This window comes from Lepisma saccharinum, chromosome 2 (genome assembly GCF_977018435.1).
Source record: "Lepisma saccharinum chromosome 2, izLepSacc3.1, whole genome shotgun sequence".
Taxonomy (NCBI): Eukaryota; Metazoa; Arthropoda; class Insecta; order Zygentoma; family Lepismatidae; genus Lepisma; species Lepisma saccharinum.
Window position 1 is genome coordinate 24109749 of NC_139230.1, and position 108142 is coordinate 24217890.

At 36.2% G+C, this 108142-nt stretch overlaps 1 protein-coding gene across 1 annotated transcript; it reads left to right on the plus strand.

Annotated features, from left to right (window-relative positions):
• The first annotated feature begins 36549 nt into the window (after positions 1–36549).
• LOC145983955 (mucolipin-3-like) lies at positions 36550–104457 on the plus strand. Its single transcript, XM_083117161.1, has 13 exons — positions 36550–36907; positions 45382–45608; positions 49195–49386; positions 50599–50749; positions 72781–72971; positions 79756–79852; positions 84510–84628; positions 85684–85833; positions 87563–87670; positions 92465–92587; positions 97440–97646; positions 102581–102726; positions 103352–104457. The coding sequence occupies exons 1-13, from the start codon at positions 36757–36759 to the stop codon at positions 103383–103385; spliced, it is 1896 nt and encodes a 631-aa protein (XP_082973287.1). The 5' UTR covers positions 36550–36756; the 3' UTR covers positions 103386–104457.
• Positions 104458–108142: the final 3685 nt, after the last annotated feature.

The window sequence follows — 108142 nt, forward strand, 5'->3', positions numbered from 1 at the left end:
TAGCTGGACCGAGTAGGGTACTCTCCTCGTGTAAACAACTTGGGATAGTACTCGCTCCAGTAGTCAGGACAGTCGAGTGGCTGTCCAGGGAGGACAGCGACTCGACCGAGTTGCTTCCTCTCCCATCGATTTTTTCACTCGCGCGTAAACTCGACAGACACTCGATCAATGTAAACGCTTTTCGGGGAGAGTATAGAGTCTGTGCTGTCGTAGAGTGTTGCGAGTTTTCTTATTATTAAAAAGTCAACCATGAATAGGAGGTGTTCCAAAAATGTTCAAACAAAAGAAACTACGGGCGTATGAGGCCATAAGTGCAGTAGATTAGACTTGGTGTATTTGGCGTAGGATAAGTAAAATTGAAAATAATAATAAAAAATTACGTTCTACGTACAACCCACCAGAACAAATGAAAATAGAAAAATCAAGGAAATTAATTTTCTTTCTAGACACGTTGTCGTGCATTGTATTCATTTCACGTAAAGAAAAGCGTGTAAACTGTTTCAGAGCTTTTTTTAATCACCAACGACGTCCATGGGTTCATTCTGTCAAAATAACACCGAACAACTGCAGCCACTACCCCCACTTTGCTAGAGTCCAGTAGAAAGTGTGTAAACAGCTATTCGCCTCAGAAGGGTTGAGTCGAGCAGATAGGCCAGTAACTCTCCCGTTTACTCGACCAATGTTAACCAGCCATAAGTAAGATAATTCTACATATGTCAAGTTGCCTGGGCTATTCTGGCTGAGACAATATGCTATTGCTTATTATAGCAGACGTTGTCACGTATGTTACTGGGAACCAGATTTCTGTCTCGTAAATCCAATGGGGCTGTTCACTGCCAAACTTTTCCGCTAGAGGCGCCACCCCTGTTGTGTCCTTAAAGCCTAAAGAATTTCGTTCGTCATCTGGTTGCCCTAAGCTTTACATTGGAGCGCGATAGGATGGCTATTCAAACGTTATTTTAAACGAAGGTGAGAATTTCTCGTGTAAATCGATAACAAAAATGTGTTTAGCAAACATTTAAGATTATGTAGCAAGTCATAAGTTTCTGAAAATTACATTCTCCTGTTCATAAGAATTAATATATTAAAGCGCAACGGCAGGTTAGCTCAGACGGGCTAAATATGGTATGTTTATGCACAAAGAGCACTAAACTTGAAGTAATTTTGGTCGTCCCTAGCTGCCATGGGTCTATAATACAATAATTTAGTTTTTTAAACTAAGCTTTAATGTTTCCTCTTGTTGCGACTTCGAAGTATGTGTAATTCAACGGCGAAAGTAGGAGTCGGAGAAACTCGACAAATTACAAAGAAAAAATGTATTCATTGGGTAAGCGCATAAAATTTATTATTATACACTATGCCCTATCCGATAACTTAATATTAACATATGTTTTTTTTGTATTAAGCAGATATTTCACCCCCCACCCCCAGTATTTCGTCCTTTTTGTTTTGGGTTACAACAATTTTAAAATTATAGTGCCTGTATGGGCGCTATTCACCGGATCTTTACATTTCTGTGCATCCTTGGCGCTGGCGGGGACTGCACTTCCGGTTTTGAAAATAATAACATTGAATTCAAAGAGGGTAAAGGCAGTGTCCTCGGAAAAGGCGACAATATTTGTTTGGTTCTTGGTTTCAACATGAGATAGGGAACAAACGATTGTTCTCAGGTATCTATGCATTTTTTTCAGACAGACCCGATACGAAAAAATCTGGATTTAGCCGGTAAAGCGAAAAGATTGGACACAAACACGAGGGAGTAGGCTCTGTAGTCGGCACTTCATCAAATCAAATGAAAATATTTTACGTGTTTCGAAAATTGTAATCTTCTAACGCACATGTGTTGACTAAATTTAGAAGTTGGAATTATTTATAATCATATTATAACGCATTTGCCCTTTGGTTGTTGATAAGCACGCTCTCCATGGGTGTTGGTAGGTCAGTCACCCCCTCCTCCCCACTCCGCCCTGGAAATTTGCATCCTTCATTTCAATTTGCAAAGAAGGAGGAAGTTTGTTATTCTCAGTGTTAATAACAGAAATAAAGTTCACTTGGTTAGTATTCGAACAGAGTAATCAATGTAAAATATGCATTAGATCGAAAATATGAGTGAAAAATACAGTAACTAGGTTATATTTTCATATTTTACAATTTCATCCAAAGAATAAATATGCTTCCACAGTTTTCAGAATTTGAAAAATTATAATTTTAAATGACCTCAAACAATATACAGTATATACTTTGTGAGTATTTTTTCTAACTTCTAAAGTCCTTTCTTGAACGACACTTGCAAAAGTTAATAACAACATACAATAACTGTGCATTTCAGTATAGTAACTATGAAATTTAAAAGTATAAATGGAAAATAGTTGTGCTGGATATTCACTCGGCTTGTGGATCGAATAACGTGATAATAATAAACAACAACAATAATAATAAAATTCAAATAAAAATTATTTAATTAGGTATATTTTTTTAGTGTACAACAATAATTTTAACCCCAGTAATTATTATTATTTATTTTACTGTTGTAATCAAAGTATTCCAATGTTTATAATTAATGTAAGCTTCATTTCAACCTGGAGAAGTCTTTTCAAAAACGAAACAGATGGTAGAAGATCAACATTGGCTTGGAAAATATTAGTATTGTCCCTTATATTTGTATCCGAAAGATCCGGAAAATTGCCAGTCTTTTCTAGGTACCTTTGTTTCTCTATATCACTCAAAAATTTCAAGTGATCCGTTTTGTTTCTGGTCTTTTATAAGAAAATAACCTCGGTGACGAGTAGTAAAAGAATTAGATAAGGCCGGTTGCTATTTAATATTCGCAATTAATTTGTATGTACTTAGAACTAATTTGCACGGGTTTTAATTAATTCGCATGTACTTAGAACTAATTTGCACGTAGTTAGAATACTTTACATTTATGTATTTGCATGTTTATAACTTTTATGAATATATAATTATTTATTTTATGAAAAATATGTATATAGAAGGTAATTAGAGGTACTAAACGCTATGCATATGGTTTTATATACATTACTGCAAAGTATGTAATGTATAAATCGATAATATTAATGTTTATAATATTGTAAATAAGTTTTCTATGGTTTATGAACCGCTATGAAAGGTGGTAATGGTACGAAAGAAGACGGTCCTGGTACTCGAACCCGCGATATGTAACGTTATTAATTAGTACTATGTAATTTTCATTATGTTATGAAAGACGGTGGTACGACACGCCAGACAGAATACTGTCTCCGAATCTCAACTCCGCTCTGATGCCAGACAGAGAGAATGAATTAATATTCCGCGCAGGTAGAGGAGAAAGGAATTTGGGGAGTGTGCGTTCAAGGTCAAATGACGTCACAACGTCAGAACAAAGAAAGATCCTGATTAACCAATCAGAGAACGCGTCGGTAGATTTTCAGAACCGTTTTTTTCCCCAAGGTTAACCAGTACGCAAGAACAGAGGAAAGGTACTGTAGGACAGGGGAGGGATTCAACCAGACAACAAAGGATGTCTGGAATGCGCAGCAAGGGTCAAATCTCTGAAGCTATGCGTCGCTTGTAGAACTGGTTTCCGCTGCCAATTAATATTCAGCTCAGGGTTGCCCCAAGGCACAGGACGCTTTAGCGCAGGTTTTTTTTTATCTGTACTATGAAGAAGGGAGAGCTATCAGGGACGGGGCCTACAGTTTTCACCATTTGCTTTTATCACGGGGTAACGAACCTAGGACCCTTTGATTATTGATTTAGGTAGTAAATGTATGTTACTGTGTGCTATTTAACTTAATTTTGAGTTTATTTTTTACCAAACTTTGACTTTATGTCAAACATTTTCACAGCTTATCCTTATTTTTACAAAAATAACACTATTTGTACTATTCAGGCAACATTTTTTATTAAATTTTGGACTCGCAAAGACATTTTTTCAACTTTTAATTTATTATTTTACAATTTTATGTTAATTTTTTACCAAAATAACACTATTTATACAACATTTTTTATTAAATTTTGGACTCACAAAGATATTTTTACAACTTCTATCTGTTTATTTCACAAGTTTAGGCTTATTATTACTCAAATAACACAATTTAATCTGTTCAGGAAAGATTTTTAGTTACATTTTCGACACACAAAGCGTGTGTTCTCAACTTCTATCTGTTTATTTCACAAGTTTAGGCTTATTATTACTCAAGTAACACAATTTAATCTGTTCAGGAAAGATTTTTAGTTACATTTTCGATACACAAAGTGTGTGTTCTCAACTTTTATTTGTTTATTTCACAAATTTATACCTATTTTTACCAAAATAACACTATTTATACTATTCAGGAAAGACTTTTAGTTATATTTTCGACACACAAAGTGTGTGTTCTCAACTTTTATTTGTTTATTTACACAAGTTTAGCCTAATATTTACTCATATAACACGATTTGAACGTGTTTTTTTATTACATTTTAGATTCTCAAAGATATTTTTACAACTTTTTAACTTATTATTTTACAACTTTATGTTAATTTTTTACCAAAATAACACTATTTATACTATTCAGGAAAGACTTTTAGTTATATTTTCGACACACAAAGTGTGTTTTTTTAACTTTTAACTGATTATTTTACAACTTTATGTTAATTTTTACCAAAATAACACTATTTATACTATTCAGGCAACATTTTTTATTAAATTTTCGACACACAAAGTGTGTGTTCTCAACTTCTATCTGTTTATTTCACAAGTTTAGGCTTATTATTACAAAAATAACACAATTCAATCTGTTCAGGAAAGATTTTTAGTTATATTTTCGACACACAAAGTGTGTGTTCTCAACTTTTATTTGTTTATTTCACAAGTTTAGCCTAATATTTACTCAAATAACACGATTTGAACGTGTGTTTTTATTACATTTTGGACACACACGCACTCACACACACACACATCCACACACATACAGATATATTTTCCAAGTTTACAGGATTATTCTCTAGTTTACTCAAATAACACAATTTAGATGTGTTTTGAATTAAATTTTGTACACATGAAATGTGTTTCGTCAAGTCTTACCCTTTTATTTTACAAGTTTAGGCTTAATATTACTCAAATAACACAATTTAATCCAGTCAGGAAGGATTTGTTATTATATTTTGGATGCACAAAGAGATGTTTTCACCTTTTTTACTGATTTTTTGCAGGGTATGTATTAATTTGTATTTATTTTGTTTTGTATCATATATACATTTACAAATTTTTAACTTAGAGTTTAGTATTTATTTAAATCTTTTCAAAAACACTAAAGAAAAAGTACTTTTAGCTAAAATGTAAGCCACAGAATATATTATTATTATTATTATTATTATTAAGGTTTACTGATTTCCACTATGCTATTTTTGGTTCTGTATTTCTATATGTATTTATTTAGGTCAGGTTACGCCTGCTACGTAGGAAAGTTTGTTTATTTTAGAGTTTGCTGAGTATTTTGTTACTCTTATACTAGGTAAAGTTTTCTAAATATATCAGGTAGGGCTCCATCCATATACTTTTGTTTTTGCTGTTTGGAGATGATGCGATCAGCATCACTCTCCATCTGCTTTTTATTTTATGTACCCAATATTGTTTTGAGGCTTAGTGAATTCTAGAGCCTATTTATGCAGGAGAGAGGGCTTGAAAATTTTGATCTCAGATAACCCACAACTATTTGTCAGAGTATTTTAACGGATATTTTATATTTATTATGTGCCACTAGAATGTCAAAGCTTGCTTAATTTTTATGTCTGTAACGCTGTTATTGTATTTCTAGCTAAGGCTTACTGGATAAAGTACACGAAATATTTATCATTTCGACTATTTACCTTTATACGAGGCCAAATTTTTAGTGTAACGAAAATTATTGTGTGTCTATAAAGACTGAAATTCCTTTACCGATGGGTCCATAACTGGACGTTTATTTTCCCCCTTAAATATAACAATATATTGACAATTCACAGGACAAGACGAAGTTCAAAGACAACTAACTATATGGACCATAGGTCCACTTGCTAAATTTTATTTCTATGCTAGAAGAATAATTTAGCCTTATAGCCTTTTTCAAGGTATTTTTGAAGTATTACTGTTTTTTTGGGTGCATCAACATTTGGGTTATTTCTATTTGGTTTATTATACGAGGCTACAATCACTATCTGAACACTGAAATTCTCTGATTGAAACTAAAAGCTTAGGCTGTAACTAGGGACTTAGTATGTATATCGACAATTTATAGGACAACACGAACCTTACAAAGGATTATAGGTGACGTAGGACCACACGACAGAGCTTTGTTAATCTGCAAGAAACATTTACAGCTAATATTACGAGGAAATGAGGTTGATTTTTTACTGTTTCACAAGAATGCTACCTTTTATACACCCAATATTTGCTTTTTCAAGTAACTACATGTACCAGAAGTACTTACAGACCAACTCTAACTAGACTTCGACTTATTCTATATCAGGTGCTAAATTTATAAAGAACTATGATTGTGTATATTTCTGAGGAAGTACGCAAAAGCAGATTACCCGATTAAAGTATCTGAAAAACAGATTTTTGTATGCAAGTATATTTTTATTGACTGGATTATTTAACAGATCAAACAGGAAGACTGCAAAATTCATTAAATGTAGTTCTATAGTATAGGTGGTTTCAGAGATATAAAAAGAACAAATATAAGATTTCGCTTTTTTTTTTGCTTCTGAGGCTAATCGCGACGCTAAGGGTAAATGGCCAGGAAATGTAACGGAGGAGAAACAATCCCAAAAGTTATGGGCTGCATGTAAGTTAATACCACAGAGATATTACAGTAGGTGTAGGTTCTACCACCAGAACATTTCTATCATAATAATACTGGTTATGCTGTACTGTTAGCTAAAGATGCTGATATTTGAGAAACTTAAAAGCTTATTTGCAAAATTTTAGATAAATAATAATCTGTTAGACTGTAAACATATTTTATATCCATTCTGCAAAAGATCCGATGACAAAATTTAAAAATTGTTATCGCCCAGACAGGGACTCGAACCCTGGACAGATAGGTTAAAAGCCTAACGCTATACCAACTAAGCTATCTGGGCACAAGGTATTCTTTTTTGAAAAGTTAGTTATGTTAAGAAATATATTGAAACACTTGAGAACACTTTTGGTCTGGTTCGACAGAGAAGGAGACAACATTTCCAAATTTTTACAGACTGGGTGTATTTTTCCACTATAGAGGCCTTCACTATATGTAATTCGAAACGCTAAAGTTCAGCTAGCTTCCAAAATTGAGGTAAAGATTGTGTTTGGCGAGATTAACAAGTTACAATTATATCCAGTTACGGACAAATAAAGCTAAAACTCTTAGATTTACTGTACTAGCCAAGTTTTAGTAACATTTTTTTCACTTTAGTACAAATACCAAAGAAATAGGTATATTTTATTTATAATTTGACAAAATGTACTAGTATTTAATTCAAAAAGTTAGGTAAAAAACAGTATTTTAAAAAATATTGTTACTGCCTTCAAATTTTATGTTATTTAGCCACTAACAACTGGTTTACACTGTTTGGCATCCTTTAAATAGGAAAAGAAGGAATTATTTGTTTAGTATTTTTACTATTTTATATTTATTTAAGAAAACAATTCTACAGTTTAACTTAATTTTTAACAAATTGTTACTAATTTATATATCAAAGTTATGTTATTTAGAGTGTATGAAGCTGTATAAAGTTAATATTTGTACTTATCAGTGCAACTATCAATTATATTTTACAAACAAAAGATAATGTTTACAGTTAAATTACTTGAATCAGATAATAATATTTTACAGTAATTAATTCATTCAGCACTAGTCAGTACTTTTAAGCATCAGAAAGTTTTCTTAATTTTCTATTACGCATGCTATTTTGGGCTATTTTTAAAATATATTTCGAAGGCAAACTGGTTTAATTTTCTGCTTATAATGCAAAGTTGACATAGTTTTCGCACAATGCATTGTACATTTGCTATATTCACTACTTACAATCCAAATATTATGCTTATTTAATGTATAACTAACTAACTCTCTAGCCTTATTAAACCCGAAGGTTTGTGGCTGCAGCAACACATGCCTTTCATCTGTCCCTGCCCTGAGCAAGATCTATATACCCCTTTCCATCCCTACCAATTTCCTTTAGGTCCATCTCTACATTATTCCTCCATCTTTGTTCTGGTCTTTCTATTGGTCTTTTACCATCAGGTTTCCCAACAAGAATCCTGTATACTCTTCTTTCCTTTCCCATTTGTACCACATGATCTACACACCTAAGTCTTTTTGATTTAATCATTCTAATAATATCTGGACATGAATACAAATTATGTACTTCTAAATGATGTAACCTTCTCCACTCATCTGTCTCCTCATCTGTTTTAGGCCCAAATATTTTCTTAAGGATTTTATTTTCAAATACTCTCAATTTATGTTCCTTTTTCAATGTAAGGGACCAAGTTTATTTACTGTATTTAACTTTTATTTTTTGTAATTAACAAAAATTAAAAGCTTATACTGTAGTTATTATATCTTTTTCTATCAGCTTATTTTGAAATTAATATTATTAGGTATAGTTTTTGATTTATAACTATATTGCTTTTTTTATCAATTTATCTAAGAGTACACACAGACAAACACATGTGTACAACCTTTTATGTACATAGATATGCCTTTTTTCAATATTTTAGTATGAAGATTGCACTTTAACTATTCAAGCAAGGGTAGGAAAGGTAGGATTTCTGAGAATTTGTTGCAGGATTTTTGTTGTCCAAGTATAGATGAGAACTGAGCTGGGAGACTGTTTTGAACCTTTTCATGAGAGTTTGCATGGGAACTGTATGCAAATTGAGCACTATTGACTGTGCATGCTTCTAAGTTTTGCTGTTATTTTACATCAACTCTGTGAGACTGTAGACAGATTTCCCTTTTCAAGTAGTTTTTATTGATTGTATTGTATATGTTTTGGGGACTTAGCAGTTTTATGTTATGAGGCAGTTTGTTGTAGAATATTTTTACCTGATTGTTTTGAAATATTGAGTGTCTGCTGTTTTACTTTAATTATTTTCCTTCTTGTGTTGTGTATTTGACTATATTTTGTCCAAGTTCGTAGTATTTAGAATAATTGTTATTGACTTGTAGATGTAGGGAGTAATAATCCTTTGCAAGATGCTCTATACTTTAGTCTGAACATTATTCTTAGTGTTCACTTTTGAAGCCTTAGTATTCTGGTATTAATGTAGAGGTAAATTAGGCTGAAATGTAGGCATTTTTCTGATACATTATACTCACTTAGTTGTTTCAGCAGGTAGAAGTTGCATGATGGTTTACTGCTGATGATGTTAATTTGCTCTTCTTATGTACTACGTATGATGTAGCTTACTTGAGTAATTGGAATTTTCTACTGAAAAAAGGATTTATTGTCTATTATATTCCTATGTTGTTGAGTTTGTCCATAAGCAAGCCATGTATTTACTCTATCCAATGCCTTGGAAGAATCTAGATATATTGTGTTTGCAGTTTTATGTTTCTCTAAGGTTTCAGCTATGTAGTTTTTTAAACTGTGCTGTGGTTGTGACTATTGATTTCTTGTGCCCAGATAGCTTAGTTGGTATAGCGTTAGGCTTTTAACCTATCTGTCCAGGGTTCGAGTCCCTGTCTGGGCGATAACAATTTTTAAATTTTGTCATCGGATCTTTTGCAGAATGGATATAAAATATGTTTACAGTCTAACAGATTATTATTTATCTAAAATTTTGCAAATAAGCTTTTAAGTTTCTCAAATATCAGCATCTTTAGCTAACAGTACAGCATAACCAGTATTATTATGATAGAAATGTTCTGGTGGTAGAACCTACACCTACTGTAATATCTCTGTGGTATTAACTTACATGCAGCCCATAACTTTTGGGATTGTTTCTCCTCCGTTACATTTCCTGGCCATTTACCCTTAGCGTCGCGATTAGCCTCAGAAGCAAAAAAAAAAGCGAAATCTTATATTTGTTCTTTTTATATCTCTGAAACCACCTATACTATAGAACTACATTTAATGAATTTTGCAGTCTTCCTGTTTGATCTGTTAAATAATCCAGTCAATAAAAATATACTTGCATAGAAAAATCTGTTTTTCAGATACTTTAATCGGGTAATCTGCTTTTGCGTACTTCCTCAGAAATATACACAATCATAGTTCTTTATAAATTTAGCACCTGATATAGAATAAGTCGAAGTCTAGTTAGAGTTGGTCTGTAAGTACTTCTGGTACATGTAGTTACTTGAAAAAGCAAATATTGGGTGTATAAAAGGTAGCATTCTTGTGAAACAGTAAAAAATCAACCTCATTTCCTCGTAATATTAGCTGTAAATGCTTCTTGCAGATTAACAAAGCTCTGTCGTGTGGTCCTACGTCACCTATAATCCTTTGTAAGGTTCGTGTTGTCCTATAAATTGTCGATATACATACTAAGTCCCTAGTTACAGCCTAAGCTTTTAGTTTCAATCAGAGAATTTCAGTGTTCAGATAGTGATTGTAGCCTCGTATAATAAACCAAATAGAAATAACCCAAATGTTGATGCACCCAAAAAAAACAGTAATACTTCAAAAATACCTTGAAAAAGGCTATAAGGCTAAATTATTCTTCTAGCATAGAAATAAAATTTAGCAAGTGGACCTATGGTCCATATAGTTAGTTGTCTTTGAACTTCGTCTTGTCCTGTGAATTGTCAATATATTGTTATATTTAAGGGGGAAAATAAACGTCCAGTTATGGACCCATCGGTAAAGGAATTTCAGTCTTTATAGACACACAATAATTTTCGTTACACTAAAAATTTGGCCTCGTATAAAGGTAAATAGTCGAAATGATAAATATTTCGTGTACTTTATCCAGTAAGCCTTAGCTAGAAATACAATAACAGCGTTACAGACATAAAAATTAAGCAAGCTTTGACATTCTAGTGGCACATAATAAATAAAAAATATCCGTTAAAATACTCTGACAAATAGTTGTGGGTTATCTGAGATCAAAATTTTCAAGCCCTCTCTCCTGCATAAATAGGCTCTAGAATTCACTAAGCCTCAAAACAATATTGGGTACATAAAATAAAAAGCAGATGGAGAGTGATGCTGATCGCATCATCTCCAAACAGCAAGAACAAAAGTATATGGATGGAGCCCTACCTGATATATTTAGAAAACTTTACCTAGTATAAGAGTAACAAAATACTCAGCAAACTCTAAAATAAACAAACTTTCCTACGTAGCAGGCGTAACCTGACCTAAATAAATACATATAGAAATACAGAACCAAAAATAGCATAGTGGAAATCAGTAAACCTTAATAATAATAATAATAATAATAATATATTCTGTGGCTTACATTTTAGCTAAAAGTACTTTTTCTTTAGTGTTTTTGAAAAGATTTAAATAAATACTAAACTCTAAGTTAAAAATTTGTAAATGTATATATGATACAAAACAAAATAAATACAAATTAATACATACCCTGCAAAAAATCAGTAAAAAAGGTGAAAACATCTCTTTGTGCATCCAAAATATAATAACAAATCCTTCCTGACTGGATTAAATTGTGTTATTTGTGTAATATTAAGCCTAAACTTGTAAAATAAAAGGGTAAAACTTGACGAAACACATTCCATTTGTACAAAATTTAATTCAAAACACATCTAAATTGTGTTATTTGAGTAAACTAGAGAATAATCCTGTAAACTTGGAAAATATATCTGTATGTGTGTGGATGTGTGTGTGTGTGAGTGCATGTGTGTCCAAAATGTAATTAAAAAACACGTTCAAATCGTGTTATTTGAGTAAATATTAGGCTAAACTTGTGAAATAAACAAATAAAAGTTGAGAACACACACTTTGTGTGTCGAAAATATAACTAAAAATCTTTCCTGAACAGATTGAATTGTGTTATTTTTGTAATAATAAGCCTAAACTTGTGAAATAAACAGATAGAAGTTGAGAACACACACTTTGTGTGCCGAAAATTTAATAAAAAATGTTGCCTGAATAGTATAAATAGTGTTATTTTGGTAAAAATTAACATAAAGTTGTAAAATAATTAGTTAAAAGTTTAAAAAACACACTTTGTGTGTCGAAAATATAACTAAAAGTCTTTCCTGAATAGTATAAATAGTGTTATTTTGGTAAAAATTAACATAAAGTTGTAAAATAATAAGTTAAAAAGTTGTAAAACTATGTTTGAGAATCTAAAATGTAATAGAAAAACACGTTCAAATCGTGTTATTTGAGTAAATATTAGGCTAAACTTGTGTAAATAAACAAATAAAAGTTGAGAACACACACTTTGTGTGTCGAAAATATAACTAAAAGTCTTTCCTGAATAGTATAAATAGTGTTATTTTGGTAAAAATAGGTATAAATTTGTGAAATAAACAAATAAAAGTTGAGAACACACACTTTGTGTATCGAAAATGTAACTAAAAATCTTTCCTGAACAGATTAAATTGTGTTACTTGAGTAATAATAAGCCTAAACTTGTGAAATAAACAGATAGAAGTTGAGAACACACGCTTTGTGTGTCGAAAATGTAACTAAAAATCTTTCCTGAACAGATTAAATTGTGTTATTTGAGTAATAATAAGCCTAAACTTGTGAAATAAACAGATAGAAGTTGTAAAAATATCTTTGTGAGTCCAAAATTTAATAAAAAATGTTGTATAAATAGTGTTATTTTGGTAAAAAATTAACATAAAATTGTAAAATAATAAATTAAAAGTTGAAAAAATGTCTTTGCGAGTCCAAAATTTAATAAAAAATGTTGCCTGAATAGTACAAATAGTGTTATTTTTGTAAAAATAAGGATAAGCTGTGAAAATGTTTGACATAAAGTCAAAGTTTGGTAAAAAATAAACTCAAAATTAAGTTAAATAGCACACAGTAACATACATTTACTACCTAAATCAATAATCAAAGGGTCCTAGGTTCGTTACCCCGTGATAAAAGCAAATGGTGAAAACTGTAGGCCCCGTCCCTGATAGCTCTCCCTTCTTCATAGTACAGATAAAAAAAAACCTGCGCTAAAGCGTCCTGTGCCTTGGGGCAACCCTGAGCTGAATATTAATTGGCGGCGGAAACCAGTTCTACAAGCGACGCATAGCTTCAGAGATTTGACCCTTGCTGCGCATTCCAGACATCCTTTGTTGTCTGGTTGAATCCCTCCCCTGTCCTACAGTACCTTTCCTCTGTTCTTGCGTACTGGTTAACCTTGGGGAAAAAAACGGTTCTGAAAATCTACCGACGCGTTCTCTGATTGGTTAATCAGGATCTTTCTTTGTTCTGACGTTGTGACGTCATTTGACCTTGAACGCACACTCCCCAAATTCCTTTCTCCTCTACCTGCGCGGAATATTAATTCATTCTCTCTGTCTGGCATCAGAGCGGAGTTGAGATTCGGAGACAGTATTCTGTCTGGCGTGTCGTACCACCGTCTTTCATAACATAATGAAAATTACATAGTACTAATTAATAACGTTACATATCGCGGGTTCGAGTACCAGGACCGTCTTCTTTCGTACCATTACCACCTTTCATAGCGGTTCATAAACCATAGAAAACTTATTTACAATATTATAAACATTAATATTATCGATTTATACATTACATACTTTGCAGTAATGTATATAAAACCATATGCATAGCGTTTAGTACCTCTAATTACCTTCTATATACATATTTTTCATAAAATAAATAATTATATATTCATAAAAGTTATAAACATGCAAATACATAAATGTAAAGTATTCTAACTACGTGCAAATTAGTTCTAAGTACATGCGAATTAATTAAAACCCGTGCAAATTAGTTCTAAGTACATACAAATTAATTGCGAATATTAAATAGCAACCGGCCTTATCTAATTCTTTTACTACTGTGACGATCTGTATTCCACTTGTATACATTGGAAAATTCGCCAAACCGGAAGTTCTTTCCCCGCCATCAATAATCGATTTGTCTGATGGATCTTTTTTGTTTTCTCAGCAATAACCCCCATAAGAAAGCCCTAGAGGTTGCGAAACATGAAACAGAATATAAAATATTTTTTGTAACAACTATTTCTCTCGATAAATGTGTATGAGTAAAATAGCTAACCATATTTACTATCCACGAGGAAAAGTATATCACGTAAATAAAGGAGTCAGTTATTAATAACAACTATAAAAATAAATGTACAGTCGCGTAGAATTATGTATTATTCTTTACCAGATTCACAAGAATAAAGCACTTAAATTGTGAAAATTGCAAGTGACGTAAACAGATGCTGTGAAAATTTTAAGGCGTTTTTAGTTCCGATATCTTTTCTGTTGTTGACGATCGTCTTAATAAAATTCTTAGTTTCACAGGAATGACTATTTATTTATGATGTTCCGACATAATTTCTGAGGTTAAGATGAAACTTAACTTGCAATTTAATGTAATAGCAGCACGTTCAGTGTCAAATTCCCCATGTATTTAAATGGGAGAACAATGGACATTTCCACTCAATTTTTTTAAAGCAATTTTAAAAACTACACCCTGAGAAAATGATCACTGCAATTTTTCGCTTTTCTCTGCGTTCAGTTTAAGGGGAAAATCAGACTTCCAAAGTTGCGAGGTTAGGATTGCGCTGAAAAACAAGCCCCGCCATGTTAATACGTCACTACTCATAGAGAGCTGGTTTGTCGTCTGCTTCGATCGTCCAGTTTACTGGCGGTAGCCCACGGAGAGCCAACGTGTACAGCAGTTTTGCAAATCTGTGTAGAGTTAAATAATGGAAGAAGGAACGATAATGGAAGAGAAAGCTATGCTTTATATTGGTCATTCTTCTATTAAATATCCCTGCTGCTCACGTGAAAGATAAACGAAAGAGTTCTGCTGCGTGCGTGTTTTCATCAAGTTACGAGAAAACTATTGCTTGTAACATTGGTTACTGACGAAGTTTCCAAACATATATTTTAAACTTATATTTATCGAAATTTACCATAAACCATGTAGTGCAAAATAAGAATTTTTCACATTCTTCACTTTACTTATAACGCCTATTTTTACTTTATTTTTCATAATGCAATTTCAGTCTGTATTTCATTTCTGTTACGCAAATTATGATAAAATATTTTTGTGCAGATAAGAGAAAATACACTGAGAAGATTACATCAGTTGCACAGTAAATTTCAAAGCTAAGTTTATGTGTAATTATTACAAGGAAATAACGTATATAACATTATATCACATACTGAAATATATTTTTGGTTTGGTTTGTGTAGAAAATGAATTAATTTGTACTGCGAAAAAAACTGCCTCATTTCTTTCCCCGAACGCATTAATTAATTGGTTCACAACCTCATCACTAGGGATCATATCGAGACGAGACATGGCAGTCTTGGTTTCGTTCTCATTGAGAGTTGAAAATGTCTGTCTCGTGTTTATTTGTAAATGCCTCCTTGACAGTCTCGTCTCGGTTTTGGAGGGCAATTCTCGTTCTTGTCTCAAGTCTCGAAAAAGATAGAATTGACAACTTATGCAAAGGCTTATCGTACAAACTTTCACAGTGCATAGAGATCATAAAGACAAAACAACTCTTCTTATTTTTTTTTTGTTTGTTTGTTTGATTCCTCGTTTCAACGCTACGAGCCTTCTAAAACTGGACATTATCCTGCTTATACGTGTATATGCAAACCAAACTGCCGATTCAGAATTACCACGAATGAACTGGCGTTGTAATTATTATACACAAAATTCATAATTTAACTGAGGAACTCACATGTTCCAGGTTTGACTCTCGAGCTGGGTATGACTGTTCCTTTGTGAATGTCCTTTCATTGAAGTGGAAGTTGTTTGGTGAAGGAGGGGGGTTGCTCGAGCCTTTGGGGACAGTAGGCCTAAGGGGATACTTCTATTGTTAACGTTAGTGTTGCTCACGAGACGAGACATTTCCCGTCTCATCTCATAAAACGAGACGGGAAGAGAGAATGTTTCGAAATGAGACGGGACAGACCAAAGTTTTGTCTCGTCTTGTCGGCAGGTTGGGTGATACTTAGATTGTGCTGGTTGGTGTTGCTGGCAGTGGGGGTGGGAGAGTTTCTCCTGCACCCCGACTTCGAATACTGCTCGTAGTCATTGTCGCGATTACCCAAAAGTGGGAACAAATGTGACATTAGAGAAGATACATACTAACCATTAAACAATATGACGGAAAAGCGATGTAAAAGTAGGATAAATACATAAATTTGCCATATATATATTAACTGAAGAAAACTGTCGTTTACTGCAGGAAATTTAAAAACTCTGCGTACTTTTTTTTTTTACCATATCACCTCTTATATTGATGAAATTGGCGTGTAAACCCGAGTGTTCTAAACGCAGGGTGCGAAATCCAGGGGGGAATTTCCCCCCACCAATGATCTTGTCCTGAAATTTCCCCCCACCAATCTCTTCCGTGGAGGAGAGTTTTTGTTTTAACAAGAAACATAAATAATTAATTTGGAATTCTAATATATTTGACTGGAATAATATCGAAAACGTACAAAAGGAAAGGACATCAAAGAGCCTCATCTCTAAGGACACTGAACACAGCTATCCCCAGAACACAGAAATAAGACCGACTTGTTATTTCTTCTCCATTTCTCATCGGATTTCGTTAGCAACCGCGAAGTATATAAATATATTAATAAAACACGTGTTAGCATTTATATGTGGATTTTATACAGGAAACTATTATCTTCTCTTAATGTCTCTTAATTTTTGTCCCTCCCTTCTTAGGCAAATCATTGTTCATAGCATCAGTAGTAGCTACATTAAAATCTTCAATTTGCAATTACATTTTGAATGAAGGACTGTCGATATAATATATTGTATAATTTTATTCCATTATTTAATAATTAACACTTATTTAATGACATTATATATACATGTGTGTGTGTGTGTGTGTATATATATATATACCTAGATATATAGTGTGTGTCTGTGTGTGTATATATACCTAAGTATATATAGTGTGTGTGTGTGTGACTGTCTGCTGCTTCCCCCCACCAATCTGCCGTGATTTCGCACCCTGTCTAAACGTATTGTTATTTTAAAAATTGCGAAGAAAATATGACGAAAATAATTGTAATTTCAGAACAGATATTGTAACAATAATTTCTTGCCAGTCAGAACCTATGTATTGGTAATGAACAAGGCTGTTCACGTGTTCAGCCATTGACGGTTACCTTAACAGTATTGCTTTGTCAACCTAATGAAAACCCTCTACCGAGTGGCTGAATTATAGTAAATACTGTTAGGGTATAATTCATATCCAACAAATGGAGCACACAATATTTTTGCACTGGAAGTTACAACAAGATACTTGTTTTACGCAGTAAGAAATGACTGTCACTTGCACGGCCCATGCCAGTTTACGGGACGAGCAGAAGCCCTGCCTGCACGCATTTCTAAAGGATGACGTCAGGCCTGTCTAGTCTGTGCAGAGGACGTTTTCAAATCTGTGACGTAGGAGGTGAATTTCAGCAGTGTTTGAAGGCGTGTATCTCGAGAACCAAAACAAATATCGCCGAGATATTTTGCACATTTCAGTTTGGTGTCATTATCAGTAAAATGAATATATTTAAAACGTTTTTCATGTCATAGTGGAAATGTCCATTGCCCATCAAAAGCGTGGGGACACAACAGGGGTGCTGCCACCTTCAATAGTTTGCTTTGGCCAGGTCCATTTTTAAATAAGCAACACTATCTGTTGAATCTTCTATGTAAAATTTCAGGAACACAGAGAGAACATTGCGGGCCCCCTAGAACTCGCACCATTAGAAGAGCACATTTTGGCTAAGGTAGGGGCAACCCTATTCATGGAGCTGCTAGACACATAAAGGAAGATGCGAAAGCTGTAGAAAAACAGCATCATCATCTGACGAGCTTTACATGAATTACGTAGTCATACTTCTTAGCAAGATTGCCTGGAACCTAAGCTAGAAATGTAACTACACTAAAATTTCAGAAATCGTTGTGTATGGAACAATTGCCAACAATAATTTCAAAGTATGTAATCTTGCATACACGAAACTGATATTGCAATACTTTCTTGCTTTCTCCGGATAACTGTAGTACTAGACCTTTGTGGCAAGTAGACGACATTTTTTTTTTTTGACACCATAAGAAGTGTTTCCTCTGTATGGTATAGCCTACATTGTCAGAGACGTGAATGCTGCTTGTTTGTCACACGAAACACAATTCTTGATGTATGTCTATACGATGTGTCCATCTGTGAGTGCCCGTTTCAAGGGTTTTCCCTCATGCTTTGAAGAGCAAGGACTTTCAGAAAGCAAATGAGAGGATGAAGCATGTGCTTCGTCTTCTTAAGGACTTGATATTAGTCAAATTGGCTCGACACATGCGATGAAATTTTTCAGCCGATAAATCATTATTCTCAATCAAAATTTCTGCTCACGGCAGCACTGTACAAAACTGTCTATGTCTTTTGATGAATGCATTTCCCCCGCATATAATATAACTTCTCTGGTCCGTCTTCTGTTTTTACAGATTTTTACTTTCTTGAAAGCAGACATTTCGGCTGTAATAACCAATATCGAGTATACACGTATGTTATGATGTTCTTCTGAACACTCCCAGATGTTAACCTCATTTCCACGTGCTTCACCTCAGCAACTGCAGTCTTGGGGACCAAGGAGGTTCTGGCGTCTGAACCTACGGCCAGCACAATCCTTTGTAGTATTGTTTGATTTGAGATTTTCTTATTAAGTACACTTTATGCACAGATAGGAAAATCCGGAGTGGACCTACAGTTTAAAGTGTGATCCGAACCACTTTGTGCCTCCACAGGGTATCGAACCCGGGTCCCCTTTATCACAAGGCGACGATGTTACACTAAGCCATCGGGGAGGCTACCTTCGTTTGGTTTTATGTATGGTCTCCTATGTATTGCTTATAGGAATATATGTGCTGAGTGCTCCAGTACCGCCTCGGTTACCCTGGGTAAGGAGATTTTAGAGACACGCATGGTGATTTTTTTATACAATGTAAGGGGCTTGGCCTCATATAATATGATAGGTGAAAATAGCCTAAGTGCTGACGCATACAAAATTTTAATTTAAATCAATCAATAACATTATTCCATGAACGTCGTTAACAATTAAACAAAATTAATGGCTAGTTAATACTACAACAACAAAACAACAACTACTACTATTATTATTATTAATAATAATAACAAAACTAATATCAATTATTATGATAATTATTAAATGTGATTGTATGTAGTAATACGTGTAATTAAATAGGATTAAGGACACATGCTGCTAGAAGAATTCGATGCACACTCGTGGTTAACTACTTAACGGTTGCTCCTATTCAAAAACTTAAAATAACATTAAATAGAACATATATTAATCTTATATAAGAAAACGTTCGTTGAGATCGGGCCGTTTGTTTCAGAGATATAGTCATTTTTTCAAATGTTATATGTTAATGCTGGTAATGTTTACAAATTATATCCATACACACATGCACACGAATTTTTCATCGATGGCAATCTTCGATTTCTGAAGTTTAGATTTGTAAAAAATGGAAAACATGTTGGAGTTCCTGAATTTATTATAGTGAGAAAAGATGGTATACATAAGGCAGTTCAAATACCTATAGCATAATGGGATGAGTCTACCAACAAATATAAAATACATGAGGATGAACAATTATCTGTTTTTGATATTGAAATTGGTGATAAACTATTTTTTGATATAAAACAATTATACCCTGAAAATAATCCATTTTATATAATATTCTCTCTTCGTACTAAATGTCTAGACAAGATATAGTTAATGAATTACACAGACCAGCTCGTCGTAACTACAACGATTATCTGTAGTAACAAAAGGGGGATTTGATTTAAATAAACACAGGAATTTTAAAAAAATTACATAAGATAAATCATGGTTACAAATATTTACTCACTGTAATAGATACATTTAGCAAATATGCATGGGCTCGTCCTCTAAAATCCAAAACTGGTACTTGTGTTACCGAGGCTTTTAAATTAATATTTACTGAGGGAAGGATACCGAATTATTTGCAAACAGATAGAGGAAAAGAATTTTATAATTCTACATTTACCAAATTAATGAATCAACAGAATATTAGACATTATTCTACATACAGTGTTCTTAAAGCAAGCATAGTAGAACGATTCAACAGAATATTAAAAAATCACATGTGGAAACAATTTACTCTACAGGGTAACTATAAATGGGTACAAATCTTGCCTAACCTAGTCCATTCATAACTCGATACATAGAACTATTCATATGAAACCTGCTGAGGTGACCAAATCTGACGAGAAAAGATTGATTTCTACTATTTATTGTCAAAAATATAAATACACAACAAAAAAATCCAAGTTTAAAATAGGAGATCAGGTGGGAGTTAGTAAATACAAACATTTATTTGAGAAGAGTTTCACCAAAAATTGAAGGACAGAGTTGTTTACTATGGTTCGAGTTTTACCAGGGAACAGGTATACATATATAATAAAAGATAATTATAATAAAATACTGAAAGGAAGATTTTATGAAGAGGAACTTAGTAAAACAAAATATCCAGATACATATCTTATATTTTTTGTTTAATATTCTTTTCAATAACAAATTGTATGTTAAATGGCTGGGATTGCCATAAAAAAGTTGGATAGATGCAAACCAGGTGATTCTATGATACCAACTTGGAATGTTGTACAACGTTTACCAGCTTTAGTGGAAACTAGTAAAAAAAATGGTGAGTTGTTACCCGATAATATAAGATGTCTCATAGTAGGTCCCTCTGGTTGTGGAAAAACTACACTGCTGGTAGATAATTTTTTGCTTGCCCCCAATTGGTTAGATTGGAAAAATAGATACTTGTATGTATTCTCAAAGAGTTGGAACAACCAAAGTACCAGCAACTCATGAAACTGTATGAGGGACTGGTTATAGCCACATTTGGATCAAAAATAACACCTCTTGACCACTGTTTAAAAAATTCTGTTGTGGTGTTTGATGATGTGATTCTGGAAAATCAAAATCAAATTCGAAATTTCTTCACTAAAGGTCGACACAGGGGAATAGATTGTTTTTATTTGGCTCAAACTTATTCCAAGATTCCCAAACAGTTACTGAGGGATAATACAAACCTAATTTGTTTGTTTGGTCAAGATCACACTAATCTTAAACATGTTTATGATGATTATGTGGGGGGAGATTTAAATTACAACTAGTTTTCCAAATTCTGTTCATCCTGTTGGAACAATAATGATTTTGGATTTGTTACAATTGATATGACTCGAAAACCCAACAATGAAAAATTCAGAAACAAAATCAACAATTTTATTAACGTAGAATCGATATAAAAAAACGTTATAACATTATAAAATAACCTCTAATCAAAAATATGACGAAATATAAAATCGAAGACAATTTGAAATTACGTGATTACCTGACCAAACGATTTAAAGGCTGGAAATCAGAGAATCGAGGATTCTATGAACAACACAAACGTCAAGAACAACCAATTATCGATGCAATTGGTGGTCTCGGTAAAGAGATTAAGGGTGTCACAGAACAAAATAAAAATCTCATAAATGAATTGGTACCTCTTACTGCTAAAAATTATGCAGATTTTCCTCCTACACCATTATCTAGTATTCACACACCTCTGAGCCTCCAACAACCACCTACTAAAACTATAAGTGAACCTGAAAAAAATGAGTTGGGTCCCTTGGCAAGGGATTACCTAAGTACTGGAAAATTTGAAAAAGATGAAGTGTTTGGATTGTATCCGACCATGGAGACAAATGAGGGTGTGGTATGGAAAATTGGGAAATCTAGAGTAACATTACAAGGCGATGATGTGAAAATTAATTTGGGTGAAAAAAACAGCTGGTCCAAAATTCCTGGAACTGTGGGGCTGTGGGAACTGATCACCAAAAAACACCGCAGAGATCATACATATGAAGATTACCAGAGTTACTCAGAAATTTTGATATTGTCTGATGCTCTATGCCAAAACAAGGATGCTAGTCAAAATAGAGTTAAATCGAGCAGTGGGGATAAATACAAAAATCTGATTAAACCCATCTGGAACCAACTTGAAACCGATAGTGGTATCAAACAATACACTACTCTACCTAAAGAGTTTTTGTGGGTGGATGATGTAAGAAAACTCATAGATAGATTGCTGGTTATAGCCGGAGAAGAAAATGCTGGGAACAATAATTTCTATAATGAAAAAATGGGTATTGTAAACATGATTAGTGACAAACTAGCCAATTTTATTGTAAATGGTCCCAAAGGTATAGGATACTTAATTAAAATTATCAATACTCTACCTCCTAAATTCTGGAATATTTCAGAGGGTCGAGGTTTGGTTAATGATATTATTAATAAACTCCCATTCGAATTACATGTACCTGGTTCATATTCAGTATTCCTGCCATCCTAGCAGCTTTGGGTGCCGTGGGAAGATTAGCTAGTGGTAGTGCAGCTATTGCAAAAACTGTACTCGATTCAAAAAAGAATAAAGCTTAATTAGAGGAACAGAGACGTCATAAATTGGGCATGGAGAAAAAATTAAACAGTGGTGTGAAATCCAGAGTACTCAGAAAATTAAAAAAAGAAAAACCACTTACGAACGAAGATATTGAATCTTTAGTTAAAATATTTAAAATTCGATATAACAGGAGAGTTTTCATGTCCGATTCTCTCCCTCAAGATAGTCCCCATTCTCGAGAATGTGGTGTGGTTAATTTGGATAAGTCCGAAAATATTGGTACCCACTGGATATTTTTATTTTTGATTCTTTTGGAGGGAAACCACCTATAGAATTATTTAATTATTTAAACCATCTTAATATTGATTACAACGACAATCGTATACAAGATTTCAATCAAATTATATGTGGTCATATTTGTATTATGATGCTCAGAATATTAAATAAAATACCACATATTAAATTACAAGATTTTAAAAAAGCAATATTATATATAAAATATGAGAATTTTTCATCTTTCTAGTGAAACTTCAATCTTGGAAGTACATCTCCATGATGATATTATCTATCCAAAATCCATAGCTCTGAGAGCATTCTACAGCATGTATTTGATTCCAAATATAACTTCATACAACAATACTATATTTGTAGGCAATGAAAAAATTATTATTCCTCCTGGACAATATAACTTATCCACTCTACAATCTGAATTTCCTAACACTGTATTACTCTCTCAAAATTCTGTAACACATAGAGTAGAGATCGTATCCACCAAAGAAATAGTAGATCTATCTAACATGGGTCAACTTCTAGGATTTCCGAACAATTCAAAATTAGAACCTGGTATTAGACACGTAGGTAAATTTATACCGAAATTCCTAGCTATCGAGACATTGAATATTCAATGCAATATTGCCAAAGGAATGATTATCAAAACTGAAGAAAATTCAATTGGTACTCACAAGGAGACAGGTTTCATTGCCACATTTAAACCGAATTCGGAATTTATGGAACCAATTACCTATTCCCCAATCTCGCCAATCCATTTTCCTGTTTTTTATGATAAAGTTAATTACGTAGAGATAAGAATTACAAATGAGAAAAATGAGATAATCGATTTTGCCGGTGCTAATACTACTGCAATAATAGAAATTAATATATAAATAAATACCAATGGAAAATATCGAAAGTTATGAATTACAATCATTCCCTGCAAACAGAAGGACATTTGCTAATCTTAATGAACCGAATAACGAAATTCAATTTGATATTACAGTAGGCGATGGTTTTATTCATCCACATAGATCGGATCTGTATATAAAATTTGATTTTGTAAAAAAAATAATAGTGAAGAATATCCAGCTACTGCTAATGTAAAACTTATAGATAATTTTGTTCCATTTTTATTATCACAAATTGAAATCAGAAAGCATGGTACAGTCATTGACAGAATTGATTATCCTGGAATTACATCCACTACAGTGGGGCCATTAAAATTATCCAAATCAGAGAGTGTATATTATAAAATTGGTGGATTCGAGGCTGGAACAAAAATCATAACAAAAAGTCACACAGTATTGTTCCCCATGAGATTGTTATTTTTTTTTATTATTATAAAGAAATTATGTGGAAAGGTGGTTTAAATATCATATTTCGCAGATCACCCAATGATCATAATTCAATAATGAGATACAAAACTTTGAATCCAGATGGAACAGCCAATGATGCTAGTTTACCCGAAGCTGCAAAATGTGTGATTCAGTCTATGGAGTTACGTATGCCTATAGTTGAATATGAATCGAATTTTGCTCTCAAATACAAAGCCAACATTTTGAAAAATCCTCAAATTCCAATACAATTTTATACATATCAATGCATACAGAGGCCAGTGGAGGGTAAATTCTTTGAATTTGATATTACTAATCAGTTTCAATCTTTACAATAGATATGCCAGAGTTTGTAGCTGTATTGTTTCAGACAGGGAGAGATGACAATCAGGAAAAAGATTACAGCCAGTTTGATAATTGTAAAATTAAAAATGTATATCTGAAGAATGGTCGAAATGAGGCATTCCCACGTGAAAATTACAATTTAAACATTGCAGATCAAGATTATTTGAAATTATATGAAGCATTTACTGCATTTGAAAGAGTAACTGAAGGAAATAGCAATATGTATTATAATCCAGACGAGTTTATAATTCACAGACCAATGTTTTTAATAAACGCATCAAAAAGAAAATTGGTAGTTATTAATGATTGAACAAATATTAAGTTAATATGTGAGTTTCATGAAACTTTACTTGAAAATACCATATGCAATGCAATTTTAATTGTAGAGAAATCATATATATATATATATATATATGAGATGTAAAAAATGAGAGTGTGATAGAACAATTTTAATAGAATAGAATAAATATATTTTTATTTATTTACTTCAGAGCAAAATTTAGCCTTAGGCTACTCTACACCACCTAACCTTGCAAATAGATATTACAATAAAATAATTAATTATATAACAAATAAATTAAACATAAATAAGAAATAGGTTAAGAAAATATAATATTAATATCTATATCAATTTAAAGAAAACTTGGATTAACATTTATCACATTGTTTCCTTGAATTATAGTGTCCATATTCTCTAGTATGGATATTGCAATCTAATATTTGCAATTTATTATCATTGCCATCAAGAGCTATTTTATTTTTTATTGTAGTATAGACACCATCCAATTTGCTAGTGAGATGATAAGCAGACGTTATTTTTTTTTTTAAACAGTGTATGAAATCTTCTATTGTAAGTCTTGCTGTACATGCTCGATTCACACCCTTAGCTTTTTTAATTTCTTCTTCCCCATCTTTTTTCAGGCAATACATTTTTGGGTCTGGTACCGGCAAATTCTGATATTTTAGATCCTGCCGCCTCATCTTTAATTTTCCCAGGGGTCATCTGGTTTTTAACACTGTATAATAGATCATTTTCTGTATAGTTGCTGAAATCAAAATATTCTTTCATAGCAAACAAGTCGCTGTATAAATCTTGTGTTTCTATCACATATACAAAACTGTCAGTATCTATATAAGCTACTTCAATATTATTTTTGTATCTGGGTTTCATAACATCATGATGAAATTTATACACCTCCAATTTAGATAATTCTAGGAAGGTAACACCCACAGCTATTGGTGCATCACACATTACATTGGTATTGCATTTTTCAATGAGAGTCAGATCATCAGTAATTCTTGTAAAACTGTTGTATGTGGGATCGGCAATAAATTTCTGGAGTTTTTTTTCGATCGGACACCAAATTACACCTTACTCGATTTCTTTTGTTCTCTAGACATTTTCCATATATGGAGTTACTCATTAATTTATAAAGATTTTTTTCAACTTTAGAATTTGTTTGTATTCGATTGTCTGTATTTTTCTCAATATATTGAGCTAACCATTTTTCTTGGTCAAATTTTAACCCCTTATGGATTTTTATTAATTTCATACCATGTTTCAAATAATATTGTAACAGTCAATAATGAAGCACATAATTATTTTTGTTTTCAAATGATAATATCAATTTTGTTTCCTCTGTTCCCGAAACTTTTTGAGAAACTGGTGCCATAGCTAATCCATGATGTTCGTCATGGAGATCTGATGGATATTCCAAATCAACTTCCAGTAGACAACCTTTTGGATGACCTTCAGACCAATTTATGAAATCCCTGTTTTTAAGTTCTGTATCGGTCATCCATTCGTAATTACCAATTGGGAGTGATTGAGTCATGACATACCCATATAAATTATTCATATCAATATATAGAAAATATTTATTTTTTCATCAGCATTATAATTAGATAAATATTTATTGTTTGCTTTTGCATATCTTAAAGGACACTGGACTATACCACCACGTTTACCAGATTCAACAAACATGAACTGCTCGATATCGTTGATGAGACCTATTTCAAGTTTTGTATTTAAAAGCATAGCCTGCCAGGATAAACCAGGTGTTGTATACATAAAAACAGGATCCAAATTATATTTCTCGAAACAACGATCTCGAAAAATCTCGAACACATCAGCCAACAAGAGAACATCTAGAATCAAGTATTTGTCACGATAATCTCCTATTGATTTACAACCTAGTGTATTCCAAATTGTCTGTGCATATCGATAATCTAACTCGCTACATTCTTCATCCTGAAGCTGGTTATAAAATGTATCTCTCAATGGTAACTGTGTCTCATCAAATTTATTAAAACTATCCATGTATTGATAGGGGTAGACTCCTTTTCTCTATAGCAATTTCATGTTATCACTACCAAAATATTGTGTTGTATGAACAAATTCATCATCGGTTAATTGACTCACTGCTGGAAAGAAACTGATATGAATCCAGGAATCTAAGAAGGATTTTTTTCATTTTCTAATTTGATAGTTTTCTCTATAGCAATATATTTATCTTTACTGCGTGGTATAATATTAATATTCTCTGCATCATATCCCAATTCTTTGATAAATAAATGTGTATCAAAATTTTGCAAATTGTGAATAAATACTGGAATATAATTTGATTTCTGTATTTTCAAGTTACACGAATTACAAATTGTATGAATATATTCTCCATTAAAATGGCTGTGATGTCCAACTTTTGGATAATCTGAATTAAAATTATTTTTACAGTATTTACATCGTATGGCATTATCATGTTCCTGTTGTTGTTCTAGTGTAAGATCCTTCATCGGTTCTATATTATGTAAGATTGGAGCAAGAGTTTTCACCCACTCTCGAAGTGTTTTGATAAATATTTGATATGCATCTTTGCCTCGAAAAATATATAGAGGTGGATTATTTTTTCCATAAGTGTTTGCTAATATTAGTGCAAAGCTACAGGCTTCATGCTTAGCTATATTTGTTGTGTATGATGCATCTGAATCTGGAAAACATATTGCCATTTGTTTCTGTATTGTTTCAAAATCAGCATAGATTACAAATGGATGTTGTACCAATGAATTATAATTAGAAAATTTTATATTTTTGTATGAGGGAAATTTGTAAGTTACAGGAGGATAAAAATAACAATTTTTAATATGTTCTTCTAATTGCTGTTCGCATGATTTGTTACCTCTTCCATAAAATATTGACAGGCATCTATCACATGTAGTAATTTTATGATGATGTGGTGTTATTTGTTTATGTACCAATTTTGGGAGATTCTGTATGAGACAATAGTTTTTCTTGTTTCTCTCTGTAACATATAATAATCTTATAATATGTGCACCATCTGCTGGTGGATGGTGTCTGAGTACATAAATATTATGATTTTCATTATAACCATTAAACATGCACAGCTATCAATTTATTATTATACTGTTTATGTTGTTTTTCAAATTGCTCAATAGCTGAGATGTCTACTGGATATTTTATTCCTGACATGGATTTTTAAAATTTTGTTCCAAAATCTTTGTATTGGGAGACACGGTATTTATGATTTTTAACTGGATGAAAATATGCTACGATGCACCAGAGAAAACATTTATTGTCATTATTTTGAATATTCAATAGAGCCAACTTGCTTCTGATCTGTTCAGGCAATTTAATATAACTTGTAGATCCACCAAATGGGGTATATTTTGCTATTTTTAATTCAAGTTTATGGTTTGTATCACAAAGTGACGAACCCGAACCTCTCCCTTCGAACTGTTGTTGTTTTAACTTAAGTTCTTCACAAATTCTATCATAAATATCATCTAATCGAAGAATGTCATTATAGTGTAAAATTAACACACGGGTAGGATGAAAATATTCTTCTTCTTCATTACGAGGATTTTTATACATTGATGATAAAATAAAATATATTTTGAGGGAACATTCTGTAAGTATTTTACAGATTTCATTTTTAATTTTGGATTTAAAATTAGCTAGAAAATTTGGAATATCTAATGCTTTATTATTTATATTTGTTGTATCATATACAACATGATATAAAATTTCTTTCTGTTTTTGGTTTGGTTTAATTTGTTTGTTATTCATTTTTTTATATAATTAGGTTTTATATCTATATTTTTTTAGGATAACATATACTTAATTAAAATAATTATAAATTTATATTATTAAAAATCTGTATAAAACAGAAAAATTTATAAAAAATATACTATACACTGCAATAGATATTTACGTTTTATATATTTCTTCTCAAAACTATATAACTTTAGGTAATTAATTATTAACGAACCTCTTCTTACAACCTCTAATTCACAAATAATAATTTACGATAGCAAACCTTTATATTTATAACCTCAATTTACTAATCGGGAAATTCCCCTTAGCCAACCAATCAGCACAAGTCACATGACCTTGTGGGCATGACATTCCCGAGCCAGTATTATTGATGTGACATCCTTAACAGACCAATGCCTCAATGCTCACACGCAACCCGTAAGTGCATCGATCTCCACACACACACTCGGTAATGTTGGAATGCAAGAATTCTCGTGACAACATTATTGATTTGTCTGACTAAAACTAGGTTAGATGAATTATTCATGTAACATTTCTGTTAGTATTCAATTTGTTTGAAGTTACTGCTTAAGAAAAAGTTTTATAAATTAGAAAAATCTGCAATAGAGGGGGATTTAGAAATTCAACTTTATTCAAAACAAATAAATAACATTTTATAAAAAAAATATTAGTTATTTATTTACACTTAGAATTTTTTAAAAAAGCAAAATTTTAAAAAATAGGAGGAAATTATCTAAATCTTACAATTTTTATAGAGTAAAATCGAATGTTGAACTCTTGCGCGAAGCAAATTTTCAGTTTTTTACACTTAGAAAAACAGCTAAATTTTGATTTTTGATTAAATTGCACTTGAAGAGATCACTATAAAATGGTTAGATTTTGGGGGGGGGGGGGTGGCCTAAAAGGTACCGTTCTCTCTACTAGCATGCTATTACATTTAAGTATATATTTCATAGATATGCATTTTAAAGGCAGGTGCTTGCTATATGATTTTTTTCCTCGGAAAATGACAACATAAAAAGGGGGGCCACACACTACTGCACACACTATACTACTATTGATGAAACAGATATTTATATCACGCTCAATATTCAATCATAGTGCCTACAGTACATTCCACTCCCGGCCGAAGCTATGAAACTCCTCTCCGTTCCGAAAACTTGGGAGCTGTTGACCTTTGACGCAGATGCGGAGGGAATTTGCATGATGAATTTAAAGTCACAGATTGCAACAGGGACAGCGAAGGTACAGATAAAGAAGCTTCTCTGCGAAAGAACAAATGTTATTCATGTTCTGGGAATTTATCCTTCACCAAAGTTGTGAACAAAATAATATCTGTTGTCTAAATTTTCACTCTTCACTGCAAACAAATTACACAAAATAGTTTTGCCTAATGTCAAGGGGACTGACGGCAGTGCCATGGGGGTAGGGCTGAGTCCCCCTGGCCCCTACCTGGCTACGGGACTGGTTTACAGGAAGGTCTCATGAAGCAATGCACGTTATTGAACCCTATAAGAAAACAACCACCTCAAAACGCATTCTGATATCGTATTATTTTGTCAACCAATTCGTTAGCGTATACAGCTTTCGGACGGATCCCAGTATTGAACTAGTTCATAACGAACGAATCCAAAAAATGAACGGAACTTTCAATAAACGCCATGGTGCGAAAACATATGTCAATATTCCGTATCTTTCTAATCATCCCACGTCTGATGATAAATCTGTTGATGTACAAATAAAGACAACATTAATTTTGGACGGGTATACCGAACAGTGCCTTATAAAATCTAAGCTGTATGGAAGAATATGTAATGTAAACTAACAGAAATAACAACGAACGTTGTGTTTTTGCTTGGTTTACGGTGCTGGACTTATGGTAAGACCGGAATATCTATTTTGGCAAACGGGTCTCACTTTTAGCACACTCAATTGAGCTCCGCGCCGCTCTTCGACTTGTTACTTCATAAACATTTCACCGTGTTAATGCTGAGATCTTAACCTAACAATAACAACGGATATATTTACCGTGACGTCAGAATACGGAGGGACGGAGCTTGTTTCGGTGTGCGACCAGATATATCCGCAAACTACGCCCTTCCCCCCCTCTCCTATCTGGACATTTTTGTAGCATTCTCTTCAATGGACGAGGATTAATAATACAAGAGACAGCTTTTTGTACACCCCTAAATTACACGGGGATGTTTCCTTTTCCTCGGCAATTTTGCTGTAGAAATTATCATTAATGATCTCAGTCTCACGTGTTTCTTGTTGTGTGGGGGTGGACTCGCAGTACAAGGCCACCCACAGTAGGGAGTTCGCGATAGGAAGTGATAGGATCAAGACCTGTAGTTAAAGCGGTCCTGAGTAACTACCACCGTATACCTGTTCGAGCTGTCTCTGTATCCTTTTCCTGTACGGGAAATTATTTGTGAACTAGTGATAGTGTTGTGAAGTGATCTTGTGCTTGCGTATCGACTTAAATTTACGGGACCGTGAAATAGGCCCGTTATACCATGGCCGGGAATCATACTCCGGACTCCCAATCCGACATGGACGCTGAGAAAGGTTCTAATAAACGTTCTCGCGAAGAAGTGGACGATGTTCACCCCGATAAAATCTCCAGAAGTGATACAATTAATGTGTCCCCCCAGATTCCACCTACATATTGGTATGGCACGGATATGCCGGGTCCCTACATAGTCCTATTTGACGGTATAGACAATAACGAGAAATTTCTTGCCGCTGGAAGTGTTGGTAACTATCTCCGTAAGAAAGCAGTCCGAGTACAGTTAGTGGAACAATGCGGTCGTAATCGCGTCCGGGTGACTTTCCCCACCGCTAAAGCTGCTAATGAGTTTCTCACGCGTAGTGCAATGCATCATGACATGGGAGTCAAAACGAGAATTCCATTATCGTTAATCCAACGGGAAGGACTCATATTCGGCATAGCTCATGACGTGTCAGAACAGGACGTACTCGATGGTTTCGAGAGTCCTATCCCGGCCCTTTCGGCCAAACGCATGAACAAAAAACTGTGGAAAGAGGATGGATCTTTCCAGTTAGTTCCCACTAAACTCTTTTGCATCACCTTTCGTGGTAATAGTTTGCCGGAGAAAGTTCTCATTAACAGTGAAATATTCGAGGTTCGACCGCGTATACGATCAGTCCAACAATGCTCTAAATGTTTCCGATACGGCCATTTACATTTAGTTTGTAAATCAAAACCCAAGTGTGCTAAGTGTGGATTGGACTCCCACCCAGAGGACTGTGACAGTACTTTGAGTTGCATCAATTGCAAGCTACCACATTCAGCCTTAGACCGCAACTGTGCGAGCTGGCGGTTGGAATCAGCTGTCCAAACCAGCATGGCTGAAAACAATTTATCATATCGGGAGGCGAAACTCAAGCTGCAAGGCATCTTCATCCCCACCCCCACTCGCGATGATGTTTATCGACCCCGAGTGACAAAAGCGGCATTCCCTGACTTGCAGACCTCCCGCACAAAACCTTTCTTTCCTAATCACACATGGCACTCCTCAAATCGGACATATGCCAATATGTTTTCCCCGCTACGAAATCAATCTGACAGAGACTTTCCTGAAAATAAGGATTCTCAAACATCATTGGATTCGTATCGCTTTAAGGTGCCATCCTTTAAGACTACTTCTCAATCACGAAACACTAAGAAATACAAAATTCGCCCTTCTCCGAGGAAAGAAACAAATCGCCGTCCGCGATGGGAAGACGATGACGTCGCAATAGAGTCCGCGGCTAGTTCATCGACCCTTACTGACCCAGAGGAAGCGAAATCCCAACCTATAGGAAATAACGCCTACCCGATAAATAACACTCCTTCCCATTCTAAGAATTTCCATCGTCAATCATCTGTGCACCCGAACAAGAGGAATAATCATCCGCAATCGCACATTCCTGACCGCCCTACCGAACACAATGAGGTGTACCAGGCTCTTTTAGAAATGATTCCCAGCATGTGGGAAACGGTTAGACACATACGGGACAACGCTCATCGAATTCGCCTCATCCAACACATTCAATTTTTGACTGATAAACTTTTGACGCTACTCGAAGACAACGCTTAAGGTAATATCGGAAATGGGTACCATCTTACAATGGAATGTAAATAGCTTCTCCGCACGGAAACTCGAATTATTAGATCTAATTGCAGAACACCACCCGCTTATTCTTTGCCTGCAGGAGGTTAAGGGAACGCAACACGAGAAATATAGACTTGCTCATTATCACAGGTACGGAAACCCTACGCATCAGCGTGGTACGGTTATCTATGTGCATGAAACCCTTTCCCATACCGAAATACCAATTCCACATACCCTTTCCCTCGTTCAGACCTTCCAATTAGAGCTCGTGGCTCTCAGAGTCAACATTAATGACCAAAATATAGTTATAATTTCCTTATACATTCCCTCCTCCAACAACTCACAGAGAATCAGTTTTCACGAGTTACAAGAGATCATAACCCTTGCTCCGGGCCCATACCTCATCCTCGGAGATTTTAATGGCCATCACCCCTCTTGGGGACATCCGTACGCAGACCGTTTGGGAAAAAATCTAGATGCATGGATCACACACAACCGGTTTATACTTTTAAACGATGGCAGCCCTACTCATTACCCATTAAATAGCAACCGCCCCTCTTGCATTGACCTCACAATTACTTCCTCCCGATTGTACAATAGGTTTCATTGGGTAAAGGAACAAGATCTCCGTGGCAGTGATCATTCCCCCATTTTAATTATAGCCCGTAGATCGTTTTCCACATACTTGTTGCGTGAAAATAGGGAGTCGGTCCCGGTGAAACGTTGGACCAAAGCTTCCATTAAATGGGACGCTTTTACAACACAATTTAAAAGCATTTATGATCAAACAACTCCCCACACTGATGGAAAAATAACATATCAACGTTTCCTCAGTATGATTACCATTGCAATAGACAATAGTGCACATCGAAGCCAATATCGTAGCCCAATTAAATTTCCATCCCTTAGTTGGTGGACCCGAGACTGTGATTTAATAAAAAGCAAAAAAAAAAATCAATTAAAACGATACGAACGAAACCCCTCGCCGGGGAAGAAAATCGAACTTAGGCGACTGCAAGCCAAGGCGAAGAAAATATATTTAAACGCGAAAAGAGAAGCGTGGCAATCATTTTGTAATTCCCTAGATTGCACAGATAGCCTCAGCTCCATATGGCATAAATTTCATTCTATTAGGAACCCGGCCCACCCACAACGGAAAAATCTCGATAGAAAGTGGGAAGCAGAATTTATGAACATACTCACGCCACCCTCTGTATGCGCACGAGCGGCTAAATCCTTTGCACAGAATTTCGATTTCACTGCCGATTTCCCGGCAGTTACTGCTACCGAATTACAACAAATCTTAGAAATCGTGCCGAACACTTCCCCGGGATATGACGGTCTCACCTATGACATGTTAAAACATCTGCCACAGCAAGGTATACAATTACTTGCTCACATATTCAATACCGTCTATCGCACAGGACGAATCCCTATCGAGTGGCGCCACCACATAGTTCTCCCCATATTAAAACCTCACAAACCTCCCGCGGAGGCAAAGTCATACCGCCCAATAGTATTAATACCAGTAGTTGCCAAACTTTTCGAAAGAACATTTCAACATCGCATTAATTGGGCGTTGGAAAAGAATAAATTCTTTTCGCCAACACAAATGGGTTTCCGCATGCAACATGGAAGCCAAGATGCCATAGCTACCCTAACAGTTGAAATCCAAAATAGCCAGATTACTCATGATTATTGCTTTGGCCTCTTCACTGACATAGAACATGCTTATGATGCAGTTCACATCCCGATCTTATATAAAATGATGGTACAACTAAACATACACCCCATAGTAGGGACCATCATCTGGAATTTATATCACGAACGGAATTTACAATTCTGGTTTGAAGATAGGTTGGAAGGCCCCCGTATAGCTCGCACGGGAATCCCTCAGGGTTCGCCCCTTAGCCCCCTACTCTTTAATATCTATACCCACCAAATACATCACACAAATATGCACGGCTTTAAATTGTTACAATATGCCGACGATTTGTGCTGCTATAAATGCACCCCTGACGCCACGCAAGGCTTACTCGCTCTAAAGAAAACAGTTTCAATTCTTACAGATCACTTAGATACCTTAGGACTCACTATTTCCATTCCGAAATCCAAAATCATAATTTTTAACTCGAGAAAAATGAGCAGTTACCCTAACAATATCACAGAAATACAGCACATTCCAGTAGTCGACAATGTCAAATACCTGGGTGTATATTTTGATAGGAAACTGAATTGGACAAGGCATCTACAGTATCTCAAGGAAAAGGGTCTAAAAATTGTTAATTTACTCCGCTGTATTTCCACGACCAAGTGGGGAGGACACCCCCATACAATGCTATTATTTTATAAAAATTGTTTTCGAGCATTATTTGATTATGCAGCACCAGCTTATGGTGGAGCCAATCCAAAACTTCTTACGTCTATCGACGTATTACAACGACGAGCCTTACGTACCTGTCTAGGACTCATGCCGTCTAGTCCCAATGTTAGTGTATATTTAGAAAGCAATGAAGTTTCTTTGTCACATAGACGTATCAAACTCACTGTGCAATATTTGTTTAAATCGTGGGCGCGACACGCTCATCCGTTTAATAGAATATTTGCGATTCAACGACAATGGTTTGGCCTCCCGACCCCCCCTCTCCCCACTAAACGTTTTTTTTTCTTACAATGTTATAATATTGACCCTGACGCTTACCAACAAACTTTTACCCATCCGGACCCGCTTGTATATCAACTGAATATTCCCACAGAACCCCGAGTAGCGATACACTATGCAGATCATGGCCGACATGAAAATTATAGAGACTTGTGGCCCACATCAACCTTTATTTATACTGACGGATCGAAATCTGCAGACGGTGTGGGATGTGCTTTTTACGTACCATCTCATAACATCACCCGACAATTTTCCCTCCCATCCGATATGTCGATATTCTCGGCGGAATGTTATGCTATCTATAAAGCATTACAATTCGCCCTGCAGTTCCGAATCGATCATTCGTTAATTCTTACGGACGCATTGAGCGTACTTCAAACGTTAGCACGAACAGGTCGGGCAGCATATAAATTAACGGTATTTCCTTATCTTATTCTCCGAATCATGTTAGAACTTCAACAGCAGGGTCTGTCAGCGACCTTCACATATATTCGTGCCCACAGTGACCTCAATAAATATCAAGATCGCGTTGATGTAATGGCCAAACAAGCAAGAACGAAAGAAACTGTTACCCCGATGCGCCTGCCGTACACTGACCTCCTCCCACGGGTAAAAATCAAAATAGAACAACAATGGAACGATTGGTGTACCCAACAACTCCTCAATACCACTACATATAGATGGCATGCCCAAGTCGGCAATAAACGTCCTTGGTTTCAACACATTAACCTACCCCGTGCAGTTTTAGTGTTTACCATGCGAATGCGTACAGGTCACGTCGTTATACATCCCAGTTCATATATCGTGCCTGCAACTTCCTGTCCGTGTGGAGAAGCTATCCAATCAATCACCCATTTGTTCTTACAATGCCCAATTCGACAACAACATCGCAATACACTATACAAACAGTTACACCGTGTGGGTATTCCATTTCCGATATCCCTTTCGACTCTACTCTACGAGCCGCGGTCTGATGTCATGTGGATACTGTACAGCTTTGCACGAAAGAACAACATGGTAACATAAACAAACAGACATTTGGAATGTAAACAAACTTTCTCATAACAAACCAAATAGGACCCCTGGCAAGAAACCGCTCATAGGCGGTGTGTGCCACACAAAGAAGAAGGAAGGAAGCCACCCACAGTATATCTACACTGTGTTTGTTTACTAATAGTCTATTGATGCTTGTGTTTGTTGTTATGATAATAGAAGCTTGTAATCATCTATCAGGTAGATTAGTTAATTCAGAGAGATGAACGATTTCTAATCAACCTGTAAAGTGTGAACTTAAGCCATTGGCATTATTTAAAAAGTCTGTAGAGAACTTGAGAAAAAAAGACAATTTTGAAAAATCAGAGGACGACAATGAACACGAAACGTCAAGATTTTCCAGCAGCAAATGTTGTTGAATGCTCGATTAATGAATCAAGGCCTAGCCTTTATGGTGCTACTGAAGGTTGTGTTGATGGAATGCATCAATCTGGATCATTGTCAGATGTCAATGAAGGTGAAAATGGTAAGTCCAAACTTCTTCTCGAGATAATTATTTATTTAATTTTGCTTGAGCGTATACGTGGTCTTCGCCCTTATCTATTTCTGTTAATATTATTGCCTAAATAAACAAAATTAGGAGGCCTGCTTCACGAGAGCCCTCCCCCCCGAATGTTTTTGAGATTTTAATTTTTTCATAAAGATGTAGTATTTCTAAGTCTAACCCTCCGGCGGGCGCACTGGGGGACTTTGTTACCCCACAACCACATTTTTTTGCCATGTCGAGACATGATTGTCGCCACCCTACTCCCTACCACCCGTTCTGATGGACTAATATTTGACACTCGTCTATCATGGGATGAGCATATTAACCGTGGTAAATGTTTACTATCCTTCGGACACCTATAACTTCTGAGTTTCTTCAATTTCTGACATTTGTACTTACCTATCTGCTTCGCGGATCATTTTTTAACGTGTATTCACGTTTTTTTGATCAATTTTTTTTTTTTTTAAAAAAAAGTGTTTTTGTAACTGAAGAACGTACGTTTCCGCAAATAGTTTGTGGGGCTATGTGTCAATGGTGTGTGGGGCTATGTGTCAATGGTGTGTGGGGCTATGTGAGAATGGTGTGTGGGGCTACACATATATTTTTGAAACCAATTTTTAACTATTGTAACCTATTGTGACCCTACCTAACCTAACCTAACCTTACCGGAAATGGTTCGTGGGGCTATGTGTCAAAGGTTGAATTTCCGCTATGAAACATTCCCACATCACACAAAACACCTTCCAGATGTTAGACAATACTACAGGAACTTATTACGGTAAGTAGTTTCTTCTGTAGAAATCTGTCGGCTACTGCATATATATTGCCTTATACATAAAATTATTACATCTGGCAAGCCGTCGTATCTGGCAGACATGTTGATCTCTCGCACCAGTATTCACAGCCACCATACAAGAAATAATTTCAAATTTAACCTTCCACTCTGCAACACAGGCATATCATTCATCGTTTTCATATTTTGCTGCAAAAATATGGAGTGCCCTACCTAAGACCATGTCGAGCATATCTAAAATAGAATCTTTCTGAAATGAAGTAAAGAATTTTCTTTTGGCAGACCAGAGATTGTGTTCAAATACTGTGATGTAACTTGTATGTTTATGTTTTGTATTTTGCCTGCATCTTTTTTTTAAATTTATTTTTTATTCATTTTATTTTATTTTTATGTTGTTGTCTTTTCACAATTTTTGTATCATTTTATTCATACATTTATTACAATAACTTTATCAATAGATTTTGTAACTAAATCATACACTTTATTGTACACTGTAATAACTAGGGCTCGGAAGTTGAGGAAATATCCTTTTTTTACCTAGTGTCCAAAGACGAGGCCCAACATAATATATGTTCATTTTGGGTCATTGTAGGCCAGAAAAAGGTGGGTTTTATTTGTCCTTTTTTGCTTTTTTCGGCGTTTTTAGAGCTTACTGGTCCTTTTTTAGCCTTTTTTTTTTTTGCAACTTCACCTTCTTTCGACTACGTTTTTACTTCCCATTCTCAATTTGAATCATCATCAGATCATCACCATCACCTCTTAAACATCCTTTCTGTAGTAAAGAAATAATAATAAAAAAAAATATATATTTGAACCATCCCTGGAACGAGAGAAAAACATTTTTAAACGACTGAAGCAGGTACGGTACAAGGTCCTTGAACCGTAACTTGTCTGGAAGCTTGCGCTGTAACTGGCAATTTTCTCTTGTTTTGAAGCTTTCAGCACGGTGTATACGACCATATACATTAAATATGTCATTAAAACTGAAGTTATTAATTAATTTGGATCAGATTTATACATCCTTTTTTCCATTTTAAGGTCCTTCGTTTGATATTTTTAGCTCTTTTTATAGGTCTTTTTTTTTTTCAATTTATAGGTCTTCAACTTCCGAGCCGTAGTAATAACATATGTGTAAGAAATGTAAATTTAAATGTAATCGATGACACGGGTTAGGTGGCAGAACAGCCTCAGGCTGAACCTCGCTCACGCAAATAAAGAATTTGAATTTGAAATTTTGAATTCTTCAATTGGAGTTTCTGCTACCGACGTAGGAAGGTGCCATTCTTCTCTCTACCTTTCTCTACATACCAGAGGCGTTTTTCCATTTCTTTGCATGAGTCACCCCACGCACCTTCTTGTGTAACTAAAATTTTAATTATTATTATTATTTTTATTTTGCTTGCATTTGTATCTATTAGTAGTTTTATCACCGATCCCTATTATAGCAATGAAGTTTAATATTTATATCGATTCATCATGCCATTTATCTGATAAACAACAACTTCTTATTGTATACGTGAAAATAAATAAAAAAATATGTATTTCTATACATTTGTACACTCAAAGACACAAACATCAAACATTGTGCGTAAGAACCTTGTTATTGTACAAGAGATTAAAATATTTAAACTAAAATATACAAATATATTATCTCATACACGTGACAGCATGTGCCACATATTTTTCTTTCTCATACAAGATTGTGCCGACCCTTTGTCCCCGTGATGTCATTTTTTGATGTGATTCCACACAGAGTAGTATGGACTCCTGAAGACAATACCGAAGCAACACAACCGTCTGCTTCACTAGCATTTTGTGTACATAAACAAAAAAGCTGAAAAGATGAATATAGCTACTGCATATGAGAAGATAGCACATATCTTCTCACTGTTGCAGGAGAAGATATGATATCCATTTCATTCCCTGTAAGGTTCTCATTCTGCAACTTTTCAATAATTCATAAGTACCTTCAACATGCCAAAATGCCTTTACAGAGCATGTATGTACCAACATCTTATCCACTCCTCTTCATATTTCTTCCATTTATGTCACTTCTTACATATAAACAGCAAAATTTTCATGCAGATGTGTCCCAGTTATCGATGAAGCGAACTGAGAGTGCTGCATCGTTAAAAACCGACCAAACTCTCACACAGAAACACATTTTTTTTCTGATACGACACACAACTCATACGATTGACAGAAATACCAAATCAAGTCCCAACCTCTTCTTGTTACATCTGCTATTTTTTGCTTTCATGCAATATTGCCATACACATCTATTTACGTAAATGTTATTACTATTTGATACCCCCTTTTTTAAAAAAATTACCAACCATTATTTCTCCCTCTATAAGAGAATGCATAATTATAATACCTAATCATGTCAATTACACCCTGATCCAATTTAACGATTACCCCTATGCATGCTCAAAATTTATTTTGTGACATACTAAACACGGATAATATATCACGATTTGCTGTGTCATCACTAATGTGAGTCGACGTGTGTGACGACGCATTATAGTGGTGCAAAATCCAAGAATTGTATTTCCATAACTCTGGTCTTTTCCAGCGAACATTCTCACACAGACCCGTCATAACGGTCGCATAAAACTGTTTATTCACAGTTTGTCCTGCTGGAAGGAATTCTGAGTGCACAACACAACGATAATCAAAGAAAACAATGAGCATGACCTTAATTTTTGAGAAAGTTTGGCATGGTTTTTTGGGTTTTGGTTCATTTTTGAAGCGCCATTCCGAAGATTGTTGACCTGTTTGCATGTCATACTCATACATCCATGTCTCATCACCAGTTATGATGCATTTCATGAAGTTTGAGTCTCTAGAGGCTCGCAAAATCATGTCTTCAGCAACATCCCTGTGATGTGCTTTTTGCAGGAAATTCAGCTCCTTCGGAACATGTCGTTCCGCGACGCGTTTCATGCCTAACATATCAGTCAAAATGTTGTGAACGGACTTTTGTGATATGCCAAGCTCACGAGCCACCTCTTTCACACTCACACGCTGGTTTTCAAGCACCATTGTCCTGATTTTTCCGATGTTTTCGTCAGTCGTTGACGTGGAAGGTCGACCAGAATGGGGCAGATGAGCAACAACTTCTGCCTTTTTTGAAAGCCTTGTACCATGCATACACTTGTGTTTTTGACCGACACCAATCACCAAAGGCCTTTTGTAGCATTTTCAATGATTCAGCGCATGACAGTCCTTTGGCAACATAAAATTTCAAACAAATTCTTTGTTCGATATTTGTCTTCATTCTGCAAATCGCAGGACACTCGTCAACACAACTAATGTAAACAGCTGCTGTGCACAAACTGATGGATAGATTACTCTACCCCTCTGCGTGGTCATTCAGTGCAGTGCTGCCATCCTACGGACAAAATGAATTCTCGATACCTCCAATGTGGAACTTTTACCAGCCAAATTCCGGGTATTTTTTTTTACTGAAGGTGGCGTTCATTTCGATCTTCAGCTGAGAGATCGGGAGAAGCGTGGCGGGCAGCGCTGACAGAGATGCCGACATTTGCGGCCTGTAATGCCCGCTTATTTTTATGGACATTTGCAGACATTTATATAAATATTGCAAAACGAGCACTAACCTGTGTTATAAGAGTACGGTTTTAATTTTAGTAGCTTAGTGGCTGTATGTGCTGATGATTTTGACACGCTCATCTCCTGTGAAACATGGCGTAGAGGTTTGTTTGGAGAACGTTCTAACATTGCACCAATTTCATCTAGTTTTGCTTCGGTTAGAATCCGGCATTTTTGCTTAGGTGTTTTAAAATTTAACGATCCAGTTTCTCGTAATTTAAGGACAAGATGTCTAACCGTATCTCTATGTGGTGGTGAAATGCCTTGGAATTTCTGTACAAATTAACTACACACGTCTCGACATGAGTCTGTTTTCACGTAAGTGTCATACATAAAAATTCTTTGTTCTAACGTGAACCTTGTGGCTGGCATTCCAATCATCTCACTGACACAACACACATACACACTGCAATAACACAAACAAGTAATGGCAAGTAACCAAGAATAACACTCTTGCGCACAGTACAAAATTAACACGCTCTTGGTTTACATCTGCTTGCCACTATATTCACAGCTCTGTCTTCATCTAGTCGCGAAGGAACAAAATACTCGAGCTCGGAGATTTCGGATTGCAAGGAAGCTCACGAAACATTGACTTTTAACGGTTTCGTCTGCAGCGTAATCTTGATACAGTGTTGCACATTCGAAACCTCCAAACGAACCCCATCGACACAAAACTCTTTCAAGGATATAAACTTAAGCAGGACGTTACTGGTCAAAACTATGATTAAAATGTTTTATTATCTGTGGCTCTTAGCATTGTTTCTAAAGCGTATTTATTTGTGTGATGAATTACAGAAGAACTTTCACATGTTATAACACAGGTTAGTGCTCGTTTTTCAATATTTATATAAATGTCTGCATATGTCCATAAAAATAAGCGGGAATTACAGGCTGCAAATGTCGGCATCTCCATCAGCGCCAACCGCCACGCTTCTCCCAATCTCTCGGCTGAAGATCGAAATGAACGCACGGTATATGCTAAATGTAGTTTTTCTGCATTTTGCCTAGGCATTTAACGCTAACCAGAGTATCTATAAGGATGTTATTTGCCATAAAGCAACATTATATAAAGGTAGGTAATAACAACATTTCCCGTGGAAATGAAGCCTCGGTGTGCAAGGGGTGACCTTCCACGTACTACACCCAATTGTCAACCTCACTTCCACGTAGTACACTCTGGACTGCATTTTGCAGACATACGAGGCTCTGGCCCTGGCCAGTATAATTCTGTGCGTTGTTCTGTGTCTTGTCCTTATGTCTGCTGAGTGCCTCTTTAGAGCCTCAGGTTTCAACGGAAATCAGAATATTTTAATATTTTAGTTACGACACAACATTCCAGTTATGTTTATTTTAGTTCTGTTAACCTAAGTCAGAATATTTTAGTCTTCCAACGTTACAATTACGTTATTAGTTACATTTTAGTTCAGGTAAGGGGCTGGACCCCGTATAAAGTGACGGGTGACACACCTAAATTTTTAAATTCAAAATCAAAAATCAAATGAAGCCTCTTTGATAGCATATTGGTTAATGCTGTCACATTGTAATCAAGGGGTGCAGTTTGATTCCTGGTGGAGGCACATTTTAACTGCATGTCTAGTACAGATTATTCCATCTGAGCATGAAGTGAATTTAAAGCAAATTTTGTCTCGTGAAAATGGTCACAGATATGCTCCAGAAGTGCAAAATTGTGCACTTTTTATTTTTAATGCAGGAACCTTTTGTATCTGTGTTGAGGAATGCATCCTGAAAACTGTACTTGTACATAGTGTAAATCAGGGGTTTCCAACTGGTGGCCCGTGGGCTGCATGCGGCCCCCGTTGCCTTTTTCTGCGGCCTGCGAAGCCAGTTCGCAAAATACATTAATTTTATTTATTTTTATTAAAATACGTTCTTTTTTTACTGAAGGAACGGATGTTCTTTGAAGAAAGACAATATCACAGGTAGAATTGATTTTGCAGTCAATAATGATCATCAGAAGAATCTAAAGTGACGTAACTTTCTCTTCACACCATGCATTCCATCCCTTCGCTATGTGGAATGAACTCGCGTGCTTTCGCGAAGGCTTCACTCTTTGTGTTCAGAAACAAACTGCAGAGCGGCGCTATAGAGATCTGTTTTACTACGCAGGAAGTACGAAGAGATTTCGAGTGTTCCAACTCGGATTGTACTGCGACTGATTGTTAAAGTTTGTTCAAATATCGAAATGAGCAATATCTCCTAAAAACGTAAGATTGAAAATTAAAATAGCTTCTCTCCAACTTAAATTGCGTGATTTGCAAGGCGATGTGTTCCTTCAAACTAGGCAAGAAAAGGGGCCAGAGTTTTTCAAATACCTTTCAAGAGAACGCTTTCCAAACCTTCGTAGTTTTGGGCAAAGAATGACATTGATGTTCGGCAGCACATACACGTGTGAAAGTGTTTTTTCTTCAATGGAGTTCATCAAGAACTGCTACAGAAGCAGACTGGCAGATTCTTCACTGCTTCACCTTCTGAGACTTTCAAATACAGAAATTCAAATACAACTTTAATAAAAGAAGCAGATCGGGCTCAATTTTCACATTGAACACTTACTATGAAGGATTCTTATTTGTATGGTGTGTCTTTAATTTCTTTCAATTCATCAATAAGAATTGGGTTTTTGTGAAATAAATTGTAATTATACAATTTTGATTTGTAATTCCATTGTTTTATTGCCTCATTTTAGAAATTTAGGTCATGCAAAAGTACTACATTTTCAGTTCAGTACTTAAATTTTTTGTAATTTTTAATCCCCCCCCAAAAAAAATGTGGCCCGCCTATCAACTGCTGGATATAATTTTGGCCCTCGGACCTTTTGAAGTTGGAAACCACTGGTGTAAATGCATTCGCTGATTGATAAACTTGAATTTTTTTATTTTCATTTATTTATTTTTTGCAGGAACATTCTTTGAGATTGTACAGCAACCTCATGTGCTACAAATTATCAGGATGTAAAGAGTAGCAAGTTCATACAGTATAATTGTAGCCATAAAAACGCACCTTTAAAATATGATTCATATGTGCCCTCTGATTGGGAAAATCATGCCATCCTAAACACTGACAAAACTCTATTAAGGCTATGTACAGAATTGTACATGCACAATGCATTAATAGACCAAAGCCCGTGTTTTATTAACATTTTTTAGTGTTTTAATACAATTTGTTGGAGAACTTGTCTATCCTTAATGCAATAAAACTTGTGTTTTGTAATGGTTGCTTCTGGGGAACTGGGGGAGCATGAGTTATGAAAAAAACAATGTGGAAATGAATTTTGTATTACAACTGCAACTTCAGTAAGATAATAAATATAGTTATATAAAACTTATAATACTAAAAGCTGTAAGCTTAAGTGATCTATCACTGCTAGACTCCCTACTCCGTGCATAGCACTTGTTGCTTCTAGTAATAACCATGTGCACATATGACTCCAAGTTCCATGTTGCTCTTACTCGAGAATAAGAGAGAGAGAGGAGATAAGGCTAGTGTGGTTGCCAGTTTTATTCTGCTTCTTCTGTAAGACTCGACAAGTGTGGGCATTGTTATTTACGAGGGAAATATAGAGGCAAAAATATTTGCCACACAAAGTAATGTGGTTCGATGCAAGGGAAACAACGGCAGCGGAAAAGTTTTATACTTTGTTTTTTTTGTACAATTTTGTCCGGGAGGATGGTAGATTTGGAAAGGTGCCTGGAAGAAACACTGCATGTGGCATAGTGGTTAGCTATGCTATGATGCCAGGGTTCCTGTGTTCATATCCCAGCCTGGGCATGGGTGTTCTTTGCGAGTGTCCCTTCATGAATTTCATCATATCATCACTCATCCTCACAATTACCCAAAAGTGGCAGAAAAGCAAAGTAAAATAAACCAAATCAAGCATGCATCTCAGGAAGGAACTTGATAGGCATGGTCATTTTATTGAATTCTCACACTTGAAATTAAACCTGTTAATGATAAACAATGTACCATGTGCTACAATGAACTGAAAGTAATGGGATATTATTGTTCTACATATTTTTCTTTTCAGAAATAGAAGCATTAAATTTGCTGAGACCCCAAGAAGCACCACCTTCCAGGCATGCTCCATCATTAGTTTTTAACTATGGATCTGTGGAATCTACTTATACTCAAGACAAGATCAGAAGGAAGTTGAGATTCTTTTTCATGAATCCAATTGAAAAGTGGCAAGCTAAAAGAAGATTTCCATATAAATTTGCTGTACAATTAATAAAATTAGTTTTGGTTACTATTCAGGTTTGTATCAACTATTACGTTAAATATATATCTTTTTTATTCTATATCAGTTCACTCAGGCCCGTAGCCAGAATTGATCTCCAGGGGGGCTGATAAACTGAGTCCATTTCCAAAGGTTTAACAGTATTATGTGAAGATAAATGATGTGTCTGTGTGTGGGGAAGGGGTTGTTCATTAAGTTAACATGAGGCAGAAAATCTAAAAATAGCATTCAAATACATAAAGTTTCTTTTCAATATCTTACACACCCCTCCTTCCCACTCATAGCTGAAGCCGAAACAAAATATTGTAATTACTTCCTACTACTTTGACTTCAGCTCGTAAATCAGATGAATGAATGTTATATCTGTTCTTTGTATTCTGTGAGAGAAATAATATATGCTGTCTACATTTTCACTCGTCACTACAAACAAATTTTACAATGTAGTTTTATCTAACTTCAGAGGGGGCTGACGGCAATGCCAGGAGGGGTTCAGCTCAGCCCCCCCCTTGCCCCTGCCTGGCTATGGCCCTGAGTTCACTTCTGTTTCATATAGTGCAGCATATCCACATTTAGCATCTAATATTAAAATGTATGTTTTCTCCTAGCAGACAAATTAAAATTCTCCTTTGAAACTGATTTGCATCCTTTATTTTATAAAGCTTTTATCTCTTGTATGAAATGTCTATACAAAGTTATAATTGTTTGAATTAATGTGTTGTATTTAATATTATACATTGCAGTGTAAAAAAATTACTTGCTCAACATTAACATATAGTTTTTTAGTAATACTTCTTAAATATTTCAAAATGTTCAACTTTGTGTCTTTTAGAAAATTATGAGACTGGTAGGTTGAAACTTGCATGGTTAAGATTGTTGAGCAATTTTACTTTTAAACTGTCACTGTTGGCAGGAATTGGTAAGAATATGAGAATTTGGTTTCATTATCTATTCAAGGTGGCAGAGAGGTGTTTTTGTAGCCCCCTGCAGTCAAATGTGTCCTTCGTATGTATGTATGTATGTATAATGTATAACATGTATAAGCAGCATTAGAGAGGTTGATGGATATCTCCTCACCCCCTCCTCCCAACCTGATACTGAACAGACAACAAATTAATTTGTGCCACAAATATACTCTACCTTATTCCCCGTGCTTCCTTTTATTGGTAAGATGTATGTGTCGGGAAGTAGGTAAGGTTAGGTAAGGGAAAATTCCCGTGCACTTTGCACCATGCTATGAGGCATATATAGGTGGGATGTGGGGGTAAGGCCCCACACATTCTATCGATCTATGCCATGTTAGATGTGATGTGATCAGCACCATACTTTACCCTCAGATATAGTTGAGGCTGAATGAGCCCCAGAGCCACTTTATGCAGGGACAAGAGCTGGAAAATTCTGATCTTAGATCACCCACCCCGGGAATCTCACCCAGGTCTCCTGCATGGCAGTTAGACACCTACCTACTAGACCACCATTGCGATGTAAACTCAAAAAAATTTACAGATCTATAGATCTAGACATCTATATTTTTACATGAAGGAAAAGTGGCACAACTTTGCGTATTCCTATATTCAAGTGATTTGCTTTATTTTACTTTGCTTTTTGTGCCACTTTTGGCTAATTTGCAAAGATGGGGATGAGTGATGGTATGATGAAATTGATGAATGGACACTCACAAACATCCGTGCCCAGGCTGGGATTCGAACCCGGGACTCCTGGCATCATAGTGCAATGTGCTAACCACTCTGCCACCGAGACCGACATATTCAAGTCGACTTACAATTTAAGTGCTAGGTGTTGGAGTTTATTTTACTCAGTACCACCTGCATGCAAAGTCATCCATTAGCTCCCATTCACATTTGATTTGAGAGATTCTGGGTTCTATCCTAGGTAATGACTCCAAATTGTTGGTGTTGACCCAGCATCATCACGAGCATTGGGAATTGCCAGATAGAATGCACCGACTCCCTCAACAAAAAGACACTTGGAAGGTTTTGTTTCTGAAAGGGCTGGAATTTACTTTTGATTTTAGTGGACATCAAAGCTACTTATACTTAGTGATTGACTTCTTTTCATTTCTTAGATTTTTTGTAAAATAAAACTTTATTTATGAAAATAGACAGTAAAGGAAGTAAAGTGCTGCCCTGTGCTTTGCACCACGCCATGAAGGCATATAGGGGGTGTGTAGTTAGGCTCCCACACTTTCTTGATCACAGCCGAATGTGGGGATGATGTGATCAGCACCACGCCCCTTGCATCTTTACCTCCCAGGCTTTCCTCCAGGTACCCACTTTATACAATACTGTGTGGGTGTCGGAGCCGCTTGAACATGTGGAAAAAAATCCGGTTCTCCCCTGTCCGGGATCAAACCCAGGTCTCTCACATGGTAGTCAGACTAAAACTAGATAGTAGTTTAAATATTCATAGCACAGTATAATTAAAACATTCTAAAATAAAGAGGAAAAAAGTAGTTGTGGAGACTGTTACAACAACTGAGGGGTTTCAGAGCACAAGTGGCGTAACTCCACTTTTGTGGAAATCGATTGATTGATTGACTTGCTTCTTGTGCCACTTTTGACTAATTTGTGAAGATGGGGATGAGTGATGATATGATGAAATTGATGAATGGACACTCGTAAACATCCATGCCCAGGCTGGAATTTGAACTTGGTACCCCTGGCCTCACAGTACGCTGTGCTAACCACTCCACCATGGGGACTGTCTTGTGGAAATGGAGTTACATGTAAAACTTAGAACAGTAAAGTATCAAGATTTCAGTACTAGAAGTATCTCCTAAATGAGCCTTTTGTCTCAAAACTGTCTGGAATGGAGTTATGCCACTTGTGCTCTGCACCTCTCAACAGTTGGACCTGTAAATCTTATCTCCAATTGCAGATATACAGTATTTAAGTATGCCAATAGTAAACAAAAGTAGTGGTTTGTTTTATTCAATGCTCACCTCGAACAGTGGAAGGCTTTCCAGTTCAAATTGTGACCCAAGAAAGTAAATCTATTTTACCAAAATAGATTTATTTTTTGCACATATTGCACAATCTGCAATGCAGTCTGCTTCTTAAGTCAAATGTTTGCATGTAATTGACACTGTTCAATTTCAGGGATTATTCAAAATTTCCACAGCATATTGATATTATTGTGAGGCCTCATGGAAAGAGTGGGGGTTGCAGCATAGTGGGGCTGCTATGCCACTTCTTGGATCGATCTTTACATACGAGGCATGTCATTGAAGTAAGACCCAGATGGATGCAGAAAAGTGTACAACGAATATTGTTTCATGTGTTTCCTGAATTTTTGCATGCATGTTTCTCACCAAAAAAAGGACATCCATTTTATTCCTTACCATTCACATTGGTCTTCCCTCCCTTTAAATTCGGACACAATTTCCTCATGTTTCATTTGTTCTTTACACCGTCACCATAAACTTCAACAATCAGCCTGTAAATTCCCTCTGTACTCTATATTTTTTGTGTTTATACATCTTATCAGTGACCACATATATCCTAAGTTTATGCATATGAATATCTTAAGTATTTTTTAATAGGAAACAATTTTTTTTATTCATACCTTTTCCCCCTTTAATTTCAGCTGTGCTTGTTTGCAAGTAGCAGGTATAATCATGTAAATTATACATCAGACAACAAAGTTGCCTTTTCTCATTTATTTTTAAAAGGCTGGGATGCAACAAGGGAAGTCATCTCTTATCCTCCTGCATTAGGACCTCTAGCTATTTACAGGATTAATAGTTTTTATGAGACTTTAGATTATGCGATTCATGGGGTAAGTTACAAATTAAAATTTCTTTTTTCCCTTTGTTAAATTTTGTAAACCACCCACAATAATTAATAGATAATGATATTTTTAAAGTTGAAATTAGTCTGTGATTTTATTTTTTTACATCTTATAAAAATTTATAAAATGTCAACAAATATTAGATGAAATAAATTGTGAATGCTGTTGTTTAGGTTGTTTAAACTGAAAATGCCTGAAAAACTGCTTGCAGCATAACAAAGGCAAAATTAAGGATACGAGTTTTACTTGATACCCAAACAGTCTCACATTTTGTACAGTATTATTTTAATGTCAGTTTCCATATTGTTTTGGTCATTTGAGTGTTCTTTTTTTACTAAAAGGTTCTGTAGTTGTCCAGTTTCTGTTTCTTTCTGTGTATTCTGTCCTCTATTCCAGGAGATAATGAACAATTGCTAGAAACATGCATATTTTGTTGTTGATGAAAACATGAAATGTGAAATAACACATTGTAATGTTAATTTTTCAGGATTCTGAAGGGTGTGAGGTGCATTTTCCTACCCTGTTTTCTCACGAAATAATGCAAAATGCGAAATAGACTTAAACACGAAATTTAGAGTTTATTTACTGATGCAACACTTTCTGAAGTCAGAATTATCCTGTGAGTTTTGCAATTCATGGAAAATTGATTAATTCTCCTGTAAATATTTTTATACAGGAATAAACTTGATATTCTTGTAACAACGTAAATGTGTTTTTAGAATGGATATGTTTATTTTGCATAGTAAGTGCAGTTTTTAAATAAAATTTTGGATTATATTCACAATTTTAAAACTTAAATGTCATTTTATTTACAGTTTCTGAATCCAAAATTGACTCAGTTTTTGTACCTAAATTTTGTTTTTTTATTTTCCAAAATTATGTGCCTCTATCAATTGCTATTTTTGTACATTGTATTTTAGGCTTTTGTTCAACCCAGGTAGTTCCTCTCCTTTTATTTGCCATGGAAAGTAAAATAGTAACTTTATATAACTAAAATTAAAATTCACTAAGAAGAATGCTTATGGCTGAAGTTTCTCTTCGTTTCATATTATTGAAAGGCCTCATTGGCCTTGCATTGTTTCATATTTCAAAGGAGTCAAGTTTAATTGTGTTAATAGACATAGCAGTTGTGTTCATTTGCATGTTCCTGTTCTGTCAAAATGCTTGAAGTATGTATCATAATTTCTTTCTGATTTACAGTATTCCAATCTGCAGGATGCAATTGGTCCTTACTCATATCCTGAGGAAGATAACACTATTGTGCCACCTACATTATGTGTATATCAGTATAAAGAAGGCACTATTTTTGGATTTAATGAGAGCTATGTATTCAACAGTGAAGTTTCTGAGCGTAAGTGGCATGTGTTGATATTTTGTTACATAAGGAGAAGATAATCTTATTAAATTTGTTATAAGTTTTTCTATGCAAACTCCATATGGTAGCTCCACTATATATTTACTTAACTGTAAAAATCTGAATTGTTTTACAGTTTTGTTTTAGTAAGGGGATTTTCAAATGTGTGTTGCCCTTGAATTTGTACTGTTGCAACTGTAATATACTGTATCTCAGATTTACAAATTGTGAGAATGTAAAGGGTGTCCCAATATAAATGCAGAATTTAATTTTAAAAAAATACATATATTAGTTGTCAAAGTTATTACATTACATAGTTATTACATTATTTGAAAGGGTAAACATTGCCATTAAATGTGGAATAGGATATCTGACAAATGTCCTCCATGATGCATTTGACACACTCAAATTCTTTTGACAAAATTCTGGATCACATTTTTGCATAACTGCAACTCAGTGCCATTGATAACTCTTTGAATTTCTGCTTTCAATTCTGGAATTGTTTTTATTTTTGCAGCATAAACTTTGGACTTAAATCCCCAGAGGAAAAGAAATTGCACGGTGAGAGGTCACATGATTATGGTGGCCAATTCACTTTGCTGTTGCACGACATCTCGTTGCCCATTAAATTTCTGCCGCAACAAGTGGATTGTTTCATGTGCCGTATGCTGAAACCACTTGTTGTCCAAATACATGCTGACCAAATGAGGACACAAAAAGTCAAATATCATCTCACGATAACATACACCATTGACAGTCATTGAGTTTCTGGCCTCATTTTCAAAAAAGAAAAGCCCAATCACTCCACCAGTATGAAATCTGCACCAAACTGTCACTCATTGGGTATATATAGGCCATTCTTGAATGACTCGAGGATTTTCTATGCCCCAAATGCAACAATTTTGCTTCTCGACACTAAGGTGGAAATGTGACCCGATGTTTCAAATGGTCATCTGGCTTCAGTTCCTGGCATTTTGCATGGGTGCAGATGCAGATCTTTTGTTGTTATAATTTGCTGCATTGTGCTTTTTTGAAGTGTCCAGTTGCAGTGACTGACTGTGCACTGAGTTTTCAGAACATTCCGCCACACTATTGCTCACAGCGGCAATGTTTTCAGCTGAACGGCCGGTACGAGGTTGGCCTGTTTTTTTTTTTTAGTGTTTCCAACCGAAACTGTTAGTTCAACTTTTTCAACTAGTCTTGACAGTTGTCTCATGTGGGGAGTTTCTCCTACCGAAAATGTCACGTAATTTGTTCACAGAGTCAGCAAAACATTCTCCATACTTGTAGTGAATTTTAACGATCATCACTTTCTCCTCCATCATGTAGCGCTCCATATTGACTAACCACAAGGTGTTTACTGCAAGATGTAATCTCGCAGAATACTGCCAACCCTACAGAAAAAAAATGGGGCACAATTTAATTCCTGCATTAATTTTGGGACAGGCTTTATTATGTAGGATGTTTTTGTTTTGAATGTCTCTTTCCCCCTATTATGTTCATTTTGACATATAAAGCCTACAGTGGAATAAAGAAAAACTTAAAATAAAATAATACTTATCTCACTAGTTACTAGAGTTTTTTTAATGGCATTAGGTTGTTTCTTAACACTAACCACCTGGAGTGTTGTCTCTGTAACTGAGCCTAGGAGATTAATGAGGCAGTTACAATAAACATAGAAACAAACAATGTGTAAGCTGCGATTATCATCACACATTCTCTATAGATTTTGCAATACCACCTACTATTTGCATGTGAACATACATTAAACTTAAGATAATTATACTCAGCATGGATTTTTTGCTGTAAGTTATCAACTTCTCCTCAGGCAAGGTAGTTCCACATCTTGTTATATTAATGCTAAGGTGCTTGGGACATTGTCTACTGGTTAAGTGTAAGTATCAGTGGAACATGAATTGAACGGGCAACATAAAACTTGGTTGCGTGGTGTGAGTAGCAGAGTTTATATCTTCCAATAGGGTCATAGGCCCATATTTTCTGCATGACACCATGAATGGCGAACACTACCTGACAATGTTGCAAGGGTATGTTTGGCCCATTATATCTCGCTGGGGAAATATTGGTGAGCTTTTTTTCATGCAAGACAGTGCACTTCTACACTTTGTACTTACCGCACGGGCTTAGTTGGACCACAATTTTCCAGGGCATTGGCTGGGATCAGAAGGACCTCACAAATGACTTGCCAAAAGCCAGACCTCATGCCCTGCAACTTTATTTTGGGGCTGGGCAAAGGAGAAGTGTATAAGTCAAAACACTGCACTGTGGAATAATTGGAGGAGCAGATTCAGGATGTTATCACAAACATCCCAAAGGAATTCCTACAGAAGACCATGGATTCCACCCTGTTTGTTGAAGGAAGCTGGTGGATGCCACCAGTACTTACATTGAATTCTGAGCTGGCACATTTGTAATTCTATTTCATTTGTATATGTATAGAAAATGTCATTGATATTGCTTATTACAAAAACAACAGCAAATTTTCAATGCCTGGTTACTTCTCACCCACCCTGTACAATAAGAAGACTGTGCCAGCTGGAATTACAGCATTATGGCCACCTGTGTTCTGGGTGTATGCTGTTCTATGTTTTTTTATTGATATTATTTGATCTTGAGGTCTATTTACAGTCTCAGCTTATGTGAACAAATAGTTGAATTGATACGTAAAACGTTTGTGAAGTAAGTTATTCTGTATTATGTTGTTGGGCCAGTAGATATGATGCTGGAACACCTTGTTCAACTCTAACTGCTACACTGATCTCAAATTTCACAATAGGCCTACAGGGTGTATGTGTAATTGTGGAAAACATGAAAGAGTCGGAGAATTTATTTTGCTGGAGAAGCAGGGGCAGCGCCAGGGGGGGCATGAGGGGGTGCTTGCGTGCCCCTTAATTTTCTTCAGCACTCCCTATGTTATATATACAGGGAGGTTATTGCAGCATGCCACCGCAAGAGCTTCGGCCGCTTGCCGGCCCAGTCATGCAACAGGTGCCGGCAAATTGCGTAACAGATAGCCCGTTACACAAACCGCTTGTTTTGTAATGTTTCCACTTTTCACAATTATAGTTACAATTACAACTTAAATAAGCACGTACCTTGTCGTAAGGATGCTGGAAAATGTGTCCTCTAAAATACAAATATTTCTGGCACTTTATTTTTGACATGTAATCTTTCTTAGACACCGCGAGAGCTTCGGCCGCTTACCGGCCTTGTCATGCATCAGGTGCCGCCAAATTGCGTAACAGATAGTCCGTAACAGAAACCGCTTGTTTTGTAATGTTTCCACTTTTCACAATTACAGTTACAATTACAACCTTATTTCAGACATCTAATCTTTCTTAGACATCTCTACTTTATCCTCGGTTGACAGAAAGGGAAGACAGCATCGCGGCGCATAAAGCAAACCGAAAGTGTAAAATTATATTTAAAACTAATAATAATAATGATGATCACTAACCTTCTGTGTTATAAATGATGTTGAAAATGACCTCCTTCAACACCAATACATTTCCGGCATCTGCGTATGAAATTCCTCTGAACATCCATAAGCTCCTCAGGTGTGATTCTGGCAATTTCTCTTCTTATATTTTCTTTTAAATCCTCTATTGTACGCGGGTTATTCTGATACACTTTGTTTTTTAATGTTCCCCATAAATAATAATCACAAGGAGTAAGATCGGGGCTACGAGAGGGCCACAACTCAGTACTGATAATTCTGTCCTCAAAAATCTCGGCAATAAAATTAAGTGATTCATAAGCAGTGTGAGCAGTAGCAGAGTCCTGCTGAAAAAATGACTGCTGGCATTCAATGTCCGTTAATTGTTCAAAAAAAGGTTGTAGTATGTCTCTTCGATACCTTTCACCATTGATAGTACCTTCATAAAAAATAGGCCCTATTATTCTGTGCGCATTCAAACCACACCACACACCAATTTTTGCAGGATGGAGCGGAACTTCATGCACAAGGTCAGGTTTTTCTGCGCTCCAATAGCGATTGTTTTGTGAAATAACTCGGCCATTCAATTCGAACCAAGCTTCTTCTGAAAATATGATTAATTCTGGATTTACTCTGCCAGCAACAATATTATCCAGCATCCAGTTACAGAATCGAACTCTAGTCGCGTGATCGCGCGGTTGCAATTCATGAACCACTGTAATTTTGTAGGGTTTTAATCTAAGTAATTTAGTGGCATTTCGTGCTGAGGATTTTGAAATGCCTGTTTCCTGAGCAAGCCGACGGAGGGATTTTTTTGGAGTATGTTCAAGTCGTTCACCAATTTCGTCTAGCTTTTCTTCCGTAAGAACACGTCGTCTGGAAACACGTTTCTTAGGTTCAAGAGATCCTGTCTCTCGTAATCTTTTAACGAGGTTGTAAACAGTATGTCTGTCCGGAACAGGATTGCCAGGAAATTTTCTTGCGAATCGCCTGACTACTTTTCTGCAAGAGTTCGTTTTCACGTAAGTATCGTACATAAAAACTCTTTGTTCAAGACTATATTTGTTTGGCGGCATAACTAATGAATGAATAACAAATAACACGATAAAGCACTAGCACTTTAGCACACCAACTCAATAACACAGTATAAACAACACGAGTACTGATAAACGCAAACCGAAGTGAACACGTCTAAACAACTGGTAGCCGACAGCTGTCGCATTCGCGTAGTATCGAGAGGCTTCTCGCGGCTTACCACTACTCCGATAAGCCGCTGACGCTCTTGCGACATCTGAGGAATTTCGCTTCTAGCGTCGGCTCTATAGACACTGGATGGACCAAATTTTGAGGGAAGCACAACAAAAGACTACTCTATGAGGATATGTAATGCTCCTGCCGCAACTTTGAAAAAAAAAAAATATGGAAATTACGACGTTCAGAAATTTTGCGTAATTACGGGGAAAATAGAACTTTGGGATTTGGCCCCCGTTTCCCCCTGGACTCACAATTGTCGGAATTTACATAAAATGTTGCTTTTTGTTCATTCTTACATTTAGAATTTAAATTTCTTAAAAAGATGCAGTTGTTGAGCAGTTATAGCCTTTTATATTCAGTTTATCCCATAGTAGCAAAAGGGGAAAAGTGCTTATTTCAAATGGCGCTCTCAGAAAGAAAAACGCACACAGTGTATGATCGCTACTTTACTTCAAAAATATTCACACGTTAAAATTAAGTGACACTGTTAAATAATTCGTTTATCTGCGCTTTCGTTTTGCATAATAATGTATACGTAACCTCCCCCCTCGAAAATCTTGGGCACGCCACTGACTCTAGTGTTCAAAAGGATTAATCTTGTGTTATCTGCAAAATAAGAGTCACGGTTTTGTTTATTCGAAGGCAAGACAAGAATGAAAAATTGAATCCTTTATGTTGGATGAGTCATTGCTGTCATAAGCGATATGGGCAGAAATAAAGTGCCAGAAATATTTGTATTTTAGAGGACACCTTTTCCAGCATCCTTGCGGCAAGGTACGTGCTTATTTAAGTTGTAATTGTAACTATAATTGTGAAAAGTGGAAACATTACAAAACAAGCGGTTTGTGTAACGGGCTATCTGTTACGCAATTTGCCGGCACCTGTTGCATGACTGGGCCGGCAAGCGGCCGAAGCTCTTGCGGTGGCATGCTGCAATAACCTCCCTGTATATGTTATATTATGTCATGTCATCATATTGAGGGTCGAATGATAAGTACCGTAACGAACCTTAAAGTTCGTGGGATCTTAAAAGTATCTAGCAGGTTAACCAGTTAACTGATGGGGTGATGTAACTACTCATCATTCATCCTCTTGATGAGACCACTCGTCATTGACATGACGAGTTATTGCTTGGCATGCGAAAGGTACAAATTACACAAAGGAATTAAACTACTGAAAAGACAATGGCAACTCGTTGGATTTTGTGAACCGTTGAACCTGTATCATGGCTGGGTGTAGGATAATTACCTGTCTAACTGAAGTCTCTGAGCTGAATCGAAAATAGCGAAGTCCTCTGTAAGCTTCTCTCTAAGTGTTGACCAAAGCGTGCTTCCACTATCGACCTCCTGTCTTGCTGACCTCCTCTCTCTACCAACTCAATTCCCAAAGTCCAGTCACTTCCCAGCTTGTCTCACCTCTATATTCCCTGGCCATCGAGCTCTTCCTCGATGCCGAATCGCCGAATCGTGTTTATTATAATTGCTACCATGCAAACCGCTGACACCAAACCCAGAAGTGTTACCTATTTCCTGAATGCTCAGGAGGTTTGCATGGCACAACACAATGCATTGTAAACATGCCTAAGAGGCTTGAGACAGCTGAGAGAAAAACAAGTGAATGCCCTGGTCAACATGAAGCGTTCAGAGAGACTTAATAAAATAAACATACAATCCTATGGATTGATACGTTCGCGCCTCTTAGGAAAAATTTTCTCCTTTGAAAATTTAAAAGTCAAATCGCAAAGCTTGACATGACTCAGGTTCGCCAATTCCATATATTTTCTTAAAAAACCAAATATACAAAAGAAAATCCACCATAACTATCTGTTGTTTGCCGTAGCCTGAATGAAAACAAAAAAAAATTTTTTATTCCCTAAACTCTAAAATGAATAATACCCTTAATACTAACAAATTCGTATGTTTATACGATGTAAAAAACAATAATATATACTATTATAGGACTAGAAATCACAAAAGTTCGTGTCGTTAAGCGAAAACTCGTAATGCATCACATGTGCGTGTACGTAAAGTGTATTATGTACAATCGCTCATCAACCTGCTCCTAGTCAAGAGTCTGTGATGTCTCGCCACGCGGTAGAGACTCTGTGTCTTCCGCAAGGCCAACGGTTGGAGCGTCGTGCAAGATGGAACGGAATTCACAATGTTTGTTTATATTGCACTTGATATAAACTCTTCAAAAATAATAAAAAAAAAAATACCTTAAAAAGGTGCACAAGTAAGTACACGTAAGTAAGCATGTAAAACATTGTCACATCTCACTGTTTTGTTCGTGTGAAAACCTGATCATATCAAAGTGCGTATGTTTTACGAACTACGAAGCACTGCACTCCTAACCTCACCAAATATAAGAACTTGCATGGCTGTGTTGCACCTTCCAATGTAGTATTATACACTATTCAATGTATATAATGAGTTACACTGAAAACTGTCGCTGGTAAAACTTAATTATAGCGTTCCATTTTCTTTTCTACGTTAATCTGTACACTGTATACATATATATGGCTTGGTGAATACCTTTGTATGTCTGCACACACATAAAAAAAATAATCTTGCAGTATTTTATCAACTGTCTACTCTGATTGAAAATATCAGAAAATGTTCAATGTGCAATTGTATTTTTAATTATGTACCATATTGGTGAAACACAATTAACTATTTGGAAAAAACATTTGCATAAAACTAAAGCATACTGTCTGCAATGTTTGAAAGTACTGTAGCTATGCTTGTTATAGCTTGCATGTGCAATTGGATATCCATTATAAAAAGCTTCTTCTTAAAACAAAAATATGCACTAATTGATGCACTGGCCAATTGACACCACTGATGCTTGTCGCTTCCTTGCAGTATAATGTAAACTTAAATGCATATAAAACTAGTTCTTATGCATGACACAAAACTGAAAATGTATATAAGGACTATGGAAAAGTACTGTTTCCCATAATGCATGTTAAATGACCAAATAGATACACATGATAGGAGCTCACATGTGTATGTGTAGAAACACTGTAGCACAATTCTGTAATTATTGTTTGTGACCAGAACTGCTGGTTGTAGAATGTATGTTTTCTCTGCTTCCTCTTCTTTCTGGATTGCTTGTCGTCTTGACTGCATTGGGGCAATGTAAAAATGTAGTAAATTACCCGTAGAACTTGGGAGATGGGGAAAAATTGTTGTTCGAACTGCAAAACAGTGTGGAGGGAAATTTTATCTAGCTCCATCACTAGGTGTTGTTGATAATGTATAGTCCGCTATACTGGAAAATGTATGGTTGACTACATCCTTCCTGTAAAAGGTAGTCTCCGTGTAGTAATTAGAAATGTCTGCATGTCTTCCTCAAATTGGTGGTGACGAATCTCTTCTTGAAATAGTACTTAAAATGTCTGCATGTCTCCCTCGTAAAATGATACTCAGTCTTTCTGCCTGGTAATAGTAGACTGCCTGCGGATGTCCGTAATGAAAAATGCCCATGGATGGTGTAGGCATTGCTTGTCCCTGGCGTTCCGTATAGACAGGTTAGGTTGAATAAAGGGAAAATTATGACAAAGAAAGGAAATTGCAATAGGATGGGGATATATAATTCAAGTATGCATGTACACAAAACCAACTTATTTCCACTGCCTTTTCTTTAAAATCAAATTAAATTGTCTCATCAAAATAAAATAAATTAAATAAATATATAAAATAATTGCCATAACTCTTTGAAAATAAATAAGGAAAATTTAAATAAAATATCCAACCGTAATTAAAATATTAATGTCCATGATTAATGTGTTGCCTTAACCTATTAATTATTACTGCGCTGCTCTGAATTAATCTGTTTCGCAAGCTGAGAATGCTTATACAAATAATATCCTAGGGTTGCGGTTAATAAAACATTCCAAATAACAAAAACTAATATCGACATGGGCAAAGGGTTTAGGACTAATTCTTGAAATGAAATGTTCTTACTAATTGATTGATTAAGTTGTTTTAAAGCAAGTTCAAGCGGAGTCCATTGGGGAATAGTGAAATCAGATAAATTCTTGGGAATATTAGGTAGTAACTCAATTTCCTGCATTCTGACTTGTTCGAAAGCTAAAATTCTTGTGTGTAAAATTTGTTGATCCACAATAATTTGCGAAAAATCCTGATAATTAAAAAATAAAGATTCCCCTTCGTTAAGCTGAATTGATCTGTGCGTGTTCAAATTATTATTCAAATTCTGAATAACAATAAATTGACCTGAGCCTGATAAAAATACCATTACGTGTCCTAATAAACTGAAATAATTTATTGTCAGTAATAGACTTCACTTCAAAATTACAAAATGTAAAATTAATAAACAAAATAAGTGTTGCAAGCATGTTCTAAATGCTACTTCTGAGTTTCGTTGAAACTCCAGGTGGTAACAAATATAGCATCAGGGAATTAAAAAAGGTGATATTCAAATTTGAAACACAATAAAAATAATGAAAAACTTTCTCAATTTCAAATTTCCTTTAAACAAAAGAAATGTATCCACTCAAAACTTCTTGAGTCCGCCGTATACCTCAAATCACTTGGTCGTGTAAACAGACCCGCCGCGGAAAGGTATACTTGACTCATATAAGAATGGTGTGTCAATCCCTTAGGTTTGTTTAAACAAAATAGATAGAGAATAGTTATGCTATATATTAAAATATAAATAGAAATTACTAGTTACTACCTACTGTACTAACATTAACACGAAGTTAATCAGTAAGAAGTAATGAATTTATTGCTGCATTGTCGAATAAGATGCAAATTGGGTAAGTAAGCTAAATTTCCTAATAATAAATATTAATAATAATAATAAATTCTCAAGTTATAACATTTGTGGTAAACCACACTGTTTAAATTCGGAAAGGCTAACGATGCCGTGGCGACTTTTGCTGCACATGCCTGTGCCAATCACCGAGGCTTAGCCTGGCATGTTGCTAATAATCTTGATTATTCTAAGTGCATAAAGTGCTAAAATTGCCCTTTTGTAGAAATTTCCCTGATTTTATCAAAATGTCGTTTATCTTTATCCTGATTTAAACCAAATGTACGTCGAGTTCCCTAAAATTTTACTTACTATAAATATATCTATGAAAAACGGGAAAATTTTGCGAGAAAAACACAAAAAAAAAAAATTCGTCTTGTTGTTCCTTTGAAAATTATTGGTCGTGAGTAGTCTGAAGTGCATAAATGCGACGTTTTACGGTAAAAATTTATCTATATAGAACAAAATATCCCTAACCTTGTTTACATGAACTTCTATCGTAAAAATCAAATTCTGATGGCTATATGCGTAACTAAACTGATCCCCTAAAATTTTAATGGACGACCGCCCCTGGCTGATGTAATCTCAATGCTAAGTGTTTTCTAAGCTTCTAGCGTGTTCAAAGTACTCGGGATAGCGCTTGAGTGCAGAAAAGGAATTCGCTGATACCAGACATTCTAAATTGTGCAAGGTTGCATTTGTGGTCGCTGGACGTAACTGAAAATTTCTCTATGGCGACAACGAGAGCTCTGCAAGTTCGCTGCCGTGATCGGCGACTTCGGGGAAGTTCGGGTTCCGTTCGGGAGGTGGAAGGGAAAAAGGTCGCTGCTTCGAGCAGCAGGCAAAAGGGACGGAGAGAGAAAATGCAAGGCGATGGTTCGCTGACACATTGAATGACGCGTAACTGTTTACAAAACTTTAACTTACTACGAACAAGGTTTAGTAAGCGCTGCGGGAGTTCGAAATAAAGTCAAGGACTTATGAAATGACGTAATAAATGGGATAGAAAGAGAAAAACTTCGTTGTGCTTGCGACAGCGTGTTACTAGAACACTTCCGCGCTCGTAATAACAACAGTTGGGAAGCTGTTAGCAAACTAAATGACTAATAAACCTTGCATAAAGTACAATCAAACGTAAAAAATGAATTATACTTAAAATTTAAATCGTAATGAATATAAAATTCTAGGCGAATGTGAAGTCGTAGAAAATATGGTCTGTAAATGATACAACAGGTTCGGGAAACTGAAAATTTGGCTTACTTTCTGCTTTTAAAGTAACACTTGAAACTTTCTCGGCTTTTACTGGTGACTGATTCGCAAATAACTCTATAACTTTTACAACTGGCTGAACACAGTGTGTTGCAACTGTTTTGAACAAAATTAGGATCCTTGCTTACGGCAAATGTCTGAACTCTATCTTTAACGGATAAAATATTCTTCGGCAAATCTATACTATTGTCTTTAGTGACTAAACTATTTCTGGATGCATCCTGAACTTCTTGTTGTACCCTAGGTTGAATAATAATGGACTGAGGCAATGGAGGCGGTAGTGGCGGATGACTCGTTTTTAATGGTACCACTTCAACAATCGGTGCAATATCGTCGTAAATCTGCTCAATGGGCGGTGAATCATTAAGTTTGCTTAACGGTAATTCGTTGGTACACTCATGGTCATAAGTAATAGATTTCTTGCGGTGACATTGAAAATAACAGATTATGAAAATTATAAAAATACTAATAATAAATATTGTTAATAATAAAATTGTAATTATATTATAAGAATAGTCAAAGGACTTGTTCAACAGATAAATAAAATTAGAAGCTTTTACGTGTGGAAGTAATCCGTTTAAAATAACTAAAATCGCAATGATTTTCATGTTGCTTAGGCAATCAAAACAAACAGTTGTTCAAAACTAACACGTACTTTAAGCCTGCCTAGTCTAAGTAGTAGATATTTTAACTCAACTTTAATTATTTCTGACACTAGGCTCAATTTATCTGCGTAATTTATTTATTTATTTATTCTCTAAATTTATTAGCACTGTTTAACTTATCTTATTTTAAATTTTACTGCAAACTTCTCTTATCTACTTTCAGGTGTTAACGTTATGTTTAAATTCTTTGAAATCAATCGAACCGTAAAAAATTGAGACTGATTTACTCCTGACTACCTGAAATAAAATAATTATTATTTATGCGATCTTTAAATGCATTAAAATACTAACATCACTAAAACTTGAAGAATCTTTAATTCTCTCTACTCATTCTAAAATATGCTTAGCATATTATTGTGGCAAAGCTTTAAACTAAAACCGTTGTGGTTTACTCATTATCATTCTGCGATGGCAGAATGGATTTCCAGGATTATCGGTCATGATCCAATATCCGAAGGAAAATACTTGTAATAGGAGCGCAAAAAATCTTGACGTCGACGTCTACATATTCATATAATATAAATATTCTCATAACTGGCGCTTAAAATAAACTTTGCTAATATAATCATATACCTTCTTCTGAAGAGTAACTATAAAATTCTAGTGACATATTCGCTGAGCGAGTATTATTACATACTGCAAAAACTTTTGCGCCTACGGCACATTATTAAATAATAAGTCTGCTTTTAATCTTTAATATTATTAGTGCTATTTTATTATAAATTATTATTATGTTACGCGAGTGGATTTAATATATTAGACCTGTTTCACTTTAATAAATGCCGTAACTTGGAGCAAAAATTGCAATATTTATATTTTAAGATTTTAAAATAATCTGCATTTTAAAGTTTTTAACATTCGAAGCTACAACGTGCTAAGGATAAATATTCAACTGTCAAACGAAACAATGTTTCGGACAGGAAAAAAAATATATAAATATAAACTAACAATAAAATCTCGTTAATATGTGAGAAACGTCCACGCCGTGTGATGCTCTCCTAATTCTCTTCTAGTTATTCAAAATAAGTTGGCTGTGCCTAACTTTGCTTAAAGCATATAAGTATATGTATATCTGTGTACGGACTCATTCTCGTCACTACTGCTTACCTGTGAACGGACATCTCTCGTCACTGCAGCCTAATTATACATCTATCACTTCTCAACTAGAACTTTTAATTAATCGGGCGGTTTATACCCTAAATCACGGTACGCCACTCTAACTATATACGCTTGGCGTAATAGCGGACATAATTGTACAGCGTGTCGAGGAATATAATTGGCGTTTCGTTTCTTTTCATATTAACATGAATTAAAAATTTTCAGGCAATGTATGCGTAAGTTAAGGTAACGTAAGGCAAGTGACTATCTCGTATAAACTTGACTATCTCCTTAATCTAAGCTCCCTTCATGAGGTGCTAGGAGACTTCAGTCATTAAGAATATAAATGAGTGGTCCTCGGGGCCTTATTCGTTCCCAAAACTATATATGTATATAAAAATGTAATATCCTCGTTGCAAAAGTCTTAGCAGTCATAGTTCAAGCATTCTAAATCCTTTACAAGTTACGGTCAGTTTTGAACCAAATTTAAATTAAACTTTTAAGGAATTTCAATTAATAATAATTACAAAAACAAAATATTGACTCAAACAAGCATACTCTGTGCTATGACTCGTTAAAATGCACTATAGTGCCGATTGACTCTAACTCGGTGGCACTAATTTATTTTCCTCATTCATAAATAACTTTAAAATCCACTTTTAATCCACGTTGTTAATTAATTAAAATGTTAAGGGTAAAATCGTTTACTGTTCACTGTAGCTTACTGCATCCTCATAACCAACGTTGTAATAATTTTCGTATTCAAGATTATGTAAAAAAAAAATTCTAAATCACTGTCAATGCAAGAAATCTTCAAATCTAAATGCCTTTTCCTTATTCCTTATTTAAAATTCCGGATGATAAAAATTTCCCAGGTGGGAATTTGTCGTAGCCATGGTACCGGGTTCGTGAGTGAACCACAGAGCGACCAGGAGCAGATTGATAGGGAATCGTCCACGGACGTCCCTGGGCCGGCCACATTTTTGATGAAATGGGCCTCCCTAAAATCCGACATGGAACCTTCCGCCACGCGGAATGCCGGACGCTCCTGATACCAAAGCGCCAGTCCGACGCGGGTAACCGCGACGGAGCTAGGCCGCAGTTCCTCCGCATTCTTACATTTCGCTGATTATCGACCCAGACTCGAGGTCGATAAATTTAATCGAATTCATCCTCATGTTAGACTAAACATCTATCATGGCATATATAAATTCTTCTCCCCCCATAAATGCAAAAGCTTTAAGCCCTATGTATTTTCACAATAAAATATGGCAAGGACATACTAACAAAACTAAATAAATGAGCAAAATTTTGGGGTGGGATTGAATTTAAACTGGTTAAAAATTTCTTTTCATTTCTAAAAAAAATGAAAAGACCCGCAAATCTCCACCACGTAACGAAAGTTGGGGTGGGGTTGAATTTTTAAACTGGCTAACAAACTCTTTTCTCATCGCATTTCCGAAAAAATGCATGAGAAGCCCCAGCAAATCCACCACGTAACGAACCTTAAAGTTCGTGGGATCTTAAAAGTATCTAGCAGGTTAACCAGTTAACTGATGGGGTGATGTAACTACTCATCATTCATCCTCTTGATGAGACCACTCGTCATTGACATGACGAGTTATTGCTTGGCATGCGAAAGGTACAAATTACACAAAGGAATTAAACTACTGAAAAGATGGCAACTCGTTGGATTTTGTGAACCGTTGAACCTGTATCATGGCTGGGTGTAGGATAATTACCTGTCTAACTGAAGTCTCTGAGCTGAATCGAAAATAGCGAAGTCCTCTGTAAGCTTCTCTCTAAGTGTTGACCAAAGCGTGCTTCCACTATCGACCTCCTGTCTTGCTGACCTCCTCTCTCTACCAACTCAATTCCCAAAGTCCAGTCACTTCCCAGCTTGTCTCACCTCTATATTCCCTGGCCATCGAGCTCTTCCTCGATGCCGAATCGCCGAATCGTGTTTATTATAATTGCTACCATGCAAACCGCTGACACCAAACCCAGAAGTGTTACCTATTTCCTGAATGCTCAGGAGGTTTGCATGGCACAACACAATGCATTGTAAACATGCCTAAGAGGCTTGAGACAGCTGAGAGAAAAACAAGTGAATGCCCTGGTCAACATGAAGCGTTCAGAGAGACTTAATAAAATAAACATACAATCCTATGGATTGATACGGTACTGAAGTAAGACCGTTATTATTGTGTGCAACAGGCAAGCACTGAAACAGGTGCTGATATACATACTTTTCTGCACTGGCGGCAACCTCTATGAAGATCAGCGACCATTTTTTTCTTTCCTCAGCATTGTTGTTATGATTTTTTTCTTCTTTCTTCAAGTGGTCTGTTTGTGGTTGTTGATAATTGCCTATAGCTTAATGTGAGTTATGTTTTACTTTTTTGCATTGTTGATAAACAGTTTAATATCCGCCTACTTGTTCTTCCTTACACTGGAGCAAAAATGTCAGCTGCTTTTAAGGTATCACCAGGTCGTGCTCGGGGAAATTATTTAATGCGAGTTATAATACGAAAGGTATTTTTCATCTTAATACGTTCTATGTATTTGTTCCACGTAACATGTCTAGTAAACGTACCATTTCAATTTTTTTCAAAAACTGTTAAGAAGAGGCCCAATGTTCACGAATAAATTTTACAGTTCGTTGTTGGGGATAATGCGGCAGAAGGGACTTTAAAGATGACACAGTTGCTGTGCTCTTCGCGTTTTGTCTTGTGGCAGACGGAAGGTACAATGTACTATGTATTTTGTACCTCCATTTATGACATTGAAAAGGTTCAAAAATTGTGTTTTTAAGGGGGGGCAGCATCCCTGGAAAATGAATGTCAATCTAAAGTTATATCTTTCACACATATATTTTAATTTCAGTCAGTAGTTTATGTTAATCAATGGCGGCGATTAGGGATGCAGTTGCCCCTGCTTTTTGCTATTTTTGCCCCTGCACTATGCTAAACCTTATCTACCAAGGGAAAGTAAACTGTCCTTGGCCCCCCCCTCCCAGTTTGGCACCTTGCTCCCCCAGTTTTGAAAGGTTGCATGCATGTTTCATGGTTTCCTTATTTTCAGAATCGCACCCTCTAAATTTCTTTCCGCACCCCCTCAGCACCCCTAGATGAATAATCCTGGCGCTGCTGGTGTGGAGAAGTCCTGGAAGGTTACTCTTTTTTTGGAAAAATTGCTTTTGAAATAGGACTCCTACAATAGATGATGCTTAAAAGTCAGGAGCCTCAATGAATACATTTGCTATAGCAGGTGTTAATCATCTTTGCTTCTGGCCTGCATGTTAAATAATGATTTCTGTCCACAACAAGTTTTTTGATTGTCATAGCTCAGGCACGTATCCAAGGGGGGGGCTTAGGGGGCTCGAGCCCCCCCTCTCCCAGTAAATTTGTCAGTTTACACTAGATAAAATTAGGTTTTTGGCTTCTTGAATAATGTGACAATTATTTAAGGAGAGAAATAACTATTGAGGCAAGATGGGGAATGTTTTATAACCCTGTTATTGTTAATACCGCGTATCCAAGGTGGGGATCAGGGGCTCGAGCTCCCCCCCCCCCCCCGGAAATGTTTCAGTTTACACTAGATAAAATTAGGCTATTGGCTTCTTGAATAATGTGACGATAATTTAAGGAGATAAATAATTATTGAAGCAAGACGGAGAATGTTCTATAACCTTGTTATTGTTAGTAGTACATATCCAAGATGCGGATCAAGGAGCTCGAGCCTTCCCTTCAGGATTTTTTATGTTTACGTTAGATAAAATTAGGTTAAATGTAGTTGAATAATATGATGATAATTTGAGAGTAATAATTATAGATGTAAGACGGAGAATGTTCTATAACCTTGTTATTGTTAATAGCATGTATGTAAGGTGGGGATCAGGGGCTTGAGCCCCCCTCAGGATTTTTTTTTTTATTCTACATAAAATTGTTTTTGTCTTCTTGAATAATGTGACTATAATTTAAGGAGATACATAATTATAAAGACAAGGCGGAGAATGTTCTATAACCCTGTTATTGTCAATAGCATGTATCCAAGGTGGGGATCAGGGGCCTTGAGCACCCTGCCCCCCACACACACACAAACAGGAAATTTTCAGTTTACACTACATAAAATTATGTCTTTGTCTTCTTGAATAATGTGATGATAATTTAAGGAGATACATAATTATAGAGACAAGACGGAGAATGTTCTATAACCCTTTTGTTGATAATATTGCACAGAAACTTTCCTTGCTCTTTCAGTGTTGTCGCAGCAAACCTTTTTTGGAAGCTGCACAACAAAGGTAGTGCCACAAGTAGGACGATTCGTTGTAATTTTTAATCTCTGGAAAATGCAAGAGGGAACGTTCTTGAATAAGAGAAGGAGTCTAACTACTGGCAATATTAATGAATTGTTTTATCTGCGGAACATTCTAGAATATAATGAGGATATAAATATGTGGCTTCAATTTACCAGTTGATCTGTACAACAAAATCGGTTAATGAGACTTCAGAGTATGACAATTCATACAGTCGATTAGTAATCAGTCAGTGTAGTGCTAGTTCAGGTCGAAGGCCAAAGAGATCGAAGGTCTCTCTCTCTAAATTGAATATTTCAGCGGTTTATTAAAAAGAACTAAGCTTCACAGATCAACTGAAAATCAAAGTTTTGAGTGATGGTTTAGTTGTGCCCAAACAAAATTTCATGTATGCAGTCCGAGAACTTCATGGCATAAAAAAATACTTTTGTTTAAGCCTACTGGATTCGCACTCACAACTACCATGAAGAAACATCCGAAAATTTTACGAATGTTGAGAAGAGAAAGAGAAGATGTTGCATATGTAGTTATTTTAGCGGAAATTTCAGGTTCTACCAGGACCCGAATCAGGGCTCTGGCATACCATGCTATTGCTCAACCAACTGACCCACTGAGCCACCCTTGAGTTAGACTGATTTTGTGCTAAAATGTATACATATTACATGTTCTGTGTATGTCAAATCATAAGATGTTACCAGTTTAATTAACAAGCGCAGGAAATATAGGAGATAGAAGAAAACTGAGGGGTATTCCCACCAGTTGAGGAGACATTTTACTTCTGTAGTCAACACGAGCTGCCGCTTCGAGGTGACGATGACAGTGACCTACTAAGGGAGATTTCACACCGTGTCACCTGAGGATTTCACAAGCCGAACGTTGGTTTGTGCGGCCTTTGTGTAGCTACAGTGTGAAACGTTGCTGTTGATTGGCTCATTCCATACAACATGTATCGCATGTCCCTTCGGTCAGAAATCTTCCTAAGTCTTGAAGATGCAAGTAACAAGGATGGGAAATTAGGACTTTATTAAGGTTAGGTCCGAAGGCAGGCAACAGCACCCTAAAGGATAATATCCAAACCTGCAGGAAGAACGCATCTTACTTATGTCTTCAATACAAAATGATAAAAACTTCTGGTGAGTTGATTTTAAAAAAATGTATCCTAGATAAAGAATGGCATACCCAGGATTATCAGATGGGAGACGGGTTACGAATGCTACGTATTTTTGGTAGTCAGTCCTCATTTTGCCATCTTTTCCTGTCTTTGACGTTCTTTTTTTAAGGAATACTGGATCAAATGGGGTTATGACTCACCAATCCTCCATTGGGCATATCACTAGAAATAAATGACTAAGCATTTGATCATATTGGGAGACGAAGCATTAGATGTGTTGGGCCTGAATATGAACAATTTGGTGGGTTTCGGCTTTTATAAAAGCTGCAAACATGGAAGGACAAGACATATTAGTGGTGTTCAGGCTCGAATCAGAGAGAAATATTCGAAAACTGGCTGCATCCAGTTCGCAGCCCACAGCTTGAATCTCGCGTTGTCGAGTGAATTGTCCATCCTGTGCATGTGTAACAGCTTCGTAAAAACACTCAAGACACCATAGATGTTTTGATGCCTGATGAGAAGAAATGGACAAAAACACATACTCTGGTTCCGGCACACAATGTTAATGCATGGAAACAGGGGAGTCGAGTGGTAAAAAACGTTCCAATTTCACATCCTGATAAAAATGGCAGCCTTAAACAGTGGCATCGATTTAGGGGATTGTTGTTCCCCATTTTTTTGCCTCGTAATCCTAGGCCTTGTCTACCAAGAAAAAGCAAACTTTCCTTGCAGCCCCCTCCCCCCCATTTTGATACCCAATGGCCACCACTGGCCTTAAACATACAATTGTGAGGTTCTATCTATACCCTTTAAAAAGATGATGTTCAGCCCCCCCGAAAGGAATTCCTGGATACGTGCCTGTCATAGCTTATCTTATCACCAGATTTACACTCCTCCAAATTTCCAAATCTTTTTATACTGGATTTGGTATACTTTTAAACCTTTCTTCTGAATTACAAATGGATTGGTGATTTTAATTTTATTTGTTCAACAATAAGAATTTAAATGTCCTACAAATGGAAAAGTTATGTTCTGGACTAACATATTACTAAATTTTACTATAATTATGTATTATTTAAACTATAATTATGATGTTTTTTAAAAAGGAATTCTGTTAATCATTAATCAATATGTGTCAAGTATAACTTAAAGCTCACCCCACCTTGATACTTTCTTCCCTCTCTGTACCTAACAGTCACTGTTCAGTTTCCCTTCTCACGTTATTACTTAAAAAAGTGAGGAGTGAATGTTGTAAAACTTTTTATGTGGGATTGTAAGTGTGCAAGTTGACCTTGCACATATGTTTATGTCCATTAATTGGAAAATATTGGTTCTAGTTCTAGAAAGTCCTGGAAAAGTCAGGGAATTTTTTTATATAAAATTGTCGACACCCTGGCCTGGTGTTTAGGTACTGAGGCTGCTGTGGTATTCCAATGTTAATTTTGACAATGGTGGTTTCTTTTCACGATGAAAATTGGATGAAATTTTGGTATAATTTGTAGTTTTTGTAGCAAGTTTCAGCGAATAGTTTGCATCACTAGCTTAGCTTCATATTTTGTGAGCACAGTCACTATTTTCCTTTATATGTTATAATTTTGCAATGGAACAGGACTTCTGAATGGAACCTTCTGTACACATTGCAACCCTGGCCAATTGTGAATCAGGCTGGATTGGTTTCCATTTAGAATTAATATCTTAGCAGTGTTGCTAGATAGTGTAAGTAAATTCAGGTTTAAAAGCAAAATTTCTTATGTAGGGCAGATGCAAACTCAGAAATTCTCAATACCCAAGAAGAGTCAGGAAATTTAGTACTTTGCAGACTCAAAATGTAGAAGTGTCAGTAGATCCAAAAAGTCACAGACTGTTTTTGTAGCCATGCTATGGTAGAAGATGCTAGTTCTAGTTCTTTACTGATTCGTAGACTTACCACTTAGTGAAGGATACCAAATATTAATGAGTGAACCCAAATTCACTACAGGTTTTAAGAGGAATGTGGAATAATCAAAACATCAGAGAAGAAAAGTTGCCAATTTGTTAAGTGCATCCATAATTGTGACATTCACTACAAAAATGGAATAGTTGTATGCATTTTAATACAGGAAATTAGTAAAAATGAATCAACATATTATGATTTTTAATGTGTAATGTAACAAGGTAATCAAGGAATTACATTTAATAAGTTGAACCTTTAATTAAATCAGGGAGAAAGTATAGATTATCTCACGAGAAATGAGAATTATCAAGAATTATATGAAGCAGAGAATAGACACCTTTTAGGGACTGCCTTTTAGTGGATTGCTTGCCTGAGAAGGGTTGGTAGCTGACCAGAAACTATAACATCTATGGTGAGTAAAACTTATGGTATGTTTTGTAAGCATAATACTATCATGCTGTTATTAAATAAAGAAAAAAGTATATGAATTAATTTGTTATTTGCAGTGTATGCAAGCAGAAGTCATCCATTGCTTAGATAAACTAGATACAGTATTTGTAAACAGGCATTTTTGTTTTGCCCATTTTGAATTTGTGTCCTGCCAGCTTATTTTTGAGATCCATTATGACGTTTAACTGTAAACAGGAAATTTTTGTGTCAAAATCATGTAATAAGTGTTCAAAATATATTAAGGATCTCTCAGAAATTATGGATAACAATGTTATGTAAATATGATATGTAATGGTAGGGATGTGCCGAAGCCGATTACAGATGTATGAAAATCGGCAGAAATTGACACATCGGCATCGGCAAAAATCCGATATTTAAACCGGTACAGATTATACTAGAGTTTTTACCTTCTAATGAGTTTTATATTTTAGTTTTGTAAGATTTATTGAAAATTTGGTTAGATTCGTCATTATTGTAGAGTTTTTGTAATAAAATTATTGCAAACTCTCATTCAGAGGATCAACCTAACAATAAATCGGAAATAAACAGTACCTTGCTGAACCAGGATCTGCTGTTGTATTGGAAATTCAAAAATGAATATTCAAACCTGAAGCAAGTGCTGAGAAAATACTTGGGCATACCTGCTGCATCAGTATTCAGTGATTGAGTGTTCAGTGTTGTTGAACAGATTTGCGATAAGAGAAGAAGTAGGTTACTTCCTGAAGTGCTTCCAAATCTCGTGTTTCTGAAGTTGAATCTGGCAGAACAGGAATTCATTTTGCATTTCAAAGAACTGCTTGTGTACTAATGTTAAATCTCTTGAGAATCCAAGTTCTTCTTAAAGGTTCACATGACATTTTGTAGATGCAAATGTACATTCACATCTCTTGAGAATATATATGCAATAGAAATGTACATAGCAAATTTATTTTTGACATGCTGAAAATAACATCCCATTTCTGTTTAATAATCTTATGTATCGGCATCGGTTAAATATCGGCATTGGTATCGGTTCCAAAAATTATCGGTGAGTACATCGGCATCGGTAAATTTTCAGTTTCGTCACATCCCTATGTAATGGGAAAATTAAAAACTGTTAACATATGCATGTTTTGTTTTGCATAAATAACAATTTTGCATCTAAAATGTATCTTCCCTCCTCTGGGATGAGAGGTTTTGATAGTATTAGTGATTTTCTCTTGTTGTTTGTGAGGGGTGTGAATCATCCATAATTTTTCTTCTTATATTGTGTTTGCATTTTCTTAGCAACATTTGTAAACATCTTACCAGAAAACATCACACCATTAAACTTAAAAATTCTTAATAGAAGCTGCATTATTAAATTCAGCATTCAAAACCATGTAAATGACATAAATATTCTGAATTCCCTTCCTGTATAAAATAAATTATTAGTGAAATATGTGTTATGATGGAACTTCACACAAACAGAAGAGTGATTAGAATCAGCAGTTTCAGTCATGATACTTCCTTGTTAGTAGTAATACATTATCAGTTCTATGGTCACTATTTTTTCCTTGTTTCATGCCACATAACACCTAATTCTATTACAAATCTAGTATATTGTACGATTTATAGATTTATAAGTGATCACATATTAATAATAATTATTATTATTTGCAGCTCTGGTGAATTTCATTATATACATTTATCACTTTATTATGTTTATTTTTCAGGTTGTTTAAACATTTCAGTTAGAGCTAATATGAGCGATATTTCATTTTCCAAAGCTTATTTAGAAAAAGCAGAGTTTGTGATAAATTTTTCTGCTTTGACAAGAGCAGTATTAAAGTTTTCTATCAAGACTGTAAACTTCAAGGCAGCTGGACCATTGACACCACCTGATTGTTATCGGTTCAACATTCAGGTTAGTTTATACTTTAGATTATGTTAAAACTGCTTATATATACAAGTGATGAAGGAGACAGTAAACACTTACCACACGTAAATAAATAGTTAGATATTTCGCGACATATGTCGCATTGTCAACGGAGAAGAAAGAAAAGTCGGTGTTACGTAGTTTAGAAGCACAGAATACTGACCATACTGACTCTACAGTCAGTGTTGCCAGAAACAGTTGATAGAAAACAAATGTACTTTCACCAGTGTTTACTGCATATTGGGTGGGTAGTTTCAGGGAGGAGGGGAAAGTGTTTTTGGTTTGCTAAGTTGAGTCTGGGGGGTATATTGGCGTGCATGCCTGATATATAGGCCCTTTCCCATCGCCTGCGGAAAGACATGTCTGTGTGTGTGGGGTGTTATGGCTGTTGGTGTGGATGGCAACTGTGAAGTCAGAGTTTTGGGTGTAGGAGCGATGGTTATTGATCCTAAGGTTCAGGGGGTGGAGGTTTCGCCAAGGAAGAAGTTGCTGCAGATTTGGCAGATGAGGTTGGATGAGTGGCAGGTGCCCTTAGGGTGAAGGGTGAACTCATCTGCCACTGTGGGGATCAGAAGGGTGGGGGAGGTGATAAGTATGGGGCAGGTCTTGCATCTGGGTTTGTTGCATCTGTGAGCTGGGGGGAGTGGTGTGGAAGGGGTGGGAGTGTTTCGGACCAAGATGTTTTGGAGGTTGGGGGGGGGGGGTTGGGGCGATGGAAGATGACCCTTGGTTTATCCCGAAAGGTTGTATTTTTGGCAGGATGAGGGGGATGAGTTGAGGGGCTGGCCTCTGAGAGCAAGGGAAAATGGGATGGCTTTTTTGGTGTGGTAGGGGTGTGAGCTGAAGTAGTGGAGATACTGGAGGTGGTTGGTAGGTTTGATGTGTATGGAAGTTTCCAAGTGGTTTCTCGCAATGTGGATGTCTACATCTAGGAAGGTCACTTGGTCTTTGGAGTGGAACCAGGTGAATTTGAGGGTAGTGAAGTCGTTCAGTTGGTTTAGGAATGTAGTGAGGGAGGGTTCGCCATGTGTCCAGAGGAGGAAAATGTCATCTATGAATCTTAGCCAGAGGAGTGGTTTCAGTTGCTGGGAGTCAAGGAATTCCTGTTCCAGCCTGCCCATGAACCGGTTGGCATAAGAGGGGGCCATGTGGGTACCCGTAGCTCAGGGTTGCTACGCGACTGGAAAACCTGGAAAACAGGGAAAAGTCAGGGAATTTGGTTGGTCAGGGAAAAGTCAGGGAATAGTCAGGGAATTTTGCATATTTTCTGGAATTTACGCGCATTTTGGAGTTAAAGGAGAAACAGTTACAAAATGAACGAACGGTTCATTTCCACTTCCGAATTCGGTTCTTGTGATTCCAGTCCCCCCAAAAGATTCAGTTCAGAAACTTGTTCCTCTCGTCATTATGACTTCTAGTCTGTTACGTACAAAATTATGGTTCCTTCGCATTTCAATTCTATATTTATTCACTCTCGGATCTAGGTTCTTGGATCCGTTCATTTTGCGACTTGTTCTTGTGAATCTGTTCAAGACCGGAATTTGGAGAGGCATGAGATTTTTCCTTAGAGAACAAGCTACTCAAGACGAAACCTACGCACCAGCCATCCTCAGAATTTCTTGCGGAAAAAATGTTGCTTTAGCTTTGTGTGTGGTGAGGAAATTTTCTTTCTTCAAGAACACACCCTTTCGGAACCCGTTCTCTTTTGATACGTGAAGCGGAGCAGGTTGGTGTTCGGACAGTTCATTGGTTTTGGATCTGCAATAAAGCTTGAAGAGCAGAATTTCACGTAACTGGCTGTGGTTGACGTCACACTGGACGGGTGCAGACGCCGAGTAAAAACAAAGGGACTCGCTACTTTGTTCCCCCCATGAACCCATTCTGTGAATTTGAGTCCTTCGTTTGCGACCCGTTCAGAAGCAACCTGATCAACTAGTTCATATGCCCGTTGTCGTAGTTTTTACATTGCAGAGATGTCTTACAACCGAGAAATTAGTGATTTTATGCAGTATCAGTGACGTCATTATTCGAATATGCACGTGTTTTGTGCATGTAGAACGAATTTATTTTTTACAAACTGGTGTGAAATAGAGGAATTAAACGTACGCTGGTCACATATCGTTGTTAGGTTAGGAATGTTGGTTTCATGCCGATAGTAATTTTACGTATTGTTTGCATGTAGAATGAGATTATGCTGAAAAGTGGTGAAAATGAGCCCAAGTTCCTTTTGTTTTATTATGATTTCATCATGCTACAAATGCAACTTTTACATGGTTCGATTTCAATTTATGTCTGTTAACACATACTGCAGAGTTTTAGCGATTACTTAAGATTTTGTGAATTTATGCTTTTGTGGTTAGGTTAGGAAGGTCAGGTTTGGTTGTCTTAGAATTAAAATTAAGACCCTGAATGCACTCTACTAAGATTCCGATTTATTTCTACATTCATTCCCACTAGTTTATGATACTTACTGTAGCTTGTCAACTGGAGAATACCTTGTCTGTGGGAAGCGTGTATGATTTCGTAAGGTCATTTTGAAGTTTTTGTTTCAGCATAAATAACTTTTTTCGAATCCAAATAGTGCTAATGATTTTAAGGAAGGTTCAAATTTCGTGTTACAATGATTGCCAAAATTCTATGATAATTAGTCTTCCTGCTAGGAAAATTTGAAAACAAATCATAAAACATTCGGAACTGTTACCTTTTAAAAGACAGATTTCGATGTTTTCTGTAATATAAAATTGGTTCCAGCATGTGGAAAACTCAAATAAAGGAGATATTTTGATTCCAAAGTATGGCCCGCATATATATTTTTTTTAGGTGTATGGTTGGTCACCAGCCCCATTCAAGTTCTGAATTTCCGTAATATGTAGCCTACTATTTTCAATAAATTAAAAAATATAATCATTAAAAATATTGCATATTTTCTAAAGGTACATGACCTAGTTTTCTGATGTTTCTCATTTGTATTGATATAGGCTAATTGAGGTTGTATACAGGTTACATTGTAAAGCTTTGATATACGAGGGTCACTATTTATATTTTGAGCCTAACAATGAAAAAACAGGAATTTGGCATTGAAAACTGCTTTATTGTTTTTCGAAGTATTCTCCTTTATGGTCAGTACACTTTTGCATTTGTTCGAACCATTTGTCAAAGCTGTTTTTCAAATCTTCTTGAGACACCTCCATAATATGGTTTTTGAATGCATCAACTGTGTCTTCCGCCGACGAAAATCGTTGTCCACGCAATTTATTCTTGACATTCTGGAACAAGAAGAAGTCATTGTGTGCCAAATCAGGACTGTACGGCGGATGACCGATCAATTCGATTTTTTGACTGTTCATAAAGTCGGTTGTTAGACGAGATGTGTGATAGCTGGCATTGTCTCGATGAAGAATGATCCGACGGCGTTTGTTTGTTTTCCGTATTTGACCGAAGACTTCTGGCAAACAAATTGTTGTGTACCATTCAGAGTTGACCGTTCTACGTTCCTCTAAAGGCACAGTTGCCACATGACCAGTTTTCCCGAAAAAACAGGCGACCATTTGTTTCGATGTGCTTCGAGCGCGAACAACTTTTGTTGGATTGGGTTCATCTTGAAACACCCATACAGTCGACTGCTGTTTACGTTCCGGCTCATATGCATATATCCATGATTCGTCACCTGTTACGTACAAACTTATATGCGTCTTTTGAAGCACCATGATTGTATTTATTGAGCATTTGTTTGCACCAATTGACGCGAGTGTCAAATTGTGTGGGATCCAACGAGAACATACCTTTCTCACAGCTAAATGATCATGTAATATTTTATATATGCTGGTGGAACTAATGCCTATGGTTGCCTCAATCTCACAGTATGTCACATGACAATCTTGCAGTATTAGGTTTTGCACAGCATCAATGTTTTCTTGAACAACAACTGATTTTGGATGACCTTTGCGAATCTCGTCGGTGCGCGAATGGCGGCCACGATTAAATTCGTTATACCAGCGTTTCACAGTAGCAAAGGATGGGGCTTCATCGCCAAATGTGGAAGTAAGTTGATCGATGCACTCTTGTCTTGATAATCCACGTCGAAAATCGTAAAAAATCATCGCACGAAAATGTTCACGAGTTAATTCCATTTTATTGTTGTCGCGCAATCTCCAGGGCAACATAAACAACACAAATGAAGCTATTGACAAAACATTTGAAGTATGTTATGGTCAATAATGCCAGACGATTCAGTGCAAACGTCAAATCACGCCTAACTTCAATCAGTGTTGCCAAGGCTCAAAATATAATGTAGCGTGACGTCGGGTAAGGTACAGGATCGAGTCACGCTGGGACGTAGCTCAGATAAATACGATAGGTCTTAAGTTTGACTTGGCTAACCACCTCTACCCTTGAGGGAACTGATGAAGGATTGTTGGGAGCCTGTGGTGTTGAACGCTACTCACCCCTTGCTGTAGGTCTGGCCCTCAGCTTCTGGCATTGGCGACGGTGACAGGTGCCCGCTGGAGAGATCGAAGATGACGATAAGAGACGACAGACAATTTGGCGACTTGTTTTATGGCTGGCAGATTCTTTGGCTGGCTTAATCTGGACTGCTTATGGACTTCTCGCTTGTTGCCGCCTCGTGGTGTCGCGATCTCTCAGCAGGCCGTCGTCCTCTTCTCGTCGATCAGTTTGGTGGTGATATTGGAGCGAAGTGAGAGATCGATTTACCATCGCCAGGGGTTTTATACGTTGGATTTGAGTCATAACTTGGTGGACTTTGCACCTCCACTGTGCACCTGGGGTATCCCTGGATGCAGATGGAAATTTACAGTGGAGGTGCACTCACCGCTGGCGAGGGCCGTTGCCTTGCTGACTGTGCAGAGCCAAATGGAAAATTCTTGTTGCTCGACTCGGCATCCGGTGGAATGTGGGGTGAATGAGCGTTCAACTTGCGAGCTTCAGAGCGATGTTTGAGGCAAATTAATGTTTCTACCTTTATGCTCCCAATTCCTTCATCAATAAATAGTGACCCTCGTATGCAACATTTTTTATTGATTTTTTTACACCACCTTAATTGTAATGACTTAGTGAAAATGGGGAAGTACAATAGTTAGTTATTTTTTCATTGAATAGCATTATATTAATCACTTTGTAAATTTTCAGCTAATAACTGTGTATATTCATATTCATAATAATTAACGTGCCTGCATATTTAATTGAAAAACATGAGGTTGAAAAGCAAAAATCATGACAACAAACATGTCTGGAAAAATTTCATTTCTGGTCTGGAAAACCTGGAAAAGTCAGGGAATTTCATAATCAAAAAATCGTAGCTACCCTGGTAGCTGTGCCACATATCTGCAGCTAATGTTGGTCACCGAAGCAGAAGTTGTTGCAGGTAAGTACAAGGTTGGCTAGTTGTATCAAGAAGTGAGTGCTGGGATTGTGGGGTTTGGGTTGGCTGTTAAGGAATGATTCCGTGGCACGGAGGCCATGGGCATGGGGAATATTGGTGTAGAGGGATGTGACATCAACTGTTGTGATGATGGTGTTAGGTGGTAGGGATGGTAAGTTTTGGATGATGTTAAGGAAGTGGTTGGTGTCACGGAGGTAGGAGGGCAGGGCTTGGATGAGGGGTTGGAGGTGAGAGTCTAGAAAGGCTGAAATGCGTTCAGTCGGTGAATTGTAGCTGGACACTATGGGTCTCCCGGGGTTGTTCGGTTTGTGAATTTTCGGGAGGAGGTAGAAAGTGGGGGTGCGGGGGTTGTCAGGTATGAGTGAGGAGATGGTGGAATTGGATAGGCCTTCAGGGGGTCCTCGGGAGAGGACAAAATCCCGAATTTTATCTAGGTGTGTGGTAGATGAATCAACCGTGGTGGGCTTGTAGGTCGATGAATCAGAGAGTTGGCGGGAGGCTTCCGCCACGTAGTCAGAGGAGTTCTTGACTACTGTGGTGGACCCTTTATCGGCGGGGAGGATTTTGATGTCTGGGTTGTTGTGGAGGGACCGGAGGGTTGGTGCTGGGCTGGGGTTAGATTGTGGTGGGAAGAGGGTTTTTGGAGGTATGTACTGTCGGAAACATTGTTGACAACAGAGGTGATGTATCTTTCGAGGGGGGTGGTTGTTGGGAAGGGAGGGGGGGTCATGGGGGAGGGGGGGCAGAATTGGAGGAGACTGGGATGTATGTCTGAGGGATTAGCATTGGAGGGGGATTCTTGGCCCAAAAGTACGTCCACCTAAGTCTGCGGGCGAAAGTTCGTATGTCAAATAGTAGCTGGAAATTGTTAGGGGTGGAGGCTGGGGAGAAGGTAAGACCTTTGGAAGGAATGTCAATTTCGGTGGTTGGAGAGGTTCAAGATGGAGGTGCAGTCAGTGGGTGGTTGGGGGTGAGGACACACACACACGTGCATTCACTGATTCACTAAAGCTAGAACAGATTTTTTAGTTAAATTGAAGATAATTTTCCTGATCCAATATTTTTATAAATACCCATAAAGTACACAAGTCACAGCTGCATTGCATTTGTAACAGACATTTTAACATTCCTGAAATATGAATGAGACTGAGTATGTGCTGTATTTGGAGTTTGTAATTGAATGCATACTTCTGCTGTTTTGTTCTTATGAATATACAGATGTTTCATATATCCTGGCTATGTAAACTCATGTTTAAAAATGAAGGAAAATACCATAAGCAATGCTAAGTGAGTATGTATGTTTGTGTGTTGTCTAAATCAGGAATAGGAATTACAGCTGTCTATGTATTTTTAATGTGACTTTATTTGCAGATAAACTTTGATAATAGTGATCATGATGGACAGGTGCTCCTGTCTTTGTTTGTAGAGCCAATCAGACTGCACTGCAATGGGGATGTTAGATACATTGGTAAGTATACTTCATTTTGGCATTTGTATCAATATGATTTTAATGCAACATTTAAAAATGCAATTTCTCTTTCCCTTCTTGTAATAAAATACATTGTATTTGAAACTTGCTAAGAAATTGCATGTTTCATAGCATCGCGAATCTTAATTTGTAAACTTAGATTTATTTCCATGAGCCTTGTTCTGTTTAATTTACCCCCATTAGTTTGCTTGCACGTTATGTTTTAAATGTTTTAATCATCATCAGAAACTGGTATGAGAGTAATATTTTGTGAATTCTTCTTGTTTGCTTAAGTTTGTGCTTTTGAAACACTGGGTTATATCTTAAATTTCACTGTTACTCCATGCAAATACTCTTGTTTCTGACTGCATTTCACAATACTTGAAATTGTATACATAAAATTAATATTGTTTTTTGTAAAAATTTAGTGAAAATATGACAGGATGTCTTATCAGTCAAGAAAGCCATGAAAGTCAAAAAAATGTAAAGAAATCAACAATTAGCTCAAGAAGTCAGAAATTATACTTGTGGTCAAGAAGTTTTGTTCCTCAGTTTTACATTTTACCTCTTGACTACCACTACGTACAGCCCATAAGGAGCTGGTTCTATTGGCTGACAAGGAAATCTTCTTGCATGGTAATGGCCAAGAAAACATACGAATGCCTCTGGTTGGGAAGGACCGAAGTCTACGTGTTGCTGTACGTCATTTGAGCATGTGACTATCGCAAGCAATGAGCAAATCACACTCGTTATGCCATCTGTTGCTGAAAGTATGTAACCATGCTATTAACCTGTGTGTTTTTGTTTTGTTGCATATTTTGTAAACAGAAGCAGAAAAATATGGAAGAGTAGGATAGTAGTTCGTCAGATTATGTTCTGGAAGAAGAGGAAAGTGAGTCTGAATATTCAGATATATCCGCTGTGGAAGACGAGACAAAGTCTGTTGGAGATTGGACATACGTGAACGATCCTTTCAGTGATGCACGTTCGAATTCGTTGCATTTTTTTTTTTTTTTGTAAAAAGAATAATTATGTGAATAATGATTTAAAAAGAAATAATTGATTGATAGATTTAGTTTATTTTACTTGGCTTTTCTGCCAATTTTGGCCAATTGCGAAGATGAGGAGGAGCGATGATATGATGATATAGACGAAGGGACACTCACAAAGAACACCTATGCCCAGGAGCGGTGGCGGCGATTTGGTTCCAAAACCAGGGGAGCAAGGTGGCAAAACTGAGGGGTGGGGGCAAAAAAAAAGTATATTTCCCTTTGTATATAATATTTGGCATAGTGCGGTGGATAAAGTGGCAAAAGTGAGGGGGGCAACTGCCCCCCCCTTGCCACCACTACCCAGGCAGGGATATGAACCTTGGGCCCTGGTCATCGTAGCATGCTGTTATAACCAATCCACAGTGGAGGTCAGCATTAAAAAGAAATAAATACTAAATGACTATCATGTTATCCATTACTTTAATGTGAGAAACATTTACGAGACTGTTGGCCTCCCCGATGGCGCAGTGGTAGCGTTGTCGCCTTGTAATCAAGGGGTCCCGGGTTCGATACCCGGTGGAGGCACAAGTGGTTCGGATCCCACTTTAAACTGTAGGTCCGGTCCCAATTAGCCTTACTGTGCATAAAGTGGACTTAAAACAACAAATCAATAAATCAATCAATTTACGAGACTGTTATTAAATTATCATGGTCGTGGGATCCTGCTCTCTTATCTACAGGCTGGGATTCAAGGGGTTAATAAGAGTGAAATTGCAACTATGACATTAATCTCTCAAAAGTTTTTCTCAAAGGAATTTGCAGAATTGCATATGATACAGTTGCAACATCTATCACTTAACAGTTTTGGTAAACTGATGAAATTTTGAATTTACACTATTTTCATGATACAGTCAACTCTCGATACAATGACCTTTCACAGTTCCCGGGCAAAGGGTCGTTATTTCTAAGGGGTTGTTATTGGAATTTGCACCAATTTTCATCTTAAACAGAGCTCAAACGGACACAAAGATTCCTAGGAGATGGTAACACCATTTATCCTGGTAGTTATACAACCTGTTATGCACAGGATGCATGTTGTGAGAAGGAAAATAGAACATGAAAATGATTTCACACACAAAAAAAAGATTTTAAATAATGTTATTTTCTTTTAATTGTGCACAGTCGTGCACTGAGACCTACGGAAAGGAAAACAATCTCTCGTTTATTGCAAGCGAAACTTGAAGAATCTTGACACCAGTCAATGTCTGGAGATAATCGGGCAGAATGAATGTTGGATTTTATATGGGTCAGCTAGAGCATTGTCTGTTACAATTTACTGGTAAGATAAGACCTCTCAGGAGACACAACACAACCTTTCTAGGCACCAGAAAAAAAGAAAGAAAGCATGGCTGTAAATTTTGTTCTGGTTCGGTTGTGTAAAATACATCATAAAAAAAGTAACGTTTTCTTTGCTTCAACCAACTTCATATTCATCTGCCTCCCATTCCAGGGAGCAGTCCAAATTCTTCCTCAACTTGCATTGTGATCTAGCCTGAAAAAGGAAACAACTTGCTATCTGTTTGCACTGAATGTGTATCCTAGGACACATTATACAGCGTCACACTCAATCATTCAGGTTAGGAATTGGATTTCACTTTAAACTTTATATATTTAGTCCTGAGCATCCATTCCTACATTGAGCACTTTTTTTTTTCCATGTGAATGATTCTAAAGAAAAGCAGTGATTATATTGGATGCATTTCTTTCCAACACTGCTCTGAGTGTTCAGGAAGTTTATTCTTGTGTCAGATACAAATTAAAATTTACAGTTTTGCTTATCAGAAGGCACAGAACATGAAGTTGTTTTAACTCTTGTTTTTCTTTCTGGAGATCGAATTTCGTTATCTTATCTTCAAATCAAAACAGTTTTGTGAGATTCAAAACAATGACTAGATGAGTCATTGCTGTTATCGGCAAGCAACAACTTTGCAAACGCTAGATGAAACACTGGCGCCAGCTGCAGCGTAAAAACAAGGAGGCCGGCTGGATGTTTGAGTAACAGGTAAACAAAGAGAAAATCCTTGGCATTTTAAAGATAATGCAACTGTCGAAGACAGATCTTTTATCAGCAGTGTGAAGAAGAAAGAAATGACCCTTGCTTTATGTTTTACCATGGAACAGTCAATAATCGGGCAATATTTCCTATGCAGACAGCAGCATTAAAAAAAGAATAGGACCTGAATTCTGCAATTATCACATTGCTGTGCACACCAGTGGTGGAGAATGAGCTGGGAAAGGGGGGGAAGGTCACTTTTTTTTTACTTGTCCTATGGTTTTTGTTAGTTTTCAAGAATGTGTCCAGAACTGGTTGCCCATTTTAGATGTCAAAGGAAAGGAAGAGGGATCCACTTTCACCCTCGCCTGTAATCAGCCTGTGTGCTCACACAAGCAAGAAAATCAATGCTGAAACAATCGGCATCGCCCCCACCCCCTCCACACATGTTTGTTGACAGGAGAAGAGGGAGAAGTCACTCAGTCAATGGAACACTTTTTTGACAAATATTATGACATCGGCACAGTTAGGAAAACATATGAAGTAGGAAACGGGAGTTACGATGCACGTAAGATCGAAGTAAACTTTTGCAGAAACCTGGATGATAACTCATTAAGCAGCTTGACAATCTTTAGTTGGCCTATGTGGCTTCCATTATCTCGAACAGTTTCACTTTTTTATGAAGTGCCACAGGGAACAAAGAACACGTTTTGAATGAAAGCGGTTACCGGAAGTTGTCGGCTACAAGGCCAAGAGTTGCTCACTCATGGGAACCTGCTGAACTCTAGGTCAGTGCTGGACAGATGGACGAGACTTCCAGTCGCCACACATCTGCATTTTGGAACATTCCTGCGATCTTATCTCTCATTTCTCAAGGTGGTGTATTAATAGATAAAAGAGCTTGCTTGATCTGCCATACACATTGACAAAGACTGCAAGTCCAGCAGTCATTTCGGGCTGCTCCCCCCCCCCCATGAGTTGTCAGCAGCTGTTAGGAGAAGGAAACAAGTCAAGGTCGATTTAAAGTAACATCCATGCACATTCGATCTTCTCTTCTCACGTATCCAAGAGCAAGCAAAATCACATTGGCAAAACAAGCCTGGTGCATTGGGTAGCAGCCGTCGGGTGCAGCGTAACACTGGCATGCTATTGGATATCACTCAAGTGTGGTGTAGTGATGTCTATTTTTAGATCAGACCCACTTGTGAGCGGTAGAGTGCTCATTAAAGGAATGAGTGCAGGCGATTTCCTTCAATTTTTCAACTTTTTTCCAAATTTTTCACGGTTCCTGGGAAAAGGGTCATTACTTCGAGAGAGTCATTATATCCGGGGTCATAGAATCGAGAGCCAACTGTATTTGGATTGTAGAATCATGTAAGATTCTTGAATTCTAGGGTCTAGTATCAGTACTTGATTTTAGTGGATAACTTTCCAATTTAAACTTTGTTGTTTGATACTTGACTATGTAACATGTTAAGTGATACTGCAATTAAGTATTGAATAGTTGATTAAACTGCTATTAACAATGAATCATTAAGAATTGCACATTCATGTTTAGAGTTTGACAAACAAGTTTGTTCCATTTGGTAATACATGTTCTATTTCCTTTCAGATAACAATAGGATAAAATCACTTCTGAGAAGCACATTGAATTCATTGGTTATAGTAATTTGTAGTATATCCTTTGTTCTCTGTTGCCGTGCAATTTATCGAGCTCAACAACTTAAACGGGTTAGTATCATGTATAAATTTCATCAAAAAATGCAAGCTTGTATCATGTATGCACAGACACACACTTATAAGTGCCCTCTTGATTGCATGAAAAAAATCATTTTTCTTCAATCTTCTACCTTTGAAATCTTTTAACATCTGTTCTCCTTTGTGAACTCTGAGAAATGCATCAAGCACATTTGTAGAATTTTAAATATAATAATCATGGAGACAAACATATAGGGGGTGAGTCTTATAAGTTTGTATCAAGTAAATATCAATGAAACAGAAAACTAAATAAACATTATTACAACAAACCCTGACATGGGACAAATCAAAAGATGTGACTTTTCGCTTCCTTGGTGTTCTCTTCAACATATCAAAGTTACACCTTATTCTATAGGTATCAAATTTCAAGCAAGTTTTAAAGGAAACATTTTTTTGGTATGGCCCATGCTTTTCAATGGATGCCCAAATTCTATCTTCCTGTTTCAATAAATCTCTTACATTTAAACAAGCTACAATTTCATTAATGGAAAATTTCATTGCCAGTCTAAGTCAAGATCTTGTGGGAGTCAAGAGCCGAGATTTCATATTTCAAATTGAAAATCTGATAGTTTTAGAAATTGGTAAATTCTTCTTCACTGTGATAAGTAATAAGATTAGATATATAATTATCATGTTTTGCAGTGATTTACCTAAATAGATAAAACTACTACTACTTGATGAGGTTTTCTCAGTTGTATATCAATCAGGTGATTTCTGGATAGACTTCGGAGCTTTCAAGAGCTAACATCACTCTCATCTTCAGAGATTGAAGTGAGTGAAGATGAGACTGATGTTAGCTCTCGAAAGCTCCAAAGCCTATCCGGAAATCACGTGGTTGATATACCGGAAAAACCTCTTCATCATCTGCTGCCAGGAAAGCTTCAATAATTATTTTACTACTACTTGGTTACTTACTGGAGAAAGTAACAAGGTTTCAATGTGGTACACATGTAGGCATATTTTAAATAGAAATATTATTGTAGTATTGCACATGAAAAAGTGAAACTAAGTAATATTTTGTCTTTCAGGACACAATAAAATTCTTTAAAAAGCAACTGGGGAAGGATCTTGATGTACATGATCGATTGGAGTTCCTTAACATGTGGTATATTACCATATTATTGAATGATATTATGATAATTGTAGGTTCAGCAATTAAAGAACAAATTGAAAACAAGGTAATTTCAGTTTTATAGTATTGCATGTTTTGTGTTTGACAATGTTGCATTTTTATAAAAATATATACAAAATGTCAATTCATGATTTTCTATCTTTTCATTTCATGCATTGTATTAACCTTTAGCAGACTGTGGGGAATAGATCTTCCCACCAGGCATAACCTCTCTGCAGATGGCTGAGATAACTATCTTCCCAGCACTACATGGCAGCAATTAACATGCCATTTCTTGAAAACTACAAATTATATTTCAGTTTGGTTTTTTGGTTTATTTGTATACATAAGAAGGTATTACATATTCAAATTACAAAACAATATATCCATTGTTACTATTATTAACAAGCAGAGTTGAAAAAGTCCTTAGTTTCCTTTTGACTATTATGGGATAGAGCTTGATGAGGATGAAGTGGAACATCTCATTTGGGGTCTAATCTTAACATAATTGAACATTTTGTTTGTGGAATATTTTGGAGGCCAAACTGCATGCTAGGTTTCCATCTCCAGCCACACTTTCTGAACTAGAGCCTGCTTTGCATGAGGAATGGATGCATATTCCCTTAAACATTGTGCATGACCTGTATTTGTTCATTCCTTGTCTGATACAAACTGTAATTCAAGCCAAGGGTGGGCCAACCCACTACTAATAAAGATTTTGTGTTGTATCTAACTCAAACATTTTTTTCTGAAGTCTACAACACATCCTCTTTACACACACATATATAATATGCTACATTTTATTTAAATTTATCCACATTTATGAACTTTTTCTCTAACAATTTTTTACTGAAAACATATTTTCAGTACATAATACAGAAATATAATAATTAATTAAAAAAACATTTTTTCTTGGGATTGAAATTGTCACTAAATGTGAAATCCAAAGTGGAATCCTCTTAAAAAAAATCCACAGTGTGAAAATGAATTTTTCATTGCTATTCTCAAGAGTACAAACAAAAGCACCACCTAATTTGACACTAGTTCAAGTAACAGTAGCAGTTGTAATTTGGAAGAGATGGTTGCAACACATGTGCACAAGAGATGAGCTGCCATTATAGCCCATCATTTATTTGCAATATAATTTTGTAGCATAAAATTTTATAATATATCTCCATCGCCCATCTTATTGGACAGAAATTGTACAATGGGCTATGCCCGTAACTCATCTGGAAATTGAAATTACAATGCAGTATGGGTGTATTATGAGGTTGTCAAAAGTTGCTTTTATTTTTGAATTGTTACCAATTTTAAAGTTGGAATATACTTATAAATTATCCATTACTACACCAGCTAGATGTCACTTAACTTTTAATACATAAAGTAAAGTAAAGTAAAGTCTTCCCCTGTGCTTAGCACCACGCCATGAAGGCGTATAGGGGGTGTGGGGGTAACGCCCCACACTTTCTTGATCCGGTCGTGAGTGGGGGTGATGTGATCAGCACCACGCCCCTGACCGCCTTTACCCCCCAGGTTTCCCCAGGTACCCATGTTATTCGACGCTGGGTGGGCGCCGGGGCCGCTTCCAACGTTAGAAAAGTTCCCGGATTTGAACCGGCCGGGGATCGAACCTGGGACCTTGAACATGGTAGTCAGACGCGTTACCGACTGAGCCACCGCGGCCAATAACTTTTAATACATATATCAAGTAATCATGTGACATAGATGATGCCGTTTGTATGTGTTGTAATGGGAATGCCTGAATGAACAATTTTTTTAAAAATATATAATTTCAGCAATTTTCTGGAGATCAGTGGAACTCTTGCAGTGTGCTGTTGGGTACAGGAAACCTGCTTGTGTGGTTTGGACTCCTACGATACTTAGGTTTCTTCAAAACATACAATGTAAGTAATGTGTTGGATTAAGTAGTAGATTAATTGGAAAAGTTGAAAGTTTTTTTTCCACGTGTATGTGTAATATTGAATGAATTTGCAGGAAAACACACAGAAACTGTTTTAAAATCAAAGTAGAGAGAATAAACATTTTGGTGTTTCTATCTTATTGACATCTGTATTGACAAGTGTAATATGGAGCCCATATGTAATCTATTTTTGCATTACCTTTGTAGCATTGCATTACAGTGTCATGGCATATGCACTTTTAAAAAATTATTATGTATGTATTTTATTTAACTACTCAATATTATATACACATGAAACATGCTTACGTATCCCTGATGGGATAGTGGTCACATTGTCACCATGGTATCAAGAGGTCCCGGGTTCGATACCCTGTGGAAGCACATAGTGGTTTGGATCCAACTTTAAACTGTATGTCCAGTCCTGATTAGCCTTTCTGTGCATAAAGTGGACTTAAAAAAGAACTCAAACGTATCCACATACTGGTTTATTTTATCTGATTAATTTCAGTGACCATTGTCACAATCCACATTGGAACTTAATGGAATAAAATGAACTTGTAGAGTCACAGGCACTTCTGGGTTCTTTCACTGGCACTTACATTAACTGTCAATGGTATCTATGCATTCTGTAGAGTAGCAAAAATGATCAGTTATCAGAGTGCAATTATCCATATATAGAGGTTGCAAATGGATGGATGGATGTTTTTTTTTGTAAAAAACCCAGAAATTTTGTTTTTTTGGCTTTTTACCAATTACAGCTAACCTATTTCATTTTAAGTTACTGTTAAGAGTTTACAGGTTTGTAGTGACATATTTTACAACTAGCTAAAAAAAATTACATCATGTAGCAGCCAAAATACAGATATTGGCCAATCCCAGTGGACACACAGTGGTTCAGATACAATTTTAACCCTAGCTAACCAGGGAGTTGGGGGCACTTTGCAGGCCCACCCACCACCTCTATTTTTTAGATTTGTCAACTGTTTGAAAATAATAAATTAAATTACATTGTTTCCTAGGATGTTCCCAATATTTCTTTATTACTTTTGTTCATAAAAACATAAATGTAATGTAATTAGGAGGCAAAATGCACTTTGTGGGCATATCCGGCACCATCCTTGAATGTCTCTCATTCGAGAAACTCATGCCAGTAACACTGTATAATTAGTTGGTAATGATACTAATTATTGTAATTATTATATTTAATAAACAAATACAAGGCCTTCCCGATGGCGCAGTGGTAGCGTCGTCACCTTGTAATCAAGGGGTCCTGGGTTCGATACCCTGTCGAGGCACATAGTGGTTCGGATCCCACTTTAAACTGTAGGTCCAGTCCCGATTAGCCTTACTGTGCATCAAGTGGACTTAAAACACCAAATCAATCAATCAATAAACAAATACACTTCTGCAAACAAAAAAGCATTAATAAAAATTATTATGGATTTTGTGAGTTTTAGTGAATGATAAAATATAGCCTATGTGAGACACATGCAATAATTTGTTATTATTTTTTATTAATGATAGTAATTTTTGTAATTATTATAATGAATAAATAACTGCTTATGTAATCAGCAAAGGAAGCAGTGATTCAATAATAAAATGGTTTCTTGAATTTTAGTGATAAAAAAAGTGTGGGCCTGTGAGTCGCCCCTGGTATGGCATGGATAACCTATGGTTAAAACTAAACATGTAGTCCTGATGAGCACATCTGACCATGAAATGGACTTAAAACAAGCTTTTACATGTTTGTGTCTCAATTTAAATGTTGATGTCATACAATATGGAACAAATGATAATATCAAAATATTCTATGTTTTGGGACAATTAAAATCTTTACTGTTCACAACACATATGCAGAAGTATACGTATTACACGAATGTGTGTATATATCCTGTTTAACGAAGCTTTCAGACGAAAGTGACACGTGGCTCTTGGAAACCAAGTATTAGAAGTAAATGCAATCTTTCGAACCAATGCAACATACTTCAAGTCTTGCTTGTCACTTGCTCTGTACAGATTTCTCAGGGAACTTTCAGACCGAAGCAACAAGTGACACATGTCACTTGGAAGCAGACCCTCAGTAATCCATTTAACCCTTTGAACCGAAGTGTGACAACGAGCTAAACATGTCACTTGCATGTTGCTCAGACTATACTGTTTTCTCAATGGTGTGCATCGTGCCACTTCAGTCTGTTGTTCTTGCATGCACAGTGAATGCTTTGATTTATACTGAAGGAGACTGTGCCACTTGTCATCTGTGACTTCAGTCTGAAAGCTCCTTCAGTGGCACACATCATGTTGCCTCAGTCTTGTTTGTGCATGTGTGGTGAATGCTTGCTTATAGACTGAAGGGGCCCATGTCGCTCGTCACTTCAATGTTACACCTGCTACTGTCATGTGTTGCTTTGGTCTGAATGTTCTCCATACTTAACAAGATTGTTAGTTACTTCATCAGAGATTAAGATTTAATTTAGCCTGAAATTACAGAAAACAAATTGCAAGTACTGTCAGAAAAAATGCTGGTGTTTTGATAGAAGGTTCCTTTCATAATCATGAATGAGCCTCTGGAGTGACATAAAGTAATGCTGTTGCCTTGTAATAAGAAGGGGTCGAGGTTCAATCCTCAGTGGAGGAAGAATGCTTCAGATTCATTTCAAACTGTAGGTCCAGTCCAGATTTCTTAAATAGATTTATTTTTGCCATTTGCGGCCAGTCTTATTTGCTTCTGCTTCAGTTTTAGTGCCAGTGTTTTACAACCGCGTTCTGCAAAAGGTCCGTTGCACCCAGGGGTTGACGACTAATTTAAATCTAATTTTATATTTGACAGCAAGTCTATACATAATTGAACTATGATTATACCATAGTTGATATATTGATATATATTGATAGGGTGCATATTAATTTCACTTTAAAGATCAGAAATGTATTTATGAGTGAAATTGTTGGGATCAGGGCATTGACTTGTAAGAAATAAATTTACTGAGCTGTGGTCTCACACAGGTTGAGAACCACTGCAACAAATAGCCAAAATACATCACTAGTTGCTCCGTGCCCAGGTTTAGCGGCCATTTATGCAAATTTTACATGATGTACTGGAAAGCCAGAATACAAATATATTTTACTGAACACAACATTTAATGTAAAGAGATTTGATACTAGATTTTCAAAAGGTAGAGCAGTATTTTCTTTTTTGCTTCATGTACGTGTTCGTATAACAAATTCAAACATTGAAAATCATATCATACTATTAGGTTCTATTAAAACACATACAAAACTACTCTAGTTATGTGAATATGTTTATACTACATAGATATATTTAAAAATGCTACCGAAATATGAAGATAACACTCGGAAAGAACCGCCCATTCAAAAAAGCCAGCAGCTTTCTTGAAAACACTGTTTATGTCTAGCTATGAATTTCATATTGTAAATTGTATTATATATTTAAAAATGAGTGTATTTTACAGTAGGGAGATAAACAAAAACCATGGAATAGGAAAAATACTGCCAACTCCTGTATTTTTATTAATTTGAGACACTTTTGTGAAAAAAAAGCCAAAAAAATCCCAATCAAAAATTTCTCCAAAAAAGCCATTTTTTTCCCGACCACTTCCAACTCTATCCATATCTAAGAAAGCACTGAACCTGAACAAATATGAGATTAGATGCATTCAAGAAGTCTGGAAAAAACAGACATCTGGTCCTTTTTAGTCTGAAACACAGTCACAATAAAGAGTATGGTAATTATGTAACTAAACTTTTTGCTGCAGCACTTTTGGGAGATTGCTGAATGACGTGTGCTCAGTTCATTGAATATCATTGCTGATATCATTCACTACTGTGATTGTCATCACAATGCTGGATGAATGCTGTAATTGTGGAATTCCCAGCAGGAATCGGGCTCTCTACCATTCGCAACAAGAGGCTAAGTGGGAACCCAGTATGATAATTAATAAACATTTTTTATATCTAGTTCAGGATATTTACAGTATATATGGGACCTGGGAAAAGTGCCTCTGTCATTCCCCATAGAGTCAACTGATTTGTTTGCAGTAAATAAGGTGCTGATAACATTTGGTGTATTGTGCAATTACAGTGGAACCCCGATTTTATGTTCCCACATTACACATTTTCCCACTTAATAGGTTCCAGCCAAAGGCCATGTTTAATAATACATTCACCTTGATCTTACATTTTCTCTAACTCCTGTTTCCCGCTTTATACGTGTTTCAAGCCAGATGTCATAAAATTTCATATTCCGATGTCATAATCCACCACTGATTTTCATTGCATGCCTAGATTTTTTTCTTAGGAATTCATAATTTTACTTCTTTCCCATTGTTAAATCATTTTTAATACATTATACACCCAAAGAAGTCAATTGTGTAGTGGTTTCTTACTTGCACTTGAGTTTCATCTCTCTCTTATACTTTCCCATTTTTTACATTTCCCACATTTTTTTATTTTTATTTACGGACACCTGAAAAATGTAAAATCAGGATTTCGCTGTAGAGGCTTTAAAGTTTAACATGCTTAGTGCACATTTGCATATTAAATTTTCATGGTGTTTGAAATAGTCACTGTAAGCAGTTTATATCATCAGATGTGATTTCACTGACTAGATTTAACTGCTGTAAAAAATAAAATTTGCACTTGCAAAATCTTCAGTGAAAAATGTATAATAATAATAATACTGGTATTTATCAGAAATCCTGTTTACTAATGGAGTAATATTTTTTTCAAGGGTATATTACAATGTTTTTGTTTTTTCTTTCAGGTGCTCATTTTAACAATGAAAAGAGCAACACCAATTGTAGTTCGCTTTCTATTGTGTTGTGCTCTTATCTATGCAGGATTCACTTTTTGTGGATGGGTGGTTCTTGGACCATATCACATGAAGGTTGGTGTTATTTCTTCCTTGTGTATTTTTTATTTTTGAATGATCAGTATTTTGTAGGAAGAAAACATGTTTTATTTGTCTCATGCTTATTTTTTATCTTTATTATATACAGGGTCCGGCAGGGAAATCTAACTGTTTTTGAAATCATAGTACAAGGTTATAATTTGATACAAAACAAAATTTATTTTTTGTAATTTACAGCAAATGAAGTGCCATTTATGAAATGATGTCATTTAAAAAATGATGTCATGCAAATGAGAACCATTCTTGTGAATGCACTCTCGCAACCTGTGACTGAAATTCCTCACAGCACGTTAGACCATATCTTGTGGAATTACCGCTATTTCCCTACGAATTCCTGCTTTCAGTTTTTCTGTAGTGTGTGGATTGTTCATGAAAAGTTTCACTTTGAGGTAACCCCATAGAATATAATCGCATGGCAATAGGTTCGGTGAGTGAGATGGCCATGGCATGTTGCCTCATTGAGATAATGTGTCCGGGAAACATTTGTCTGAGAACAGCCATCGATGTCTTCGATGTATGGGCAGTCGCTCCATCTTGTTGAAACCAAATTTATGTGGGGTCAATTAGTAGTCTGCGAAGTTATGGCAAGATAAAGTCTTGCAACATGGTAATGTAACATTCAGAATTTACTGTCACTGAATGTCCATCTTTGTCAAACACATATGGTCCAATTACAGATTCACCATTTTTTAGAATGTTTCCACAACAAAAGTGCGATGTACAGCATTCCACTGCTCCGTGCGTACTGAAATGGCATTACATATCTAGCGAAATCCCAGTTCCCGTGTGAAGTTTGACTCCGCCTACCAGCAGTGTTGCCAAACTAAAACCATCAGATTTTCCTGCCAGACCCTGTACATACACTGGTCAAAAAAAGTTAGGGGAGCAAGCCAGAAACTGCATAAATTACCCAGAAAGTGGTGCAACAGTGATTTTTTTTTGCATGTGCTGGGCTTTCCCTCAACAGATACAGTTACATTATGAAAAATAATGGCTAGGGATGAGTCCAAGAGGGTGCTTATGCAAGTGACACATGGTATGACACATTACAGGTGAGTATATCATGGCCGAATAAGTTGATAAAAACAGTGATGTTCACAACAGAAACTGACCTCTAGTAAAGGTGTGTGGTCTCCATGAACTGCTAACACTGCTGCACACCTGTTTGGTATGGAATCAGTAGGATTATTGATAAGTTCTTGGGAGAGCCTTTGCCACTCTTGCAAGACAGCCATTTCTAGCTGGTGAAGAGTTGCAGGAGGTCCTGGCCTAGCTGATATGCATCTTCCCAGGCAGTTGCGTATACTGGGTTAAGAACTTGGGCTATCCTACCATATCGTAGTGTTTGAATGGACAAAAATTTGCTATTTTTTTTTTTTTAACTCATTTGGGGTGACGGGTTGAAGTGATGTGACTGTGATTAAAAATATATATACCTCATAAATAAAACATGGAAATGTACACTGTCCATAAGAAAAGAATTTCATTCTTATTTGCATAAGAAATATGCCCATATTGTGAAATATTATGTAGGCCTATATACGAGAATAAAAATAGAATTTTGACAGTTTTAGGTTTGGGTACTCCTTGTTGGCACTGTGGTAATGTCATTGCCCTGAAACTAAGGGGTCCCGGGTTTGATACATGGTGGTTTAGATACCACTTTAACTGTAGGAACGATCCGCATTAGCTTATCTGTTCATAAAGTGGACATACAAGAAAAATCCACAACGATTTGGAGATTATTGTCATTCGTAAGCTGAATAGACAGCTTGTTAATTATGTCCCTCATTTCAGTTCACTACACAACATCACATATCATTCACAAAAATACCATCCACTCACTACTGTATTCACACACTGCCTCTAAATAAATTCCACAACGCGATCTAGACTAGAACTGGTCTTTGTCATTTCGGTAATTTTTAGATGCACTCATAAGCCATTCCCTCTCAGCCAACAATTTTCTATACCCCACTGTATCTCTAGTTGTTTGAGAAGGTCAACGATCTATTTTTCAACTCCTCTGCAAGCGTTCAATGATGCTCCTCTTGTCCCTGCCATATGACACACTTTCCCCTTGCCTGCGATAATTTGGCTTCAAAATTCCCCATTCCTGGGAAAATTACATGCTGGGAAAAATTGGTTTGCAACATTGACCCAGACTATTGAGGAAGTTCAGAGGGTTTTCCCCCCACTATATGCAACCCTGTTCTCTCTCCTGTAACAGTTTGGCTTCACAATTCTCTGATCCTGGGGAAATTACATGCTGGGAAAAATTGGTTTGCAACAATGATCGGGGCCCTTCAAACTTGCCCGTTACCCGCCAGCGCTGGGCCAGCCATCTCGCAAATTCAAAGAAAGTGGGCAATGTTTCCAACTCTAAGAAATCAGGTTCATCTTCTTATTGAAATGAACAATTTTATCCACATTTTCTAATAGATATTTTTTTCTGTATTTTATTCACCGAGTCTGGGCTTCACAGATAGCCTAGATAGCCTTGAATATATGCCTCTGTTCCCAGGGCATCCCAGACATACTCTACTGGATTAAGGTCTGGAGAACATGTGGGCCATAACATCCTCTTGATGCCCTCATCCTAAAGCATGTCATTCACCATCACACTCTGTGATGAGTGGCATCATCGTCCATAAAAATGAATGATTTGACAATTTCTGCAGCCAGAGGCAGAACATGAGGCCTGAGGATGTAATTGTCAAGGTACCATTCCGGATGACATGGAGGTTTGTATGTTGGGCATTGGTGATTTGTGTTCACATCATAATTCCACCGCCACCATACTGGGATACTTCATACATATTAGTTGGATAATCATGGGTTCTACATTCCCTCCAGATCAGCATGAATCTATTGTGTGACTGCAGACTAAATAGCGACTCATTGGAGAAGATAACTTGACTCCACTCGGCATGCTCCTATAGAAACTGTGGCCCAGTTTCTATTGTCCCAACAATGTTGTGCAGTCAAAGTGACACAAACTACTGGCCTTTGTGCTTAGAGGACACCTTGCCGCAGTCAATTGCAAATGGTTTGGGTTGATACCCTGCATGCTGTTCACATGAGAAGCTCATGTTGCAGGCCAGCCGCAGTTTTTTTCCCTATTTTGACGAGCCATTAACAGTACATACCAGTCGTCCTTGCTGTTATTGCCTATGAACGGCCTTGTTCTAGCCTCAGTAACACATTTCCCATCTCTTGAAAACCTGTCCACATGCAAGAAATGACACTTCGAGACACATTAAGGGCTTCTGCATCTGTCCCGCTTCCATCCTTCCAATGGCTCTCCATGTGACAGATTCTTGTAAATTGCACTGTGGCGACATTGTTCATATTGAATATTCGACTACTGAAGCCCACACGCACTCTCTCATTGTCAGTATCACACTATGAGGGTGCCCATGTGGCTGGTTCGTTTTACGTTTTATCACTTTTTGCGAGTCGTGCCCCATGGCATTTCTCCTGATGCTGCTGTGCCCACACTCCAGTGTGGATTGTTACAGCAAGGACCATTGAGCACAAATAAACCATAGTTGCACAATTTGCTGGGCTGTGTATGCAGTTTCTGACTTGCTCCCATAATTTTTTGACCAGTGTATATGTATGTATAATATTGTGCATGTGCATTCTTAATTTGTTAATTATAGGCACAAACAAGATACCCCTGATAGCCCTTCGTTACAAGGCTATCAGGGAAATGGAACCCAACAGTGTCTGGGTTAAATTCCTGGGGATGAGAAAATTTTGTGATTGGATTCTGTGCAAAAGTGGGGGTATAGTGTCCATTAGCCTCTGTGCATAAATTACAAGTAAACTGCCAAATAATAATAATAAAAGTAATAATAATAGTGGTGAAGACTAGTAATATGTTTTCTGCAGGATAATGGAAAACAGTCTTTATTGCTAACATGGTATTGCTATTTAAGTCCAAAACATTTTTTTTGAAAGCTTTGAAAAGTCCACTTAATGCAGAGATGAAAATTGTAATCGTAACAACTGAAATGTGCCTTCACTGCAAATCAAACCAAGCAGATACTTTGACAGAACATTTTGGCAGTTTGAAATTCCTGTGAAGAATTATGATTATCATAACACAAATAAATACAGTGGAATCTTGATATTATGTTCAGAGATTTTAAATTTCCTGCATTATACATTCAATCTTCGCAGTTCCAATAGCGTAAAATTATAAAAGTTTTCCAGTTTTTACATTTTCCCCTCATTTCAAGTTTTTTCATCTTGGTTCCTTAAAAAGCATAAAATCGAGGGTTTCACTGTATTACACTGTGACCAAAAAATCTTAACAGATTTTTCACTGCATACTGAGATTTATTTATTTCTGTTATCACAATATTTAAAAACTTGCAATTTTTAAACCAATATAAATTTGCATGATACTCTTTTGCAGAAATTTATGTATTCCATCAGCTTGCATATCTAAAACACGGAAACTATGGTAGCCAACATTGATAATGGAATTTAAAGTGGTATTTCTGGATATTGATACCACTAATTTTGGCTGATGATAATACATTGTTATCTGCTCAGTCATATTACTTAATAATATGCTTTTTGATTGCCTTTAGTTACTTATATTTCTATAAACTCAAAATGATTTCTAAAATGTCATAAAATTTGTACTTTTGAATAGAGGTGCTATAACTAGGACACAATGAGATAGGGCTGAAGTGTGGTATCGTAAGAAGCACCAAATATTGTCTTTTCAAATTACTTCCATTGCAGTTTATTACTAAACTAGTTTACCAACTCTGTGTGTCAACTAAATCAACATTTATTTCCTCTGTTTCAGTTTCGTTCAGTGTCAAGCACATCAGAATGCCTTTTCTCACTCATAAATGGAGATGACATGTTTGCAACATTTTCTGTTATGTCAACCAAGTCAACAATGTTGTGGTGGTATTGTAGGTTATACCTGTATTCATTTATCAGTCTTTTCATCTACGTTGTGCTGAGTTTGTTCATAGCAATCATCGAGGAATCTTATGATACTATAAAGGTAAGCACTGTGCTTTGCATGACATTGTGTTAATGATTGTTTCCTTGTACGAGTGCGGCACCACATGTCCTTTTGATGTTGCCAATTTTTGTAAGGACACCCACGTGGAAGACAGTGGTGGTTGGAGGAGATTTCACTTTCATATGTTTGTCTGAGGTTTTGTGAGTCCACTTCATGCACAGATGTGCTAATTGGGACTGGACCCACATTTTGAAGTGGGATCCGAACCACTATCAGGCTGGTTACTCACCGGGAATTCCTTGAATTCTGGGAATTCTGCATGAATTTTCCTCCATAGACGTGAAAAATTGGAACTTTTATTAATCCAAATCCCATTGAATGTGTGCATATTTAAATATGCTCTGAGTCAAGTTTTTCACAGTTTAGCTTCTATTTTTATCAAGAGAGGGAAAGAAAATAAATTTGCATGGAAAATTGAATCCTCTCAATCCATTTACTTTGTTAGTGTTCTTTGTAGAACAATCTATCTGACAGATGGAAGATTATTGCAAGATCAGATGACTTGAAGTTTATTAGGTAAATTTGAGTTTGAAATTCTTATACAATTAACAATTTTTCTTAGATTAATATATCGCGTAACATTTGTGACTTGTGTTGGAGATGTATTTTGAGTCTAAGTATGTGAAATGGCAAATGTAAACTTCACACCTTAAATTAAATATTTTAAATATAAGATACTGTTCAATTAAATTGAATTAGAATTTTTGGATATATTGGAATCTCACAAACCCTTTATATTGTTAAAAATATATTAAAAACTTACGTTTTTGCGAGTATCTATGCTGCTTCCACGACGTTTCGGGATGCAACTGCTCCCTTCTTCAGGCTGTTCACTTTTGGTTATATACAATTCATAACCGCGTTGACCTCTTATTATGTATAGGATATGGGATTGGTTAAGTGTGTGTGGATAAAAACATTAAAAACCTAACACCCATAACTGGTGCATGTCATATTATCACGCTGTTTTCCTGATTAAAAATTGCCCCTTGAAACGTTAAAACTTTAAAACTAAATAGCCACAGCCCGCGTGTGCTGCAATTGCAATACTCCAAGGTTTCCTCGTAGAGTGTGGGGTCGGGTGCCTCCCCTCTCCTTCCCCTCTATTTCCCCTCCAGTCTTTCCCCCCACACCTCCTCCTACCTACCTACCAAGCAGATTTGCGTAAAGAGATCGAATGGGTAATGAAAATAGGAAAGAGGAACGGATACAGAGAAGAGGAGTTAAAGGGGAATTTGGGTAAAGCTAAGGTCACATATGGGAAGGAATTAGAAAGGAATAAAAGGAAGAAAGACAAACAAGGAAAAGAAGAAGAAGTTAGATATGAGGAGGGGGAATATAAATATATAGGCATTCCATACTTTCCCAGAATATCGGAAAAAATTGAAAGACTTGTAACGAAGTATGGTGTAAAGTGTGGGATGCGAGCTCTAAAAACTTTAGAAAAGCATTTCACCGGGTATAAGAAAGATGGAAAAGAAGAAGAAATAAATGAGGGAGGGATGAAGGGGGTATATGGAATAGTTTGCCAATGCAGGAAGGAATATGTGGGTCAAACAGGAAGAAGCATGAATGTTCGATGGGGAGAGCATGACAAAGATATAAGGGAGGGGGTTCCCAAGACAGGACTCTCTGAACATATCCTTGATGAAGGCCACGTCATCGCCAAACGGAAAGTGCTTAGGGAAGAGGAAAAACCTATAAGAAGGAATGTATATGAAGGGTTGTATATATGTAAGGGAAGAGAGAATAAATTAAACAGAGACGATGGGAATATCGACGAGATGTGGGGCAAGATGTTCAAGAAGTGGGATGGGAAGGAATACGTAAAAATAGGTTTTAACATAACCCCGGAAGTAGCACGCCAAGCTCAAATGGAAGAGGAATTGTCACTTGACTTCACGTGAACTGGCAAAGGAGGAGGTGTGGGGGGAAAGACTGGAGGGGAAATAGAGGGGAAGGAGAGGGTAGGCACCCGACCCCGTGCTCTACGAGGAAACCTTGGAGTATTGCAATTGCAGCACACGCGTTCCGTGGTATTTAGTTTTAAAGTTTTAACGTTTCAAGGGGCAATTTTTAATCAGGAAAACAGCGTGATAATATGACGTGCACCAGTTATGGGTGTTAGGTTTTTAATGCTTTTATCCACACACACTTTAACAATCCCATATCCTATACATAATAAGAGGTCAACGCGGTTATGAATTGTATATAACCAAAAGTGAACAGCCTGAAGAAGGGAGCAGTTGCATCCCGAAACGTCGTGGAAGCAGCATAGATACTCGCAAAAACGTAAGTTTTTAATATATTTTTATTATAATTGTGAGTAATTCGCACAACTTTCATCATGAATTTATATTGTTATTATATGTATTTGTTTGTGTATGTGTGTGGGTTGAAGTTAAAATAGAGAAAGCATCTGCTTGTAACCCTGAATTTTTGAAAAGTTCACCTTGGAAACCGGGAATTATGCTTGAATTTTATCATGCTCATAGGGTGTCTCCCTGACTATGTGCCTCCACCGGGTATCTATCCTGCGATCCCTTGCTTACGACGCAATGGGGAGCCCCTTACTTTCATGTGGAAAGTTGAGAAGTAGACATAGAGAGAGAGAAGGCAGCTGAAATATAAAAAATGTAGCAAAGCCATGAGCCTAGCCCCAGACTATGTTTCCCTGTACATCCAACATTAAATCCATACTGAAATCTACTTTGAGAGAACAACTTTAGCAAACTAGCACTCGGACTTGGTCTTTCTCCACAAAAGCAATTAATGGTTGATTTCAACATGAAAACACATCCCAAACAAATTTTTTTATTGCCAGAGAGCAAAAACGTCACTTCTTTCAACCTCTGGTTGCAACTCTTTCATCATGATTGCAAGTGCAATGAGTTTATACAAGCTTTAAAAAAAGAACTGGAACATTGCAGTGAATCTATTATGTATAATTGGGCTCAGCCTGTTGGGCTCTATGAATATATATATATATATATATAAATCTGTTGTGAGAAGTAGGGGAGATAGTGTTGACAGTTTTTCATCTTTTTCAGGAAAAAACTTCCTTTAACTATATCAGGGTGGCTACTCACTGGGAATTCCTTTAATTCTGGGAATTATGTGTGAAATATTGGCTCCGGGAATTATGCGTGAATTCTACTTGAATTTTTCTCCATAGACGTGAAAAATTACAACTTTTTTAATGCAAATCCTATTCACATTTTATGCAAATAAAAATTATTTTTGTAAAATTTTCTTCCTCGCTTCGCTTCGCTCGCAATTACTTTTCTTAGTATTATCAAGTTTATAACCATAGCTAGGGGGCGGCGGGAGTCTGCCCTGGGCGCCGAACTATCTAAATGTAAATTGTTGTAAAATTGATTGATTGATTTGTGTTTTAAGTCCACTTTATGCACAAAAAGGCTAATTGGGACTGGACCTACAGTTTAAAGTGGGATCCGAACTACTGTGCTATGTGTTGAAAAAATAATTGAAATCATCTGTTCGAACACAAATGCTTTAGCACCAACTTCTACCCCTTTTTTGCATAATTTACGAGGATAATAACATCTTTGATACCACTACTACTACTACTAATAATAATAACAACAATGTTGGTCCCGGCGGGTTTGAATCCCGGCTTGGGCATGGACATGACTGTCCATCAATTTCATCATATCACTCATCCCCATTTTCGCAAATTAGCCAAACGTGTCACAAGAAGCGAAGTAAAATAAAACAAATCAATAATAATAATAATAATAATAATATAATAACATTAGTACTAACACTATTATTAGTAGTAGTAGTATTAGTACGTTTATCCTGGCACTTTCTCCCCGCCCGCTCAGACAAGAATTAATGGTTGCGCCTCTGATTGTAAATAGAAACTCAGCACCTTAAAATAAATATTTTAATTATATTACGTATCCCGTTTAATTGAATTATAATTTTTGGATGTTGGAATCACATAGACCCTTTATATTATTAAGATATTTGTGTGTTGACGTTGAGAGGCGATAAGGTTGAAATAGAAAAAAAACATCTGCTGTACCCTTGAATTTTTGGAAAGTTCGCCTTGAAAACCGGGAATTATACTTGAATTTTATCATGGTCCTAGAGTAGCCACCCTCTATATCCACTTCCTTATTTTGTATTATTGCATTTCATCAGAATGTTTTGTTTACTGAATTCATGAGTTCCACATCAACTTCCTTACACCTCATTCATTCTTCCACTTCCTTCAATTATGCTTCCAAGAAATTTGAAGCTCTCCACCACCCTCAATTCTTCTGTAGTCAACTTAAAACTTCAACAGCACAAAATGTATGAACATTTTGGATGAAAATTGATTCATCCCTTGGAGAATGTATACCTAGTAAATTCTGTGTTTACATTACAGCTTGGTTTTCTTTGTAGCCATTCAGGCACAGAAACACGTATGAAATCTGAATGAGAGAGGGAAAATAATGTTATATACAACAACCAACATTACATCTAAATTCCAGTGCACAAATCTATTTTATTTTTTGATAATATTACTTATTTAGTGTTAGAAATTGTAAATAAATTGTACTCCGAATAATCAATTGTGCACATACTTCATTACATGCATTTTAGTTCCACTCCTTTTTTGATTAAGTATTTGTTTTATGTCTTTGTACTATTATTGTGAATTGAACATATGTTTTTGGGTCACCAGCCAGGTTAATTCAGTATTAGCATCCAATGTTTCAAGTGCATACATTGCTCTCATCAGGGAATTCTTGCCAATGCAGAGCTTACATTACTCAAATCATCAGAGAAACACTGGACACATTGAATTAACCTAACTTGTAACCCTAGAACACGTGTTCAAATCATGTTGCCAAGAAAGTTACAATTCTTATTTACTATTATTATCATTCTTCTTGCAGCAGTACTACTTACAAGGATTTCCTAGAAGCGATCTTCATGAATTTATTTCACAATGTGAAGAAAACACAAATAGCAGCATCTACAGATGTGAATCGTCATCTACATTGGCAGATTGTTTTGGAAACTTGACATGCTGTTGCAGGAAGTAAGTACTTTCTTATTTTTGGTAATCTTGCTCATATGTCAGTTGTACTATATATGTGAGAGATTGAAACATTTGACTGTACAGTTGTGAACGCTTTCAAATTATAATAGCTCCATTGAAATGCAAAGGGCCATAACAGTGCAGAAGTGCCCATGACTACACATCACAGAAGAACTTGCTAAATATCAACAGGAAAATATATAAAAAAAATGGTACTTATTATGTGGAGTTTTAAGATGTGCGATGCAATTTCGAAAACAAGTTTTCTTTTTTCAAGGCAATAGTTGTTACGGCCACTGTTCACATAATGAAATCGTTGGTATGGTACAGTTGATATGGAAATATTACATTTATATATAGTATGAATAACTTTAAATTGTTAAAATTATCAAATTTTGCTGCCAGTGCCCTCGGTGACTAAACAAGTTCAGTGCTGGATTTGCAATGTTGTTACCTAGAGCCCCAAGTTTGAATCCTGCCACGGCCATGTGTCCCTTCATCAATTTCATCAAATCATAATTCATCCTTATCATTGTGATTGATTTTATTGATTGTTGTAAAATCTGCATTAAACATTGCTGCTGCTGTGTGTATTTGGCTAATATCATTGTTTTATTTATTGCAGAGAACGTTCACCAGAAACTGACCCACTAACGTGATAAGACAGTGGACATACTGTTATGAAGGAACATATTTCAAACTCTGATTGAGCAATGTTAACATTTCAGACCAGACAGACATAAAATAGAAACATAGTATTTGTACCTTATGTTTATATATCATAGGTGTTTATATATCATAAGGTAGTTGTACGAAGGTAAAATTTAGCCTAAGTAAATCCAGTATGTGCATATGTGTGTGCATGTATGCACACACATGCTTAAGAGTTTAGACTGAGGTATGAAAACATGTAAGACTACAGTTTGTTGTACTGTTATTAAAGTTGTATTTATATGCTGTTTCTACATGAGAGAGTATTTATTAGTTATCATGATTGTCATAGAATGCAATGAAACTGATGTATTAAGTCTACAATGAAACCGATGTATATTTTTAAAAAAATGATTTTGTGGTTTAAAGATGGCTTATTTTACTAATGAAAATTTTAATTAGCTACTGTAATAAACATAGAGTCTAATCATGAGGATTCACATCTTTTGAAATAATGTATCTGTTATTGTGCTTATATTTCAACATAGACATGTTATGTGGTTACTTCGTATAAAGCTTTGTATACAAATACAATTGTTTATGTACCTACTGTTTTTTTCTGTGTGATGACATTTCAGCTCTTCAAGGTAGTCATTTGAATAGCTGAAACATCACACAAAATGACAAGAAACAATTCTTTTCATAAGTATACATAGTGACAGTTTTATTACCTCACGATTTTATTACAGCCCAGCATTTGGTGCTGAGGAAGAAGTTGAGTTTGAGTTATTTTGGTTATTATGTATCATGTATACATATTTTTCTGTCCCCTTCTCTTTGCCAACATAAAATGTTGCAGTTTCGTATGTGAAAACATTTTTTCATTGTCATTTTTAAAAAAATCAACATTTGGGTAATTAATTGGAATATTTTGTGATTATAAAATGCACAAATAAAATGGTGGCAAATACTTTGAGCATGGATAGGTAGTGTATACGAGGACTATGAACATGTTGCTGAAAATGCATATTTACATACCCAATGGAGAAAGTGTTATCAGCAAAAACAAATATGGTCATAGTGATAGTGTGTGGGATCACAAAAATTCTAAGCAAGTTATGTGGATAGAGCAAAATGGATTTCCCATGGAGTGAATATGTGACTAATTTGCAAGGATTTTGCTACATTTTATTCAAAATCCAGTATTTTAATTTTTTGTTTTATCCTTTTTTGTTGGCACCAGTGACCTTTTTCCATATAACTTTGTTGTCTGACATCACTGCATGCCCATATATCCTTTTGCAAATAGCACACTCTCTTAATTGTGGTTCTGTAATTTTGCATTTTCAGCTTTATTTTATCTAGACTATAGATACACTAATATTGTGCCATTTGATATCTGTTGTTCATGAGTTTTGTGAATATTTATTCTTACATTATGACTGAAAAATCAGGTTTCTAAAGCCAAACATATAATTTCCAAAGTACGAGCTAAGAACTCTTCATGGTATTTTCATGTGCATATACTGTGTGTATATATTTTAGTTTGTAGTGTAAATACTTTTCTTATATTTTATATTATGACCCATTATACTTGCCATTGTCTGTGATGAAATTGTTTTCTTCAAAAGATGTTGATTATTTTTGTATGTATTTTGACAAGGCTGACTACTGGAAAGAGAGTAAAGTTGTTGACCTGTTATGAAACAAAAAGCAGCAGACTAAATTAACACGTGAAGTTAACATTTAGTACAACAAAGTTTTTCTTTCAATGAAAATATTATCAACGCATTTACCTACAGAAAATCTTGAAGATTTATGTCCTTTTTCCATAGGAAGTAAAGGAGAAGTCTCTATGTAGTTACATCAAAGTAATATAATTGATAAAAATTCATGTTGCAGGAATGCTGACAATTAGTGTACTCATCAATTCTGAATTACCACTATCTGTTCCATAGTTGTCTGTATTGAATTCCTAATGTGTTTCACAGAATGTATGATCACCCTCAGGGCTGGATTTACCTCTTTGCCGCCCCTAGGCCAAACAAGCTTTGCCGCCTCCCATACCGTTTATCAAGAATGAAATTTTCTGTATTACTATTTTTACTATTAACGGCATGCAATATTAATTAAATGATAGTTACATACAAAAAGTGTAACAAAGCGATATGACACTCATAATGAGCATAATGATGTTTTAAATGTACCCCAACAAACTCACGTCGGACACTGACACACACGAGATGCGACACACCACCTACTTCTTGAATAATATTCTCGAGTAACTAACGGTAGAGTAGTACAATGCGAAACCCCTTTAATAATGCTTGCGCCGACAGTTTAATTCTCAACAATTCAACCCGAATCACATGCTTTTGATATGTGGCCAATGCCGGCAGTAACAAGGAACGGCGTTTCTGGGACGCAGCCAAGCCGGTGTTGTCTTTCAAAAGCAAGCGGCAGGCTCCACATTCTTTCCGCAATCACCGACCCGGCTCAGCACAATGCTGTACATTCAAAACAACAATGTCGGTAATTAAAACAACAAATTTAACTTATATTTACAATACAACTACGTTAAGTCATTCCATTCACGTGTCTGGAGAAAAAAAGAGGCAATCTGAGAATTAGGTATTCCATATAAATTTAAAACAAACAAGGTGCCGCTCTAGGCCTATGAGGCCTATTGGGAAATTCGGGCCTGATCACCCTGTATATTTAAACAAATCTGATCTGTCCCGATTGGTGATGTGCATTTTATAGTTCTCCCCAATTTCATACATCGTATTAAATACAATTTGTACTTGGAATTTCTTTTCCGCACTCTGATGAGTGTGTGTGTATATATATATTAGGGCTGAGCCGATACCAATGCATTGGTACCGGCCAATACCAGGGGTATTGGTTCAATTTTTTTTTTGCCAATACTAAAGATTTTGAGTGGCTATAGTGGCCAAGAGAAACAACTCATTTGTCAAGATTTGTCCTTTTCAAAAGTTCATTCACTCTTCCTTGTGACAGGTTGGGGTCCTGCACAAGAATTCCATGTACATTTCCGAAAATGATGCACCCTCCTGGGAAGCAGATAACAAGATCAAAGGCAGGGCTAAAACGAAAGTGCTGTGCCCAAAAGTGACACTGAAGGCATGCAACTGCCTGGTGGTCAATGCTATGTGGATATAAAAGAAACCATTCGTTGCCAATTGTTGCTCGCAAACTCATGGGTTAAGAAGGTGATGTTTTCAAAACCAGCATTATTATAATGCTAGGCTCATTCCGGAGTTCCTGGAAAAGGGATGAATGATGTTGCTGTGGGAGGGAGGTTTGTGGAATTTCTTCTTGTGCTCTACCCTTCTGTGTGGTGACACCTGCCAGATACCGCCACTGCAGTGACTTGTTTTCATTGCAAATAACAAGAGAATAATGGACAGCAGGGCATATACAGATCTGCCAAATGATCATTAAATATATATCTGTGTTTGTGTATTTGTGTTTTTACGTCATTTTCCTACCTCTCCAGGTTAATCCAAACGACAAGATTGTTGTTTACGTTTGTATAAATTTTGCATTCCTTGTGCAAGCTGTACGCTATACACACTACATAAATTTTATTTTACACACTATAACTTTCTCTCCCCTTAAAGACAAGTATAATGAAATTGGGGATCATAAAATGAAGCAGGGACACTTATAATAATACACCGATTTTTTCGGTGTATCTGCAACACTTTAACAATGCTTGCAACATCTCAAAAACTTCTATTTTTTGCATCATCTGGGGTTAGAATGAAGTTCACATAAAATGTCACAGGGAATTTTAAGTGATACAATGCAATATCAGAATAATTTTGGAGTATTTAATAGCATGTGATGTGATGAGTTTTGTGACTCAGTAACTAGCCATTGTTACTTTAAACTGGAATTATACAAGTATCGGCATCGGTATCGGTTGGAATTGGTTAAGGTATCCGTATCGGCAAATGATGGTATCAGCTCAGCCCTAATATATATATAATGCAGCAACATAGGCGCACCATAACGAATAAATAAATCGTCTCTGAAATGTGCCACGGTCCTTTCCCTCCAAACAATTGTGTTCATGCATTTAACACAAAATTGTAGCAGAAAGAGTCTGAAGTACCTAGTAGTTATAACATCTCTCTCTGGTAATTTACAATGCATTACTGAAAACAACAAAATTGTGAGAGAAGAGAGCAAGAACATTTTTGGATCCAAATTTTTGCAAACTGAAAACAATATTGATTTAATATGGTGTAGCAAATATCATGGGGTGCCATGGCATTCTCTTAAAATTTTTCATTTAGATCATTCAGTGTCGAGGGCCAACTCCCACCACCCCCTAGCTACAGCTCTGAATTTGACAAGAGTGCAAGAAAAGCAGACATTGTGAGTGAAGTGAGCGGAACATTTTACAAAATGTATTTTTATTTGTATAAAATTTGATATTGAAGTGGGCAATTGCCCCTCTGTTCCCCATTCCAGGAGCTCTTAGCTGTCTGGAAGAAACAATGCAAGATATATGTGAAAACTAAATCCATATTGAGTATCCTTTTGTCCTGCTACTCAGATTCCACTAGTCTTGCTTTCTTTTACCTCAATGTTTAACCTCCTTGCCCCCCCTAGAATTGATTTCCATCTAAGGTTGGGGAGGGACAATGCCCATTGCCCCCCTGTGGTTGCACCACTCACCCCTTCCCTCATAGTTGTTTTGAACTATATAATCGGCTTTAAAATACTTAATTTT

Coding starts and splice junctions, on each gene's coding strand:
- LOC145983955 (XM_083117161.1), top strand. CDS start 36,757: ATGAACACGAAACGTCAAGATTTTCCAGCAGCAAATGTTGTTGAATGC. Junction 92,588..97,439: donor TTGGACCATATCACATGAAG/GTTGGTGTTATT, acceptor CCTCTGTTTCAG/TTTCGTTCAGTGTCAAGCAC. Junction 97,647..102,580: donor AATCTTATGATACTATAAAG/GTAAGCACTGTG, acceptor TTCTTCTTGCAG/CAGTACTACTTACAAGGATT.